Source organism: Elephas maximus, chromosome 25 (assembly GCF_024166365.1).
Source record: "Elephas maximus indicus isolate mEleMax1 chromosome 25, mEleMax1 primary haplotype, whole genome shotgun sequence".
Lineage (NCBI taxonomy): Eukaryota > Metazoa > Chordata > Mammalia > Proboscidea > Elephantidae > Elephas > Elephas maximus.
The window spans coordinates 11,509,870-11,652,318 of record NC_064843.1 but is presented as its reverse complement, the minus strand read 5'-3'; the positions used below and the strand labels follow the sequence as shown (position 1 = coordinate 11,652,318).

Genomic DNA, 142,449 nt, shown 5'->3' with positions numbered 1-142,449 from the left:
GGGGCCTGTCCAACCGCAGCGTCAGTGGACAGTCGGCAGTCTAGGCAGACTGCTGGTTCACTCCACACCTATGGAGTGCCCAGTGGGGTAGATACATGGGCCACACACAGGAATAAGGAAATAACAGCATGGCTAGAGGTGGATGAGATAAAACCAGGAGAGCCCCGACATCTACCCGACAGACGCCCACCTCCAGGTGATGAGAACTCTTCTCATTTCCACTTCCCCACGAGGGCCCTGAGGTCAGGTCCTTCCCTGGCTGTGTACTTGTCATCAACAAAGCAGGATTTGAACTGGGGCCTCTGGCCCCAGGGCCAGTGTATGAGGCTACGTGGGGATGGACGGCCTGGAATGGAGATAGACAGGCAGACATGTCCCACCCCCAGGTACCCCAGCCCAATGGCCAATTTCCCTTGACTGGGTGCATGGGGCAGTTGGGGGACTCTTGGGGACACACAGACCCCAGGGGATGCCCAAGGCCAGGAATGAGACCGGGACACCAGCGGGATGGAGGGGACTTCACTGGGAGGAAGCCTGGGAGGCAGGTAAAGCCCCCTCCAGGCCTTGGCAGGACCAAGCCAGGTGGGGAGCTGGGCCCACTGATGCGGGCTCAAGGCCCCGGCCCCTGCTCCCCTTCTCTGCAGCTCTGCTCTTTGCTTCTCTCTCACGGGATACCCCCGAACTCTGTCTCTCCAGGTCCATGTCCTAGATGCAGTCAGGCTCCACTGACCATCCAAGACCAGGCTCAGAGGCCAACCAACAGACCCGTCTTGATCCCAAATTTCTAGGGATTAGGCCAGACGTGTCCCTTCCGGACCCAAGTAGCTGTGGCACGGGGGGCACGTGGCACAAAGGTGGTGCCTCCATGGGGGGCAGACAGCTCTCAGAGGGGACATGTACGGTGCAGATGCCTGGCTCCTCCCAGGAAGAGGCCGGGAGGTGTGCAGACCTGGGCCACAGATGAGGTGGAAGGGTGCCCCTTGGAGAGGGAACATCATTGCACAGAGGCAAGGGCAAGGCCCAGCTGTCCCCAGGACTGGAAGGAAGCAGCTGTGTGCCCTTGTAGAGCTGGGGTGGGGAGCAGAGGAGGAGGGGCAGGGTGGCAGGGTTGGCCCTGATCCTGCAGGTACTGGGGTGCCACCGAAGGCGTGACAGGACCTGAGCTGCATTTCCAGGTCCCCGATGCTGTGGGTGGGAGTGGGAGCCCTGGTGGTGCAGTGGTTAAGAGCTCAGCTGCTCATCAAAAGGTCAGCAGTTGGAATCCACCAGCCGCTCCTTGGAAACCCTATAGGGCAGCTCTACTCTGTCCTGTAGGGTCGCTAGGTGTCTGAATCAACTCCACAGCAATAGTTTGGTTTTGGTTTGAGTGCTGGGGTGGGGGGGGCGGGGGCGGGGAATGGCTGGAGGGGTGGAAAGACCCCGGAGGGGAGCTTCCAGGAAGAGATGGTGGTGGCTGGACTTGGCAGGGGGTGGGGGGGGACACATCTGGAAGGGGGAGGAACCAGTGGACTTGAGGATTTTAACAAGTGAGTTTTGACAGGACCCTTCCTGGGGAGGGCAAAGGATCAGCAGATGGCCTGGGGAAGAAGCCAATGAGCAGGCCGTGGGGACGCCCAGGGGCCGATGTCCAGGCAGTGGGTTGGAGAGACCCAGGGACCCGGGAGCCGGGGTTCCTGCTCTCTGAGACACCCCTGTCACCAGAGACCTCGCTCAGAGCTCCAGGGAGGACCTTCCCACCCCTCACCAGGTCGGGGGGCAGAGTGGGCAAGGGTGTGGGGGCTGCTCAGTATGTGTGGGCCTGGGGGCTATGACTGAGGTTTAGGGTCAAGGGCAGAAAGGTGTTTGGTCTGGCACAGCAGAGTGGAGGGGCGGGCCAGGGAGCCATGGTCATTAACCCCACCCCCCCCACCTTAGGTGGAAAGTCCCAGATGGTCTGTGCCTACAGCTCCCTTGGATGTCCCCTGTCCTGAGCCAGAATCAGGTGGAAAACTCAATGCTTAACCTGGCCACTCCAGCGGAACGTGGACCACTAGCGTCAGCACTTGGACCCAGGCCTGCTCCCCGTAAACACCCAGCCCCGATGAGGTCCCGGCTCAAAGTCCCCATCTGGTCAGCGGGATTCCAGTTCCAGTCATGGTCCAGGGTCCGCGTTGGATGCCTTCTGTGGGGTGTCTGGTCTCCAGGTCACCTGAAGGTGGGCATGGAGACCGCGGGGTTCCCGAGGAGGAGTGGAAGCAAGGGCACAGGAATGAGGGGCTGAGTCACCGTCTTAGGGACTCCCAGTTTAGTGGAAGAACAGAGACCCAAGCCAAGTCTAAGCCTGTCCTTCTGCTGAGGTGCGAGGTCACACTGATGGGGTTCCCCCCCTTACAGATAAGGAAACTGAGGCATAGAGGGCACCCACAAGCAGATGCAGGGTGGGAGTGGAAAACCAGGTGTGCCTGGGAAGCCAGGTGTGCCTGCCTGGAAGCTGGGTGTGCCTGCATCTGCCCACCTGCCACCTAGTCCTGTTACCAGAAGGGAGGAGGCTTCGAGGCAGCCCGCAGCTCACAGGGCTCTGCTCTGGGCTGGCTCTGTCTTGTCCAGAGTCAGTACTTCCTCTACTCATGCCTGTCCACCCGCTTTAGGTGTTTGGGCTCGGAGGACCCCACACAGCCTGTGAGGTCTGTGCAGATGATACAGGCACAGAGAGGGTCTGAACCTGTTCAAGACCACACAGCTCAGGGGTGGGGTTTGAGCTCAGCCATTTGGCCCCTCCAAGGCAGTTCTGGCGCCAGGCCCCTGCCGTCGGGAAAAGGTAGATTGGAGGCCTCGGTTTATCCCGAAGCCCTGTTCCTGCTGGGCTGAGGCCCAGAATTGCTGTCCGCTCCACGCTCAGTAAGATAACAGTCACCAAGACCAGCCAGAGGGCTGGCTGTTGAATGCTGATTCCTGGGCCATTCTCCGGCCCTGCTGGAGCAGCACCTCTGGGGCAGGGGCCCTGGAGTCGGCATTTTTATCCAACCCATTAGCAGATGTGTATACACACAGGGTCTGAGGACCACCAGGCATGACCCTGGCCAGGACAGTGAGGTCCAACAGGGTAGAAAAACCCCGGTGAGGAAAGCAAGAGCCTGGGCTGGACACACAGAGCTGCAGAGTGTGGGTAGAGTTTTTAGGACAGAGATAAGGTTTGACTAGAAGGGCCCAGGAAGGCTCCATGGTGGGAGTGGAGGTGGGGTGGGGTCTTAACAAAGAGCTCAGTGGGCCAGGTGAGAGGGAGGGGCTTCCAGGTGGAGGATAACCCCCGAGCAAAGGTGGGGGCTGGGGCATCCCCAGACTGGAACGATCGGGCTCGGAGTGTAAGGGATGGACCAGTTTTAGAAGGCCTCAGATGACAGCCTAATCTTCTGGGTTTCCAAACCCCACTAGGCATCAGAGCTTTCTGGAGGAGCTAATTCATTTCTTCATTCAGGAAATTTAGATCGACTCCCTACTGTGAGCCAGGAGTCCTTGAATGGTGCAAACAGTTGACAAGCTTGCCTGCTAACTAAAAGGTTGGAGATTCAACTCTGCCCAGAGGTGCCTTGGAATAAAGGCCTGGTGATCTACTTCCTAAAAGTCAGCCATTGAAAACTCTATGGAGCACAGTTCTATTCTGACACATATGGGGTTGCTGACTCAATGGTAACTGTTTTGTTTGTTTGTTTGTCTTTTACTGTGGGCCACACAGTGTCCACAGCACTGGAGCAACCATGGAGAAGCTGACCAATGAGGTCCTTGCCCTGGTGGAGCTGAGAGTGTAGTTGAAGGAGACACAGTAATTAAAGGAACAAGGAAATGAAGTAATCACAGATCACTCTGGGTGCTTAGAAGGTAATGGATCATGAGGTGTGATGGAGAGAGCCTGGGGTGACAGGGAGCACCCCTCTAGGGAGGGGATATTTGAACTGAGGTTCCACAGATAAGCCAGAAAAGACAGGGAGGAGAAGGCAGAGGAAGCACGTGTTCAAAGGCCCTGGGGCAGGAAGATGAGTAAATTCATGGGAGGAAGCTGGAAAGAGGTCAGTGGGTGAAGCCAGAGGTTGCAGAGGGGTTGGGATTGATTCCGAGCACAGAGAGTTTTCAGCAGGAGAGCCCCTAATGAGGATTACATGAAATGCAGATTCCTGGGCCCCACCCAGACCTGCTGGACCAAAATCCACAGGGACCAGGCCTGGGAATCTGCCTGTGCAGACACATGGGTCTTTGGGAATTTGTTGGACAATTAAGACGTCCTTGTGTAGGAGGGATTGGCAAGAGGGAGAGAGAGGGAGTCAGAGAGACACACAGGGAGGAAATCAGAGACAAAAAGAGACCCAGAGACAGACAGACAGACAGAGACAGGCAGGGAGAGGCAAAAGCTGCCAAGGCTGCTGTGCAGAACCCAGGGTGAGAAGGGGCAGGACACCCGCTGGAAGGAGAGGCTCAGAGACCCCTGGGAAGGAGCTCAGGACAGATGGACTCCAGTGGCCCATGTGGGGGATGGACTCAAGGGTACCTGAAGGTCACTTTGGGGACACACCACTGGGACAGATTTGCAGCATGGCCACCATGCTCTGCAGAGGAACTGCTGAACTTGGGGGCCTGGCGTCCACAGAATTGGGGTGAGGGGTATGGGAGGGTCCCAGAGTCAGAAGCTCCAGCCCTGAAGGGACCTTGGGGACCAGCCTCCGCCCCGGGACTCCTGGATGAGTTGAGCCTGACCCCTGGCACAGGACCTCTGATCCTGCCACCCCTCTGCCCCACGAATTCTGAGAGCTCCGCTTGCAAAGACAGATCAGGGTCGCCACCTGGTGGTCAGAGCCGTCACTGCGGCCTCTTCAGCCCAGGTCTGGGTCCCCAGGGTCCAGGGGGTCTAGGGCTCTGGAGGCTTCGCAGGCCTGTCCTTGCAGGTCACTTTTGTATTTGTAGATGTTTGTAGCTCCCCAATTAATATGTGCACCTTGAAGATGAAACAGAAAGCCCAGTTGAAGCCGAAAGAAAACTAGTCACCTGGAATTCCACACCCACAGAGTCTTTTGATTTCCTTCCAGACTTTTTTTCCAAACCCGTACATTTTTTAATTCAAGAAGCAACAGACTCCAGGTAGACTTCTATACCTGCTGGGTTCCTTTCCCACCTATCTGTAGATCATGGAACTCTTACAGTCTGTGTGAGCAGCTGTGAGCCCTCAGGTGTAGCGGGAGGGTGACGGGCTGACCGAGCCATTTAGGCTGCGTTCATAGAAGCAGAGCGGATCCTCCACCCAGTTTTGGGAGTTTTCCTGCCCTTGGAGAAGACTGGAGCTTCCAAGCCCTGGGTGCCGTGATGGAATGAGATTTTCACAAAGCCGCATTTGGAGACAAGCAAAATGGTCCTGGGGACTGACCCCACTCCTCCTGGTGTCTGGGAGGCTCTGGTGAGGCCTAGGTTCCCTCGACTGTGAAATGGGCTCAGTTACCATACAAGGTCCGAGAGGAGTGGAGGGACGAGAACTCCGAGGATCCCGTCTGGCAGCAAATCTGGCTCCACCAGCTATGGGGCTGTGGGTAAACTCCAGAGAAGGCGTCAGGGGATGGTGGAGGGGGCTAAGCTACATGGTGTCGTTAAATTACACTAGATTAGATCAAACGGGTGCTGTCCTTGTGACATCGGCTGTGATGGAAGCCAGAACCACAGTGAGGACGACAGCCATCCCTCCTGTACAGAAGTTTTCTTCCACACCCACGGGCGGGAGTGCACCCACTTGGCACCCACATCGTGCCCTGGGTTTAATCCTAGCAGGGTATTTACTGGCTGTGTGATCTTGGGGAAGTAGCTTACCCTCTCCGTGTCTCAGTTTTCTCACCATGGGAAGTGGGGGAATAAGCCCTTCATTTACGGTGTTGGTGGAAGGATTAAGTGAGCTGCTGTGCGTAGGGGTCCAATAAACGTCAGCTACTGCTGGGGGCTCAGCTCAGGATGGTGCAGGTAAGGTCCTTGGGGCCGCAGGAGCTGAATGGGGACTGGGGGGAGGGGGCGGGTTGCAGGAGGTTTTCCCCACTGAGAAAGGGAAATTTACCCTTGCAGAGCTTGGATTTGCCACCACCCACCCGTCACCCCCATTCCCCACCCCGACTTTGGGGAGCTGGCATCAGCAAGCGGCACAGCACCTGTAACCTGGGCTTAGGAGGTCGTGCACCCGCCCCCAGAACTGTGGGGGAAAATGTGTGTCTGGCTACTTTTTGGTGAGGGGATGGGAACTCTCACCGGGCCCCTGCCCCAACCCAGGCTCCTGACCCTCAGGTTTGCAAGCCAGCCAGGGAAAGCAGCGGCCAGGCCGTCAGTGACCGGCAGAGGGCGCTCGGCCCAAGGCTGTGAATGTGTGGGAGCTGCAACTCGGCCGGCGCTGAGCTCACGGGGCTGGGCTGGGCTCCTCCTGGCCCTCTGGCCACTGAGACCTGCCAGAGGATGCGTGTTGGGGCGGTGGAGGGGTGGGGGCCTCCAGCCCCCCCGACCCCAGAGTGAGGCTCTGGGTCACCGTTATGGACCCATCTGTGCCTTCTGTGTGCCCAGCTGGGGGTAAACCTGGGCATCTCAGCCTGGCTGCTCCTTGGGGTCCCTGGGGGGGGGGGGTGCATTTAAAAACAGCCCCGATCGGCCCCACCCTGGAAACTCTCAGGCCCAGGCATCTGCATTTGTTGAATGCTCCAGGGCTGAGAACCCCTATGCGTGGTCACATTTCATCCCCAGGATACACTTGACCAGGAGGTCTGCTATTGTCCCTAGAGTCCCCATTTACAGGGGAGGAGGCCTCAGTACACAGTGGGCACAACTGCCGCTGCCATGAGAAGCCGCATTTTTCTTTAATCTCCATAACATTAATGACAACGTCACCTAGGACATTTGGAGCTGGTTGGTTCTCCACTGTGGGGACTGTCCTGTGCATTGTAGGATGTTTAGCAGTGTGGTGGGCTTAGTAATAGCTCTCCAAAGACAGACTGGTCCTAACCCCGGAACCTATGTTACCTCACGAAACAAAACAGATTTTGCAGGTGTGATTACGGCTCTTGATATCGGGAAATGATCCTGGGTTATCCAGGTAGGCCAGTGTAATCACAAGGGTCCTCAGAAGAGGCAGACAGGTGGGTCAGAGAGAGAAAGAGACAGAGATTGGAAGAAGTGGTGCAACTGACTTTGAACATGAGAAAGGGGCCTTGCGCCAAACAACCAGGCGGCTTCTAGAAGCTGGGAAACCCTAGTGGTGGAGTGGTTGAGAGCTACGGTTGCTAACCAAGAGGTCGCAGTTTGAATCCACCAGGCGCTCCTTGGAAATTCTGTGGGGTGGCTCTACTCTGTCCTTAGCATTGCTATCAGTCAGAATCAACTTGATGGCAATGGGTTTGGTTTGGTTGGTTTTCTAGAAGCTGGAAAAGGCAAAGACTCAATTCTGCCCTACAGCTTCCAGAAGGAGCCAGCCCTGCCAACACCCTGATTTAGCCCTGTGAAACCCCTTCTGGACTTCTGACCTCCAGAGCTGTAAGAGAATACATGTGTGCCGTTTTCTAGCTACCATGTATGTGATGATTTCTTGTAGCCACCATGAAAAGCAAATACAAGCAGTGTTCCTGGCCTTTGCAGCCCTGGTGGCACAGTGGTTAAGAGCTCAGCTGCTAACCAAAAGGTCGGCAGTTGGAATCCCCCAGCTGCTCCTTGGAAACCCTGTGGGGCAGTTCACTCAGTCCTGTAGGGCCACTATGAGTCAGAATTGACTTGATGGCAATGGGTTTTGGTTTGCTCATTCTTGGCCCCTACCCACTAGATGCCAGTAGCACACCCTCCAAAAACATCTCCACATGTACCTTGGGGCAGCATCTGGCAAGTGGGGACACTGAACAGGTGGGGACACCGAACTGCAGTCACTCTTTCTTGAGTCCTTTCGTTGGCTGACACACACGTATCACAGCATCTCACTCTCACTAACTTCAAGGGGGGCACTTCAGTTGCCTCCCGGCCCATTCTGCAGATGAGAAGGCTAAGGCACAGAGTGGTTAAGTGGCCTGCTGTGTGTGTTGGCGGGGGCACAAACTGGGAGGGCAGAGCCAAGACTCCTGTCTTTAACCTTGAAGCCTTGGCTCCAGGCTCCTCAGCCAGCACCCTCCCCGTGCCCTCCACCAGCAGGGGGCACTGGCTCTGCTGTCCCTGGCTCAGGCCCTCCCTCAGTGGAGCTCCTGGGGGCTCTGCAACCCAGGTAAGGGACAGCTACCCCTCTGGCACCCCAGTTCTTGGGCTTCCTGGAGAAGCTGATGGGGTGCAACTGATGTAGGCAAGGGTCAGAGGGACCTGGGGGTGCAGGGGTGGTGGATGAGCAGGTGAAACAGGGACGCTGACCACTGGGAGCAGGGCGAGGCATTGAGAGCCAGGCCATGAACTCTGTCCTTTTGTGTCTTTTCTATAGAACACCACTTGGGTGGGTTAGGATCCACCTCCAGTATGAACCCATCACTGCTGAGTCGATTTCGACTCATAGAGACCCTATAGGACTGGGTAGAACTGCCTCATAGGGTTTCCAAGGCTGTAATCTTTACAGAAGCAGACTGCCACATCTTCCCATGGAGTGGCTGGTGGATTTGAACCGCTGAACTTTTGGTTAGCAGCCGAGGGCTTAACCACTGTACCACCAAGGCTTCTTGACTCCAGTATGACCGCACGTTAACTGATAACACTGTCAAAGACCCTATTTCCAAACAAGGTCACGTTCACAGCTACTGGGGGTTAGCACTTGAGTATACCTTTTTGGAAGGCACAGTTCAATCCACGACAGGGTCCACCAGTTTCTTTCTGAGAAAGGGATGTGGAAGGAGAGCCTGTGGGCTGGTGCACTGGAAAAGGTCCTTATCTGTCCTCTCACTTGAGCAGGGGGATGGCAAAGCTGGGGAAAAAGGCATTTTCCTGAAGAATTCTGAAGACATTGTCTTCCAACTGCCATGTTGACATTGAGCCACCCTGAGATTTTGATTCCAACAATTTTTTTTTTTTGGTAGGGAACCATTTTCATTTCATCTCCAAAGGCTTTTAGAGTCTCCTCATTAGCCTAGTTTTCCGAATCATAACAGATGCCTTGGTGGGGCTTTTGCATTCATTGCACCGAGTGCTAGGAGGACCTTCCCATCTAGAAACTCATGGGCTTCCATGCTGGGAATTCTTTGTGTGTGTGTGTCATTTGTTTGATAATTCATACCTTCCACTTTTTCCATGGGGTCCCTGAGTGGTGCAAATGGCTAAATGCTCGACTACTAGCTGAGAGTTGGCAGTTCAAAACCCACCCAGAAGTGTCTCAGAAGAAAGGCCTGGCAATCTGCTTCCAAAAGGTCATAGCCCTGAAAACCTTGTGGAAAAGTTGCACTCTGCACACATGGGGTCGCCATGAGCCAGGAACGACTTCATGGCCACTAACAACAACTACAGCTTTTTACATACTTTCTATTTATGAAACATAGGCCTTGCTCAATTGATCTTCTAATTTTCACCTCTCCTCCCCTCCTCCTTACTGCCCATTAAAAAATAAATCTTCACTATCTGGGAAATTTTTCTTAACTTTTTCTTCCAACTCTGCTATTGCTTTTTTAAAATTTCCAACTTTCATACTTATAATGCCAAGGAACTTGTCCTTGTTCTCCTGAACTTCCTTTTTCTGAGCAAACCATTCATGTTACCTGGGCACGATACCCACTCCTCCCTTGGAGACTGTTAATGACAGAGCTTGTGAAGTTTTCTTCTGTTCACTGCATTTTCTCTATTTCCTCCTTTTCTATGTTTGTTTACCTTTTGTCTGAACTTCTTATTGGAAGCTTTTCTCAGATGTCTGGTGAAAATACTTTTTTTTATGTGCTGTTGTTGTTCGGTGCCATCGATTCAGTTCCGACTCATAGCGCCCCTATGTACGACAGAGCAAAATATGGCCTGGTCCTACACCATCCTCATGATCGTTGTTATGCTTGAGCACATTGTTGCAGCCACTGTGTCAATCCATCTTACTGAGGATTTTCCTCTTTTTTGCTGACCCTCTACTTTACCAAGCATGATGTCCTTCTCCAGGGGGCTCATCCCTGCTGACATGTCCAAAGTATGTGAGATGTAGTCTCACCATCCTTGCTTTTAAGGAGCATGCTGGCTGTACTTCCTTCAAGACAGATTTGTTCATTCTTTTGGCAGTCCATAGTACATTCAATATTCTTCTCCAAACCATAATTCAGAGACATCAATTCTTCTTCCGTCTTCTTTATTCATTGTCCAGCTTTCCCATGCATATGAAGCTATTGAAAACACCATGGCTTGGGTCAGGCACACCTTAGTCTTCAAGGTGACATCTTTGTTTTTTAACACTTTAAAGACATCTTTTGCAGTAGATTTACCCCATGCAATGGGTCCTCTGATTTCTTGACTGCTGCTTCCATGGGTGTAGATTGTGGATCCAAGTAAAAGGAAATCCTTGACAACTTCAATCTTTTCTCCATTTATCATGATGTTGCTTATTGGTCCAGTTGTGAGGATTTTTGTTTTCTTTATGTTGAGCTGTAATCCATACTGAAGGCTGTGGTCTTTGATCTTCATCAGTAAGTGCTTCAAGTCTTCTTCAGTTTCAGCAAACAAAGTCATGTCATTTGCATAATGTCGGTTGTTAACGAGTCTTCCTCCAACTCTGAAGCCCCGTTCTTCTTCATATAGCCCGGCTTCTTGGATTATTTGCTCAGCATACAGATTGAATAAGTATGGTCAAAGGATACAACCCTGACATGCACTTTACCTGACTTTAAACCATGCAGTATCCCCTTTGTTCTGTTCGAATGACTGCCTCTTGATCTAAGTACAGGCTCCTCATGAGCACAATTAAGTGTTCTGGAATTCTCATTCTTTGAAATGTTATCCACGATTTGTTATGATCCACACAGTCGAATGCCTTTGCATAGTCACAGGTAAACATCTTTCTGATATTCTCTGCTTTCAGCCAGGATCCATCTGACATCAGCAATGATAGCCCTGGTTCTACATCCTCTTGTGAATCCAGCTTGAATTTCTGGTAGTTACCTGTCAATGGATGGTTGCAACCACTTTTGAATGATCTTTGGCAAAATTTTACTTGTGTGTGATATTAGTGATAAAAATACTGTTCAATAATTTCCACATTCTGTTGGATCACCTTTCTTTGGAATTGGCGCAAATATGGATCTCTTCCGGTTGGTTGGCCGGTAGCTACCTTCCAAATTTCTTGGCATAGACGAGTGAGCACTTCAGCACTGCATCCATTTGTTGAAGCACCTCAATTGGTATTCTGTCAATTCCTGGAGTCTTGATTTTCACCAACACCTTCAGTGCAACTTGGACCTCTTCCTTCAGTACCGTAGGTTCTTGATTACATGCTTCGTCCTGTAATCATTGAATGTCAACCAATTCTTCTTGGTACAGTACTCTGTGTATTCCTTCCATCTTCTTTTGATGTTTCCTGCATCATTTCATATTTACCCTTAGAATCCTTCAGTGTTGCAACTCAAGGCTTGAATTTTTTCTTCAGCTCTTTCAACTTGAGACATGTTCTTCCCTTTTGGTTTTCTATCTCCAGGTCTTTGCACATTTCATTATAATACTTTGCCTTCTCAAGCAGCTCTTTGAAATCTTCTGTTCGGCTCTTTGACTTCATCATTTCTTCCGTCCATTTTAGCTACTCTATGGTTCAAGAGCAAGTTACAAAGTCTCTTCTGACATTCATTTTGGTTTTTTCTCTTTTTTTTTCCCGTCTTTTTAAAGACCTGTTTCTTTCTTCATATATGACGTCCTTGATGTCACTCCATAACTCGTCTGGTCTTCAGTCATTAGTGTTCAATGTGTCAAATCTATTCTTGAGATGGTCTCTAAATCCAGGTGGGATATACTTGAGGTCGTACTTTGACTCTCACGGACTTGTAATTTTCTTCAACTTCGGCTTGAATTTGCAGATGAGCAATTGATGGTCTGCTCCACAGTCAGGCCCCAGTCTTGTTCTGACTGATGATATTGAACTCTTCCATAGATGTAGTCTATTTGATTCCTGTGTATTCCATCTGGTGAGGTCCATGTGTATAGTCACCGTTTATGTTGGTGAAAAAAGGTATTTGCAATGAAGAAGTTGTTGGTCTTGCAAAACTCTACCATGCGATTTCATCGTTTTTATTACCAAGGCCATATTTTCCAACAACCGATCCTTCTTTGTTTCCAACTTTTGCATTCCAAACACCAGTGATTATCAATGCATCCTGATTGCATGTTTGAGCAATTTCAGACTGCAAAAGTTGGTAAAAATCCTCAATTACTTCATCTTTGGCCTTAGTGGTTGGTGCGTAAATTTGAATAACAGTCGTATTAAATGGTCATTCTTGTAGCCATATGGATATTATTCTATCACTGACAGCATTGTACTTCAGAATAGATCTTGAAATGTTCTTTTTGATGATGAATGTGTCGCCATTCCTCTTCAATTTGACATTCTTGGCATAGTAGACCATATGATTGTCTTATTCAAAATGGCCAAGACCGGTTCATTTCAGCTCACTAATGCCTAGAATATCAATGTTTATGCATTGCATTTCATTTTTGAAATGCACACGGACAGAGTCTCTCAGAGAGATGGAGAGAAAGAGTCTTGGATCCAGCCATTCCTGAAATTAGTTATCCCTGGATTTTCCATTTACATGAGTAAATATATTCCCTCTGTTTAAGCCACAGTGAGCTAGGTTTCTGTCACTGCAGCCAAGTTGCTCCTGACTTCCTCCTAGATTCTTTTTGCTGCTCTAAGCCTCTGATCTTGGCTGGCTGCTAAGACCCCACAGTTGAGGAGTCCTGCCTGGGCTCATCTGAGAGGAAGAAAACACCTGAGATGAGAAAACAGAACTGTATTTGCAAGCAGGTTGTGGTGGTTTTGGAAAGCCATTTCCAAGTCATCGGGTGAATTTCTCCTCCCCCCACTCAACTCTGGAGGTTGCAAGTTCTGTTTGCACCTGTCCTGGGAGGGGCAGGTGGGTGGGTGAGCTGGTGAGAGTAAGGGCTGGGTGGGGGCAGTGTGTGGTGGTAGATGGGACTTAATTATTTTCTGCTCTTCACGGTAGCTAGTTCATTTCCTTCCTGAAGAGAGCAGCGTTGACCTTCACCTCCAGCCCCACCAACTGGCAGCAATGCCTTGTCAGTGTGTTTATGACAAATTAATTGTGCAGAGGGGGGAATCTCACTGCCAGGTGGATAGTGCTGCTGGGAACGGAGAGGACGCAGGTGGTGGATCAGCCGGCGTTCTGAGAGTCCATTTTTATCTCCTGGCTGATATGGGGCCTGTTAACCACAGACCTTGGGCAAACTCTGAGGTAAGCGAATGGTTTTCAGCTCACCACAGAGGAAAGGCAATCCCAGAAGCAGCAAACCAACCTTAAGTTCAACCCATCCTCATATCTGGTGGCTTGAGTTTGCAGACCAGACATCCCAGGAAGGAATGATCACCACGGTGTTTGAAATAAGTTTGCCCCCATTAAACAAAAGAAACAAAACTGTTGCCATCCAGTTGATTCCAACTCATGGCCATTCCTTGTGTTATAGTGTAGAACTGCTCCATGGGGTTTTCTTGGCTGTAATTTGGGAAAAAGGAGGCCGGGTGGTGCAGTGGTTAAGTGCTTGGCTGCTGACAGAAAGACTGGCTGTTCAAACCCACCAGTCACTTGGGGGGGGGGCGGGGGGAGATGTGACATCTACTTCCATAAAGATTACAGCCTTAGAAACCCTATTAGGCAGTTCTGCTGTGTCCTATAGGATTGCTATGAGTACAAATTGAATCGATGGCAATGGGCTTGGTATTTAATTTGGAAGAAAGTCTAGCACCTCCTGGAGAGCTTATCAGGGAGCTTGTAGGTGGTTTGAGTCCACCCAAAGTGCCTCAAAAGAAAGGCCTGGCAATCTACTTTTGAAAAACAAGCCATTGAAACCCCTGTGGAACCCAGTTCTACTCTGACACACACGGGGTCACCATGAGTCAGAGTCAACTCACTGGCAACTGGAACCCAGTTTGCGCTAGACTATTAATTTAAAAATTAGTGGTTCGAACCCACTCAGGTTAGACTGGGCACCTGAAGAGACTGCCTGTATGAGGTCAGTCTCAGCTGGGACCTGAAGGCCAAGCAGCAAGAGCTAAGGAAAGGGGGCAGGAGAGGCCAGAGGAACAAGCTGTAGTAGGGGAGCGGAAATCTGACTCGGCTGGTTTCAGCACCAAAGGTCTCCTAACGGACAAGTGCAGGGACAAAAGCACTTCAGGAATGTCTGCATTCAGGAGCTCAGTGTCCCTGCACTCTGCCTTTAAGAGGCACACCATATGTGCTGGCACCTGCTCTGAGACCCTCTCAGTCAAGCTGGGAGCGGATACGTGGGCTTGTTCAACGGCCTTCCCCACTGACCCCTTGCACTGAGTCAGCCTCACGGGCTGGGCCTTCACTGGCCCGCGTCAGAGGGGTCTGCCTGAGGTGTGCGCGTGCATGCGAGCGTGCCTGCGTTGAGGGTGTCAGGCCTGCCCCACCGTGTACCACCTGGCTGATCTCTGCTTTCCTGTATCCTCCTCCATCCTCTTTTCCATGTCTAAAAGCTATCTCCCATCACGCTCTGTCCCCAAGAGTCCCCCGTCCCCGGCCCGGCCATCGGTTTTCACTGGCAGTATCTCGGTGCCCACGCCTCTTTTGGGGAACTCGGCCTTTGCGAACCCGCGGCCCTGGCGGCCATGTTGAACATGTTGAACAATCCTGCTGATTGGCCAGGAGAGGTCACCTGACCTACAGGCGCCCAATGGCTTCCACGGGGCCTGGCGGAGGGATCTGTCGTCTTGAAGCTCAGCCGAGAGACTGAGGCTGAGTCGAGAAGGTTCTAGAAAGCCCAGATGGTCGCCAAGAGGTTGGATGGCCAGGATGGGTCTTGGGAAGCCAGGTCTTGAGTGAGGAGAGCGGGTGGCCAGGGTAGAAGGAGCCGTGAAGTGGGCCCACGGGGTGTGGGGACGCCAGGTGGACCACCCTCTCTCAGCACACGAGGGGCGCCAAGGTAGTCCTGTCTGCCCGTCCCTTGCCCGAGAAGACACCTGCCAGAGCCACTGCAACCCCAAATCCAGCCCCAAATGCTGATTCAGTGGACGCATCAGGAAGCAGAGGGGACAAAAAGGCGTTTATGGGACTGGGACCACACTGCCCAGAGTTCCAGCACTCGCCTCCTCCGGCTCTCCCACGAGTCCACACCGCTGGCGGCAGCTTGTCCTCATCCCACCTCCCACTAACTTCCCTCCTTGGGGGCTCTGTCGTCTGCAGGTGTGGCGTCCCCGCTTCCAAGAGTCAGGGCTTCCATCTTGGAGTTGAGCGTGGTGATGACGCCAGGGGTGGCCTGGCCGACGTCGCCCTGGAAATCGCTATCAGATCGCGCGGGACCAGCATCTGGGGGAAGGGAAGATGGCGAAGGGACGTTGGAGCCATCAGACCTATGTTAACTGGGGTTGAAGCCGCGTGTCCCCACCCACGGGCTCGCCAGATGGCCCGACCAAGTATCCCCTGCCCTGGACCATCGCAGGCGCTCCTGTTCCCGTCCCCCCCCCCGCCCCGCCCCCTTTGGCCTGTCACCACAGTGTCTTAATCGCCCCGCCTCACGGGCTCTGTGAGGTGGGGCGGATGGTCTGTCCCCCGCTGCGGCCCCGCTCATCATATCCCTGTTGGCCCCAGGCCGTGATTCTGAGCATGTCAACTTTACTCCCTCCTCATGGCCTTTGACTTACCTCTCTCAGGTGAGTTCCGGTCAGGCCGGCGCCCCTGCTGGTTCCCACGCCCACGCCCGTCAGTCCCTTCAGGCTGACCCCGCTGGTCCCCACACCCACGCTGTCGGTCTCTCACTTCCAGGTGCACCCCGCTGGTCCCCACGCCCACACATCAGCCTCTCACCTGCTGTCTCTTGTCTGTGTGTGCTACCTGCCAGATACCCACCCCACGCCCGCTGGGCCATGAGCCTCCTCTGTGCCCCTGCAGCCCCTTCTCCCCCTCCTCAGGCAGGTGGCACTGCCTGGCTGGGCAGCCAGCTGGAGCAGCCCATGGGCCAGGTGCTGAGGCCAGTAAGGAATTCTGCTAGGATTTTCTCCTTTTTGTCCTGCCCTCCCCGGGCTCTAGCTTCCCTTGGCTACCCAGCCACGACTGTGTCTCCCACAGCCCCCACAGCTCAGAGCAGAAGTGCTGGTGGGCTTCATAAGGGGGGGTATTGCTGGCCATCTGGACCCTCTTGTTCCTCTCCTTGCTGTGAGGAGCTTGAGCCCACGGTCAGGGGTGGAGCCCTAGGGATGGCTGAGCACGAGGTAGAAGGAACAGGGATCTGTGAATGACGTCAGTGGCAGCCCCCTCACGTGGACCTGAGAGAGGACTGAGTGTCAAGCAGGCAGGACCACACGTTTGGGGTCTCTGCTGCAGCAGGCTGGCCTGATCCCGGAGAGACAGTCTCATGGGCTGTGGATCCCCTCTCTGGAGGCCTAAAAGGATGATGAGGACTATGACGACAGTCACAATAGCTCCCACTGCTTGAACGTACCAGGCATGGGGCTGAGCACTGGGGTGCTTATCCACCCCCCGCAACTGTAGGAGGTACAGGCTGTTGTCATCCTCACTTTACAGATGAGGGCTTGGAGGCTCAGAGAGCTAAGTGACTCGGGGTGGGTCCCTTGGCTAGAAAGATTTGGCCACGGACAGTCTGACTCCAGAGCTCCTGCTGTCTACCGTCACCCCATGCTGTTACCCAGACTCCAGGAAAGAGGAGTCTAGTGAATGAGTGTTGAATGAATGAATGAGAGCGAGAGAGAACATGCAGGGGTCCACTGTGGCCCTGGGCTTACCTTCATTCTCCCTCAGCTCCCCAAGGTCCTTCTTGTTTCCTTCCAGACCAGCTGACCCGTCCGTCATTTTTGTTACTTTTGCTGACAGTGGTGTCCTCGCACGCTTCATGTGGACTTTCTGGGGCTCGTCCCCCTCTGACTGAGGTCCTGGTTTGGGCATCTGCTGTTTAAATGAGGCCTCTGCGCTAGGGGTGGCAGAAACTGTGGATCGGCCAAAGAGACAGATGCCAGGGCAGGGGTGAGCTGGGCAGTGACCCTGGAGTCCGACCCTCACCTGGCTCACGAGCCCTCGTGGTGGACCCTCCCCTTGAACATCCTCCCTGCAGCCCATGCTGTACTTGGCCCACAACCCAGGGAGTCACTGCCACATTGCCCAGCCCCTGCCCATACCATTGCTCTCCTGGGATGCCCCCTCTCTGCCCCTGGTAGGCCAGCCTTGGCCTCACCTTGCCCTACCCCTCAGACTGGTGTCCCTCCCCCTCCCAGCAACTGCCCTCCTGAGGGTCACCACCACCCTGCCAGCTCCACCTCTGATGGTGTCTCCCCACCTCTGGAGGCTTCTCCTGGCATGCCTGGCTTTCCTTCTCCTCCTGGGTGTTCCCCTGCAGGCCTCTTTGCTGTTTCTCTCCCTCAGCCCATGTCTGGATTCCCAGGGCAGCAGAGGACTGAGACCCCGTGGTCACTGAGTGGCCACAGTGCTTAGAGGGCACCAGGTCCCTTTATTGGCTCCTGTCCTCTCTGCTCCTTGGAAGCATTCTTCCCAACTGCAGCTGCCTCCCCACCCCTGCTTCTCCAGGGAGACCAGGCCCATTTTACAGATGAGGAAACTGAGGTCCTGAGGTGGGTCACGGAGGATGGGAACCCAGAGTGCAGGCTCCAGAAGCCCTGCCTGTTGTACTCTGTGGTATGGTCTCCTGGTGGAAGGACAGGAATTTCCCATCATGTCTCTCCCCCTACCAGAGACTCTGGTTCAAGACCCTTCAGGGGAGGGGGATTGGGGTGTGGGTGAGGCCGGTTACCTGGGGGGCTTCTTGTGGGGGTATAGACAGGGCTTTCGTCCAGGGTGCCGTGGAGGCTCATCTTGTTGTGGTGTCCTAGCTGCACCTGTTTGCAGTGCAGCATATAGATGTCCCGCGATCCCCAGGCACTGGCCGGGGCCTCCTGCATTGAGGGATCACCTGGCGCCGTTGGAGGTGGTTGGGGAGGTGCCGTGGAGCCTGGCAGGGAGGCAGCAGCATGGTCTTCCTGGAGGGAACTCCAGATGTCCCTGCTCCCCACACACAAAGTCCTGCCAGATGGGAGAGGCTGGGCTCTGAATTCTCCCTAGACCCCATCAGACTGGGAGCCACCAAACAGAGCTTGGAACTGGCTCGTTTAGGTTTGAACCTTTGCTGAGAATTTGCATTTCTGACAGGTTCCGAGGAAGTTGTACGAAAGAATCACCTGGAGATCTTGTTTAAAATGTAGATTCCGATTCAGTATGTCTGGGGTAGACATGCAAGCTCTCAGCTGGGAACTTGTTAGAAATGCAATTTCTCAGCAGCGGTTCCAACCTGAATGAACCCGTTCAAGGGCTGCAAAGTCAGACTCCAGTCTGGAGGGGACGGGGCAGAGCTGAACAGTTAGGGAATGAGTGTCACTGGAGCACTGGCAAGCCCTAAAGGTGGGGGCCTAGTTCTGCTGCAGTGTTTAGTCTCCTGACCTCATCGAGGGGAAAGTCTCCTTCTGCGGTGAGCTAGGTGTCGTTAACGCCTCCAGACGAGTGCTCAGAGCCGCTGAGAGGCAGAGCTATGACCTTGTTTTGTTTTCCTGGCATGGGCTTCATGGTTTTCAATTTAAGGTAATGATATGAAATTTTAATTTAAGATATATTTGAGTAAAATAAGATGAAGCATTTAAAAACATTACTCAATAATCAGACATGGGCGTGGTCAAAATCAGGAACGTGGTACACAAAGGACCAACATTTGGAAAACATTGACCGAGATTCTAGAACAAAGTCTTTCAGAGTTGGGGAAACTGAGGCCCAGTGTGGGGAAGGGCTCCTCTGACCCTCATCGCAAGGCTGGACAGATGGATGGCCCTGTGCCCTCCAGCCACAGTGCCTGGTACAGAGGAGGCACTCAATCTCCAGGACTGTGTTTCATCAAAACGAGGATGCTACTTCAGGTGAGATGCATCCCTATTTACAAGATGTTAAAACGTGAAAAACAAAATGTGTGTCTCAGAACAAATAAAATACGGTAGTCTGTGACATTCGGCTGGGAGAACGAATTGAGTTCCATTTGTCATGGGAAAAATATAAGGTCCCATTGAAAATGAGGCAAAAGGTATTGGAGTGGAGAGAAAGCTGGAGAGGTTTGATCTAAGTACAAAGAAGGACTTGCCCTTCCTCTGGATGACAAGTCCAGGACCAAGCCATGAAAGTGGTCCTTGGAAATCTGAAAGCCACCCTTTCTCTTTGGAGAGTTAAACCTACACCACAGCCCATTACCCCTCAGGGGGTGCAGGTGCCCTTCCAGGTCCCCTCTCCTGAGTGTAGAGGGCTTACCTCTCTCCTCAGAGGCTGTGGGTTCCTGCATGATGTTAGTGTGTCCGATCTGGATGCCCTTAGAGTTATTAATGGAAATGTGGCAGCTGGATCCGGTCTGGACGATCATGTTGACTGTACTTTGCTGGTAAATATTTTCAAAGGACTGATTTTTCCTTCCAGAATCTTCTGCAAAACAGTATTTCACTCAGCCCCTGAGGTCACCTTTTAGCTAAATAACAGACTGTTTCACAAAATAAAGGTTATCACCTGTGAGTCCTGTGTTCCTTTAAGAAAAATCATCTATACGAGACCAAACGGTCAACAATTAAACAAAGATGAGAATGTAAGGGGGCAGGGTGACTAGATGAATGGAAACGGAACAACCAGAATGGAAACATGGGGACTGGTCACGCATCGTGAAGAACATAACCAATGTCACTGAACAATTTGTCTAGAAACTGTTGAATGAGAACTTAACTGCTGTGTAAACTGTCACCAAAAACACAAAATCAGAATTAATGATATTTCATGCTATCCATTTGCCTTTTTTTTAGGGAACAGAGGTTACAAATACTAGTTGGCAGCACCCCCATCTCCTGGGGAGCTTGTTAAAACACAGATTCCCAGGCCCCCACTCTGGGGTTCTGAGTCAGTCGGTCTAAGGTAGACCAGAAACCAGCATGGTTCACAAATGCAGCCGCTTATCAGCACTGTTTGGGAATTGCCAAGACAAGCCACCCTTTCTATGTGCCCTGCCACCCCCATGGCCAGGCCACCCATCATACTGCTGGCCGGGAGAACTGCAGGAGCCTCAAGCCACTGCCCCCATCCACCGTCCCCGCCACCCAGGCATGCACAGCCCTGACCACTGAGCTCCAAGGCCCCTTCTCCCTTCAGCAGTGGCTGCAAGATAGCTGTCTGGGGGCCATGTCTGGCCACTGATATATTTAGTTTGCACGGCATTTTTAAGGGTTCGAGTTCATCACCAATGTTTAAAATCTGACTGCCGTTCCTTCCTTGAAACAGTCTTAGGATGCTGAGACCCCTTGGGGATCCATGAATGGGAGGGGTCAGCCCCACATGGGCAGGGGGCACCTGCTGGGCTTTGCCAACTCCGTAGGGCTGTAATGGGATCTTCCTGGGACCCTTCCTCTACAAATCAGTATTTAAAAGTACGTTATAACGGTATTACTGCAAAGATGAATATAATCCAGGCTGGATACATTATTAAAAAAATTAGATAGGCATTATTACTATAACATTAATTTTTATCTTCTGATTTTAAAGGAAATTAAAATGTTTTTGTGGACCTCTAAAAGTACTGTGTCTGAGAGAAGTGGGCTGTGGGACTCTGCCCTCTGAGTCCCTGAGCCCAGCCTTGCCTTCTGTTCCGGCAACTTAAAAACCCCACGTTGGGCAAAGCACTCTATGAGACCTGCCACCAAACTCACACTGACCTCCTGCACCCCAGGTGATGAAGTTGGGAATGGGCCCTCCCCTCCCCACCTCTCTGCTTCTACAACTGTAGGCTTCAGGCCACGCCTCCAGGAAGCCCTCCCTGGTTGCTGCCCCCAGCACGCCTGCCCTCCTGGAACCTGCTGGAACTGCTGGGGCATGTCTAACAAGACAGAGTAGACAGCAAAGACCCTGGAGGGTAGTGGTTTCCTCCACAGCTCAGATCCCCTGCCCTGGTCCAAGTGCAGGCAGCAGGTGAGGGCTCACCTGGTCGATAAATCGCCCATGTCTTTGAGTTCTGGTCAAGACTTAGGAGGTGCTTACTCCTCATTGCATACAAGTCTGGGTTGACATCTTTCGCAGTCTTCATTCCCAGGGCCTGGGCGATGTTCAGGGCGCCCCGGGGCCCATCCGCTGCCAGCAGTCTGTAAATTGCTTCCTCTGGAAGGCAGCAGGCCGGTGGTTAGGAGGGCCCCCGGGGTCTGGGTCAGCTCCAGCACCCACTGGCTCTGTAACCTTGAGCGAGTGATCTGCCCCTCTGTGACCAGTCTCCCCAACTGTAAAATGGGCATCATAACTGCACCATAGAGGTGGTTCTGAAAATCCATGTGTGATGGACACAAAGTGCTTTGCACAGTGCCTAGCACATGGCAGGTGCACAGGTGATGTTAACTGTTGATCCAGGAGTCGTCCCTGGGTGGCGCAAATGGATAACGCACTCAGCCGCTAACTGAAAGGTTGGAGGTTCGAGTCCACCCAGAGGTGCCTCGGAAGGAAGGCCTGGCGATCTACTTTCAAAAAATTAGCACTGAAAACTCTGTGGAGCACAGTTCTACCCTGACATACATGGAGTTGCCAGGAATTGGGGTCGATCAAAGAAATAACTATTGATCAAAGACATAATTCCTTGGCCATTTAAATTCTTCATTGTGAAGTCTGAGCCTGGCCTCTGAACGCTGTGAGGACCTAGTGGCCGTGGGACATGGCCCTGATCCATCCTAACATCTCAAGTGACCCGGAGGGCTTGGGGGAAACAGGCCAGGTGCTGAGAGGAAAAGAAGATGCTTACCCCGCTCACTGAGTGGGGACCCCAGGCTCCGGGGAATGTTGGCTGCGGTTTGCAGGGGTTTCTGGGCTGGAGAAAGAAAGATGGGTCAGGCGGCTCAGCTTCCTTTTCTGTAGATGAGGGAGTTTTTTCCTAGGGGAGAGTTATTTTCTGTGAAGTAGAACAGAACAGAAGAATAGTTCCCTCCCAGGGTTGCAGAGAGAATCAAGTCAAATGACCACGAACCCCTGGGCAGAGCCTCCTGCATTGTAAGCACTCGATAACATCAGCTCTTTTTGCTTTTGGCCCTCAAACTAGAAAAAAAGGTGTGGGGGTGGGGGTCTAGAGTGATATCGGAGGCCTGGGGGTGCAGTGGTTAAGAGCTCAGCTCCTAATCAAAAGGTTAGCAGTTTGAATCCACCAGGCACTCCTTCGAAACCCTGTGGGGCACTTCTCCTCCGTCCTATGGGTCACTGTGAGTTGGAATGGACTCAGTGGCAACGGGTTTTTTTTTTTTTTTTTTTAGAGTGATAGTAAGAAGCCCTGGAGGTGTAGTGGTTAAGTGCTCGGCTGCTAACTGAAAGGTGGGCTGTTCGAACGACCAGCCACTCCACACGAGAAAGATGTGGCAGTCTGTTTCCGTAAAAGATTGCAGCCTTGGACACCCTGTGGTCTCTATGAGTAGGTCACTATGAATAGGAATAGACTCGACGGCAGTGGGTTTTTAGGGTATTACTTTGTTCTATTACTGTTAGCTTTATTACTATCATTATTATATTCCATAGAAGTCCCTGGGTGGTGTGAATTGAATGGTTAAGTGCTCAACTACTAGCCAAAAGTTTGGCTCTTTGGACCCACCCAGACGCACCCCGGAAGAAAGGCCTGACAATCTGCTTCCAAAAGGTCACAGCCTTGAAAACCCCATGGAGCAGTTCTACTCTGCACACGTGAGGTCGCCATGAGTCAGAATCACCTCAACGGCAACACAATTTTCTGTCACTATTATCAACGTTTTGCCAGCACTGGGCTGCGCACTGTGTGTAACCCTCTCGGCAACCCTGTGAAGCAGCCTTGGCCAGGAAATGAAATCAAGGCTCAGCGAGGGAACAATGGGAGTGTGGCAGAGCCCAGCGTGAAGCCAGGTCTGTGGGCCGGAATCTGGGCTTTTCTGTTGCCTGATGGCTTGTGCTGAGTCCTACCCGCCTCCTCCGATGGCCGGTTACCACGGCTGGGCCCTGCCTCGGCCAGCTCTGAGGGAATCACAGCTCCAGTTCCATCCCCAGGCAAGCACCAGGTGGCGGGGCCTGTGAGGGTGACTGTCGACACAGCCTTCATTCGGTAGAGGACTTGGTTGAGCTCCTTCTTGGACACTTGGCATTTCCTCACCAGCTGGACAGTCTTCACGGGGGAGGCAGCCTCCCGCAGCACCTGCAGAATTTTTTGCTCCAGGTCGCCTAGGCGAGAAGGAAGAGGGGCAGAGATGATGTGAGTGCCCCCACCACCGAGCCCCTTCAAACAGGGCCCAGGGAGAGGCCGGGGGCAGAGGCCTGGCAGGCACCCAGCATAGCAGCAGGGACAGCCCCTTCTGCTCAGTGAGAGACACCTACCATAAAAACCAAACCCATTGCTGTTGAGTCGATTCCGACTCATAGCCACCCTCTAGGACAGAGTAGAACTGCCCCATAGAGTTTCCAAGGAGCCCCTGGTGGATTCAAACTGCTGACATTTTGGTTAGCAGCCATAGCTCTTAACCACTACACCACCAGGGTTTCTGAGAGATGCACAGGGCAGACCAGAAACAGCTGTGACTGACAGCTGAGTGGCTGGAGGAGGCATCCAGAGGAGAGGCAGGGCCTTGATGGGGGAGGAATGGGCTGTAAAGCAGGAGGGGGAGAGTGAAGGAAAGTCAGTTCCTGAGGACGTGGCATCTGTGTTCTCTGGTCCCCATCACTGTCCTCCCTGCAGAAGGAAGCCGCCCCTCCTTGGAGCCTTATGAAGTAGGAAGTAGCCCTACGGTTAACCTCCATCTCAGCCAGAATCCTGATAGACATTCAGAAATAAATCTTTCCCCTGAGGCCCAGGAGACCCTACTCCTGGGTCTCTCTCAGATCTCAGCAGCCTGAGCATGAATCTGGATCCTTCTGCACCTACAAGGTCCTGGTCTCCACCTCCCTGACTTCCCTCCAGGTGTCAGCCCCACTTGCCCCTGGGTCTTTCTACATGTTCCTCGGCCAGGGACACTCAGCCCTCTCTTCCCTGTCCAATGACTGGACCTCCAGCTCTCGCTGACACTGTCTTCTTGGGAAGCTCAGCACAGGTGGGTGCTCTTTGTGTGTGGATCCCCTGAGAATGTCCCCAAGGATCCCCTACTGTAATCCCCTGAGGCATCTGGCCTGTTTCCTGTGGCACCTCCATCTTAGCACAGTGCTGGACACATAGTAGGTGCTCACGAAATGGCAGTGAGCAGGTGAGTGAGTGAGTGAACGAGTGGGTGAGTGGGTGGGTGAGTGAGTGAGTGGGTGGGTGGGTGGGTCAGTCAGTGTGTGAGTGAGTGGTTGGTGAGTAAGTGGGTGACTGAGTGGGTGTGTCTCTACCAGGACAGTTGTCCTGGTTGGTGAGTGAGTGGATGAGTCAGTGGGTGAGTGGGTGGGTGAGTGGGTGGGTGAGTGAGTGGGTGAGTGAGTGGGTGGGTGAGTGAGTGGGTGAGTAAGTGGGTAAGTGGGTGACTAAGTGAGTAGGTGTGTCTCTACCAGGACAGTTGTTCTGGTCGGTGAGTGAGTGGATGAGTCAGTGGGTGAGTGGGTGAGTGAGTGAGTGGGTGGGTGGGTGAGTGAGTGGGTGGGTGGGTGGGTCAGTCAGTGTGTGAGTGAGTGGTTGGTGAGTAAGTGGGTGACTGAGTGGGTGTGTCTCTACCAGGACAGTTGTCCTGGTTGGTGAGTGAGTGGATGAGTCACTGGGTGAGTGGGTGGGTGAGTGGGTGGGTGAGTGAGTGGGTGAGTGAGTGAGTGGGTGGGCGAGTGAGTGGGTGAGTAAGTGGGTAAGTGGGTGACTAAGTGAGTAGGTGTGTCTCTACCAGGACAGTTGTTCTGGTTGGTGAGTGAGTGGATGAGTCAGTGGGTGAGTGGGTGAGTGAGTGAGTGAGTGGGTGGGTGGGTGAGTGAGTGAGTGGGTGGGTGAGTAAGTGGGTAAGTGGGTGATTGAGTGGGTGTGTCTCTACCAGGACAGTTGTCTGCCCAGCTGACCCAGGGCAGGGTGTGGGTGACTCACCATGGACCAGCTGACAAGGCCTCAGTTCTCCTGCCCTGACTTTAAGGAGCCCTAGGCAGCCCACCCCATCACCCCTGCTCCTCCCCAGGGGAGGATCTCAAACGTCAAAACTGGCTGCTCTGCAGAAAGCCAGACCCAGAGGATTAAGTTGGGTAGAGGTGGTACAGGCACGCCCTGGAGCCACCAGCTGGGGAGAGCCCACAGTGGGTGGAGGCCTTCCTGTCATCAGGAAGTACCTCACCCCCAAAATCCCCAAGGGAGGCTCACAGTAGGCCCTTTCTGGGGCAGTGGCCCACCCCTTTCGATCTAGGTTTTTCTTTCCTAATGGGACGCTCCTTTAGGTGTCTTGGCTCCCTCGGGCAGGGCTCAGTGGGGGAGGGGATAAATGGAGCTCCCCTTGTGATCAGGGAAAGAGCAAGTACAGACCTGGGAGTGCTGCCCCTTCATGCAAAGTGACACCCCCAGTGGGAAGTGACACCTCTCCAGCTGGCTGCACACCTGCTCTTTGGCTGGTTTGGAGGAGTTTTGGTTCTCGCAACGCCTGCTCAGGAGGTTGGCTCCACTTCACCTCTCCCTTTGTCTCCTCCTAACTTCCCCGACACCAAAGGAGAGGTGGACCCTGAGAGTCAGTGAAACCAGAGCCCTAGGGCTGGCTGGCTCAGGCTCCTGTGTGCCCAGCTGATATGCCTGAAAACGGATGTTGTAAAAGGGACCGAGTGTAAGCGACCAGTTGTAATGGAACGGAAATCAGCCAGAGGAGAAAAAAAGTGAGAAAAGCCTTTACCAAGTGCCCTTGCCTGTACCTGCAGGGGCCCCACACTCTGCCGGCCCCCTCCCCAGCACACCCTCTTCTCCTTCAGACCCTGTAATGGGTGCTTTCCCAGGGTTCAGCCACTTATTAGCTGTGTAACCACTCAGTGCCTCAGTTTTCCCCATCTGTGAAATGGGAATAATAACAGTGCCTACTTCAGTGAAGCGGTTCCACTCTGTCCTATCGGGTCGCTATGAGTCGGAATTGACTCCACGGCAGTGGGTACTTCAATGATTGTCGTAAGGATTCAACGAGACAAGAACTTGAAGCACCTCCAGGCACAGACCACGGGGCTTAGTGAGTGCCTGAGCCCAGGATTCAGGCACCATTAGCCTTTGCGGTTCTTCCAGGAGGAAAATGTTATCTGAGGCAAGAAGGAAACGGGGGAGGGGGGGACACACTCACATACACATCTTATCAAAGCAATGCCCTTGCCTCTCAAAATGAGTATAAAGAACAGTTTCCAAGCCCAGCTCCCACACTCGCCAGCTGTGCTAGCCCCAAGAGAGTCCCTTTGGCTGTGTCATCTGTAAAGCGCCGCTGCAGGCTGTGTTGCCAAGATGCAGGCAGGTGTGCTGTGAGGTGTCTAGCACATAGTCAGCTCTCTAAACAGACTCTCCTTCTTCCTATTACAGGTGTTGTTTAGGATACTGTTGTCATCACCGCTGTCATCTGGGCCAAGGAAAGGAGCCAGAAAGAGAAGCTCATATCCCACCCTGACCCCCAGGCTTCTTTGGAAGGAAGAAGTAACTACCTTTTTCGCCTGGGTCAGCAGGGGTCTCGGCCATACTGAACGGTGGCCCCGGGCTCTTGGTCTGGTGAGTCCTTTCGTGGGTGAGTCCGGTGCTTCCTGTGGTTCTTCACTCATAAGAGAAGTCAATTCTAGCTGGCGGATGTCAGCTGCTCACATCTCGGAAACAGGCCTAGCCTGTCTGGTTTCCTGCCAGCCAAACCTGATGAATTTTCTACAGAAACAGAAAGTGAAGCTTCTCCTTGTGGATTTTGAAAGAAACGAAATTGAAACCGAAGATTGATAGGCGGGACGGGGTGGGGAGGATGGGCTTGGCATGACCACAACAGCCCAGGGAGCTCCCGCACCATGCCCAACCCCAAAGCACAGAGGAGACGTTCGTGTGCCTATCAAAGTGACAGCTCTTTTCAGTGAGCACCTACTGGGCACTCCCAGCCTTGTGTGCCCCTCTACCTGGGCCGGTATTGTCTTCTTTCCTTGGAGGGGAAGCTGAGGCTGGGCCAGCAAGGTCTCAGCACAGGCAAAGGCAGCCTTACCTGCTACTGCCATGTGTTCCCTGGTCTGTAAAATCCAGACGTCTCGGGTGAACCACTCTCAGCTCACAGACCACATCAGCTTCCCAACCTCACGCTAGAACCTGCTGAATAATGTCAGCATAACAGATTAGAAAACACCTTCCTGTGGTCACTTCACAAATATCCCCTGAGGTTAACATCTGGGGGAGGGGGTACTCGGTGGAGCCTGGAGCCAGGATGCTTGGGTTCAAACCCAGCGCCACCATCTACTGGGTGTGTGACCTGGGGCACGTTACTTAACCTCTCTGTGCCTCAGTTTCCTTGCCTGTAAAGTGAAGTTAATACAAGTACCTGCCTCACATTGAATTGTAAATGTGGAAGTTGTTGTGTTTGTAGATGCTATACTCTGTGTATTTTCACCACCATAAAAAAGAGAGAGAGAAAAAAGAAAAAAAAGTATTCACTTTATGGGGCCCCGATCAGACTAGATGGGTTAACCCACTGACCAACCTCCCCCTCCCCGCGGTCTGCGATCATAACCTCATCTATTTCTCTAGTAAAAGGACTTTGATAAATTTTCAAATTTGGGGCCGGTGACCCCAAAGCAGTTCAGAACGACCATTCTCTTCCAGGCTACACAAGGGGAAACTGAGGGCAGCCCAGAGGTCAGGAGCTCAGCCCCAGAAATCTCTGGACTCAAGGAGACCCAGGGCTCTCCTCTGAGTCTCAGCACAGAGGGCTGGGAGGGTTTGCAGGTCCATGCGCACTTGGGGGACCCCTTCCCCCAGCAGTTCTATGCAAGGAGGGGCTTAGGGACAGCAACTGGGATGGAGGAGTCCTGAGGTTCGCTTGAATGTGTCTTTGCGGAGCAGACAGGAGGTGCCCACCTAATCTGAGCGATTCCCAGTCCTGGCTGCAGGTTAGAACTGCTCAGGGAGCTTTAAAAACCACTGGTGTCTGGCTGCATCCAGACCGTTAAATCCGCACCTGAACGGCGACCTCATAGCAGCCGAGGTAGAGAGTCAGCAAGTGTGGGCCAGGTCTATAAAAACAGCAAACCACCACGACATTTAGTTCCCCTCCATGTATAACTGAAAAGGAGCAGGTGGTTTAGGGTACTCAGGAGGTCACAGAGGCGCCCTCGGGAGGGTCTTGGGTGCAGCCCCCAAAGGCAAAGCGGGCAGCGGAGAGGGCGCAGTGCCAGGACTGGCCACCAGGTGGCGCCGGCTCACCAACCTGGGCTCTGGCACGGTCGCTCCCGGACCCTCTGATTTAGGAAAGAGGACCACCACCTCAGGTGAGGACACCCTATCCTGCCCCCCGCCTGGCCCCCGTCCGTCCTCCGTTCTTCAGACTTCCTGTCCTCGCATGTGTTGATCCATCATTCTTTCTATATCTGATAGAGTCAAGATCCCAGTTCTCTAGCTAAACCTCTCGAGGGATCCTCAGCCCTCATCGGACCGGCTTCTCTGCGACCACTGGCCCTCGGGAATCTTCTCTCCTCTGGCCTCCAGGCCTCACCCCTGGGTTCTCCCTCCTCCCTGGCAGCTCTGCTCTGGCTCCTTGGTCGGGTCCCTGCCTGCTCCTGATCTTTCAGGGTGGAGACCCAGGGCTTGTCCCTGACCCTCTAGGTCCCCAGGGGACGTAAAGCTTAATCCTGAGGCTCTGATGTGCTTCTAGAAAGACCGCTGTGCTGCACTGGGGGAGGCTGGTGCCCTTCTTGACCGGTTATCTGGCCTGTGTTTGGAAGGTCCCATCCTGTCCCCACTGCCCCTGGAGCTGCTTCTAGGAGCTGGGAAGGCCCAGCACCCCAGATGAGCCGCTCTGTCTTGCTTCCTTCCCAGCACAGAGTTGGAATGCAGCTCCGCGCCTCCCTAGCTGTGTGAGGCCACCTCTCTGAGCCTCAGCTTCCCTAACTATAAAATGGAGAGAATAACTAGCACAGAGCATTGCTTTCTGGCATGTGGTATGTGCTCGCAATATTTGCATAAGTTAGAAAATGTGACGTGATGTGTCTGTACAAAATAACTCCAGGCACTGAGAAAAAAAAGAAATAATTAGATTTTAAAATAAGAAGTAAATAAGTAGGTTTTTTAAAAGGAGAGAGGAGAGAAAACCATTAACGTGGTGGTTTCCACCTTCTGCTAGATTCCTCACTCCACACATGTGGAAGGGAAGCCCAGGATCTGCTGTGAGCATCTCACAGGCACTCACTGCGATCCTTACACTTAAAGACTTCCATCATCTTGTATCTCTCCTCTTGATTTAAAAGATGTTCAAGGTAACAATGACTATAAGTGATTGTCTCAAAGTTCACAATACAGATGCTTCTTCCTTTCTCCCATACCGTCTGGGAGGTGGTCTAGGTTCAGTGTGGCACACTCTGGTGTCAAGTCCCAGGATCCTTCTTTCTCATTGCTCTGCAGCTTGTGGCCTCCACTCCCAGGCTTGCCTTATGTTCTAGAGTGGCTGCTCAAGCCCCAACCATCACATCTGCATTCCTGCCAGTGGGAAGGAAGAAAGGGAAGGAGAGGAAGTATGTCTCCTTTAAGATCACTTCTTGGAAGTTGCATCTACCTTTTGCTGACATCTCCTTGTCCAGAGCTTAGTCTCATGGCCCCATGCATCTGAAGGGATGGTTTTTACTCTGGGTCACATGAGCCCAGGTAAAATTAAAAACTAGTTGCCATCAAGTCATTTATGGCTTGTGACAATCCCATGTTTATCAGAGTAGAATTGTGCTCCACAGGGTTTTCAATGGCTGATTTTTCAGAAGTAGATCACCAGGTCTTTCTTCCGAGGTGCCTCTGGGTGAACTCGAACCTCCAACCTCTTGGTTAGCAGCTGAGTATATTAACTGTTTGCACCACCCAGGGACTCCCAGATAAAACTGGGAGTTCTATTACTATAAAAAGGAGCCCTGCTGGTGCAATGGTAAGTGTTCAGCTGCTAACCAAAAGGTTAGCGGTTGGAACCCACCGTTGGCTCCACAGGAGAGAAGACCTGGCGATCTGCTCCATAAAGCCTAGGAAACCCTGTGGGGGCAGTTTTACGCTCTCATACAGGGTTGCTATGTGTGGGAATCAACTCGATGGCACCCAGCAACAACAACAACATGACTGTAAACTAAAGGACAGCGGATGTTGTGGACACCTAGCTGTTCCTGCCACTGTGATGGTCCCCTAGGTACAGAGCCAGGCTGCCATCTCCATGCTTTTACACGTCTGCTCGCTGGAAGCTCCCTATTGAGCAGGTGCTGTGCTGAGCTCCAGGAGGCTGAGTTCAAGCGCAGCTTCTCAACTCTCAAGAGTCTCCAGTCCAGTGTGGAAGGCGAAGGGGAAGAGGAAGGCAGGCAGGTGTGGGGACCTACTCCCGCTCCTTGGGAAAGGACTTCAAAGGTCGCCGCAGCTCCAAGATGGCGCCCTGCCTGCTGGAGCCCAAATCTTTTTGCCTTGGAAAGCACGCTTTCTTTCCACGGCTTGTGTTTTTCTGGAAACTACTAGAACTCTCCTCCCAAACCAGATGATAATTACATGTTACTGATCTCGAGTCTTTAAATTTCTCTCTCCGCCTTTTAAAAGAGATATTTTTACTGCACATTGTGTTGGCAAAACCCAAGTCTCCTTTCTACCAGGCAGCCTGGATTTTATTTTCAGATTATCTCTGTGAATTCACGGCGGGGAGACAAAAAGGTCTGAAGGCACTGAACGTGGATAATTACTTGTCCTGGGTCGGGGGCAAAGGTCAGAGACGCAGAGGTAGCGGGGGAGGAGGGCTGCCCAGGGTCACATGGTGGCGGCCATCAGTGAAGCCAAGCTCGGCACAAAGACCCAGCAAAGCAGGTATGTTCAAGGTGTGGGCTTTCTGCTGTGGTCCCCAGGGAAGTGGGTCCTGGCTGCTGTCCAGTGTCCTTCATGGTGTCCCCATTGTTCCTCTGTGTCCGCTGGAGCTGGACAGACCTGGGATTCTGGTCCTGGTGCCTCCACTTCTTACCTCTGTGCCTTGAGCAAGTCACTAACTTTTCTGAGCCTCAGTTTCTCCTTCTGAAAAAGGGGATCATAGTAGTGCCTACCACATGAGGAGGCCCCTGGGTGGCGCAGATGGTTTGCACTCGACTCCTAGCCTAAAGGTTGGTGGTTCAAACCCACTGACCAGCTCAGCGGAGGAAAGGCCTAGTGAACTGCTTCTGTTAAGATTACAGCCAAGGAAATCCTATGGAGCAGTTCTACCCTGTAACATGTGGGATCGCAGGGATCAACTCAGCAGCAACAGGTTTAGTTTACGTGTCACCTCATGAGGTTGTTGCTAAGGTTAAAGGAGATCCTACAACTGAAGGGCCTGGCAGAGCACAGAGCACATAGTAGGTGCTCAGTAAAAACAAGGTAGCTGTATTCTCATTCCTCAACTGTCCTTCTCTGGTAAGAAGGCAATCCTATTTATTCTTCTGGTCAGACACCAAGTAATTCCTTGTTCCTTCTTCTACCAGGCCCCATGCTGGGGCCTGCAGGGTGGGTGAAGGCCCCCCAGGTTGGGTCCTTGCTCCAATTCCCACTCTGCAAAGGTGGCCACACTGCCCGTTCCAGGGGTGGACAGAGTCCCCAGCCCACCGTTCCCAGTGGCACTGGCCCAGTAAAGATCTGGGTGGGGCACCAGCAGTACCTGCTCACAGATGGCTCATAGGGTCAAGGAGGTGGCAAGGGCTAGGTCATGCTGGGCCGTGAGATTTTACCTGGGGGCAAAGAAAGGGTTGCAGGAAAGTTTCATCCCAGGTGTGTTGGGGATTTGGGAAGGTCGCCCTGTCTGCTGGGAGAATGCTTGGGAGGAGGTGGGCAAAGGGAGATCCATGTGACATTGCAGTGGCTGTACCACGTCCAGTGGAGAGGGCTCGGCCAGCACGGAACTGTCTTCAGACACTTCAGGGCCCCTCCAGTGCTCTTTAGAAAGCCCTTCCAAGTTCCAACAAATATGGTGAAACAAATTCACACCTAACTTTTTTTTCTATAATTGAAAGACTTTGTATAATTTTGCTTCAAAAATTATTTGCCAGGATAGGGGAGTCGGAGCCAAGATGGCAGAATAGACAGACACTTCCGGCGAGCCCTCTTTACAACAAAGACCCGAAAAAACAAGTGAAACGAGGATATTGGTGACAAGCTGGGAGCTCTGAGCTTCAAAGGCAAGCTTAGAAAACGAACAGAGGGGCAGGGGGCAGAGGAGGCCATTCAGAAGCGGAGAGGAGTCACGGGACCTGAACCGTGGGAAGCCCTCAGGTACCGGCGTGGTGGCAGTGGCGGCGGCGGGCTGGTACTAGCGTTCAGCTGCAGTTTCCTCAGGGAGAAGCAGCCAGCCGCGCAGCCTACTCACACCTCTGGAACCCGAGGAGAATGGTGCTCTCGGCAAAAGCTAAGTACTTGCGTATATTTTACAGTGTCCCCCCACTCCCAAGCTGGCTTCAGCGGCTGAACTCCCGGGCCCAAGATAGGCCCTGTTGAGCACCGAGAGCCACCCTCCTGGCCTTGCGGAAGAGAAAAAATTTCGAATTGGGGGAAAAGATAATTTGCCTGCCACTAACCGGGGGAGCTCAGGACAGAAGCAACTCCTGTCCAGGCAAAAACGGTCTGCGGATTTTGAGTACCTTTTCCCTCTGCATGGACCTGTATGGGCCTATTTCAGGTGAATAGGCCCTCGTTGGCAGACTCCAGCCATTTCAGCTGCGTGGTGGAGAGGTGGGTGTTTGATGTTTGACATTGCTTTCCCTATTAAAAAAGGTCCTTACCTACCCACATCAGGGGCCTAAGGACTGGTAGCTCCACTCAGGTCACACAGCCACCAGTGACAGGGGTCCAAAAATAACTGGTACCTCCCAGTCCTTACAACCAAAAACATTGGGTGTCCATGGTCCATCTGTAGAACCCAACCACCTGCATGCTCTAGGGAACAGGGACATGCTTTCCTCAGAGACTCTTGGGGGTCAGTTCTCAACCCCCTGCCTTGTTCAGAGCATGACCCCCTGCTGCAATCAGATACCGGTATATACGCCAATCACCCCTGCCCCTCTGAGACTGTAGGACAGAGCCTGTACCACATGCTTGATGATCAGCTACCTGGAAACCTAAGCTGAATTCATACAGGAAAACGGAATGGACTCCTAGATTGATATACCTGAAAACAGCTCTAGCCAGCTGGGGACAGGACACCAGAGCTCCAAAGGCAAAAATAATCAAGCTAGCTCACTCAAGCAACCCATAGGGGTATACCAAAACAAAACAAAGCAAGCAGCTACGACAAAGTAAGTAAATATAAACTGACACAACAACTTATAGATGGCTTGCAGACAGCAGTCAATATCAAGTCACGTAAAGAAACAGACCAGGATCACCTCAACAAACTCTCTAAACAAAGAATCCAGGGATCTTCTAGATGGAAGTGCATTCCTGGAATTACCAGAGGCAAAATACAAAAGTTTAATACACAGAACCCTTCAAGACATCAGGAAGGAAAGGACGCAATATGCAAAACAAGCTAAGGAACACACAGATAAAGCAATTGAAGAAATTAGAAAGATTATTCAGAAACATAATGAAAAATTTAATAAGCTGGAAAAATCCATAGACAGACAGCAATCAGAAATTCAGATGATTAACAATAAAATTACAGACGTAGACAACTAAATAGAAAGTCAGAGGAGCAGAATTGAGCAAGTAGAAGCCAGAATTTCTGAAGTTGAAGATAAATCACTTGGCATTAATATATTTGAAGAAAAATCAGATAAAAGAATTTTAAAAAATGAAGAAATCTTAAGGATCATGTGGGACTCTATCAAGAAAAATAACCTATGAGTGATTGGAGTACCAGAACAGCGAGGGATAACAGAAAATACAGAGAGAATTGTTGAAGATTTGTTGGCAGAAAACTTCCCTGATATTGTGAAAGATGAGAAGATATCTACCCAAGATGCTCATTGAACTCCACATATGTTAGATGTTAAAAGAAAGACACCAAGGCATATTAAAATCAAACTTGCCAAAACCAAAGATAAAGAGAGAATTTTAAGAGCAGCTAGGGATAAATGAAAAGTCACCTACAGAGGACAGCCAATAAGAATAAACTCGGACTACTCGGCAGAAACCATGCAGGCAAGAAGGTAATGGGATGACATATTTAAAAATTGAAGGAAAAAGATTGCCAACCATGAATCATATATCCAGCAAAGCTGTCTCTTAAATATGAAGGTGAAATTAGGACATTTCCAGATAAACAGAAGTTTAAGGAATTCGTAAAAACTCAACCAAAACTACAAAAAATACTAAAGGGAGCTCTTTGGTTAGAAAATCAATAATATCGGGTATCAGCCCAAGACTAGAACACTGGGCAGAGCAACCAGAAGTCAACTCAGACAGGGAAATCCAAAAAACAAAGAAAGGTTAAAAAAAAAAAAAAAGCTCAAAACAGGGTAACAGCGAGGTTATTATATAAAAGAAGACAACATTAAAACAATAAAAAGGGACTAAGAAATGTAATCATAGACCTTCCATATGGAGAGGAAGATAAGGCGATACACAGAAATAAAAGTTAGGATTAATTTTAGAAAAATGGGGTAAATAATAAGGTAACCACAAAGGAGAAAAACTATCCCACTCATCAAAATAAATTACAAGAAAAAAATAGAGACTCAGCAGAAACAAAATCAACAACAACAAATATGAGGAAAGGACAATATATAAAGATAATCTACACAGCACATAAAATTAAGTGGGAAAAAGAAACTGTCAACAACACACAAAAAGACATCAAAATAATAGCACCAAATTCATACCTGTCCATAATTACCCTGAATGTAAATGGACTAAATGCACCAATAAAGGGAGAGAGAGTGGCAGAATGGATTAAAAAACACGATCTGTCTATATGCTGCCTACAAGAGACACACCTTAGACTTAGAGACACAAACAAACTAAAACTCAAAGGATGGAAACAAATATATCAAGCAAACAACAATCAAAAAAGAGCAGGAGTGGCAATATTAATTTCTGACAAAATAGACTTTAAAGTTAAATCCATCAGAAAGGATAAGGAAGGACACTATATAATTATTAAAGGGACAATACACCAAGAAGATATAACCATATTAAATATTTATGCACCCAATGACAGGGCTGCAAGATACCTGAAACAAACTCTATCAGCATTGAAAAGTGAGATAGACAGCTCCACAATAATAGTAGGAGACTTCAACACACCACTTTCGGTGAAGGACAGGACATCCAGAAAGTAGCTCAATAAAGACACGGAAGATCTAAAGGCAACAATCAACCAACCTGACCTCGTAGACATATATAGAACACTCCACCCCACAGCAACCAACTATACTTTCTTTTCTAGTGCACATGGAACATTCTCTAGAATAGACCACATATTAGGTCATAAAGCAAGCCTTAGCAGAATCCAAAACATTGAAATATTACAAGGCATCTTCTCTGACCATAGGGCCATAAAAGTGGAAATCAATAACAGGAAAAGCAGGGAAAAGAAATCAAACACTTGCAAACTGAACAATACCCTGCTCAAAAAAGACTGGATTATAGAAGACATTAAGGATGGAATAAAGAAATTCATAGAATCCAATGAGAATGAAAACACTTCCTATCAGAACCTTTGGGACACAGCAAAAGCAGTGCTCAGAGGTCAATTTCTATCAATAAATGCACACGTCCAAAAAGAAGAAAGGGCCAAAATCAAAGAATTATCCCTACAACTTGAACAAATAGAAAGAGAGCAACAAAAGAAACCCTCAGGCGGCAGAAGAAAATAAATAATAAAAATTAGAGCTGAACTAAATGAAATAGAAAACGGAAAAACAATTGAAAGAATTAACAAGACCAAAAGCTGGTTCTTTGAAAAACTCAACAAAATTGATAAACCATTGGCCAAACTGACAAAAGAAAAACAGGGGAGGAAGCAAATAACCCAAATAAGAAATGAGAGGGCGATATTACAACAGACCCAACTGAAATTAAAAGAATCATATCAGATTACTATGAAAAATTTTACGCTAACAAATTTGCAAACCTAGAAGAAATGGATGATTTCCTAGAAACACACTACCTACCTAAACTAACACAGAGGTAGAACAACAAAATAGACCCATAACAAGAGATTGAAAAAGCTCCCAACAAAAAAAGGCCCTGGTCCGGATGGCTTCACTGCAGAGTTCCTCCAAACTTCCAGAGAAGAGTTAACACCACTACCAGTAAAGGTATTTCAGAGCATAGAAAAGGACAGAATACTACCAAACTCATTCTATGAAGCCACCATATCTCTGATACCAACACCAGGTAAAGACACCACAAAAAAAGAAAATTACAGACGTATATCTCTCATGAACTTTATTATTTATTTTATCTCTCATGAACTTAGATGCAAAAATCCTCAACAAACTTCTAGTCAACAGAATTCAACGACATATCAAAAAAAATGATTCACCATGGCCAAGTGGGATTCATACCAGGTATGCAGGGATGGTTCAACATTAGAAAAACAATTAATGTAATCCATCACATAAATAAAGCAAAAGACAAGAATCACATGATTTTGTCAGTTGATGCAGAAAAGGCATTTGACAAAGTTCAACACCCATTCAGGATAAATCTCTCAGTGAAATAGGAATAGAAGGAAAATTCCTCAACATAATAAAGGGCATTTATACAAAGCCAACAGCCAACATCATCCTAAATGGAGAGAACCTGAAAGCATTCCCCTTGAAAACGGGAACCAGAAAAGGATGCCCTTTACCACTGCTCTTATTCAACATTGTGCTGGAGGTCCTAGCCAGAGCAATTAGGCTAGACAAAGAAATAAAGGGCAACCAGATTGGCAAGGCAGAAGTAAAATTATCTCTCTTTGCAGATGACATGATCTTATACACAGAAAACCCTAAGGAATCCTCCAGAAAACTACTGAAACTAATAGAAGAGTCCAGCAGAGTAGTAGGATACAAGATAAACATACAAAAATCAGTTGGATTTCTCTACACCAACAAAAAGAACATGGAAGAGGAAATCACCAAATCAATGCCATTTACAGTAGCCCCCAAGAAGATAAAATACTTAGGAATAAATCTTACCAGAGATGTAAAAGACTTATACAAAGAAAACTACAGTACACTTCTGCAAGAAACCAAAAGGGACCTACATAAGTGGAAGAACATACCTTGCTCACGGATAGGAAGACTGAACATCATAAAAATGTCTATTCTACCAAAAGCGATCTATACATGCAATGCAATTCCCATCCAAATTCCAACGACGTTCTTTAATGAGATGGAGAAACAAATCACCAACTTCATATGGAAGGGAAAGAGGCCCCGGCTAAGTAAAGCATTACTGAAAAGGAAGAACAAAGTAGGAGGCCTTTACTCTACCTGATTTTGGAACCTAGTTATACTGCCACAGTAGTCAAAACAGCCTGGTACTGGTACAACAACAGATACATGGACCAATGGAACAGAATTGAGAATCCAGATACAAATCCATCCACATATGAGCAGTTGATACTTGACAAAGGCCCCAAAACAGTTAAATGGGGAAAAGACAGTCTTTTTAACAAATGGTGCTGGCATAAATGGATGTGCATCTGCAAAGAAATGAAACAAGACCCATACCTCACACCATGCACAAAAACAAACTCAAAATGGATCAAAGACCTAAATGTAAAATCTAAAACGATAAAGATCATGGAAGAAAAAAAGGGACAATGTTAGGAGCCCTAATACATGGCATAAACCGTATACAAAACATTACTAACAATGCAGAAGAGAAACTAGATAACTGGGAGCTCCTAAAAATCAAACACCTATGCTCACCCAAAGATTCCATCAAAAGAGTAAAAAGATTATCCACAGACCGGGAAAAAGTTTTTAGCTATGACATTTCTGATCAGCGCCTGATCTCTAAAATCTACACGATACTGCAAAAACTCAACTACAAAAAGACATATAACCAATTAAAAAATGGGCAAAAGATATGAACAGATACTTCACTAAAGAAGACATTCAGGTAGCTAACAGATACATGAGGAAATGTTCAAGATTATTAGCCATTAGAGAAATGCAAATCAAAACTACAATGAGATTCCATCTCACGCCAACAAGGCTGGCATTAATCCAAAACACACAAAACAATAAACGTTGGAGAGGCTGTGGAGAGATTGGAACACTTATACACTGCTGGTGGGGATGTCAAATAGTACAACCACTTTGGAAATCGATTTGGCACTTCCTTAAAAAGCTAGAAATAGAACTACCATACGATCTAGCAATCCCACTCTTTGGAGTATACCCTAGAGAAATAAGAGCCTTCACACGAACAGATATATGCACACCCATGTTCATTGCAGCACTGTTTACAATAGCAAAAAGATGGAAATAACCAAGGTGCCCATCAACGGATGAATGGATAAATAAATTACGGTATATTTACACAATGGAATAAAGAACAGTGATAAATCTCTGAAACAGTTCATAACATGGAAGAATCTGGAAGGCATTATGCTGAGTGAAATTAGTTGCAAAAGGACAAATATTGTATAAGACCACTATTATAAGAACTCGAGAAATAGTTGAAACAGAGAAGAAAATATTCTTTGATGGTTACGAGAGAGGGGAGGGAAGGAGGGTGGGAGAGGGGTATTCACTAATTAGATAGTAGATAAGAACTACTTCAGGTGACGGGAAAGACAACACACAAAAAAAGGTGAGGTCAGCACAACAGCACAACTGGACTAAACGAAAATTAAATAAGTTTCCTGAATAAACTGAATGCTTCGAAGGCCAGCATAGCACGGGCGGGGGTTTAGGGACCATGGTCTCAGGGGACATCTAAGTCAATTGGCATAATATCTATTAAGAAAACATTCTGCATCTCACCTTTGAGAGAGGTGTCTGGGGTCTTAAATGTTAGCAAGCGGCCGTCTAAGATGCATCAATTGGTCTCAACCCACCTGGACCAAAGGAGAATGAAGAACACCAAGGACACAAGGTAATTACGAGCCCAAGAGACAGAAAGGGCCACATAAACCAGAGACTACATCAGCCTAAGACCAGGAGAGCTAGATGGTGCCTGGCTACAACCGATGACTGCCCTGACAGGGAATGCAACAGAGAACACCTGAGGGAGCAGGAGAGCAGTGGGATGCAGACCCCAAATTCTCATAAAAAGACCAGACTTATTGGTCTGACTGAGACTAGAAGGACCCTGGTGGTCATGGCCCCCAGACCTTCTGTTGGCCCAGGACAGGAACCATTTCCAAAGCCAACTCTTCAGACAGGGATTGGACTGGACAATGGCTTGGAGAGGGATGCTGGTGAGGAGTGAGCTTCTTGGATCAGGTGGACGCTTGAGACTATGTTGGCATGTCCTCCCTAGAGGGGAGATGAGAGGGTAGACGGGCTTAGAAGCTGGTAAAATGGACATGAAAAGATAGAGAGCGGAGGGAGGGAGTGGGCCATCTCCTTAGGAGGAGAGCAATTGGGAGTATGTAGCAAGGTGCGTATAAGTTTTTGTGTGAGAGACTGATTTGATTTTAAACTTTCACTTAAAGCACAATAAAAATTAAAAAAAAAAATTATTTGCCTACGAGAAATTCATTAATTAAAATTGGCCACAATTTCTCCACCAAGTGTCAGATGTTCTCTGGAATTCTTGCAAAGTGAGAAGATTTTGCTCTTAAATTCTTTTCAAATATGATGAAGGGTGATGAAATTTTTATGACTACTAAATGGAACAATTAATAAAGTTGACATAATGTTAGGGTTTCTAGACATTTAATTAAACATTTATTGATTCTGATTTTGCAGGATTTTTTTTTTTTCTTTCCTGATTTGGAACTCAAGTGTTTTCCAAGGCTGTTGAAGAGATCGTAAGCCTGAGGTTCTAAGATGTCCATGCCTAGATGATAAGATGGGGAATTGGAGACGTGAATCCCAGAGATGGGATTCCCGCTCTTATCAGGCCTCCAGACCGGGCTGAGCTGGAAGGGTTGCTGAGTGTGGGGTGGAGATGGGGCAAGAGTTGACCCTTTTACTTTTCAATTGGTAACTTCTCATTTGTAAAGGGTCTCCTGCTCTGTCGATACCCTAGGCATTAGTGAGCTGAAATGGACAGGTATTGGCCACTTTGAATCAGACAATCATATCGCCTACTACGCTGGGAATGACAAATTGAAGGGGAATGGCCTGCCGTTCATCATCAAAAAGAACATTTCAAGATCTCTCCTGAAGCACAACGCTGTCAGTGATAGGATAATATCCATATACCTACAAGGAAGACCAGTTAATACGACTATTATTCAAATTTATGTGCCAACCACTAAGGTGAATGATGAAGAAATTGAACATTTTTACCAACTTCTGCAGTGTGAAATTGAACAACCATGCAATCAAGATGCATTGGTAATTACTGGTGATTGGAATGCAAAAGTTGGAAACAAAGAAGATTGGTAATTGGAAAATATAGCCTTGGTGATAGAAACGATGCCAGAGATGGCATGGTAGAATTTTGCAAGACAGACGACTTCATTGGAAATACCTTTTTCACCAATATGAACGGCGACTATACACATGGACCTCACCAGATGGAACACACAGGAATAAAATCGACTACATTTTTGGAAAGAGGTGCTGGAAAAGCTCAATACCATCAGTCAGAACAAGGCCAGGGGCCGAGTGCAGATCAGACTATCAGTTGCTCATATGCAAGTTCAAGTTGCAACTGGAGAAAATTAGACCAAGTCCACGAGAGCTAAAGTACCACCTTGAGTATATCACACTTGAATTTAGAGACGATCTCAAGAATAGATTTAACACTTTGAAAACCAATGACCGAAGACTGGATGAGCTGTGTAATGACATCAAGGACATCACACATGAAGAAAGAAAGAGGCCATTAAAAACACAGTAAAGAAAGAAAAGACCAATATGAATGTCAGAAGAGACTCTGAAACTTGCTCTTGAATGTAGAGAAGCTAAAGTGAAAGGAATAAATAATGAGGTAAAAGAGCTGAACGGAAGATTGCACAGGGCTGCTCGAGAAGACAAAGTATTATAATGAAATGTGCAAAGACCTGGAGTTAGAAAACCAATAGGGAAGAACATGGTCAGTATTTCTCAAACTGAAAGAACTGAAGAAAAAATTCAAGCCTTGAGTTGCAATGTTGAAGGATTCTATGGGGAAAATGTGAAACGACGCAGTAAGCATCAAAAGAAGATGGAAAGAATACATGGAATTGTTATACCAAAAAGAATTAATCAATGTTCAACCATTTCAGGAGGCAGCATATGATCAAGAACTGATAGTACTGAAGGAAGAAGTCCAAGCTGCACTGAGGGCATTGGCAAAAAACGAGTCTCCGGAAACTGACGGAATACCAATTGGGATATTTCAACAGGTGGATGGAGTGCTGGAAGTGCTCACTCGTCTATACCAAGAAATCTAGGAGACAGCTACCTGGCCAACCGACTGAAAGAGAACCCTATTTGTGCCCATTCCAAAGAAAGGCGATCCAAGAGAATGTGGAAATTACCAAACAATATCATTAATATCACACACAAGTAAATTTTTGCTGAAGATCATTCAAAAGCAGTTGCAGCTGCACATTGACAGAGAACTACCAGAAATTCAAGCCAGATTCAGAAGACGCTGTGGAACCAGGGATATCATTGCTGATGTCAGATGGATCATAGCTGAAAGCAGAGAATACCAGAAGGATGTTTACATGTGTTTTATAGACTGTGCAAAGGCATTCGACTGTGCAGATCATAACAATTTATAGAAAATGTTACAAAAAATGGGAATTCAGAACTTTTAATTGTGCTCATGAGGAACCCATACTTAGACCAAGAGGCAGTCATGCAAACAGAACAAGGGGATAGTGCGTGGTTTAAAATCAGGGAAGATGTGTATCAGAGTTGTATCCTTTCACCATACTTATTCAATCTGTATGCTTAGCAAATAATTTGGAAAGTTGGACTGTATGAAGAAGAACATGGCATCAGGACTGGAGGAAGACTCATTAACAACCTGCAATATGCAGATGACACAACCTTGCTTCCTGGAAGTGAAGAGGACTTGAAGTACTTACCGATGAAGATAAAAAACTACAGACTTCAGTATGGATTACACCTCAACATAAAGAAAAAGAAAAAAAAATCCTCACAACTGGACCAATAAGCAACATCATGATAAATGGAGAAAATATTGAAGTTGTCAAGGATTTCATTTTACTTGGATCCACAAACAACGCCCATGGAAGCAGCAGTCAAGAAATAAAATGACACATTGTACTGGGCAAATCCGATGCAAAAGATTTCTTTAAAGTGTTAAAAAGCAAAGATGACACTTTAAGGGCTAAGGAGCCCAAGCCATGGGTGTTTTCAGCCACCTCATATGCATGCGAAAGCTGGACAACGAATAAGGAAGACTGAAGAAGAACTGATGCCTTTGAATTATGGTGTTCGTGAAGAATACTAAATATACCAGGGACTGCCAGAAGAACAAACCTGAATCTGTCTTGGAAGAAGTACAGCTAGAATGCTCATTAGAAGCAAGGATGGCAAGACTTCATCTCACATACTTTGGACATGTTATCAGGAGGGACCAGTCCCTGGAGAAGGACATCATGCTTGATGAAGTAGAGGGTCAGCGAAAAAGAGGAACACCCTCAATGAGATGGATTGACACAGAGGCTGCAACAGCGGGCTAGAACATAACAATGATTGTGAGGATGGCACAGGACCGGGCAGTGTTTGGTTCTGTTGTACGTAGGATTGCTATGAGTCAGAACCCACTCGATGGTACCTAACAACAACAACATCCTGCTCTGCAATTTGACCCAAAGATCTTCCCTAAAAGACCTGGTGACTGCCCACCCACACCGCTAACCACACAGGCTGGGCTCTCCGTGCCTCCCCCCAGTGAGGCTGTTTCTCACTTTGCTGGCCACCACTTAACAGCTTGTTGTTGCCTGAGTCTGGGTGCCCCCGGAAGCACACCTTGGACCAGAGATTTGAGCTCAAGTTTATTTGGAGGAGCCCTTGTGCCACAATGGTTAAGCACTCAGCTTGAACCCACCAGCCACTCCACAAGTGAAAAGACCTGGTGATCTGCTCCCATAAAAATTACAGCCTAGGAAACCCTATGGGGCAGTTCTACTCTGTCATGTGTGGTCTTTATGAGTCAGAATCAACTCCGCATCCCCCAACAACAACAGTTTATTTGGGAGGGGATCTCAGGAAGCAGTGGTGGGGGAGTGGAGAGATGGGACAAGGAAAGGATGGAGACCAATCAAGGGTGTGCTATCAGGCAAGTTACCACTGTGGGCACCTGGTGCTCCATCCCACTGGGGAAGGCTGGGAGACAGTGTGGAACGCACCTCAGAGTTATCCACCCGAGGGCGAGGGAGCTGGGCTGTTTATCCCACACTCCCAGCCGTCAATGGTTGAGGTCACTCCTGGGACAAACTTCTGGCATGCTGCATGCATGGGCAGAAAAAGTTCCAGAGGCCAGAGGAAAGGTTTGGGCATCGTGGAGGAGCCGGAAGATGGGCCAGTGTGGACAGAAATGGAAAAGCCAAGAGAAGATGGGCGGGGTAGTTGTCTGCACAAGCTGTTTACCTGGGAACTGAGGCCCAGGGGTTGACTATGGCTGCTTAGCCGGGAGGAGGCAAAGTGGGAGGATTTGAATTCAGAGCAAATGACCTCAGAGCCAGAGCCCCCAACCCCGATGCTTTGCTACTTCCACTGCATTTGCTGACTATTGTAAAGAGTCCATAAAGGAAAAAAAAAAAAAAACAACCGTTGCCTTTGAGTCATTTCCGACTCATAGCGACCCTACAGGACAGAGTAGAATTGCCCCATAGGGTTTTTTGTAAAGCCGTAAATCTTTACGAAAGCAGACTGCCACATCTTTCTCCCCTGGAACAGCTGGTGGGTTCGAACTGCCGACCTTTTTGTTAGCAGCCAAGTGCTTAACCACTGTACCACCAGGGCTCTGTTGTAAAGAGTACGAGGTCTAACTCCAAGAATTCTAAAAATTCATGTTCAGATTTGCTCTCTCAATCAAGTTAGATGCTTTTAAAGACAAATTTAATTATTTTGAGCTCTAGAAAATCTTCCACTAAGTTGAACACCGTGGTTTCAGCCGTCTAAAGTTATCAGTCATAAGGGGACAGGTGGGTGGGGGTGGGGAGGGGGGGCAAAGCATGTGAACACACACACACACACACACACACACAGAGAGACACACACACACAGACACACACACGGGTGCATATTTATTTTAAAGATGTACTTGAACATTTAAAGGGACTGTTTGTTACCGACTGGGAAGCTTTTACAATATTTTGTTTTATTTTTAGCAGCAGTTCTTTTACTTCGGAACAACTGTACCAAGTGTTACAGAAAATGCCTTGCTGATTTGGCAGAGGTTCGCTGTGTGTTCTGTCTGACGCGCTGGCTCACACATTCTTCCTCACACCGAACGTTCCGTCTATGCCTGCGACTGAGACAGGGAGCCAGACACACACGCTGAGATCATCTCAACAAACAGCGACTCAAAACCAACGTGAAGGAGTCAAACCTGGAGGGAGGATCTGGTCCAGGCGCCGCTGAGTGCAAAGGAAACCGCGTTGTACCCACAGCGCAGGCATCTTGCTGTATTGACAAAAATCTGTTTTTGTGATAGTTGTGGGTTAAATTGTGTCCCCCCAAATGTGTTGGAATCCTAACCCCTATACCTGTGCAGGGTCCCTGGTGCAAATGATTTGTTCTTGGCTACTAATTGAAAGTTGGTGGTTCAAACCCACCCAGGGGTGCCGGGGAAGAAAGCCTTTGGAAAGATCCGCTTCTGTAAAGGTTACAGACAAGAAAACCCTGTGGAACTTGGTTCTATTCTCTAACACATGGGGTCACCATGAGTCAGAACTGACTCGACCGCAACAGGTTTGGTTTTTGGTTTTTATACCTGTGGATGTAATCCTGTTTGGAAATAGGGTTTTCTTTGTTAATGAGGTTCTAAACCCAATCACTTCTGAGTTGTAAAAACAGCAGATTAGACACAAAGACAAGAATACACACACAGGGAGAAGGTAGACGCCATGTGGGAATCGCCAAGGAACCAAGGAACACCCGGGCTACCGACAAGGAAGGAATCCACAGAGCCGAGAGCCTCCCTGATCTGGACTTTCAGCCTCCAGAACTCGGAGAAACAATAACCTGTTCTGTGAAGTCACCCACTTGTGGCATTTCTGTCACAGCAGCACCAGGTCATTCAGACAATGAGAAATGCCTTTACTTGTCCGGTGTAGTGGAATCCGCTGTTTCAGCCACCAAGCACCCAACCCCCTCCTTCTGGTAAAATCACCCCACTTTTCCTTTGGAGAACCACCTCTCCCCCATCAATTCACGTGGCCCGATGGAATGGATCCCACGTCCAAGGTTCAGGGTAGGGTGCGTGGCTCAAGCCTGGCCAATCACAGCATGCTATTCTCCTGGCTGCAGTGATTGGCTCAGGGATAAGCACATGACCTAAGCCAGGCCAATGAGATTCAATTCTGGGACTTTAGCCGGAATGACTGGAAACAATTTCTCCCCACTGGATTTGGAGGTGTGAGGAAATGAACCTGGAGAGACAGTGGTGCCAGGTGAGCGGAATCTGCCTGAGAGGGAAATCGGCAGTGAGAACAGCAATGTGAGAGTGGAGGCAGGTGCCTTGCGAACATCACAGTGGGCAGCTGGACCCTTGGCATGCAATCTGCCCAGCTCCAGTCTGTGGCCGCTCAGTTTCAGTAGCTGTTAAGCCAGTTACTGTTTCTGCTCAAGGCCACCTGAGTTGTGCTTGGATCACTTGCATATAAAGAATTAAGTGATACATAAATGTTATTCAACAAACAGAAGATTAAAATAGTGGATGAACTGGCTTCAGGTCACTGGGTGGACATCCAGAGCCGAAAAGCAATTTTGAGATTATAGTCAGTCCAGCCACCACCTGTCTGTCAGTTTGTTGTACTGCGGTGGCTTGCATGTCACTATGATGCTGGAAGCTTTGCCACCAGGATTCCCATCACCAGCAGGGTCACTCATGGTGAACGGGTTTCAATGGAGCTTCCAGACTATCACAGACTAGGAAGAAAGGCCTGGTGATCTGCTTCCAAAAATTAGCCAATGAAAACCTTGTGTACAACAATGATGACAAAAAAAAGAAGATAGCTGCTGAGTCTCCTTATGTACAACCAAACACCTCACGGGATTTGGTTCCTTGGTCTGGAGGTTTAGACTCATGATTCGTGGGGCAGCCCAGTGAATCGGCCTAATAACATGTTTAGTGCTTCTTTCTACCTCCTAGTTTGTTGCACAGTGGATTGGCACAGGAGCTGCACTGGTGACTCAGACATGGTGGTGATTGTAAGGATGATGCAGAAGTGGGCAACATTTCCTTCTGTCGTGTGTGAGGTAGCCGTGAGTGAGAGTTGACTCAACAGCAGTTAACAACGATGGTTAGTCCAGAGAACCTGCGGACCCATCCTGACCCATGGGCTCTGCTTGTTCACTTCCAGTGATGAGATGTTCATTACTGGATTGTTTATAAAGCTGAAGACAGAGCAAACAACCTAGATGTCCAACTAAAGGGGACTGGTTTAGATAAATGAGGCAATCTATACAATAGAGTATTCTGAAGCTATGAAAAAAAATGGCATATGGAACTGTACTTATTGGTATGGAGAGACGTTCACAGTATGTTAAGGAAAAATGTTTATAAAGCTATAGTCTGATTCCATTTTTAAATATACGGTGTGTGTTTATTATGTATAACACAGAAAAGTGCCTAGAGACATAGCAATGGATTATCTCTCAGTGACTCTATGATAGGTGATTCGCATCGTTCTGTATTTTCTCATTTTTTCTATAAGGAACATGGATTACCAGTATAATAAAGATAATAACAGAAGTCAGTGATTTATACTGAACAGAGCTTTGCGATGCAACGGGCAGTATCTGCACAATCACAGCGGCATAAATACCCCTTACTTGAGTTTCAGTTTTAGAATCAACTCACAGATAAAGCACAGAATTCATTACACTGCAGGGCAGAGCATGGGTGCCATTAACCTTGATACATGGGAAGTAAAAATAGAGACGACTGAGGAACACAGCAAGTGAAGGGAGCGTGGGGCGGGGGGGCAAGCCGAAGACAAAGTGTGGGGCACGGGGTCCTCAGCTTACCAAAAGGGGAGTTTAGAGACGCTGTGCCCCACGTGTGGAATAACATTAGACCCCACAGACAACCACAAAGAAAACCCCTAATGGCAATATTCCTACATTGGGAAGAACCGAGGTGTGAAGGGGCAGGGGAGTCTAGGTGCTAAATCTTAACCTTTCGAAAAGCAGAAGGTCAACAGGAAACGTCTGTAATTTGAAGAAACCACGGAGCGGGGCAGAAGACCATTATTTTAGGGACTAGGTGGTAGCTCTCAGAAGAAGCGTGAGAACCAGGTGCTACCCCTTGAGGACCATTGCTTTTGACCAGCTGCTTTCCTTTGATAAAAATTTAAAGTTACACTCAGTTGATAAAACCACTTTTTGACATTGTCCACAGATGCAGCAGACGGTAAGGGACTGAGTGCCGCTGACCTGTTTGCTGCTCTTGGCAGGAGCCACGGGGCAGGCCTTACTACTCCCTGTTCGCCAGGAGGAAAAGGGACCCTGACAGCTACCGTTTCCTGTTTCACTGAAGGAAAGGGACCCAGACAGTCACTGTTCCCTATCTCACTAGAAAGGAAAGGGACCCAGAGAGCCACTGTTTCCATTTTTCATCGGGAGGGAAGAGGACCTAGAGAACCACAGTCTCCTGTTTCACTGGGAAGGAAGGGGACCCAGAGAGCCACTGTTTCCTGTTTCAGTGGAGGGAAGGGGACCCAGAGAGTTGCTACATGGCAGCCAGCTGACCTCAGGCAAAGCCTGTCACAACCTGGTGGCTGTGGTCCCGGGACTCAGTGTGGTGGATGAGAAGGCAAATGTCAGGGTCCTGCAGCCCCGGGTTCCATGCTGAAATTTATCTTCCACGAGCTCATGCCCGAGCCACGCTGCCTCCCCAAGCCTTGGTTCCTTCACCTGTAAAATAATGGTTCTGGCCACCCCTCCCTCAGACAGGGTGAGGACTCAGGCACAGTTATGTGTAAAGAGCTTTGTACCAGGCCTGGCACTGAGCTAGCGTCCAGCCAGCTGGAGCTGTGTCAGGCAAGGCCATGGTGTGGGTAAAACCTACCAGCCTGGCTTGCTATTTTCTGACCGGTGAGTCGGGTGAGGGGTTCCCCATCGGTAATTTGGGCATCATATGAGGACCTGCCTCAGTCCCTGGGAATGTTAGTGAGTGTCCACTGTCCTAGGACGACCCTGTTTCCTCCTGGCCTCGCTGGGCTGCGGGGTATGAGCAGGGGAGGGGCCTTCTGAACAAATGGAGGGATGTCCCTCCCTCAGCTCACATCACTTTCCTATCTGCCCCACAGATTTTGAAGGTGTTGAGGGGGCACCATAGGCAGTGGAATGGAGTATGCCAGGTCTTACAAGCAGATGGCCCTGGGAAGCCAGCTGACCCCTCTCTGTCTCAGTTTCGATCTCTGAAAAATGGGATGTTTTGAGAATGATAGGAGTTGGGGAGCTCTGTAAAATAAAGGGCGGGCCACGTCCTCCTTCATTCTGGGAGCAGGTGTCTGCCTCCCACAGCGTGAGACAACGTGGCTGACCCTGGCCCTGACCTCAGCAGCTCAGTGTCCTGAAGGGGCAAGCCACAAACCCCACATGCAATGCAGTGGCTGTGTCAACAGAAGTGACACACAGAAACACAGATGGGAGGCAACCAACCCAGCCCAGGGCATCCTGGAAGACTCCCTGGAGGAGGTACTGTCTGGATTGGGCCATGACGCTTGCACAAGGACTTGAACAGTGAAGGGGCCTGGAGCGCAGGTGCTGCCTGTGCGCTCAGCCCAGGACATGGATCAGAGGATGGGACATGATCATGGCACCCTGGCAGCTCCTTTGGCTCCACAAACAAGGTTCAGTGGAGGCAAGAGACCCTCAAATGTCCAGTGACCAAGGGATGCATCTGGCCACCTGGGAATTGATCCAGAAGGTTCAAGGGGCATTTGACTATAACATAAAAACCCTGCTTGGAAGCTCATTTTATTAGTAAAAGCAGCTAACATTTGTGTGGGCCCGTCGAGGACCTGCGGGCATGATCTCAGGCTGACATCCACATATCCTGCAGATGAAGTGACTGAGGCTCAACTGGGACAGTAAAAGGCTGGGGTCCCAGAGCCTGGCTGGTGTTCAGCACAGGGGACCCTGCCCTCTCCATGGATGAAGGCAGTGATGGGCTTGTCCTGTGTTTTCTCCCCAATTCTTTGTAACCTCTGAGGTTCTTCCCCCGAGAAAGACTGAAGGTAGATGGGTACCGAGTTTTTCTGCCTCGGGGCAGCAGGCTACTCTGTTTTTACCAGTTGGATGTTTATAGGGCTCTGCAGTCCAGGGAAAGCAGCTGTGGTGGCGCAAGAGGTTTGCACTGGATTTCTAACCTAAAGGTTGGCAGTTCAAACACACCTGGAAGCGCTGTGGAAGAAAGTCCTGGCAATCTGCTTCTGTAAAGCTGACAGCCAAGAAAACCCTATGGAGCTCAGTTCAACTCTGCAAGAAATGGGATTGCCATGAGTCGGAACAGACACGACGGTGAGTTTGGTTTTGGTGGTCTGGGACCCCGTAGGAAGCCCTGGGGCTGGGGACAAACAGTGTCATCTCTGGGGGTTACCGTATTGGCGGGTGTTTTACTTTGATCACCCATTAAAGATGGTTCCCTCTAGAAACAAACGAGACCGTTTCTGTGGAGTGCACTGTGGATGTCCCCCAGACCCCGTGGATCCCCCTTAGGGGCTGTGTCCCACCCCCAGTTTCCACATGCTTGTCTGCTAATGCCTGGCACCTTGGACTAGCTTCAAAGGACCACCCTGGCCCCTTTACTGCTTCACTCTTATGTGCAAGAGCCAGAAGGGCTGGAGAATCCACCTCTCCCGAGGGTGCAGCTTAGGCTCCAGGTTGAGGTGGGGACTTTGCCTAAAACTGCCCCCTTGATTGGGATACCCCCCTTCTGTCCTGCTTTCCTGGCTCCCTTCCCTGTCTCCCCTGGGAATGTGTCCATCATACATTCATGTGTCTGGGAGAACCCCACCAAGAGCTGTTTCTTTCTTGCAGACCTTATCAGAGCTTTCATCATGCGACAATGAATAATGATCCTCCAGGAGAGAGAAACAGCATGCGATGCTTTGCAAACCCTCTTAACCCCAGTAACTTCCCTTTTTATTAAAACCACTGTCTGGTCCAGTGTTTTCACCAGACTTAAAATCAGAGGTGGAACAGATTTTCCAAGGCCACATAGCAGCTCCAAGGGATAGCTTCTCCTCACTAAATGCACCTGGGTGGGTTGTTGTTGGGGGCGGTGGTGGGGCTGGGGGGAAAGCAACACAGCCAAAGAAGTGAAAAAAAGCCTCGTTCCAAAGGATTGTAAAATTTATTGTATAAGTATTGCAGCTTTTCAGAACGTCATCTTTGCCACTATTGATTACTGATACAAGCGATTTCATTGGATCTGTGGATTAGCATCCAAATACAGTCGCGTGGAGCAGCAACAGGGGTGCTGTACCCAGCGTGCTGTGGGGGGCTTACAGAAGTTTAACTCCAACACAACTTGGGAAACAGGGCTGCAAAGGAAGCGGGATTCCAACACCAAGAAAGCGACGCCATGGCGTTGTACTCAGTACAACAGAACGTGGCCAACACATCAGGCAGGCAGACGGAACGCGGCGCGGCCTTCTGAGCTCTATGGTACAGCGAATGTGAAGCACATTTTTCCGAAAAAACATCTCCTTCTGTATCATTAGGGTGTTCTATGGTTCTGGAAGCTTTGTGTTGCAGGTAGGAGAAAAAAAAAATGCTCTGAGATGTACCACTCATGGGGACGGCTGACAGGGACAGGGAGTGGACTCGACCTGGGGACAGGAGTCACTTTCAACTCTGCAAAAACACTGGGTGTTTCCGGGCCAGGAGGGTTCTAGTGCAATTGGCTAAGTCCATCTGGTAGACCCAGGCTTGGCGGGGAAATGGTTTTCCTTCTGAGGAAACACGAGTGAGAGAAAGCCAGCTTGGCCACTTCCTCTTGACCCAGGATGGGATGGCAGGCAGTCCTGACCCCTGAAACCCACCTGGTCCCCCTACCAGCCACCCCGAGGACTACCACCTAACTTCCAAGGGGAAAAGGGGGCTGTCGAAGTGTGCTCAAATGCTTTCCAAAGATAATGGCGCTGCAGCCAGTATCTCGAGAAGAGGGTATGGTCTGGCAGTAGTTTCTGGACAAACAGTTCCTCTGGTTTTCCTGGGACCTGCCCTGCCTCTGACAAGCTCCCACCCCCATGAACTTCTGCCACTGTCACGCCTTGGGCACCAGGCCCAGGGACAGTGCAAATTTACCTCCTGGACTTTAGCACTGGGTTGCAATTTGGGGTGCACACTCTGCCCTCAAGCCAGCCAGGTCAGTGACCTGCCCCTCCTTCCTTCCTCTAGCTTGTCGCAAACAGCAAATACAGAGCCCACAGCGAGGCAACAGGATTCAAGTTTGGCTCTAGAGGGCACGGAGCACACTTCGACCTGGCTTTTGGCTGATGCCACTCTAACAAAGACTCACGTCCAGGTTTTGGACCCAGATATGAGTGATACATAGAGCTTAACGCGGCTGGAGTGGTGGGAGGGGGTCCTCACAAAGCTGGGCACATCCAAGGGAGGGCAGGAGCGGGTGTTGACAGGGATGCTTCAGTAGACTCAGTAGCCCTTTATTACCGCTGTCCAGGGGCACCCCCCATTCCACCCTGGGAACAAGGGGGCCAATGCTTCCTCAGTAAGGCACTAGAGAGACACTTCACATAAAGATACGCTTGTAAAAACTTCATCTATAAATGTGCCCCTGTACCTTTCAGAACAATCTCTCTGAATTTTGCTGCATGGCCTTCTAGGAGAATCCTCTTCGAAAGAGAAACGACATTGAGGCTGAAGGCCCCGCGGAGAGGCAGGTTCTGATGTTATCAAGGTACAAGGACTTCCTGCCAGGCAGGTCAGTGGAAAGCTCAAACATCACCTATTGGTCTCCATCTTCCTAAAATATATATATTGTGTGTGTCTATATATATATGTGTGTGTGGATATATATATAAATAGAGTTCAAATGGTCGGAACTTCAAAACTGTTCTCAGGTTTCTGTTTTTCAAGTAATAAAAAAGTTGTTTAAAAACAATAGTTATTGCCTCATATCTTCCTTTTATGCTAGTCTACTAGTCAGCGTTCTCCCAAAAATAAAGACACATGCACAGGGTGGGAGGCAGGGGACTTCTCTTCCTACCTGGGCGAGAGGGTCATGCCATCAAATACTAGCACATCCTTGCACTTAATGCCAAAGGAGGCCAAGCTCCACCCACGGTCCCTGGTGGGCCTCCAGAAGCCCCCACTTCTCTCTCCTTCCATAGTGTCTATCTACACCCGCCTGTGCCCACCTGCATGCCATCACCAAGGGGTCCCGCCAACCCCAAACCGACTCAACAAAAACCTTGTAAACAAGAGTTGAGCCCGACAAAGATGCTCATGAAAACACAGATAAATAAACACACCAAAAGTGATTGTTTCCGTGGGGGAGGGATGGGAGGGTGTGGAGGAGAAGGTAAGGAATTCTGCTTCTAAAGCATAAAGCGCGGGTTAGTGTTGGTTTGTTTTTCTCATTTTAATCCTTTCACATGTCCTGGGAGAAACCTGGGCGTGTCACCTTTTCATCTTGGGTCTTCTGCTGATTGGCCTCAGTAGGAAACAGACAGGGAGGAGCTCAAATTCCTAATACTTTGGACTTTTCCTATACACCAGGGTGCTGTGCCAACCTTTGCCGATACATGCCGGGCCAGTGAGTTGCCCCAAAGGTGTGCCGCCCAAACAAGCACCTGAACCTCTCGGGTGGGTTCCTGGCTGCAGCTTCAGGGGGGCCACCGCAGCCCCTTCCCACGGGGACCTTCATGTTCAAAAAGTAAAAGAGGAAGAAAAACTAAGATTCCTTCAGTAACAGTTTATTTTCATTTCGGAAAAGTCACCACCTGGCACGTGGCGTTTCTGGAGCAAGCTTCCTATTTCATCCGCAATCCAAAGGCTGTTCTGGGTTTTGTTTGGATTGAAACGGCCAGAAGCAAAGAACCGCGCCTCCTTCGGTAGGGAATGTACAATATGGCAATAGTCTACCACTAAACAGAAGCATCACCATCCTGGACAGAAGGACATCCCGGGGAACTCACACCCTTCTGCCTAACGTCTCCTCTGCAATGCCCACATTTCTCCCTTTAAAGTCTCAACAGACACGACAGAAGTTTCCATCCAACAAGCACTGACATACTTATATTAAAAAATAGTGCAAAATCTCAACATTTATATAAATAACTCTAAACCCCTGCTTTGTAATTTTTTTTTTTTGTACAAGGTAATACACACTTTCTGAGTTGGCACTCAAAAATTGCCATTTTTTTTCTCTGCTAGTTCAGAAAACGACTTTTTTTTTTAATAGGCCTCTTCTAATACAAAAATACTCCTGCCCTTGCACATACAGTTTCTCTTATTTTATATATATTTATATATATAATATTGCAGATCTTTAAACCAAGGTTTGTGCAAATATGTCTTTAAAGTTAAGTGAAATAATCATAAACAAAAAGAAAATAAGCATTCACGCACACAGCTCAACTAGAAACAAAAAAACACTAGTGTAGGATTTTTTTTCCTCTTTTGCCTTCAAGACACAGCTCAACAAAGAAACGTTTTTTTTTTGTTTGTTTTGTTTTGTTTTTTGCAAGCTTTCTAGCTTGTGCATTCAGACCAAACAGAACATGTAAATATTTATACACAGAGAGATGAGGGAAGGATGGGTACGTGTCGTGTTTTCTGTGTCATCCTGTCCTCTCTCTCTCTTCTCCTAAGAAGTGCGGAGTGTTGTGCCTTTTCACCTACGGCTGCCCCAGCCCCTGGGATTCCTAGAGAGGGTGTCCTTTCTGTTTATCCTTCTCCTTGCTCCAGACCACTGTGCTCTCCAGGTGCGAGATGTGTGCGGGGTGGAGTCGGCTGCCCTCCAGCAGGGAGGGTGGCCCGCTGCCCTGCTGGTGCTGGAAGGATGCAGACCCAGGGTAGTGCCCAATGACCTCACTGTAGGTGGGGGGAGGCCCCTCCATGCGCCCACCACTGCCGTAGCATGTGGCACTGATGCCCGAGTTACTGCTGGGGGGGCAGGGGCCGCCCAGCAGGCTGCTGTCCATCAGGTCGCTGTCGAAGATGGTTCTGTTCGGGGGCGCACGCACCGACTCGCGGTTCAGCTCCAGCTGCTGCTCAGGGTCCCGCAGCTGGAGTGTGCAGGGGCCCTGGTAGGGTGGGGGCTCCTCGCCATCCGACAGCGAGATGGTGGGCGGCAGGTCAATCTCATGCTGCAGGTATGGGTAGGTGGGCTGGAAGCGGTGGAAGCGGTCCCGCTGGGTGAAGGGGGGCACAGTCAGGCGGTCAGCAGGCCTCGGTGGGGCATAGATCTGTGGCTGGGGGGCAGAGCAGAAGGAGTGAGGTGCTGTCTCCAAATGGGGTCCCCAGATGCAGAGCCTGAGGCAAGAGCTCAGCTCTGCTCCCAAGAGAAGGAGAGAGGGGGAAGGAAGCGGGGTGGAGCAGTGGAGGAAGTGAGGTGCTGCCTCTGACTGAGGTCTAGACTGGGGTCCCTACACGCAGAGCCTGAGGCAAGAGTTCAGTTCCGCTCTCTAGGGAAAGGGAAAAGGGGAAAGAAGCTAGCACTGCTGCAGAGGGAGCTGAGCAAGGACTGAGGTCAGCAGTGGTTGAGTCCTAGCCGGACCCCTCGGGGAGCCCCGGAGCATAAAGAGCGGCCCCTGCACTGGCACATTGCGCTGATATTGTGGACTACGCCCCGAGGGTGGGGAGCATACATCTCCCAGAAAGGAGACTCCCACCAGCCAAAGGTAATTGTTCCCAGAAGGGTGGAGGTGGGTGCCTGGCCTGGGGAGGGGGCCCTGGGTAGGGGGTGGGCGGAAGGTCTCACCTCTGGGATCCCGCTGCCAGACATGGTGCTCTCTGAGGGCCACAGGCAGCCTTCCTGCGTGGGGAGGAGAGAGTGCCAGCAGTGTCAGTGGGCTGGCAGAGGCCAGAAAGCAGGGGCTGAGATTTGGTCTTGACTCTCAGGCATCTCATCCTGAACTAGATCCTGGTGCCGTCTGCTGCTCCTTCTCCCCACTTGGTCACCCAGTCCAGGCCCTGGACATCTCTCACTGGGATGCTCACGCCTGCCTCCTTCCTGATCTCGGCTCCCACTGCTATCCCTGAAAACCCACCACTCACCCTCATGCTCTCCAAAGACACATATGATTCACGGGTCTCAGCAGCTTCCCACTGGCCTTGGAATACACCCAAATCAACTCTTCAACTGGCTTCCAACAAGGGCCCTGCCAGTCTCCACTGTGCCAGCTGGACGACCCTGGACTAGTTATTCCACCACCATGTGGCAGTGCCTGCACCCAAAAATGCAGACAGTACCTGTCTCATGGAGGCGTTGACGAATTCAATGCTCAAACATTAAAGCCCCTTGGGCCACATTCAACACCCACAAGTGTATAAAAGTGTCCACTGTTAGTACTGCTCTCGCCTCAGCTGAACGGCCTTCTGTCTGGTGCGCTAACAGGCTACGCTGTACCTCAGGGCCTTTGCACTGGCTGTCCCACTGGATGGCCAGGTCCTTTCTGTTTTTCAATTTCAGTGTCCCCTCCAGTCTGTCTGACACTATTTTACCTAAAGGGCCCTTTCCCAAAAACTATCTTGCCATCCACTATTTCCTTCACAGCGCTTAGGGCTGTAATTGTCTCGTCTACGTGTTTATTTACCACCGTTTCAGAGTCTATCTCTCCCTCTACATTGTCAGCCTCTAATTACACAGTGGTTAAGAGCTCGGCTGCTAACTAAAAGGTCAGCAGTTTTAATTCACCAGCCACTCCTTGGAAACCCTATGGTGCAGTTCTACTCTGTTCTGTAGGGTCGCTACGAGTCAGGATCTACTCAACAGTAACGGGTTTAATTATAGACAAAGGAGCCCTGGTGGTGCAATGGTTAAACGGTTGGCTGCTAATTGAAAGATTGGCGATTTGAACCCACCCAGTGGCTCCACAGGACAAAGATATAGCAATCCGCTCCTATTAAAATTATAGCCTAGAAAACCCTATGGAGCAGTTCTACTCTGTCACATGGGTGCCTGCGAATTAGACTCGACGGCACCTAACAACAATCACCAATGGAGCAGAGCCTGAGAACGGCCAGGCACTCACTCCTCCTCACAGAACAATCGTTGACCAGTTCACCCATGTGCAATGTGGTTCCGCTTCTGTGCCAAGCTCTGGGCCAGGAGCTGGGGACAGAGCTGCCACTCCACAAGGCTATCGTCCTTTGCCCTGGAGCTCCAGGGCGGCCCAGTGGTTCCTCCTAAGAACCCAGGGGGCTGGTGCTGGACACTCAACTGCCCAGGTGCAGTGGGCTGTGTGGGCTCTCTGGGGGTCATCTCAGCTCCTCACAACACCCTTGTGAGCTCAAGTCACACTGCACAGGCCCCTCACTCCCGGCCCGGAATAGCCTGGTCAGGGCCGCCCGACAGAGCCTGGGGCACAAGGGCAGGAAAGCACCGGTATGCTCCACACGCCCACAGCACTCGCCCTGACTGACGGAAAGACTCTTCCCGGGCTCCAGGGAACATCTCCCAGCTGAGCCAAAGTGCTCGTGAGTCCCACCTCATGGGAAGAAAGCTGAGGGCCAGGAGAGCAGAACCCAATGCCAGGATGAGGGATAAGCCCAGACGCCACCGCTGTGCAGCAGTAGGGGAGGGGTCCCTTCTTTTTCTTTTAGCTTTACAACTTTATTGAAATATAATTGACATACAATAAACTGCACTGCTGTCAAGTCGGTTCCAACTCATGGTGATCCCACGTGTGCAGAGAACTGCTCCACAGGGTTTTTAAGTCTGTGGCGTTTCAGAGGCAAATCTCCAGGCCTGTCTCTGGGGGCGTTTGAACTGCCAACCTTTTGGTTAGTAGTCCAATGCTTAGTCATTTGTACAATTTGGTCAGTTTTGTCATGCACATATATACCAGGGACACATCCTCACGATCAAGATGATGAACATATCCGTCATCTCCAAGTTTCCTAGGGACATGCTTTCTTGAGGGCTCCCAAGACAGGTAAGACTTATATCTCACCTGTGCCCAGGGGACTGCGATCCCCTGTGTGGCCACAAGGGGGCTTCGTGGCACTCAAAACTGTCTCATCAGGAAGGCACTAATTCCAGAGACTCATGGTGGGTTGGTATGTCCTAGGGGTGGAGAAGCCAGGAGCCACACCATTACTGTTCACATGGCATTGATGGCTACTTTGTTACCGATATATAAAGTAACGCCATATCCATCACAGCCTCCGTGCCAGGCACTGTGCTGAGCCCTTAAAGGACCCTCTCAATTCTCCCAACAAACCTACACAGCAGGTCCCACCGATTCCAGAGCCTGTGAGTGAGATCAGTCAGCTGGTGAGAGGCAGTGCCAGACCCACACCCTGGCTGGCTGCCTCCAGGCCCCTTGGAGCGGGCAGGGCCCTGGATGAGTCAGACCCAGCCGGGCCCAAGAAGGCCTGGCCAGGTCCCTTGCCCTGCCACGTGAGCACCAGGAGCCAGAAGGGGAAGCTGGTGATGTCCTGGGGTGGGGTGCAAACAGCCCCAAGGCCAGTGTGGATGAAATGTAATCCAGACAAGACCCTGCCCGGTACCCTCTCTGCCATCCTGAGGTCCTGCCAGCCCCTTTCCACCACTGCCTCCCAGTCCCCTGCCCTGCCTAGAGGTTCTCTGAACAGAGGCTTTAGAAAACAACAGTCAACACCCAGGGACCCAAGAGGAACAGCAGCCAGCCTCACGCTGCCTACCTCCTCCTCCAGGGATCCTTCCAGGCAGCAGCCACTGGCCCCGGCCCCCTGCAGGCTCCCGCCATCCCAGCTTCACCTGCGGGACGCTCACTGTGCCCAGCAGCTGTAAGGTGCCAAGCTGAAGACTCCTGCCCAAGGCCGCATCTTCCTCATTTCGGCTCCCTAACTCAGGAGGGTCACCCACGTCCTTCCTGATGCAAAAGCCAGACCCATGGGATTGTTCCTGACACCTCCCTCCTCTCCCCCAATTCATCCCATCATTCTGACTCCCTGGATTCTCCCTCTCACCCACACACCTCTCCCTCACCTGAGCCCAGGTCCCAGCACCTCTGCCTGGTAGACTAGAGAGGCCCTGGAATCCCCGGCTTCTGACTTAATGTGCATGAACCAAGTGAGCCCAAGCTAGTGAAAATGCAGATTCTGAGCTAGGGCCGGGGACTCTGCATGCCTCAAAAGCTGCCAGATGCTGCTGCTGCTGCTGCTACTGGTCTCAAGGCCCTAAAGGGTCTCCAAAGACCTCTCAGCCCCCACTCTTGCCCCCCATGATCCTTCCCCACATAAGCCAGAGTTACCTCCTTCACCCACACCTGACCCTGCTACTCCGGGCTCCCTACAGAGGTCCCTGCGTGGTGCAAGCAGTACGTGCTGGACTACTAACCTAAAGGTTGGTGGTTCCAACTCAACCACTGGCGATCTGCCTCCATAAAGATTACAGCCAAAAAAACCCTATTGGGCAGTTCTACTGTCACATGAGGATGCCAGAGTTGGAATCGATTCAAGGGCAACGGTTTTTATTTATTTACTTATGGCGGGGGGAGGCTCCCTACAGTCTCCAGAAATAGTTCCATTTCCCTGTCAAGGCTCACACACCTGCAGACCTCTGCAGGCCTGTTTTCTTAAAACTGCCTACTGCCCTTAACAAGGGTGTTTCTACCTGTAGAATGGGCCCATGACTACCCAAGATGCACTGCGTGAGGGCTGGGAGCCTCTTTGTGGGCACGCAGTAGGGCCCATAAACAAGCTCTTGCCATCTGGCCTCTGGGCCTGGCACCACCCTGCCCTCTCTCTCCTGAACCTCCCCAGACCCTCAGGTGCACGTAGACACGCTACTGGAGGCCTCGCTGGTCCCCAAGGCCAGGTGAGGCGCCTCTTCAGGGTCCCCATAGTCCCCTCCTCGAGTCTCTCAGCGAGGTCACGGGGCAAGATGATCAGGTGCACCCTGTCTGGAGGAGGTGCCCTGGGGGAGCCAGCACATTCTACCTCAGGCCTAACGAGGCTCCGTGTTTACCCAGCCAGCATCCCCAGGGGCTCCAGCAGGCGGCTGGGTAGATGAGGCCTTCCAGGTGGCCAGCACCCCACTCCCTCCTCTTTCCTTTGAACCTCAGGTGTCCTGGGGAGCCAGACCTGACCCCTGACCTGTCTTGGCAACAACATCTGGTGCTGCCCACATGGTGGGCCGGCCCTGCATCATCCCACCACGTTGGGTGGCCGGAAGAGGCTAGCACCACCTCGCTTTACAGATGCAAATACAGAGGCTCAGGCAGGCAGGTCTGCCCTGCCCTGGAGCACGGCCTTCCATGAGCTTCCGGGTCTTTCTTTGCCCAGCACTGCTGGGAGGAGAGATGAGGCTGTGGCTCTCCAAACACCACCCACAAACAGCATGGCCTCAGGGAGTGCCCCCAGCTCTCTGAACCCTCGCTTCTTCCCTGTAAAATGGGGCGAGCCCTCTAGGTCCCCAGGTGCTGCAAGACCCACTGATGGCAGATGCTGCCCACCACTGGGCTGGCAACAGCAGGTGAAGCCCAGGTGAGCGTGGGCTCCAGAGCCAGGGCTCCTCCAAGTAGCAAATGTCAGCCCTCAGATATGCTGGGCCTGGGGGCCTGCTGTTACTGATGGCGGGACTAGTGAGGAGATGCTCCTGCCCTGCTGTGACCGCCCTGGTGACGCACCTCGGCTGGCTCTGATCAAGAGCAGAGACGCCCAGACCTGCCACGGATAGGGCTACAGTTCGGGCCACCGCCAACAGGCTCCTCGGCCAACCTGGCGCAGCCCCATGGCCTCAGGGAACTGCCAGCTCCATACTTTGTCGAAGTCCAGCACCTGGCTACCCTGGGGCTTGGGATGTACACTGGGCCCACACAGTGTGCCGCGTGCCAGCCTTCTCCCCGAAATTCCCAGCTGTCTGTCACCAAGCCTGTTCCTGTCTCAAGTTGTTAACTGACACATCCCAGCAACGAGATGGAAACCAGTCAGGATTTACTCCTTCCTCTTTCATTCATGTGCCAAATAGCACCCCGCACAGGGGCAGAGGTCAGTCCCAAAAAGCAAGACAATGGAGAGGGGCTGGGGTCTGAAGAGGAGGCAAGTTCCTCACCCACCTGGTGGCCCCATCCAGCTCCTGAGTTGAATCCTTGGAGCCCTGGGGGTGTTTCTGGACTTCTAACGACATGTTGAAATGCAATCTCTCAACTAATAGCAAGGATCCCTCCACTACATCGTGTTCTGCCCTTTTTTCTACCCTTCCTGCCCCCCTCTTCATGTGGCTAGCTTCTCTTCATCTTTCAGAGCCTGGCCTGGCTGTCCAGGCTAAACCTCTCCATCACAGCCCTCTTAATTGCCTTTAGAACTCTCAGCATAATTTGGAAGTATGTGTGTCTGTCTGTCTAGACCCAGGGCAGTGGCCTTATGGGGCTTGTTCACGGGGTCAGCTGTGTTCTAGGCACACAGTGGGTGCTTGACGGGTATTTGTCAAATGGATAGATGGATGATTGAGTGGATGGGCAGATGAAGAGATGTGTGGGTAAATGAATGGATGGATGGGTAGATGGATAGATGGGTGGGTGAAAGAATGGATGAGTGGGTGAATGGGTGGATAGATGAACGAATGGGTAAACGGATGGATGGGTGGATGGGTGGGTGGGTGGATGGATGGATAGATGAATGAGTGGGTAAACTGAAGGATGGATGAACAGATGAGTGGCTGGCTGGATAAATGATGGACGGATGAGTGGGTGAAATCCTGTCACGGTCAGTCAGCATTTCATTGAATCGCAGGGAGGCGATCTTGATCATGAACCCCCGTTGCTTGGATGAGGATCAGCGACTTGCTCAAGAACGCACAGCCAGGAACCGGCGGCGCTGGGATTAAACTCCAGGCCCAGGAAGGGTCTTTTCCTGTGTGTTGTGTTGTGACCCCAAGGCACTGTGACTTCATGCTGCAGCACACCTACAGGGCATCTGCCAAGGGTAGTGCTGCACCTCCTCATCTGGCCCTCTGGGTCCTGCTGCTGCAGGACTGGAGGCACCTGGCTCTTCCCCTTCCCCCACCTCTGCCCTACCTGGCACAGAGTCAAATGCTGGCTCCTCAGCCCTTCCACCTTGGCCCCTCAGGCCTTTTCCTCAACACCCTTTCCTCCATCACCTGCCCCAGGTACCAGGTACGTAGCATACCTGATTCAGGTGAAAACAAACCACTCAGCTGGGAACCACCCCTCGTACTTCTTCCCTTATCGCCACCTAAAGGGCTCATCTCTGCTTACATTCCAACTCCTCCTTAGAGCACCGGCTCTGTGCCAGCAAGGACCTCGTTTGCCCTGTGACCATGTGTCCCCAGAGCCTAGGACAGGGCCTGGGGCACAGCAGATGTGTGGTAAGAGGTTGCCAAGTCAACCAGGTAAATGCGTGACCATGAGCCTCTCTTCCCACCCTGCCCCTCCCAGCATCTCCGGGGACCACCCAGCGGGCCTGTTGCTCCCATTTACAGAAACCCACTGATCTGGGTGGGTTTCTGTTGAATTTGGTTTCTGTGGGGATCCGTCCAGAGAAGGGGGACACTCACAGAGGAGAGGGCGTCTTCTCTGCGGCGGCCCTGGCTGTGCCGGCTGATGAGCGACCGTGCGGACATCTTGTAGTGGCTAAGCAGGCACGTGATGACCACCACCATCACCATCATCACCACCACGATGATGATGATCTGTACGAATTCCAGCTCCGCTGCGGACACAGGAAAGCATGGTGAGACCCGGGACCCCATGAGCTCCAGCCCAGCTGCGACACAGGAAACACGGTGAGACCCAGGAAACACGGACCCAGGACCCCGCTGCCACCAAGCTCAGGGCTCACCCCACCCCCTGCGGAACTCCATGTCAGTAAAGACCCACTAATGTGGGGGCGTGGTTTTCACAGCCAGAGAAACTCAGGGCACACTTTCCCAGCAGTCACCCAATGATGACGCCAGGGTGGGCGTGGGTGGGGGAAGCAAGCGCTGCCTGTGGGGGCAGGGCGGTGGCACCTCCATCTAGAAACCGACCCCAAAGAGGGAATTACGGGGGTTTAGAACGAAGCCCCTGCTCCAGCTCTCAAAGCCAAGCCAACTTTTCCTCCCCTCACCCCGGGGTCTGGCCTGCATATGTTTGTCCTCGGTTTGACGAGCCGCCCCCTGCAGGGCAGGATTGGTCCGATTTTGTTCATTGTATGCCCAGTGTCACAGCATAAGGCCGGCCCTCCAAAAATACCTCTCCCACGAACGGGACCCTTGGCCGGAAGGTCTGAGCCCAGGGCCGTTTCCTCTATCGCCTGCCCCTGGGATCCTCACAAACACACCAGTCCAGCACACAGCTCTCCTAAATACACACACACCCCACACACACCCACATACAAACATTACCAAATGAACACAGACAGACAGACCCATGCACACACGCACCCCACCCTCGATCGGCAGGGGTGTATAAAAGGAACCCCTTTTTGGCGAAAATGTCTCAGAAAAAAAAAAAAAAAAAAAAAAAACATTTTCCAGGTGGCTACAAAGGCCGCAATTTTCGTTTTTTAAAAAAGTTTTCCATGTGGCTTTGTTTCTCCCCAGGAGAGGAAAGCCCCCAAGCACCGGCAAAGCAGGAATGCTGTTTTGACTCCGCTGCAGCCTGCGGCTTTTGCTGATGCAGGTGGGCCTGGGAGGGCGCAGGCCAGCAGTCGGTAAGGTCAGTGCCAACGGAGCCCTCAGCCACCGAGCAGGTGACCGGGCATGAGGAGGTGACTGGCATCAGGGTTTCTGCCTCCCAACGGGGGTGCATTGGGATGCTTCTCCCCCAGACCCAGGAGTTTCTGGGGTGGCCTGGATGCTAACAAGCAGTTAAGCGAGGCCCCCCAGGGCCCAGGTTCAAGCCCAGTGCCACCGACTCAGCGCTTTCTCCTCCCAAGAGAGACAAACCCAAGGTGGAGGGGGGAGCAGACCAAGGCAGGCACCTGGGAAGGCCTGGCCCAGACAGACCCCAGGCCCTCGAGGGCCCACCCTCTTGCCACTCGCCTCAGTTTCCCCATCTGTGAACCCAGGCTTCCAGCAGGAAAGCGAGGCGCTGCCTAGATGGGAACACCCCCATTTGCTGTAGCAGAATTGGTTGCTCCTCTCTGAAGCCCTGTGGCTCCCCCCTTTCCACACTGACAGTGGCTTCCCGTCCGTCACCCCACGTCAGCACCCCACGTCAGAGGCTCCGTCAGGGGCTCTGAACTGTCCCTTCTCCTGCCACTTTCTGCATCTGTCAGCTGCTCAGCCCAGTCCCTGCGCACTTGATGTTATTCTGTGGGTCAGTGCTCCTCCCTGGGGGCGACTTTACCCCCCAGGGAACACAGAGCAGTGTCTGGGGACATTTTAGGTTGTCATGGCTGGGGGAAGAAAGTACTATAGGCATCTTACAGGTGGAGACCAGGGATGCTGCTCAACACCCTAGAGTTCCCAGGACGGCTCCCAAAGAGAACCATCCAGGCCACATGTCCCTGGCCCAGGCCTAGTGTGCCTCTGAACAGGATGCTTTTTATTTTTTATTGTGGCAAAAAAACATATAACATTTGCCATTTCTACATTTATGTGTATGATTCAGCAACATTAATTATGTTCGGTACATGGTTCGACCATTGCCCTCATCTGTTTCCAACAATTTCCGCCGCCCTGAACAGAAACCCCGTGCCACCCGAGAAGCCTGGCCAATCTGCCCCACCTCTGCACCAGGGCAGAGACTGGGGTCTGGGATCAGGCCGGGTATCTGGGCAGGAGGAGTCAGAGCTAACCAGGGACCTTGGTGTGTTCTCCCCAAGCCACCCGCAGTACCTTTGCTCTAATGCCAGGATGCAGAGCTGTGGGTTGGCGAAGGCCTCAGGGCCTGGGTTGTGTGACCACAGCTCCCTCTCCTCAGACAGGGCCAGCAGCCCGGCCTGACTGTGGGGCCAGGTCCCGTCTGTCAGGGCCGGGATAAAGCCACTCATTCAGGGAAGGACAAACAGGGCCTGCTTTGTCCAACGCCCACCGCTCCTTCTTCCTTGGGGGGCTCTGTAGCTCCGCTGACCCCCAATCCCCATGCACTCTTCACCCCAGTGGGGGCCGGGGAGTGGACACCCCTCTCGGCCCCTCCCCCTGGCTGGGGACATGCAGGGAGGCCAGGCTGTCTCCAGGGCCCTGCCCATACCAGGCCTCCTCCTGGCATTGTCCTCCTCCTGGCATTGTCTGGGGCTCAGGTGACAGCGGCGAGATGGCGGCTGGGGCTGACGGGCTGGGGGCTGCCTGGCGAGGTCAGGATGTGAGGGCTATGGATGTGGCCCCTGAGAGCCACCCTGGTGCGGATGAAACCCACCCCTGTCCTCCTGACCCAGGCAGGCTTGGCCGAGCAGGCTGGAGTATTTGATTTCTGGGTGCCTGTGTCCGAGAGTGAGAAAACCTCTCCCAGAATTGGGTGCAGGTCAGAAATGAGCACAGGGCTTCTCAAAGGGTACATGTGACCACCAGGTCCCTGGGCCACTAACCCCATGAAGACCAAAAAACCCAGTGCTGTCGAGTCGATTCCGACTCATAGAGAACCTGTAGGACAGAGTAGAACTGCCCCATAGAGTTTCCAAGGGGCACCTGGCAGATTCGAACTGCCGACCCTTTGGTTAGCAGCTGCAGCACTTAACCACTATGCCACCAGGGTTTCCATCCCCCGTGAAGACACAGGCCTGGAAAACTCACCTGGGCAGAGGAGGGAAGAGAAAAATAAGATTGACTGCAGGCTGTACTTCGTGAGTAAAAGCCTAAGGTCCCAAAGGTTACCAGGACTCAGGGCTATGGCTCAGGGGAGCCCCTGCTCCAGGGGAGGCAGACCAGCACAGCCCACAGTCCATTGTTTTGGGCTCTGGGCCTCCTGGGCAATCTACTCCACCTCTGAGTTCATCTCGTTCCTCAGGCAAAAGAAGACCACTGGCACCTGTCTGCGGGGCTGGGCGTGTGCTCAGCCCAGAGAGGGGCGCCCCCTAAAGGCTCACATTATTAATGGGGGGGTTGTTCACCAGCATCCCAGTTACAGCAGGATGTGACGTGAGTGTTGTGCGTCCACCTGGCTGGGCTGTGGTGCCCAGGTGTTCAGTCACACAGGATCCTAGATGTGGCTGTGAAGGTATTTTGTGGGTATAATTAATATTAACACCAGTTGACTTTAGGTAGTAACCCTGGGTGGCCCAAATAGTTTGCACTGGACTAGGAACCTAAAGGCCGTCGATTTGAGCCTACCCAGCGGCTCCTCTACCCAGCGGCTCCTCGTTAGAAAGTCCGGTGGTCTGCCTCCGTAAGGATTACAGCCAAGAAACCACACGGGGCCCTTCTACTGTCACACATGGGGCCACCACGAGTCAGAATCAACCTGACGGTAATGGGTTTGGTAGGAACGGAGATCACCTTCCACGGTGGGTCGCATCCAATCAGTTAGATGCCTGAAGAGCAAAAACAGGTTTCCCACAGAAGAAGAAATTCAGCCTCAAGACGGTAACCTAGACACCCTGCTGGCGTTCCAGCCTGACAGTCTGCCCTACAGATTTCAGACTCACGACCGCAGTATCAGCTAGACTTGTCAGCCCCCACGATCCTGTGAGCCAATTCCCCAAAATAAACCATAAACATATATCTGTATCTCTCTCTCTCTCTCTAGGAAACCCTGTTGGCGTAGTGGTTAAGAGCTATGGCTGCTAACCAAAATCTACCAGGTGCTCCTTGGAAACTCTATCTGGCAGTTCTACTCTGTCCTATAGGGTCACTATGAGTCGGAATCAACTGGATGGCAACGGATTTGGTTTAGATAGATAGATAAAATGGGTTTTATCTATCCTGTTGGTTCTGCCTCTGCCTCTCTGGAGAAACTCGGCTGACACAGCCCAAACCCAGAGCTCTCAGAGACGTCGCTGAGCAGCTCTGGAATTGCAGACGAAACAGCCCCTCACAGAGGGTCACAGAAGGCTTCCTGTAACTCGGGCCTGGGGACTGAAAAAGCAGCTTTGTCTGATGGAGAAGGGTGAGCGAGAGGTGAAGGAAGGGAAGAGGAAGAAACAGCCTGAGCAAAGACTTGTGAGCAGGACTGTGCAGATTATTCCAGAACCTGCCCAGGCATGCAGGCGGCACAGAGGCCCCTTGGCCAGCAGTCGATTCACCCCATCTGTGTGACAGAGAAGACCCGGGCTGGTGTTTCGGCCAAAGAGGTTCTGAGGTCCCTACGTCTAACAGTCACCCTCACCAGGCCCCGATGGGAAGGAGAGCTGGTGAACAGCTGGGGCTGTACTACTTCTGGCAGCATCTGGGACCCCCAGATGAGCCCACTGAGGGCCACCCCTGGCCATGGGGTGCTGGCACTCTGGTCTGGCCGACAGCATCCCCCCCGACGCAAATCCATGCTTCCACACCCACAGGCCGTTATAGAGTATTATCTCTTTAGTGAAGGAGCCCTGGTGGTGCAGCGAAGAGCTCAGCTGCTAACTGAAAGGTCGGTGGTTCAAACCCGTCAGCCGCACCGCAGGAGAAAGATGTAGCAGTCAGCTTCCATAAAGATGACAGCCTTGGAAACCTTTGGGGGCAATTCCTTATAGACTCAACATGGGTCCGAACGACCTGACGGCAACGAGTAGTAGCAGTACTTCTTCAACAAAGCACCTCGGGTGGCGCAAACAGTTAAGCACTCGACTACTAGCCAAAAGGTTGGCGGTTCAAACCCAGAGGCACCTCAGAATCGACTCAGCAGCAACGATGTTATTCCTTCCACACAACCCGAGCTCCTCAGCCGGGCTCCCAGGGTCTAGGGATTGAAGGCAGGCCCCTGAATCAACCTCCCTGCAGCATCACCTCATCGCAGCCACCCCGCACCCCAGGTGCTGCTTGTCCACAGCCGCCCTTCTGCACCCCCGCCGCCACCCTGGGCCTGGAGAGTCTGGGGTCCGGTCAATCCTCAGTCCACAAAGGCAGCTCTTGGGGACCCTCGGGGTGCTGACCCACTCCGAGCACCGGGCCATGGGAACAGGTGCCTTCTATGGAACAAACACTGCGTTTCTGTCATTTTGTGCTTGGTCTGTGCTCCTGTGGGGGAGGGGCAGGGAAGTGGCTCAGGTCATTTCTCTTTGTAATTTCCCCCTGCGGTGGGTGATGAACGTGGCAGGCTCTCAGGGATGACCAAGCCCAACCTCACATGCAAAGTAAGGTCACTCTAATTTAATTTACGGTCCCCTTTCCTCGTGAATAATTTCAAATTAACAGGCCCATCCGCCTCATTGGAGCACCCTGGCCCTCCCTTCTGTCTTCTCCGGAGACACATGCGGTCACTTTGAGGTGTGTGCCACACACCCCGGTCCTTTCCAGGTTCCATGTGGGACTCTCCCTGTCACCCTGCGAGAAGCCTGGTGGTGCAGTGGCTAAACACTCGGCTGCTAACGGAAAGGTTGGCAGTTGGAACCCATAAGCCACTCCTCAGGAGAAAGATGTGGAAGTGATTCCAGAAAGGTGACAGCCTTGGAAACCCTACGGGGCAGTTCTACCCTGTCCTATACGGTCACTATGAGTCAGAATTGTCTCAGCAGCATGGCTTTAGTTTTTGGTACTGGTCACCCTGTGAGATAGGTGGTGACACCATCCCATATGACAGATGAGGAAACCGAGGCTGAAAGGAGAGGTGATGGGTCCCAGGCCACACAGGCCGAAGGCTCACATTTCTCTGATGCCAGAGCCTGTGATTTTACTGCGAGGTCAGACCTCTGTTCCACACGCAGCCCTGAGCACCACGGCAGAACCTCAGAGGTGTCCTGGGTTCAAGCAAAGACTCAGGATGAACACAGTGACTGCAGGGGGAAGCATATCCACCCCCTCCTCCCCGTGGGGTGTACGAAGCCAGCCTGTGTGGCCTGTGGTCCCCACTTCCCACCAATCACAGGGTGATTAGGAAGGACCTGGATGCCACACTCTCCGGCACCTCCCACAGCATGAGAGGACAGTCACAGTGCCACTTCCTGCCACTTCCTGGGTGCCAAGCAAGTGACACCGTTCTGTGACAACATTCCCCTCCCCTAATTCTCAAGGCCCTCCTCTGAGGGACAGCATCAGCCCCAATCACAGGCTAGAGTCTCAGAGTGGGCACATCCGCACTCACAGGCACGCAGCCTCCAGACCCAGGCGCTTCACCTACCCTGCCTTCTCTCAGAATAAGGTTTTAAAAATAAAATACATCAAAGTGGGAAGGAATCAAGATGTCCTCCAATAGATGAATGGATAAACAAAGTGGCACATCCATACAGTGGAATATTTTTCAGCGTTGAGAAGAAATGAATTCTCAAAAAAAATTCTCAAGCCACCTTAAATGCAAGCTGCTAAGTGCAAGAAGCCAGTTTGAGAAAGCTACACAAGGAATCATTTCAGTTGGATGACATTCTGAAATTGGCAAAACTACAGACCGTGAAAAGACCAGTGGCTGCCAGGGGTCGGGGGCCGGGTGGGGGATGAAGAGGTGGAGCTCAGGACATACTTAGGGCAGTGAAACTATTCTGCATGACATCGCAGTGGTGGATACATGACACTACACATTTGTTAAAACCCACAGGAACTTACCAGAGAGTGAACCTTTGTGTGAACTGTGGACTTCAGTTAAGAACGATGTATCCATATTGGTGTATCAATTAGAACAAATGTTCCACAGGAGTGCAGGATGTTAATAACAGAGAAGTCGCCTGCAGAGAAGCGGGTGTATGTGGGCACTTGAAGTGCTTGGTTGCTAACCAAAAGGTAGGCAGTTCGAACCATCAGCTCCTGTGCGGAAGAAAGATGTGGCTATCTGCTTCTCTGCTCCCCTAAGATGACACCCTCGGAAACCCTATGGGGCAGTTCTACTCTGTCCTATAGGGTCACTGTGAGTCACAACTGACTTGATGGGCAATGGGTTTTTTTTTTTTGTTTGTTCCTTTATGCATAATTTTTCTGTAAACCTACAACTGCTCTAAAAAATAAGTCTTTTTAAAAACTGGAAAAAAAGACACTACATTAAGAAGGAAAGCAACTGTACAGAAATACAGTTATGAAACTACCAGCCAGATTTGTGAGACAGGAACAATACGTGGGGGTGCATTTGCGACAGAGGAATATTATACCGTGAAATACTGCTTTGTGGTGGTGTATCAACCATCCCGGTTCTCAAGTTCTGATAAGTGTAAAGGACAGTGGTGGTCTGATCGACAATCTGTGGTTTCCACAGGTGACCAAGTCACAGGCAAGGCCAGTGCCACTGTAGTTTGGCACCTACCTTCCTGGTGGAGGAGCCCTGGTGGCAAAGTGGCTAAGAACTTGGATGCTAACCAAAAGGTCTGCAGTTCAAATCCACAAGCTGCTCCTTGGAAACTCTATGGGGCAGTTCTACTTTGTCCTATAGGGTCGCTATGAGTCGGAATCGACTTGACAGCAAGGAGGTTGTTGTTTTCGTCCTATGTGACTCGTCTGCAAACTGGGGAGGTGGCTGTGTAGAATATGCCCACTAGCACACCCAGCACGCAGGGCTGTAAGTGGCGCTGAGCATCACTGAGATGGCGGTTAGCAATCAGCGAGATCTGCTGTCCTCAGCCGCAGCGCTGGGCAGACTCCACCTGGCTCCTGCAGCCCATGGATGCTTCCAGACCAGACGACCCCCCCCCCCGCCTGCCCCCCTCCTTCCTGTTAACAAGCAGCCTGTGCACGCGGCCCTGTCTGGCCTCCTGGCTGCGCACCGAGGAATTAGGAATTGGCACTGTCTGAAATTTATGAAAATCTAATCTTGTTAGGCCTGCTCGATGAGACAGGCCAGGCGGCCTCATTGGCCTCATTGTCATTCGAGGGGCCCAGCGGCCTGGGGCTTCCAGCCACCTCATTTCTGCCCCGTCCCCCACCACCCGCGCCACATTTGAATAAGAACCCAGCTCCCACCACCCCCACCCCCCAACTTCAAATAGAACCAGACGGAGAGGGAGGACTTTCTGATGCTCCAGGTGCCATTTCCTGCACTCCTGCCCCTCTTCCGCCCCTCAATGGCATGTTTATTTCTAAGGGGAGGACTTTCTGTGGGTAAAAAATGATCAGGTCTTTCTCCTGAGGCTTGGGGGTGGGCAGCCATTCTAGGCTGACTTTTAAAACCAGCCTGACTTACTATGTGCCAGGCTCGATCCAAGGTACCCGGCACCCACTACCTCAACACTAACACAAGCTCGGAGAGGGGCAAGCCCCATGGTGGTCAGCCCTAGGAAGTGGGGGATTATAGGGGTCTGGCCCTTGAACCAGGGCCCAGGCTCCCTGCTCTGCTGTTCGTGGGAGAACTGTAGGGTCCGTGTTAAGAGCATGAGGTTTGCCCCCAGGAGTCCTGGGTTCAAACCCCAGGTTTGCCACTTACTGTGTGGCACTATAGGGTCGCTATGAGTTGGAATTGACTTGATGGCCACTCAGTGTCCTCATCTGGGGGAATAAAAGGAGGGGCAACCCAGTCCCCACTTCACGTGGGTGTCATGGGAGCTGTTGCTGTGTGCCACACGGGACCTCATGTGTATCAGAGGAGAACTGTGCTCCAGAGGGTTTTCAATGGCTGTTTTTTTTTTTTAAAGTAGATCACTAGGCCTTTCTTCCAAGGCACCTCTGGGTGGACTTGAACCTCCAACCTTGCAGTAACAGCTGAACTCAGTTAACAGCTTATACAACCCAGGGACTCTGTTGTTTTTCTGTTGTTGTCGTGCTGTGGAGTCAATTCCGACTCACAGCAACCCCATGTGAAAGGGAAGAACTGCCCCATAGGGTTTCCTAGGCTATAATTTTTACAGGAGCAAATTGCAAGGTCTTTTTTCCTCGTGGGTTTGAAACGCTGACTTTTCAGTTAGCAGCCAAGCGCTTAACCACTGTACTGCCAGGGCTCCTCGCTGCAAGAGCTACGTGAGTTAATTCGAAGCCCACATTTCTGGGACAACACGCCTTTAAGTAAGAACTCCAGACCCTGGGCTGTCGGAATCCACAGCCAGGGAAAAGACCCACCCAAGGGGGCCCTCCGCCAGTGTTTTATTGACAGTGTAAACAGGGAGCAAAATAACACCCAAAATTCCCAAGTGTGAGCCTTTTTCCTGGCACGACTCTGGGCGTTTCTCTGCACACATATTTCCCCTGGGCCTCTCCCTTTCGTTCACTCTGCTAACAGCTTGTTTTCTGTTCCATCAAAACACCAAGCTCGGTTCCACCTCAGGTCCTTTGCATGGCCATCTTTCCAACAGCCACAAGGTTTACTACCTTAAGGACCTTCTGTTCTCTGCTCCAATGTCACTTCCTCAGGGAAGTGTCCCCTGAGCACTCTGTCTGAAGCAGTCCTAAGCCACAGGGCCCCCAATCCTGTACAGCCCAGTTTTTCTCTGAAGCACTCATCGAGAAGGTTCAACTGTACATTTCCTACTTCTCTCTGAGCTCAGCAGCTAACCAAAAGGTCGACAGTTCAAATCCACCAACCACTCCTTGGGAACCCCATGGGGCAGTTCTACTCTGTCCTATAGGGTCGCTATGAGTTGGAATCGACTTGATGGCAATGGGTTTGGTTTTCTCCTCATTATAATTCTGGTGTCACTGGGGTGGAACCCCCGCTTGCCCCAGATGGGAGAGAGGCAAAGCTGCCATCAAGACAAGCCCACACTGTTTTCATTTTTTAAAAAAGCATGTTTTCTGTCAGCCGTGGTTACCCTCGGGGAAGGACAGCAGAGGGAAAAAGGTAACTGTCCACGCAGCACAATTCTGCCTCCTCAGCTTTTTCCAAGTGCATATAACTATGTATCAACAGCCACTACCAACAGTGGTACATATAACTACGTATCAGCAGGCACTACCAACAACAGTACATGCAACTACGTATCAATGGCCGCTACCAACAACAGCAGTAAAAAAGGGGAAAAGATGTAAGGCTCCCCAGGTTGGCAAGGACTGCTGGGGGCGGATTCCAACAGATGGTGGGGGAGCCACAGAGCAGGTGGTCTCTTAGTGGCCCTGGGAGCGTCCGATACTGTGCCGTGAATGCCTTTGGGGGGGCAGGAGGGACACCTGGCTGCCCCACCAGGAGCGCTTGGTGATGTCCAGGTGCCAGACAGCCATTTCCCCCCTGGCACTGACCTTCCCATCACCTGCGGGGTGAAGGACATACCGCCAGAGGCTGGGGTTGCCCTGTGATAACCAATGAACCTTTGCCTCTGCGACAGCACTGGGCTGGACAGTCAGCCACTACAGGGAGAAAGGCGTCCTCTCTGGACCTCCACACTAACTGTCCAGCCAACAGGACAGCAGAAATGGATCTGAGGGTACTGGCTCACCGTCCTGCCTCCCAGCCCTCTGACTGGGGTGCCCCTTCCAGCCTTTCTTCACCTGGCTGACTTAGGATAATCCCTCTTCTCTTCTTCCTTGCCTTCTTTCCCTCCATCCTGCCTTCCTTTCATCCAAGCATCCATCCTTCCATCTAACCATCAATCCATCCATCCTGCCTTCCGTCCTTCCATCCATCCGTCACTTGTTCATCCCTCCGCCGCCCTCCTGCCCTCCTACCCCCCCCCCTTCCTTCCTTCCATCCATCCATCCCACTAAGTGCCAGGACCAAGACCAAACTCAAGAATGATGTCCCTGACCTGACCCCGCCTCTGGTCGCACACACACATGCACACGTAGGCACACACACACACACCCCCTCACAACAGGCTCCCACAGCACACCATGCTTGCCCATCATAAACCTGTCATGCTCACGCCTGGCAACTCTTCCCTACCTGCCTCCCTCTGGGGGTGGGCATCTCAGGGATGGCACATGCCCACTAAGCTGTCATCCCCCACCTCTGTATTCCCCTGGCCAGGTCTAGACTCATTTGTGTCTGCCTCGGGGGAGGCAGAAGCATCTAGAAGCACTAGGGACCACACTCAGTTAACATGTTCTAATTAGACAATAAATACAGGGTCAGGTTTAAAGGACCTTTGAAAGATAAAGTATTAACTCCGCATCTCCCACCTGTGGCTCCTTTGAGACGGTGTGACACTCTGTGTTAGTTCACAAAGATCACTCGGGTGAGGGGTTGAACTGCCTTCTCAGACCCCATCGACAGCGTTTCATTCTTGGGGCCTCAGGAGTCCCCTGAACAGCACAAGCCCACGCCTTCACCCTGTGCTCCCTGGGTCATCTTTCAGGAGGTGGCCTCCCAGGGGCAGCAGCTGCAGGGAGGGCGAGCTGGTGGGGAAAAGGCGGTGAGACCTGGACTCCAGGGAGAGCTCAGCCTGATAATCAGTTTAGAGCCTCGTGATTAAATGCTCCTTTAATGAAAAAAGACAAAGCAGCACCTTTTATCTTTCTTGCTATTATCCAAATGGAAAGAACTAATGGGTTTTTTTTTTTTTCCTTTTGTCACCATCATTGAACATCTTTAAACACCCAGTGTCAGCAAAATACCAATCCTGTTGGAGAGATATTGGCAGGATGGAGCAAATCCCCGACGACAGACCACTTCTGTCGGTGGACACGATGGAGGCAAAGGGAAAGTCGTTTAGGATAAATCAAAAGCGTTTTGTTAATTGTGAGAGCAGGGGGTGAGGGGGTGTTTACAGGGGAAGCAAGTGTGTCTGCCAGCGGTAGAGGTAACTGCCCCAACTCTTCACGGAGCAGATTTTGGTAGTACCTCTCAAAATTAGGAGTCCTGGTGGCGCAGTGGTGAAGCATTTGTCTGCCAACCAAAAGGTCTGCAGTTCGAAACCACAGCCCCTCCTTGGAAGCCCCATGGAGCAGTTCTACTCTGTCCTATAGGGTCACTATGAGTTGGAATCAATTCAACAGCAACAGGTTTGGTTTTTTTAATCAAAATCAAGGAGTTTTGAGTGCAAATGGTTAATGTGCTCCGCTGCCAACCCAAAGGTTGGAGGTTCAAGTCTACCCAGAAGTGCCTTGGAAGAAAGGCCTGGCGATCTACTTCTGAAAAATCAGCCATTGAAAACCGTCTGGAGCCCAGTTCTACTGACCCGCACGGGGTTGCCATGAGTCAAAACTGACTCATGTTTTTGGTTATCAAAATTAAAAATGCACATCGCCTTTCAAACCAGCCATTCTTACTTCCAGGACTCTATGCAACAGAAATAGTCAGAGAAAGGCCCAAAGACATGTGACAGGGTATCACCCCAGTGGTGTTTTCAATGTGAACAGCCAGAGCCCACCTCAACGGCACCTGACAAGTCCTGGTGTGTCACATGGTGGAATACGAGGTGGCCACTTAAAACCAAAAACACCAAACCAGTTGTCATCGAGTCGATTCTGATACATGGCAACCCCGTGTGTGTCAGAGTAAAACCGCTCTACGGGGTTTCCAATGGCTGATTTTTGGAAGTAGATTACCAGGCCTTTCTTCTGAGGTGCCTCTGAGTGGAAATGAACCACCAACCCTTGGGTTAGCCACCGAGCATGTTAACTCAGGGACTCTGACCACTTAAATGCAGAACGTAAATCTACATCAGGTTTCTCAGCTTGGGTCTACCACATTATTTGACATTTTGGGCTCAATAATTCTCTGTTGGGGGGGTAGGTAGGAGCTGACCTGGGCATCGGAGGATATTTAGCAGCATCCCTGGCCTCCACCCACTAGATGCCAAGTACCACTACCCCTCCCCAGCTGTGACAACCAAAAATATCTCCACATATCACAAAGAGTCCCCACACCAGAGGTGGGGGTGCATAGATATTAGCAATTATCGGGGAGAAGAAATAATAAAACCATACAAAAAAAAAACCATAGAGCAGTATATAAAATACCGACCATTTTATAACAAAAAGACGGCAAAAATCCAATTGACAATGATGGCTACTTCTGGAAGATGAGAATTATGCTGCTTAACTTTTTATATTTCTATATTGTTTGCAAAGGAGCCCTGGTGGTGCAGTGGTTAAGCGCTTGGCTGCTAATTGGAAGGTCAGCGGTTCAATCCCACCAGTCGCTCCACAGAAAAAAGATGTGGCAGTCTGCTTCTGTAAAGATTCAAAACAAACCAAACCCATTGCCATCAAGTCAATTCTAACTCATAATGACCCTACAGGACAGAGGAGAACTGCCCCATAGGGTTTCCAAGGAACAGCTAGTGGAACGAGCTGCTGACCTTTTTGGTTAGCAGCCGAGCTCTTAACCACTGACCCACCAGGGCTCCTCAACAAGCCTAGACAACTGTAATTTAAAATACCCTTTAATGATATACCAAGGACCCTCTTGTGTGCGTGCGTATGTGCAGGCGAGCTGACAATGCAACTCACAGGGCCTCGCCGCACAGGGGGCTCCGCATGCTCCCTGGAAACCGGCAGATGTTTCTCTCAATTACCGAGTTTCAAGAGCCTGGTGTTTCCCGACATGAGCGGGGCCGGGCGAGGGGACGTGCAGAGGCTCCATCTCCAAGCCTCTGGACAAAAAGCGCCGCTCTGAATTGGGGGCACAAAGCAGCAGTACTTAGCTGCCTCTCAATAGCTCCTCATTCAGCTGAGGGGCCTCCTGGATGTCCGCCGCGTGCTGGAGGGCCTCGAGGGTCAGCCTGCGCTGTTCTCGGCCTGACTGCCTTCCCGAGGGGCCAGGGTGGGCGGGCAAGCTGGAGACAGCCAAGGGCAGACATGGGGAGAAGCTGGAGGGCATGGAGGGTCTGCATGGGCTCCCGCTCCCAAATCTGACTCATCAGCACTCGTGGGCAGCGGAGTGCAGTGGTCAGTGGGAACGCCGGGGCGCCTGCAGCATCCAAAACCACTCCGACACGAGCCAAACACGTGATGAAGTCAGGAAGTAATTTCACTCTGTGTGCCTCAGTTTCCTCATCTGGAAAAGGGGGACACACTAGCCCACCTCACGTGGCTGCTGGCGGATGAAGTGGGAGGACCGAATACACACTCTGTGCAGAGGGCATGCCTGGTGCTGAGTCAAGGGCTCAACAAGCAGCCTTGGTTATTAATGAGGGCTCCTTGCTAGGATGAGTAGCCGGCCCTCCTGGGCCCCCAGCCACCCATTCTGACCCCTAATTTTCTGCTGCTGCCGCATGTTCCGCTCAGCCTGCCGGCCTCCTGGTCCACCTGCCTCCTGCCTCCTCCAGTCAGGACTTGGTGGGTCCAGGAACCCCTCCAGCCGCCCCTGCCCCTATGGTCACCTCCTTCTCTGGCTTGCTTGGGCACTTCTAAGCTCTCCACATAGCTGGTGGTTAATTATGTAATTACCACCCAGGACATCTGCTGTGCCTTCTAAGAAAATACCTTGTGTCACCTCTTAGCCTTTCCTAGGTCTGTGTCTTGTCAACAGGGCCAGCTTAGCCACTCCGTGCAGGCGACGGCTCCCTGTGCTGCAGGCCTCCTCAAAGCCAGCACGGTCTGGACAAGCAGGAGCCCTTCTCCCAGTTTTTGGACTGGTGGGCTCCTCTTCCCCCTTCAAAGCCCAGTCCTGGATGCCCCAGAGCACGTTCTACATCTTTCTACCACGGTGCCAAGCCTAGACCACAGCCAGGTGGGGCTCCCAGCCCCAAGGAGCACAGTGTCACCTACCTGAGTCACTGTTACTCCACCCAGTGCACAAAGAGGTGCTCAGGCCGACACACAGGGTCAGCCAGGCAGGGAGAAGCCTGCTACCTCCAAGGCCACGCCGGGGGGTCCAGGTGGGGCCTGACCTGCTGCCCTGGACCTAATGTCCTTGAGCAACTCCTTCACCAGCTCCTTCCCCAGCTCAGGGCCCATGCTCACGGAATGGGTGGGAAAAGGGCTCCGGGTGCCGGATGCACAGTAAACCCACAACAGAGCCGAGAGCCACCCTCGGCACTGCCGTTCAGGAACAATTTGCCGAGACGGCATACCAATCCCTGCACTTCGAGCCTAAGGAAAGGGCCTTGCATAGAGGGAAGGGGCTGGATGGAAGGAAATCTGCTCTCAGGCAGCCAAGTGTGGGGCAGAACAGGCCCGTAAAACCACGGCAGCGGCCCTCTGGAATGCGACATTCAGCACCTGCCCTCAGCCCCCATGCCCGGGAGCCGAAGGTGCCTGACTTTTTCTGGATCTCTCCTTGGGGGTTTTTCAGTCTCATTCATTCTGTCAAGCAGCAAGTACCTATTATGCACCTACTGTGTGCCAGGCCTTGATCTTGCAGCCAGCCAGAGCCTGGCCCTGGGGAGCTGAGGTCTTCCAGGGCAGCTGATGGCTTTAAATCCGACTGTATCTGACCTTCCCGGGCAAGGTAATTGGATAGATCTGTGCCCCCAGGAACCTGGCTGGATTCTATGTGGGCAGATCTACGGTCAGCAACCCGCAATCTTCCAGACGTGTGCACAGCCGGTGCACGTCAGCACATCACATACAGGTTTCTGTCGGCTCCCTCAGCTCTTCCCACAACCCTCCCAGAAAGGTTCCCAGCATTACCGTCACTGCATTTCAGGGAGGACGAAACTGAGGCTCGGGGAGGCAAATGACATGCCCAAGATTAGGTGGACTTTAGCCCACACCTGTGACCGGAAGCCTGATTTCATCTTGTCGCAAAAGTGGATGAGAAACTGCAACGGAAGTAGCAGCCACAAATTACAGCCTCTCTTGGCAGCCCCAGCTCCTAAACCCGGCGTTAATGTCCTCGTTCCTTTCTGCCTCCTTAAATCTGTCCCTTTCCTGTGTGTGTGTGTCTGTCTGCCCGTCTGTATCTCTTTTATATGTCTGTCTGTCTGTCTGTCTCTCTGTGGTCTTAATTTGCTGAGTCTCTCCCTAGGTCTCTGTCTATATGAGTCTCTTCCTCTCTCTCCCTTCGGACAAAAACCAAAACAAATTCCAAGGAGACGTCACAAGCCCCCCGGAGCCCAGCCCTCTCCCCACCCCATGCCCATAGGCAAGACTATCCCAGCTCCTGGCATCATTTCCTATTGAAACATCTTCCAGAGGGAGAAAATCTCAAATGATGGGAACACTGTCCTCCAAGGGAAGCAAAAGAAGCTCATGTAGGCGTCTTCTCTCCAAGTCAGGGATACAGCAAAGCTGTGGGAGGCAGGCAGCTGGCTCTGGATTCAAATCCAGTTGCTGCCACTTCCTCTAAGCATGGCTCTGGTCGGTGTCATAGCCCTCTTTGCCTTGGGTTCCTCACCGTAAAGCATGGGCTGGTCACAGTGTCTGCCTCACGGGATTGTTTCAGGATTAACTGAGCTAATACGTGTGCAGTAGCTCTCCGAACATTAGCTGGTACATAGTAGGCACATAATAAATGGTGGCCGTCATTTGATTACAAAGCAGGCGCCTCGCCCGACTGGGCCAGGAGTGAGGGGTACAGCAAGAACATCAGGCATGCGTTTATTAACGATCCAGATCGGCTGATGCTTAGCAGGTAAATTCAATTTATATGGTAACGACCAGAGTAGAGAGAGGGAGACGGGGAACGGCAAGAAAGATCCAGAAGCCAGAAAAATCCATCAGCAGATAGAAGACGCAGGAGCCAAGCATCCGCCTGTGGAGCCAAGCATCCGCCTGTGGAGGCTCAAGACAAGTTGGCTGTAGGTCTTCTCTCTCCAGCCACAGGAAAGCTGCTTAAAAGGGGAGGAGCCACAGGAGACTGTAGTTATATGGGTCCAAAAGAGAGATGATCTTAAGACCAGAAAAACTGGACGATGCCCAGCTACCATCACTGAACATTTAGAGCAAAGATTCTATAGAAGAAAACCCGTCGCTGACAAGTCTATTCTGATGCATAGTGACCATCCTGATCAAAAGGGGGAAAATGTACAACAGAACTTCAAATTCTCATCTAGATTTTTTAGAACCATGGAGGCTGGGTGAACCCACAAAACTACTGAGTTGAGATAATCTTTAAACTTTAAGCCAAAAATATCTCCTGAAGTCTTCTTAGCGCCAAATAATGGTTTAGCTGAACTAATAAAGAAGGCCTGCCTTGATTGAACATCGGGCTCTTTTAAGATCCATCTACATGGGATCAAACTGACAACAGCAATTTGCGAGATTAGACAGGAACCTTAGCGAGCAGTGAGTTTATGTTAATGAGGGAGGAATAATTTGGAAAAGGCAGGTAGAGATGGTTGCACAACTTGAAAAATGCAATCAGTATCACCGAAATGTACATGAGAAACTTGAATTGGTGGGTTTTTTGCTGCGTATATTGTCAAAACAACAACAAACATTTTTTTAAAGGTAGCTGATCATCTGCACAGGGACTCTGTAGAGGTCTCCCACGGTGAGAGGGTCACATCTCAAGAGCAAAAGGTTTTTCTACCTGTCTGTCCTCTCCTGTCTCCCTGCTTCCTCAGATACACACCACCTCCCCCAGTCCATTCTGCACCTGTCAACCAGGTGATCTTCTAAAAACATCAACTGAATGAATCACTCACTCCCTTTCACATTCACCTTCAACCCTACGAAGCCTAAGTACTTTCCTAGCTCACCACACTCCAGCCACACTTCTCTCCTGTTCCTGCCCCAGGGCCTTTGCACGTGCAGTTCCATCTATCTGGAGCACTTGCTCCAGAATTTTGCAGGGTTTTGCAAAGAGGTCACCCTATGCCAGGTGTCTGCCCACCTCAATCTCCCCCTGATGCCCATCCTGACCACAAGGGGGCAGTGCAGGGGACAGTGAGAAGCTGGTGATGTGGCTCTGCCACAGTTTGGCTGTGGCACGGCAGCTTTTTGAGGCCCCGCTTCCCTCTCTGTGCACAGGACAGGTGAGAGCCCTGCCTCCTCAGGCTGTTTGAGGACTGAACCAGTAACTATCTGTAAAGTGCCCAGAATGAGACCAACATGTAGCAAGCCCACATAAGTGTTGGCTGCTACGACAAGTTAGCCTCTGTGCTAATCTGCTTGCGCATTTGAGAGGGCCTGGCTTAGCTTGGAAACCCTGGTGGTGTAGTGGTTAAGTGCTATGGCTGCTAACCCAGAGGTCAGCAGTTTGAATCCACCAGGCGCTGCTTGGAAACTCTGTGGGGCAGTTCTACTCTGTCCTATAGGGTCGCTATGAGTTGGAATCAACTTGACGGCAGTGGGTTTGGCCTAGCTTGTTCTCCGCTGTACCCCTGCCTGATCTCATTTCTCCTTCCCTCCCCTTGCTCACAGCACTCAAGCCACACTGGCCTCTCTCCTGTTCCCACCTCAGGGCCTGTGCACACACAGCTCTGCCTGGCACAATATATCCTCAATGACTATTCCAACAGAGAAGGGATCCATGTCTAGTGTCCGTTCACCAGGATTCACCTCTTCCCAGAGGCAGACATGGGTGTTGGCTGAAAGTGAAGGGTCTTTGACAAAAGTAGACATACACTCACCATTCGACCCAGCAACTGCACTCCTGGGCATTTATCTCAGAGAAATGAAGACTTATAATTCACACAGAAACCCTTTCATAAATGTTTATAGCAGCTTTGTTTGTAATAGCCCCCAACAGGAAACAACTCAGATGCTCTTCAATGGGTGAGTGGTTAAATGTGATTCACCCAGACCAGGGAGTACTACTCAGCCACAAAAAGGATCAAGCTGTTGACACATACAACAACGTTGGTGGGCCTCAAGGGCATGACCCTGTGGAAAAAGCCTAGCCCCAAAGGTTACACACTGTATGATTCCATTTATGTAACATTCTCAGAATGACAAAATGACAGTGGTGGAGAACAATGAGTGGTTGCCAGGGGACCGGAGGCGGGGACGGTGGGTGGGAGGCAGCAGGCGGGATCTTCATCACGGGACTGTTCTGTCTCCATCGTGATCGTGGTCACACAAGTCCACACATGTGATCGAACTGCATAAAACTAAATACACACACACACACACACACACACACACACACACACACTCAAATGAATGCACGAACATGGGACGTTTGAGTCCAGTTGGTGGATTGTAGCAATGTCGATGTTCTGGTTGGGGTGTTCATCTATAGTTAATCTATAACAGTAAGATGTTACCACTGGGGGAAGCGGAATGAAGGGTACAAGGGATCCCTCTGTATTATTTCATACAACCGCACGTGAATCCACAATTACCTCAAAATGTAAAGTTTTTAAAAAAGGTTGGGGGGGCCTCCCTTAGGGTTGCTGGCATTCCCCTGGCAGAGAACAACGCCGGCACCCCCAAGCGATCCTGGGGGCCCACACACTCCCCTGGGCCGTTGTGGCCCAGGGAGGCTTGCTCACTGGGAGGAGGGTATGCCTGAAACAGAAGCCACCCCCCTCTCCTGGCCTCCCTCATCTCCTTCTCCAGCATCTGCCATCTGGCTGGCGCCACCAGCCAAACGAAACCATCTCGGCTGTCAGCTTTCCACTTGCAGGTCTGCCTCCCAGGCTTGAATGATTAACTTCCAAACACCCCATTTAAAATTTAGAAACAAGGAAGATTTTAAGCAGCCTCAAAGCACAGGATCTTACTGTCTTACCCAAAGCTGGGAGCAAAGACTCTCCAACCCCTTCCTCAAGGAGAGGCCTGAGCCTGGGGAGGGAGAGCAGCATGGGTGTTCCCTGAGAAGCAGATATGGCGACTGCAGGCCCCCGGAAGTGGCCGTTCCAGGGACAGAAAGGTGCAAGGACTTGGGGATGTCTGAGCAACCGAGACACCCAAGCATCCCCTTTGTCAGACACTGCTCACTTCTTCTCAGAAAATGGGAACTGAGCTAGAATCAACACGGGCCAACGAGCGTGGTCCTCTGCATCAGCAAGTCACAGCCAGGCCCCGTGCTGGGCACAGGAGTCAGCATGAAGGAGAAACAAATACCTGCCCCCAAGTTGTTCAAGTCAACCTGGGGAGACCAGGGATAAGCCAGTGGATGAACACGACAAACACAGCAACTAACAGTGCCATGACGCTAATAACTGAAGGGGTGACGGAGACTTCCTAGGTGGGTGGGCAGGGACAGCCTCTCCAAGGAGGCGGCCCTAGCTGAGACCTGAGAGATGAGGAGAGCTGAGCAAGACCACACCTGGCTGAGCAAACAGCAAGTGCAAATGTCCTGGGGTAAGAACATTGGCCACCAGGGGAAGAAAGAGACTGACGCTTCTAGGTGCAGAGTGAGGATCTGATGAGGAGCTGGTGGCAAACTCACATTAAGACTTCTGGGGGTGGTTGTGTATGTGTGTGCAAGGAAAAGGCAGCACAGACAACATGAGTGTGAAAATGACTCAGGCATCGTCTCGGCCTGTGGGTTTCCAAACAAGGTCACCCAGCAGAATACCAGTGGCAATGCCTTAAAAACACAGGGCACTGAGCCCCACACCCAACAGACCAGGAGGGAATCTTTGCAAAGTGGGTCTAGGGACCTGCAGGAAAGGGTACTTTTCACCATCACCCCACTTTGAATTCACTGATCTGCATCAGGCTTCCACTCCTTTGGCTGGGGAACCATTTCTTCCAACAGACCCTAATGCTGAAGACTAGTATTCAAATAAGTATGGTAGAAGGGAAAGGAGAGGGACAGACGCCTGGTGCCTTGAGTGGTTTAAAGATCCCGAGGAACTGGGGTCTTGAATGAGTCAGGGAAAACCCAATGCCATGCCTGCTACATGCTGGGTGTCTGGGGAGAGAGGGGGGCAGCTTGAAAGCTCCTGAGATGTGCCCAGTGACAAACGAACTGACCAGGGAAGGGCAGGCATTGCTCAGTCACGGTCAAAGACGGGTAGGGCAGGTGCCCTGTGCCCGCCGGGCCTGTGGGTACAGGCTGACCACCCCAGTACCCTCCTTCAGACCAGCACCATGAATCATCCCTGGAGGATAAGTGCCATGAGAATCACCACCATGTCCGTCTTTTCGATCAGGTCTAGACATCACATGGCGTCTGGCTCACCAAGCTCCCAGTCAGATCAGTGAATGGAAAGAAGGATTTCTGCCCACTGGGCACACCAGCTGGGTGAATCTCAGCCTCTACAGGCTCAGCCAGGCCCGTGCTGACAGCTTTAAGTGTCTTATATGACTCCAGGCTCCCAACAACCCTCACTGAGAGTCCTAACCAAAAAAACAAAAACAAAAAGACCATTGCCGCTGAGTTGCCTCCGACTCACACTGCCGCTATAGGACAGAGTATGGCTGCTCCGTAGGTTTCCAAGGCTGTAATCTTCACAGAAGCAGGCCGCCACAGCTTTCTGCCCGGCAGCAGCGGGTGGGCTCAAACCAGAGACCTTTCAGTTAGCAGCTGAACGCTTCACCACTGCGCCCCCAGCCTCAGAAACCCTACAGGGCAGTTCTACTTCCTCCTATAGGGTTGCTATGAGTTGGAATCCACTTGATGGTAACGGTTTGTTGGTATGAAGATAGCAGCAAACAGTTAAATCGCAGGCAACTGGTTTAAAGAATAACAACAACAAAAACCAGTCTAAAAGCTTAATTTGAAAGCAGACTAAGAGTGGCGATTTGTTTAGGGAACACACGAATGTCTGTGAGGGGTGCGGCCACAGCGGATCACGGGGTTATCACGAGTGCCTGGAATGGGGAAAAAAACCCAAACCCACTGCTGTTGAGTGGATTCCGACTCAGAGCGACTCTGTGGGGAGAGTAGAACTTAAAATTGCCCTACAGGGTTTCTAAGGAGCGGCTGATTAGCCATCAACAAAAAAACCCAAACCCACTGCCATCGAGTCTATTCCGACTCATAGCAACCCTGTAGGACAGAGTAGAACTGCCCCATAGGGTTTCTGAGGGGCGGCTGGTGGATTTGACCTGCCGTCCTTTTGGTTGGCAGCCCAGCTCTTAACCACTGTGCCACAGTAGGTGCTTAATAAGTGCTTGTGAGATGAATGAGTATACGAGAGAGTAGGGCGGCACCACTGCTTTGCAGGCTCTTTTCTGCAGGAAGGTGAACGAAGCCAGCCACACGTGGGGAACGAGTTACTTCCAGTCCTGGGTCAGGCAGAAAGGAGATAAAGGGTTTCTGAAATGGGAACGTTGGTCTGTCTGCAGGAAAATCAGTCTTCACGGTGACATCGCCAGCCTCCAGCTTTTGCACGAAAAGAGGTGCCGCCTGACAGCAACTTTCCCAAACACAGGAGGCTGTTGGCTCGGAGGCCATAAGAAACCAAGTTGCCTCCTGGGTCTTCATAAAGACCCAGAGTGGGCCTGACTGGGCGGGAAGCTCTGCTTGGCTATCTTTATGCCGGTTCTCCAAGAGAAACACTTTCCAGATGCCCTGGTCCTGGGACCCCCACCCACCCACCCACCCACCCTAGTTTGACCAGGGACAGGGCACACCAACAGAGCTCCATCTCCCACACCTGTCCTCCACTGAACGATGTGTTGGGAAAGAGTCTGAGGCTGTGTCCAGGCCCGCGGGAAAGCATGCTGTGATAGATTAGTGATGTCTGCCTCGAGTGCTGTCGTCACACAGAAGGCAGGTATCTGTGTTTGTGCCTGACTTCACCAGTGCACTCCCTCCATTTAGGTTGAGTAATCGCAGGCGGGGCTGCAGGCTGGTAATGAGAAACCCTTGCCAATGTTGTCTCTGCCACTGGATCTACCATGCCCACCAAATCAGCTGCCTTGGCCCCTAGCCTCTGCTCCTATAATTTGCAGGTGAAAAAAAAAAAAGCTGCCCAGGGCTTTCTCTCTGTGAGCTGCACCCATGATAAGGCTAACAAAGCTCCACCAGCGTGATCCTAGTGAGGGGAAGGGGTCCTTCCAGACTTCTCTTTCTTTTTTAACTTTTTATTTTGAGGTAATTGTAGAATTACACGCAGTTGTAGAAATAATGAAGAGTGGCCCAGACACACTTCCACAAACAGTCACATCTTACAAAACTCTAAGCAACTCGGAGACCCTTCACCCAGCTCCCCCCAAGGATGACATCTTGCAAAACTGTATCAGCAGTGCCACCCGGAGACACTTCACCCAGCTTCCCGCAATGGTGGCATTTTGCAGAACTGTATCAGCAGTGCCACCCAGAGGCCCTTCACCCAGCTTCCCGCAATGGGGGCATTTTCCAGAACTGTATCTCTAGTGGCGGTGCTTCCAGGTACATCAGAAACCTCTGGTACTTTTTATCAACCCTCATTGTACAGAGGAGGAGACAGAAACTTGGCCAGACCCTCAGTCAGGGTGACAGTCAGCAGATGGCCAAATGTGATGGCCCCATGTATCATAACAGACCCCACACCCGGCTCAGCATCTTCCCTTTCTTGAGATCCCCCCGAGACCTTCCCACTGCCGGGCCTTCTCAATCCTGGGATTTCAGCAGAAGTGTCAGCTCTTCAGACCGCTCCCCAGGCCCCCCCTCCCCAGGGCAGGGTCACATGACCCTGCTGTATTTCCTCCCTTTTGTCACCAGAATCAAAGTAGCCCTGGTGGTGCAGTGGTTAAGCACTTGGCTGCTAACCAAAAGGTCGGCAGTTCAAACCCACCAGCCACTCTGTGAAAGAAAGATGAAGCAGTCTGCTTCCGTAAAGTTTACAGCCTTGGAAACCCTAAGGGGCAGTTCTATACCGTAAGGTCACTATGAGTCAGAATTGACTCCCTGGCGATGGGTTTGGTTTTAGCATTGTTTACTCTATAATCACGTGTCTGTTTCCCTGTTTTCTGTCCACCCCAGGATTCCAGGAGCCCCCCTGTTTACCACCCTGTCCCCAAGCATACAGTGGGCATTTACAGCATGAATGAATATATGAGTGGACTGAGAGTCAGAGGCAGCAGGGCCATCATCTAAGGAAAACACTCATGAACTGGTTTTGTTGTTGTTAGCTGCTAGGAGTTGGAATCAACTCGATGGCAACAGATTTGGTCACCAGTATCAGGGGCCCTGGTGGTGTAGTAGTTAAGAGTTCGGCCGCTAACAAAAGGTCAGCAGTTAGAATCTACCTGGTGCTCCTTGGAAACCCTATGGGGCAGTTCTACTCTGTCCTATGGCGTCTTCTATGAGTTGGAGTTATATTGACAAACGGGTTTGGTTTTGTATCTGAAACTATGGTGACCATCTGCTCCCCCACCTTCTATAGCCTGTGTTCCCTGCCGGCCGACAGTAGGTCTGTTTCATCACCATCCCATCCCCAGCTCTCTCAGTGGCACATAGTAGGAGCTCAACTATTTGATGAGTGACCAGCAATGGCCAATTCCTCAAACACTCCCACCCTCTTTCCTCACACAAATATATACACGGCTACATTCAGCTGGGAGCCCCTGGGCAGTGCAAATGGTTCACACCATTGGTGGCTAACCCCCTGGGTTGGACATTCGAGTCCACCCAGAGGCACCAAGGAAGAAAGGCCTGGAGATCTACTCTGAAAAATAAGCCACTGACAACTCTATGGAGCACAGTTGTACTCTTACACATATAGGGTGACCATGAGTTGGAATGTACCCAACAACTGGTTACATTTAGTTGGGAGGCTACAGTGTAGCAAGGGTTCAGGTTGGGCACCAAGACTTGATCATAGTCTGAATGGTCCAGATTATTTCTCTTCATCCCCAGTCCTGAACCTCAGCGTTCTCATCCATGAAATGGGGAGATGACACTAAGTTCCCTCACAAATCTAAACACAAACTCCCCGAAGAATAGGGGGCCCAGACCCTGGGTCTTTGTGGAGTGTCAGAGGGGATGCCCAGGGCGCTCCTCCTAAATCCAGTTTCCAGTTCCCACTCTCATAAAAAGGTGCTACAGTAGTGAGGGGATCCTTGGTGGCACAGTGGTTAAGCACTCACTGCTAACCAAAGGGTTGGCGGTTGGAATCCACCCGCCTCTCCTCAGGAGAAAGATGCAGCTGTCTGCTTCTGTAGATCACAGCCTTGGAAATCCTATGGAGTAGTTCAACCCTGTCCTGTAGGGTCTCTGTGAGTCAGAATCGACGATGGCAATGGGTTTTTAGAGTGGTGGGGAAACAGGACCCCTTACCCAGCCCTCTGCACTCTCTGAGTATGAGAAGACCCCAGAGACGGGGCGCCAAGAGGCACTGCTGCTCTGCCCAGTTGGGACCCCCACGTCTTCATTTTTTGGATTTTCACAAGTGCTCGCGACAGCGTCCACACCCTGTTAACAGAGTCTGTGTCCCCAGCCACCAGCAGAAGCCAACCCATCCCGGATGAAGGAAAGTTCATCTGACGAGCTATAAATATTTCTGCTCGGGCTGCTGGGAGCTGGGCTTTCTGCATGAACAGGCCCTGCAGAAAAGGAAGGCGGCCCGCCAGATTGGTTTCGAATTATGAAAATAGATGCTGTCGCCCAGCCACATCTGTTTTGCCTGACAAATGATCAGCAATTCGCCTCCTGAATAAGGCAGCACGCAAGAACATCTTCAAACCCCAGCTTCTCCAACCCTCCAGAAAAGAAAGGGGGGAAAAAAATCCCGGCCTTTCGGATTTGAGCTTAAAAAACAGACTTTTCTTCAATCTCCTCTCTCAAGCTGCAGGCTCTTGGGGGTTTGTTCCACGGACATCCCTAAACCCAGCTTTCAAAGCTCAGCTCTCCCTGGGTGCGCTGGAGCTGCTCACGTTAGAAGGAACGGGGAGCCCCCCAGGAACCTTAAAAAAGAAAAAAAGACCAGCAGACATAAGATCAATTATAACAAAGACCAAAAAAAAAAAAAACCCAAGCCTTAGGTCAAGGGTGCATTTTGGATATACCGAGAAAGATCAATTTTTGGAGGGAGAAATCAATATCAGTGCCACTTGCTTCTCTATGCTGTCTGGGTGACCGGATTAATACAATTACTTTCCTTTAATTACTCCAGGACAGACCCAATTAGGGCACTGACAAGTCTGCCAGTCTGTGGAGTCCAAGTCTTTCTTAAGGAACTTTCCGCCTCGGGGACTTGGTGGACAAAGATCCCAGGCAAGCAAGGATGCTTTCACGCATTGCAAAGTCAGTGATGGAATTTTGGACCTCTGTTTAAAAAAAAAAAGGCCCCCTCCCTTCGAAAAGTGGAGCCCTGGTGGCACAATGGTTCAGAGCTGGCTGCTAACTCAAAGGTGGGAGGTTCGGACCCATCCAGCGGCTCTGCAGGGAAAAAGACCTGATGATCTGCGAACTTGGTCACCCGGCTTCTCCCTTCCAAGTCCGGACTTTACAGCTTTCCAGGCTAACAGCAATTAAGAGGAAAAGTCCCAGCAGCTTCCCCAGCTCTCAGCCCCAGGAGCGCATTGTTAACGCCTGCATAAAGCTGGTCATAAACCCATGCCCAACACAATGGACAAGCACTGTCAGGGCCGCTCCTGCACATGGGTTTTTTCTTTTGGGGGAGAAAGGGAGAAACAGAGGACCAGGCCAAGAAACCTGGAGTGGTACAAGGCATCCACCCTCTATCTCCAGCACAAGAACTGTCCAACCCCCCACCCCAGAAGTAGATTTACATGCTGGACTTGCTTCGTCTGGCAGAAATGAAAGGCAGTTTAGGGATCCCAGGAGACATCTGGTTGACTGCCTGCCCCAAATCCCCCTCCTCACCTCTCGTGCCCCCTACCATGTAAAACCCAGAGGGCAGATTGATGATGCCGTGGCGGTGGGTGGAAATTTATGGCTTTTTGGCTGGGTCAACAGCAAGGACAATCGTTTCCAAGGGAGGGGGTGCTGGGGGCTGGGGGGGAGGAGGGGTCAGGGACATTCTGTACCCCTCACTCCAGAAGGGAGTCCAGGCACCTGCCTCACTCCTGACTCTGGATTAGAGGAACCCTAAAACATGGCTGGACTGGGACTTCCATGTCTCAAGTCTACTGACTGGGCTTCCCAGTTGCCTAAGAAGGGGGGCAGCTGAGAAGAGCCCCACACCCCACAGAGCCTGAGAGGAAGCCTAAGTGGGCCCACTTCTTTGGTTTCAGGTAGGACAATGACTCCTGGGTGCCTGTGTTCAGCTCCTCTGAAGATGGGTGGTGGAGAGGTTGGGGGGGCCAGGAGACCCTTCACCCACGCAGCTTGCCCCCTCTTTTCACTCTGGCAACAATCACCTAGTTGCTATGGCAATGAGGTTAATGAATGCATCTATTCCCCATAACTAAACCCTCGGACCCACTCAAGTCGCCCTGATAGGTTTATCCTTAAAAGGCAGCCTCTGCTGCTTAATTGTCTATAGGTGCCACAAAAAAAATGAATGAAAAAGGAGACACAAAAAAAGAAGTAGGGGGGAGTTGCGGGGAGGGACAGGGGTCTCTGCCCTCCGCCCCAGGAGAAAACCTGGAATGTCACTTCGTTTTCTTTGGAGATGGTATAAAATTAGCACACTCAAGGAAATGTGTTATAAACACAAAGGCACTTCTAGGATGTAAAACACCTTCACTGAAGGAGGAACTAACCGCTGAAGAACATTCTTGAGAGGGGGTGGGGAGGGTGGTCAGATGACTGGAGGGGGCGGCGGCTGCAACCTTCCCACTGAGTGTCCTGTAACTGCAGGGAAAAGCCATTTCCCCCGTGATTGTACATCTGCAGGGCGTCTAGACAGTCATAAAGAGGACAATTAAAAAAAAAGAAAAAAGGCTGCAAGCCAGCCGCAGCCGCCCCGTGTCTCCTGCGCGCCACCGAGCCCTGCTGCAACCCTGCGCTTGCGGACCGAACAGGCAAAAATTATAAAAACAAGAAAAGCCAGTGTGGGTTGGGGGTGGGGGGGGGCCGGGGAGTCTGGGCTGAAGAAAACCATTTATGAGCGAGTGTTTGGAAATTCCGCCCTAAATAAGCTGGTAACTGAATTCAACCTTGTCAGATTGCTCTCCCCTCGGCAGACCAAATATTCCGCTGGCGTGCCGTCTAGACACGGATAACAAAGGACTTTTTACAGCGCCCAGAGACGCGCTGACAAAGTAGCCATTTAAGGATGCCGTATTGCTTTCTCCGTCGAAAACAATTTGTCAGATGGACTTAAATGAAAATGCTAAGTTATCGGTGTGCCTGGCTCGGAGTCCGCCAGGGCACAAGGCGAAAGCTGGCTACTCTGGAGAAAGAGAAAACAGAGAATCTCGGATTGAGATGCATGGGGATCGCTCTTAAAACGGGACTGTGCAGGGATGACCAAGAGGCAAATAATTTGCCAATAATTCTCACTGTTTTTGTTCTAAGAAGCCAACTGCTAAAATGTTCCTAACACCTGGGAGCAGCTATTTCTGTGTAGCACTGTGCGCTTAAAGGGGGGGACACAAAGGGTTAAATGAAAATGCACGGGGGTGGGGGGTGTCGAGAACTGTCTCCACCTGCCTCCAAATGACACTATGAAGTGTAAATGGGAGGGATATGGTGTTGTCCCCAACTTGCACTTGGCAGGCGAGTGCCCTTGCCCTCTGTTGTACAAACCCCACTGCCATACAGTCTATTCCAACTCACGGCAACCCTATAGGACAGGGTAGAACTGCCCTATAGGGTTTTCTATCTTTAATCTTTATGGAAGCAGATCTCCAGATCTTTTCTCCTGCAGAGCAGCTGGTGGATGAAAACTGCTGACCTTTCAGTTAGCAGCCCAGCACTTAACCACTGCAGCACAACCAGGGCTCCTTGGTTGTACAAAGGGTCCCTGCAAAATGGACCACCCACAAGCATGCAGGGACACACTCAGGGTGACCCCAAACACCCTGACACTCAGCAGTGTGCCTCTATTCAGCCAGACGCTGCACCCACAACCTCATGGGGCCTTAACGCAAGGCAGCACAGGCCTTGTTAGAACGCCCACCGTCTGCTGGGCCACAATCTGAGGCTGCCAGTCAAAGATGGAGCCCCTTCATCTCAGGATCGCCAACTTCTAGAGCAAGGCTGGTGCCCACCAGGGGTCCAACAAGGAGTCATTTGTTCCACAAACTTCCAGCACCTTCTCTGCCAGGGTGCCGGTGAAACTGTCCCTTCCCTTAAGTTCCTCTTGTCCTTGGTGGCAGCTGCTATTTTGGAGACTTGCTCTTCTTCCTTCCGTCCTCTCTCCCTCACGCTCTCTCTCAAACCTGGCAGAGTCCAGACACTAGAGCCAGGCAAACTTTGATCAAACTCCAGCTTCACCACTTCCAAGCTGGTTGGCCTAAGCCAAGTCACTTCCCTTTTGAGCCTCAGTTTCCCCAACTGTAAAATGGGTTCCCAGCCACTTGCCCTGAGGGGCTGTTGTGAGGATTGAATGCCCTTGCATGGCCAGCCACCTGCTCAGCATCGCCTATCTCTTCCCAGAGTGAGACCCTGCACAGGGCCATTCCCTGCTGTAAGCCTTCTGGTCTCATCCGTGAAATGGGGCTGCAGTAAATACCTGTCTCACATGCAGCCCGTGAGGATTTAATGAGACTATGCATGTGGTGAGTTCAGCTAAACACTGGACACACAGGGAATACTCCATAAACAGAACAATTACGCTGATCGGCATTCCCACCAATAACTGCTGTCTATGCTAATCCAGCTGGAGGAAAGTGTTCAACGAGAACCCGTCCCGGTGGTCATTACAGTGACCCCAAACTGCTAAAAAAAAAAAAAGTTGTCAGACAAGTAACTAAAGATTTGTTTCCTCCTTTTTATGTTTTTGGTTCCCATACTCTTACTATCAATAATTGCTCTGAAAAGGCTGTTCCCGACCTTCACGCCTCCTGCAGCAAACAGTCCGGATCTGCTATCTGAGGTGGAGACTCTGGTTCCAACGCAGAGAGGTGGATGGGGTGTGCATGTTCTAGAAGACATTGCCGACATGGGGGGCGGGGAGGGTAAGCGCTGAGGGAACAGACAGGGTTCTCGCTTTCAAGGAGACCATTTCCTTCTCCTCTGGCTGGGAAACCAGAGCCCCTTGTGATCTCTGTGCCTGGTCCAGGCCCAAGGTTCTCAAATAATAGCTAGAGAAAAGGAGCGCTGGTGGTGCAGTGGTTAAACGCTCCACTGCTAACCAAAAGGTAGGCGGTTCGAACCCACCAGCAGCTCCACGGGAGAAATATCTGGCAGTCAGCTGCCATAAAGATTACAGCCTAGGGAACCCTACAGGGCAGTTCTACTCTGTCACATGGGGGCGCTATGAGTAAAAAATCGACTCAACAGCACCTAACAATAGCTAGAGAGACCATTTGACTCAGCACTGTCAGTTAACAGACGGACCCCGGGGCCAGAAGGGGAGTGACCTAGTCAGGACTAGACAGAGCCCAGCTACCTCTTGTACTTGTGATTCTCGCACTGTGCACTCCTGACGCCACCCGCACCTCTGGTAACCACGGCAGACATCACTAATCAATCACTGCACTCTTCCCAAGGGCTCTGCCAGCCAGACAAATGAAACTTTTTTTTGCCAACTGTTCCCCCAAACCCAGTTGTCAGGAGTCTTTCACCTGACAGGAAATGATAAAAGCCCAGCAGGACAAAGCCAGGGGCACATGGGAAGCAACAGAGCAGCTGGGCCCGGGAACCACCATGCTTCCACAAAACACTGAGCTTCTGCAGCTTGACACACAGGGGCTTGCGCTCGGCCTGCTGTCCTTAGCCCTCCTCTGCTTTTCCAAACTCACCCCAAACCCACCAGGGCCTCCCAGGTGCCCCACGAGGCGCAAGGACCTCATTGTCCACTTTGGGGGCTCCCTGTCCAGGACACAGCCCTAACTCTGGCTGTGTGAATCCCCCCCATCACATCACTGTGGCCTGGGATCCCAGCAAGACGGCCCTCACCGGCCCCCCCGGCCTCCAGGCCATTCTCCACACGGCCGACTTGATCCCGCCTCCCCACCCAAGCTCTCCAGAACCCGAGAGGCAACTCCAAACCACTCCAAGCCCCTGGAGAGCCACTGGTCCTCACAGCCCTGTCCCTTCCCGTGCCCCGTTTTTCCCTCCAGTTGCAGCCACTGCAGCTCTGAGGTGTCAGGAAGCACCCGCACCCTCATTTCTGACTCCAGTATAGATTCTTCGTCCCTCGGGATAAGCTGTTTCTTCCCACCTGGGCTGAACCAACCAACTTCCCATTTAACCTCCACTAGGTAATGATGCCAGAGCACGCTGGGGAGGGAGCTTCGGGGCCTGGACTAAGTTAAAGATAGGCTTCTCAGCGTCAGCAACACTGACACTTTGGGCCAGATGGTTCTCTAGAGTAGGGGGCTGTCCTGGGCATTGTGGGATGGTTAGCGGCATCATTACCCACCAGATGCCTACAGCATCCCCCAAGTTGTGACCACCAAAGATGCCCCCAGCATTGCCAAATGTCCCGGGGGTGGGAGGGGGGGAGACAAAACCACACCCCAGTGAGAACCCCTGGAAGTGACTTACTGAGAATGGCAGACACCAACAGTGCCCACAGCTCCCTCTGAGCCACGCACTGCAACATGAACTAGCTTATGTCACCCTCCTGCTGGTTCTTCTTCTGAGGAGCTACTGTGACCATTCTTGGCCCCATTCTACAGATAAGGTGACTGAGGCTCAAGGGGCACAGCCCTCATGAGTCAATATCTAGGGTCTAGAGCTGGAGGCCCATGCTGGGGATTCTGCAGCTGTCCTTGGCTGGCCCGGGCTCCCAGACAGCGACACTCAGAGCTTCCTGTCACCAACAGCCACGATGACAAGGTGGCTTCAGGGTTCACATTTCCTGGGGGGTGGAGGCCGGGGAGCGTGAGTGGCTGTGTCTCATCTGGCGAAGCTCTGTCTCTGGGGCTCCGTGCTGCTGCTGGCAGCCAGCCCCAGGCGTCTTGGCGTGGACGTGGGGTTTTCAGATGGTGTTGGCTGGGCGCTCCCAGCATGCAGGCAGAGTGAGCAAGGGCTTGGTTGGGTTTCTAAGGGCGTTCCTAGTGGGGAGCCACCTCAGACACTATAAACCAGGCAAATTTTGACAGTAGGGCTGGTCACTTGCCGGGCAAGGGGCTGTCTCCTTTGACGCCGGCTCCCTGCACCCTACTCTTTTCTTCTGTCGGCAGAGAATTCTTCCTGCCTCAGCCCAAATCCCACTTTCCGGGCCGCTCGCCCAACCCCTGACCCTTGGGAACAAAAGGGAGAGCAAGTGTCTAGACTGCCGTCTGAACGTGAGAAGGGGGTATCGTGCAGCCAGCAAGGAGGCCTGGCCTTCCCAGGGGTGCCGTGAGGGTGGCTCTGGCCCAGCAGGAAGGGCCATGACCTGGTCCACCTCTCGATGACCACAAGCTGCCTGTCCCTCTACAGATAAAAGTGCAGCCAGAGCCCAGCCTGGGGACCGGACTTGGGTCACTGCCAAGACTGGAGACACGAATGTGGGGAAGATGCTCGAGGGGGTCTCCTCACCATCCTGAGCCCAGGTGGCACCCCCAAACACCAGCTCTGAAATGTGACTGTTGGTTTACAAGCTCCATGTGTATTCCTGGCTAGGATGACAAGAGGACAAGGGTCCCCACAGGAACCTGGGGGTCCTTCTGCATCTGGTTCACAGGCCCACTACAATGCAAGCCTTGCTCCATGGGGGGAGAGGACGCGTTCCAGAGACCTGCATGGCCCACTGTGTGACCCTGGGCCCCTACTGGCCCTCTCTGGTCTCAGGGATCGCTCGATAAAGAGTGGGGCTTGAATCCAATCTGTGGTTTTCAGACTCGTTTTCCCCAGAAGCAGCCTCAGGTTGGAATGGAGTCTCACTCCGGGCCCGGTCTGTCAAGGAGACATACAAGCCAGGCTGCAGGGGGGCCCAGAGGCCAGTGGACGTCTCCCCCATACAGCTAAGGTCCATGGGGCTGACTGCTCCAAACACCGGAGTCTGCCTCTGCTTCTCTGCTCTAAAAGGCAGAAGCTATTTGCATCACCCCATTTTACAGGGGAGAAGAGCAAGACTCCAAGAGGCGGAGCCACGGGTTAGTTATCAAGGCAACTAGGACCCAAACCCCTGTCCACCAGTCTCCAGCCCTGGGGCCTCCCTGCTGCAAGCCTGTGTCCTCCCATACCACTCCAACACTTAAGCCAAGAGAACTCCCATCCCAACATTCTAGCCAAGAGAACGTCCCCATGGGGCCTTCTGAGGCCCAATCCCACCCGTCCAAGGAAGGAGACCTGGGCAGAAGGGATCCAATCAGAACCTGCTTGTTCTTCTTCCTGCAGCCAGGTCCCTGCCCACCCCCAACCTAGCCACCAGCCCATCAACAGCCTTCCAAGCAAAGTTCAGAGACAGGCTTGCAGACCCTGGATGGCAGAGCATTAGCAGTGTTTTCAGTCAGCATGGGTGGGGTCAGAGGCATTTTGACTTGTTACCAAATTCTTTGAATTTTTTTGTTTGTTAAATAGGGAGCATATCTCATTCTTGCAATCAGAAGAACCGGGTTATTTCCACTGTGAAACAAAACGCAGACTTTTGTACCCAGGCTGCAGGGTCCTGAGGGAGAGCTGGAGACAGCTGGCAGGAGCTTGGGAGGGGTTCTCTGCTTGGAATCTGTCCTAGTCCTAAGCGACCCATCAGAGGGGACAGTTGTACATCAAACGCCCCCAAGGCCCAGCCGAGCCAGAGCCTCTGCGGACATGAGTGTTGCCAGTTCCCCAGCCGGTTTGCATCCATGCAGCGGGGCCTCTTCAACTCTCCCGGGGGAAACTTGTAAAAATGCAGCCCCTGCACACACCCCACCCCATAAGTCTCTCACTGTCTTTAGAAAGAGTTTCATATTTGAGAGAAGAACTGGGCCAGATAAATGACGGTGTGTCTGTCTCACAGGACCCAGGACTCCGGCTTCCAATGTTGATGGAGGCAAGAAGCCACTGAGAAAGGTGGCCAGGCGCCCGCCTTTCTCCACCCCATCTTCTCCCACAGTTGGTGTGCACTCCTGGTAGCATCATTATTTTCTGTCCCCCACACTAGACGTGGTCGGTCTTCTTTGTGGTTATGTTTCTGGAATAACAGATCTAGCACATAGCAGGTACTCAGTAAACTTGCTGGATGAATCTGAATTCAGGAATGGAGGAGTGAACCACTGAGACTGCCTCCCTCTGACCAGCTTAGGGTCCCCAGTGCCCACCGACTCCCTGCATTCTGGGTCTGGCCTCACCCAAGGACGTCAATGGGGTACAGGTATCGGGGTGTGGCCAGCTGGGTTCAGAGCAGCGGCTCCATGGGTTCGTGTAGGACGGGGGATGGACAATGGGTGACAGTGATGGAGAAGGGTGGAGCCCGCCACAGGACACCGACAGCTTGGCCTTCTACAGACACCCTCTCCTCTGCTCAGAGAGGCACCCAGACATCTGCCTGGCCTGGGGCTGCCAGGGAAGTGGCCTGGCTACTCAAGGGGAGAGGCTGCCAGATGTGAGTGGTGTCTACCCTCCATCTGTGAGGGGTGTCTACACTGGATCTGTGAGCAACATCTACAATGGACCAGTGAGCAGCACCTACACTGGATCTGTGAGTGGTATCTACCCTCCATCTGTGAGCAGCCCAGCGGCCATGAGCTCAGTGTCTGATGTCTGCCTACCTGCCCCCATGGCCACCTCGCACGGCCCAGGCCAGGACCTTTCCCATTCCAGCCAGCCTGCAGTGCCTCTGTGAGCTGCAATAAAAATTCCTAGACAGGTAGTCAGGAAGGGGCAGGCATGCAGGATGAGCCAAGAGGGGCAGGGCAAAGGTGCTGAGAGCTTGCCTGCCCACCAAGGCAGGCCAGCGGGCTGGGGGAACCACCTCCTGGGCCTCCCCACCTCCCCAGTTCTATCAGGACTTGAGACCTGGGGTCTGGAAGGTCTCTATCCTCCGGAAGGAGGCCGCCTCATCCTGGCCAGGGCCCCCACCTCCCCTGAGGGAGCATCCACACCTCTAAATGGTTCGGTTCCAGCCCTCAATATGGGGTCTTCAGACCAGTCCCTCCACCGCCCATCACCAGCAAACTGGTTTAGAAATAGAAACACAGCTCTGGCGAACCCCAAGCCAGACAAGAACTTCCTCAACTCCCCCCAGGGCTTTTCTCTGCAGGGGATGAGGGTGGCTGCCCTGCGGTATAATCAGGGGTCGCACGCCCCTGCTGGGCCCAGCACCCCTGCTGGGCCCAGCGCCCAGACATAGCTGGGCCCTTTGCTTTCTGCCTCCCTCTCCCTAGAGCTGGAAAGGTGTGGGTGAGGCTGTCGTCATAAATCACAGACCGACCCTGGGAAACGGCATACCATTTCAGGCGCCTTACACGAAGAGGTTAACGCACACACACAGGCCCCAGCAGCACGCAGCATCACGACCTAGGCAGGTAACTCAGACCTGAGCCTCAGGTACTCCTCTGTAAACTGGGATTGACAGCAACAGTCCCTTTACTGCGTGAGAATTCAGTGGGGCCTGCACGTGGCACCCAGCAAACATTCACTTAAGCGTTGGTGTCTCCATCTTCAGTATCGTCCATTGCCGGGGGCTTCTCTGACCTGTCTGTCTCCCTGGCCCACGGCTTCCCAGCCCAAAACAGAACTTTCCTTCCAGTGACATGACCCCGTGACCTTGATCTCATAAGAATCAGGTTGGTCCTGACCTTCAAACCATGGGTGGATGTAGAAGGCCAAAGAGCTTCCATTCTGAAGGCAGGGCCATGAGTCAAACAGCCTGCCTGAGTTTTCCAGCTCCAAAGACCCCCATTACAACAAAGAGGACTCCCTAATATTTTTCTTAAAAAAAATATTCAACCAACTCGCTATTATTACTTAGCCTCGTCTTAACAATAACATCCACGGGCTCAATGATGTGCTTGCTACATTTTTCCTAATAGACAGTCATGTAAGTACACAGCTCTGTGTCATCTAAAACGTTCTCATTGGCTACCGGTTTGCTTTGCGTCTGTAGAATTCTTGGAACCTACACAGTAGAGTGGCTATCACAGAAGTGGGTTCAAGGGGTTGCAGAATCAACTCATTTAATTATTATCCAAGTGTCTTTGGGCAAGTGACTTCTGTTCTCTGAGCCTCAGTTTCAACATCTATAAAATGGGTCTAGTAATGGGAGCTTCCTCAGGGGTTGCAGGCAGCACAGTACCTGGCACATGGTAGGCACTCAGTCAAAAGAGAAGCAAATTATATGTCCTACGATTGCTCAAAGGTAAGGGCTATTTGCTAGCACCCCCATTTTACATATGAAGAACCAAGGAACAGAGGCCAGAAAGATGGTAAGTGACCGAGCTACGGTTCTGAACTGGCATCCTGACTCTGCTGCTATCCTGTTCTGCTTCTGAGAATGCTACAGTTGAAGGTCAGCCTGCCAGCCCTACTCTCCAACAAGAATGGGCCAGCACCCATTCCCACGCTGTGCCCCAGTCCCTGGGACACCCAGCTCCATTCTGAGGTCCCAGCCAGTCGTCAGCCAAGAGGAAGGCAGGCTTGGTGCTCAGCGTCTCTGAGTAACCAGCTCCCGAGACATGATTCATACCTGTCTGGGGTCACCCACATCCTCATTCCCTGCAAAGGAATGTAGGCCAGGTGAGGCAAGCAGGCGGCTCTGGGACGAAACTGGAGTGGGCCGCTCCGAGGGCTGGGATCCAGCAGGCCTGGCACCAGCGGCTGGCAAGGCTGTGGCACAGGTGCCGGCTTTCCGTGGGCTCTGCTGCCACCCTGAGCCAAGCTCACTAAGCCTCCCTGGCCAGGGCTGGACAGATTCCCGGGTCTCTGGTACCTGTTGATGGGGCCCAGATTCAGATTCCAGAATGTTTTCCCCATTAAGGATCCTGTAATCCTACCAGTAGAGTCATTCCTTGGGGCCCAGCTTTGCCCTTTACAGCCCTTTTACGCCGTTTAAAATTGTCAGCGCCACGGTTCACCCATACGCTGGGAACTGACTTCCGATACTCACACCACAGGGGTAAAGTTCAGTCATCAGGCCCAGCAGAATAAGCCGGACAAAAAAGTGAGCACGTGGAAATTTTAATCTATGGCGGCTGAATCCTGGGGCAGGTACAGATTGGGAGGGGGCAGGGGGACTTTGGGGAGGTGGATGTTTCTACATGCTGAGGGGGGCAGTTACATGCGTGCACACATTACCCAGAGCTCATCACACTGTACACATTAAGGCCCGTGCATTTCACTGTCTGCAGATTCTACCTCCACAAACATGTCACCGCGGGAGACACGCAAGGTCTAAGAGCTCACGGGACAAGGGTTGCACGTCAGGGTGACGGGCGTGTGCGAGGTCTTCCTTCTTCTCACAGCAGCCCTGGGGTCAGGTTACACCCATGTTACAGAGGAGGAAGGTGCGTAAAGAGGAATGAACGTGGAACCATCCGGGCATCAGGGACAGGAAATCCTTGTGTCCAGAGCAATCCACCTCCTGCCTCCCACCTGTGCCTGTGTTTCCTGCCTCTCTGAGCTTCTACCCCCAGCCTCTGTCCTCAGTCGCCCAGGTTACTGCATTCAAGGCACCCCTTCAAAGAAGCAACTCTGCCCTCTGCCCCCTGCCCCCCAGGTGCAGCAGAAAGTCACAGTCAGTAACCATGAACAAGAGGACAGCACAGCTCTGGCCCTAAGCCCAGGTCCAGCTCATGTCTGGCCAGGCACAGGAAGCAACAGGCGTGTTCCGGTGCCCAGGGCTGTCCTGACTCTGCTGAAGCCTGGTGCCCACCCGGCCTGCCCCCCTACACTAATCGCAGGCCCCTGGGGGCCACTTCTTGCCCACCAACACCAGGATGGCTTCCCATCTGGCCACTGGCAGCGAGGCCTCAGGTTGCTTGGGTTTAGAAGCATCTGTCAGGTCATTTTTAGGGCCAGGAAACAATCCTGCACAACACTATAATGGTGGTCACGTGACCGTGCTTCTATCAAATCCTAGAGGTTGTACAACAGACAGTGAACCCTAATGGAGCAATACAGGTTCAACTGTACCATATACCACCCAACCCAAGATGTTAACAGGAGCAACTGTGTGCGTGTGGTGGGGATACGGAAATTCTATCCTTTGTGTAATTTTTCTGTAAACCTAAAACTACTCTGAAAATTAAGTCTCTTAAAAAAAAAAAAAAAAAGTGGGGTGGGGGGAAGACCTGCTCCGGCACTCAGCAGGCACTCAGCAGAACGGGCAGAGTTGGGGCTGTTGGTCTCTGAGCCAGAAACCAAGGATGGTGGCAAGTGCTCACCTGCCCAAAGGTGCTGCAATTCAATGAAGACACGCCCACAAGGTGTGCAGCCCTGCCCAGGTACACAAGCCCCCGTAACTGGCACTGGGAGTTGTTACAATGATCACGTTATTGTTGGTACTCACAGGTCAGAGCCAGAGGGCTTCGTGGCTGAAGCTGGCCTGGGTTTCACCTTTCCCTCCACTTTTGTTGTTAGATGCCACTGATTGATTCGGACTCATGGCGACTCCACATGTGCAGAGTAGAAATGGGCTGCACAGGGTTTTCAATGGCTGTGAACTTAAAGAAGCAGACTGCCAGGCCTGTCTTCAGAGGTAACTCTGAGTAGGTTTGAACCACTAACCTTTCAGCTACTAGTTGAGCTCTTAACCATTTGTGCCACTCCAGGGCTCCTCCCTCCCCACACTAGACCTCAGCTCACCCACCTGCAAGCAAGAAACTGGGGCCAGCCCAGCGGGGCTCCACCTGGCCGCTCACAGCAATGACCCGGGGTGACTTGGGGAGTTTCAGGGACACTGATGCCTCCCCAAGGTCAGCTGTCACAGGTCTGGGCGTCAGATTATAAAGTCCCAGGTGGACTGAGAAGCAGCCAGGATGGAGAATTGAGGCGTTTAGACGGGGACTGAAGAAGGTCGCTTGGTCCTAATGTTCTCCAGCTTCCTCTTCATCCCACTCCCTGGACCCCCTCTTGGGGAGCCCTGCCCAGTGCCCCACATTCTCCAGCTCCCTCCTCAGCCCACTACCTGGACCCCCTCTTGGGGAGCCCTGCCAAACACCCCACAATCACAGTGACCCCTCTTTCCTTCAGGTGCACCTGGCACTGGGTGATTCCTGCTCTTGCGTCCCTGAGCCATTGATCCCCGCGCGGTGACCTTTCCAAGAAGGGAAAATGGGGGGGGGGGGGGAGCCAGCTGGACAGGGCAGCAGGCCTGGCAGGAAAAGTCCAAGAGCCCAAAGAAAGGACAAGCTGAAACCAGCTGTGCTCCTAAGCCAGGCGACAGGTGGCTCTGAGGCTGGAGGACGGTGGGCTCATCTCGCCCGGAAAAGGCAAAGCACAGGTGCCAGAGTCTAGCAGCCCAAGTTTGAATCCTGCTCTGCGCCTCGATGGGGGATCTCTGGCATGTGCCTTAGCTTTGCGGGTCTCCATCTTCTCATGTGCAAAGCGGGTTGCCACAGCACCTACCACTGTCAGCAGGGGCTGGAAAAGCCACAGTCACTGCAGTGAGCCCTGAGACAAACAATCAAGTGGACAAAGATGCTGGTCTTTTGGTACTCAATCCCTAAACACTTGGCAACCTCCCAGACTCTGCCTGCTGCTCTTGTTCCTGAACCCCACATACATTCGATTTTGACTCTGGTTCTCACTAGGGTATAGAGCAATGCTGCAAAGTGCTCAGGGGAGGGCTCAGGACTTCCACGGGAAGAGGCTGTCAAAATAAAATGGAGGCTCCTGGCACATTGGAGTCTGTGACCCTAATCTTGAAGACAGACAGATGTGGTAGTGTGGGAGGACTGAGCACTATCATGGGTACAGCCCTTACTCTGGACGGCGGTCTTGGTGAGACCCTTGCTCTTGGAATCGAACTCACATATTGCCTCACTGAGGACCACAGGGGTCTCAGATGTCTGCTTGGGAGGGGCTCAGGTCTGCCATCTGAGGGATGGGGGTGGGGGGGGATCACACAAACGGGGGTGGGGCGTCCTTAGAACTCAAAGAAGGGGCGAAGCAGGTGAGAATCACACAGAGACGGGAGTCCTGGTGGCTCCAGGCTGGTGCAATTTCTTCAGCTGCAGTTTTCTGTGCCCTCGTTGCTCTCCCAGCCAGCCAGTTCTCTCCACTGTCCACTCCAACTTCCACCATCAGGATTACCTGTATCCTGATGGCCCCCAGATCTGATCACTTGGGCTCACTCTGAACCCTGGCTGGGAGGCACCACCTTGACAAGATCTGAGCCCAGCAAGCATGGATGCTGTGATTGATTAGCAATGTCTGTCAGGGACAGGCTAGGGAGTGCTGGTACGAATGCTGCACACTCAACATCCCGGTATTATACCTTGAAAGTCACAGAGCAATTCAATAATGCTGGCTGGATTCTTCTCTAAAGGGTTACCGACACATTTCTTTCCCAGTGAACTCAACAGACATCGACCTGCACACACTCTGCCTGGCCATGGAGCTTGGAGCTGGAAACCCAAAAACACCGGAACCAGGCCTCCACTGGGTTATGCGGGGACGGCAGTGGAGTCTGCAGGAAGAGAATCAACTGCAGAGAAGGCGACTGACTGCAGGAAAGAAAACACCTCCCAGGAAGAAAAGTCTGTCAACCAAACCACAAGTGGCTCTCGGCTTAGGCACTAGCAGGCAAGGCCTAGATTTACAGGACAATTGAAAGTTAGACTCATAATGAGACTTCTGGGCAACGTGGCAAGCAACGCTAATTGCTCTCTAGATGGGAAGATGGTGACAATTTTATTTAGGGCCAAAAGCAACTAATAAAATTAAGCGAAATCAGCAGCAGCACCTCAGTACACACGTTGCAGAATAAAGCAAAGAGCTAACGACCCTAACGAAGTAATAACTGTCACTGTCGGGGCAACAGAGAATGGCAAGTGGCCCCCTTGCATTTGTTATTAGATGCCATCGAGCTGACTCATGGTGACCTTATGTATTATTCGTTAGCTGCCATCAAGTCGATTCCAACTCATGGCGACCCCATGTGTGCACAGTAGAACTGTGCTCCCCAGGGTTTTCAATGGCTGTGACCTCTTGGAAGTGGACTGCCAGGTCTTTCTTCCCAGGTGCCTCTGAGTGGGTTCAAACTGCCGACTCTTCAACTAGTAGTGGAGCGCCTAACCATCTGTGCCACCCAGGGACTAACTGACCTTGGTATGAGAATATTTACACTGTTCCGTGACGGCCCCTGTTCAGATACTATATTAAAATACATTCTCCGCATCCCTGGTTTAGCGACTTAAAGTTCCCCTCCAGGTGTGGTGGGGCATCTGCACATCTGGGCCAGCTCAGAGATCAGGGCCCACAAACACAGGGTGAGGTACCCCCGAGACAGGCAGGCACTTAGCTGGGATCTAGCATCAAGATGAACAGCAGCGAAAGGAGCAGTGTTTAAGGGGCTGGCTGATGTTATTTAATCAGCTGTGTTCACGGTTGACACCATCTTCATCATCTCAATACCCCCACCCCTTTCTCCCATACCATAAATAGATTAGAAAAAATAGTGGCCTCCGCTGGCTGTGACCCCAACGGCGGCGCAGCTCGGCTGGATGAATCACAGCTGGCTCACGGCCGTGCGTTCTGAAGTTGACTGAATGATATCGAGGCGGCTCAGACACCCATAAATGAATCACGCCTTCGGCAAGACCAAACCTTTGGCTTTTACAGACACCAATTACAAAGTAGAGAGAAAAGAACAAAGAAATTACTCAGGGTGTTTGCACAAAGTTGATTCATACGTTTACAGAATTATTACCGACTAAATTGTTTTTAGGAAGGCGATTAGCACTGTGAATCTGATATCAGCCCGGCGAGTGGGGAATTTGCAAAGCGGGGCAGGGGCAGACTCCAAAATCCTGCAGGGCTCCCTGGGAATGGGGTGGACCCCCACTTCATGCTTTACCTTCTGGAAGGTTATTGGAGGGAGGCCTAGATTACACGCTTAACGTGTATAGCCACGTAAGTGATTTAAAGGGAGTATGTCTATACATGGAGTCCCTGAGTGGTGCAAACAATTAAAGCTGCTAACCAAAGGTTGGAGGTTTGGGCCTACCCAGTAGCACCTTGGAAGAAAGGTCTGGCGATCTGCTTCTGAAAAATCAGCCACTGAAAACCCCATGAAGTGTACAGAGATCAAAATGTATTTGTGGTTGCCTGGGATGGGCCGGATGGAGGTGGAAAGGAAGAAAAGATACTTAGGGGACACTGTGCTTCTGTGAAGGGTGACGGGAAAATTGGGAACTAGTTTGTGGTAATGGTTGAACATGGTGAGCTTATTTAATGTCACTGAACATACTCACGAAGATTGTTGAAACAGCAAATGTTTTGTTATGTATGTATTTACCACCAAACACACACACACACACACACAAAACAAAAAAACCTCGTGTGGCACAGTTCTACTCTGACCCACATGGGGGCACCATGAGTTGGAATCAACCCGACACCAACTGGTTTTTACGTAAAGACAGAGTTTTGGCAAAGTCTTGGTATGAACTTTTTATTCCTGAAGTGGGGCAGCCGCGACAGAATACGAGGATTCTTCCCTTCTCTGATGGACTCTGAAGCATACCCCCAACCACCACCAAACCCTCACGCCACCTCAACTGCCGTCCACCGGAGGCTTCAGACCACACTGACTGCAGTGTGGCTCAGGCTGACGGAGAAGGAGCATCTCCTGTGGCCACTCACAAGCTCTGAGCCTCCCTAATGGCAGGGTGGCCTCTGGCGTGAGTCAGCCCGCGGGCTGTACTGGACCCTGGACTGACCAAGCACCTGAGCCTTCCTTAGAGTTTGCAGCAGGCCTCAAACTCAGGGATGTCCAACACTAGAGAACCAGAGACCCACACCACCCCAACACTTTCCAACCACAATAGCACTTAGCATCAGGGTTGTCATCCCCTCTGCCATTTACTGAGCACCTACTGTGTGCCGAGCCCTGTGGCAGGTACCATACGGACTGCTTAACCCCTGCTGTGCAGCAGTTATTGTTGTTTGGGGGACTGTTGTCGCTGTTAGCTGCCGTTGACTCAGCCCCCGGCTCATGAGGAGCCCAGGCACCACAAAACAAACACCATACAGTCCTGCACCATCCCCATGACTGGTTGTAGATAGGGCCATTGTGACTCAGGGTTTTCCCTGACCGATTTTTGCCGAAATAGATCTCCAGGCCTTTCTTGCCAGTCCATCTTAGTCTGGAAGCTCTGCTGAACCCTATTCATCATCAGAGCAAGAAGCAAGTCTCCACCGACAGATGGGGGGTGGCTGTGCATGAGGTGCACTGGCCAGGAGTCGAACCCAGGTCTCCTGTGTGGAAGGTGAGAATTCTACCACTGAGCCACCACTACCCCCACGCAGGAATTACGAGCCTGGTTTATAGTCAGGCAGCAAAGATCAGGAGAGTAAGCAGCTTACAGAAGACCACACAGCTAGCAAGAGGCTGAGCTGAATAAAACTCCAACTCTCCCCCCGCCACCTCCCCCTACAGCCGGCCTCCCTCCCCACCCCAGGCAATCTGGCCTGGCTGCAGGCAAAGCATGGTGACTCTAAGATGACCCGTGCGTCCCACCTGAAGGAACAAGCAGTCTCCTTTTGCCCAAATTTGCTGGGAAATGACTCAGCTCCCCACTGCCCTCGGGTCTGACCAGACCCCGGGACACCTGACTTCACCTCTTGGGAGATCCCAGGACTTAGGCCTGGGCGGCACACTTGCAGAGGCGGGGTCTCTTAGTGGACCTCGGGGATGCCTCCCCAGCTGGGTAGGTGGAATTCACATGTTTTATGTTCTTAACCCCCACCTTCCCAAAAAGGGATGGCCAGTATGCCCTCCTGGGGTCAGTAAGGACCAACAGAGAGCATCCCATCCCCATGCCCACGTGACCCGCATGATCTCCACTGACCGGCCCACTCTGTGTGCCCAGCTGCCACGGGAGCATCAGAGGAAACACAGGAGCACCACCCACACCTGTTTACTGAACGCCTGTTGCTGTTGTTGTCGGGTGCTGTCCAGTACATTCCGACTCATGGTGACCCCATGTGACAGAGAACTGCCCCATAGGGTTTCCTAGGCTGGGATCTTTATGGGAGCAGGTTGCCAAGGAGCAGCTGGGTAGATTCGAACCATTGACCTTTCAGTTGGCAGCCGAGCACTTAACCACCACCTACTCTGTGCCAATAGGTTTTCATCCACCCAAACCAAAACTCAGCGCGGCCGCCACCTCCCCCCAAAAGCTTCTATTAGGAACAAAGGCTATGGGACAACTCCTCAAACCTTCAAAGGCAATGTGGTGTTCTCGAAGCCAAGTGAGGGCTCCGCGGTCTGGGCTGTATCTGCCTGACTCAGCGCTGAGGGCTCTGGAGGAAAAGGGGAGGCATTCCAGAGGGGCAGGGGTTCTGAGTCAGCTTGCAGAGGCCGAAAGCAAACTTCATCCAGCATTCAGATCCCAGAGCCACCGGGGCTTTCAAACTTGTTACCAAATAATTAAAACTCTCTTTTCTGCCAGCAGAGCCATTCCCAAACCCACAGATACGATAATAAATGGATTGAGTTGAAATATGGCAGGGCAGAAAATAAAATCAGCCACACGTTTCCCAATGCTTCTGAAATCCTAGTAAGTTTACTGCAGACACCAAGTCTAAGCCAAGTGACCCACCCTTTCTTCCTCCCACCCACCCCCTGCCCCCGCCATGAAAACATTAGAATTCTCTGGAACACGAGGGAGATCTGATCACCAGCAGTTCTGAAGTGAAGGTTGCGTCCCTGCAGGCTAGGCTCTTGGCTGTGCTCAGCTGTGTGGTTCTCCATGTCACATCTGAGCAAACGCGCACACCACGGTGGGTACCACACGGGTAGGGGAGTAACTGAAAAACACCCCAAGTCTGCAGCCAGCGTGTGCAGGAAGGAATCTCTCTGAAAACTCTCCTTTCCCTGGCAGGTGGGTTTTCATCCTTTAGACGCCCTGATAGTTGTTGTAGTTGGCTGCCGTCAAGTCAGCCCCCGACTCACGGTGACCCGAATAACAACGGAACAAAATGATGCCCAGTCCTGCGCCATCCCCGTGATGGGTTGGGAAAGGACTACTGGGATTCATGGGATTTTCATCAGCTGAATTCTGGAAGTACATCGCCAGGCCTTTCTTCCTAGTCCATCTGAGTCTGAAGGCTCTGCTGAAACCTGGCCAGCATCACGGCATCACACAATTCTCCACGGACAGATGGGTGGTGGTTGCACATGAAGTGCACTGGCTGGGAATCGAACCCAGGTCTCCCGCAGGGAAGGTGAGAATTCCTCCACCTTCCAATGCTGCCTCATTTAGAAGCCCTGGTGGTGCAATGGTTAAGGGCTCAGCTGCTAACCAAAAGGTCAATGGTTTGAATCCAACAGCCGCTCCAGGGGTGAAAAGACCTGATCCATAAAGATTACAAGAAAACCCTAGAAAACACTATGGGGCAGTTCTACCCTGTCATGGGGTTGCTGTGAGTCGGAATCAACTCAGTGGCACACAACACACACACACAGATGCCCTCAAGCAAGGCCCACACTAAGGAGCCTCTAGCTCCCATGGCAGTGCCGGATGACACAGGGGAGGCCACACGATTTCCGCATCTGCCCTTTGTTTCAGCTTTGACACCTGAGGAGGTAGATGGTGGTAGGAGACTAAGGCACAGCGTCCTGCCTGAATTAGTGAACACTTCCTCAGAGCACTAAAAATACTTAGTGCCAAATGTGCTTTATGGGTCTTGGAAAACTGTCTTGACAACCCTATGAAGTAGATGTTACGCTTCTCCCCATTTTACGGAGGGGCAAGTAGAGGCTTAGGAACGATTCTGCCCCTTGCCCAAGGTCACACAGAAAGGAAGGATTTTTAAAAGCCACACCCTTGACTGCATCTGGTTCCACCTACAGTCTTCTAGGTACCTGCCCACCTACCTTCCCTTGCCTTGTCAAAGGAATAGGAAGTACCTACCAAGTGCAGGGCTTAAGGAACACAATGAACAAAGCAGACAGGTCCCCTGTCCCTTAGTGCCTGATGACCAGAACAGCACAGTGATGGCACAGCTACTTATACAAATATCGAATGACCTGTGAAAGGTGGGACGGGAAAGCCATGGGGTGTCGTTGAGGTTAACCAGTCTGGGGCCTGCCTGAAGGAGGCTTGGGGAGCCCATTTCCCAGAAATGAACTCATGTTCTCTTGTCTGTCTCCTCACTAGAAGGGCGGCTCTCGGAGGGCAGGCTGTGTCTGTGCTGTTCCCTGACGTTCCCCAATAGCTGGAACAGTGCCGGGAACAGCGCCTGGAACAGCAGCTCGAACAAGATCGTTAAAAAGAAGCAACCAAACCCACTGCCGTCAAGTCAATTCCAACTCACGGCGACCCCATGTGTTACAGAGTAGAACCACTCCATGGTGTTGTCTGGCGGGAATCTTTACAGAAGAAGATTGCCAGACCTTTCTTCTGCAGTGCTGCTGGGTGGGTTCAAGCCACCAACCTTTAGGTTAATAGCGGAGTGCAAACCGTTTTCACCACCCAGGGACCTGGAGCAGGGCAGTAGGTATGCAATAACAGCACTGAATGAATGAGCACCTTAAGGGTGCCACACGCCCCACACACGTCACCTACAAAGTCTAGATTTTCATAACCACACCCTGGCCAGAAAGATGGTGTGTGCAGACTCCAGGTGGCCCGGAAGTCACACAGGGGGTTAAGAGATGAGGTCCCTCTGGAACACTTCAGAGCCACTCACCAACCTTCCATCACCTCACCACCTACAGGTACTGGGGGTACATGAATGGGCTGGAGATAAGAAACACAGGTCCTCATGCAGCCTGACAGGACACAGGCTTTGGGGAGAAGTTTTCTGTGAAAGGCAGCCAGTGTCTCACCAGAGCGGAACAAACCCTGCTTCCTCTGAGAGGTGACCAGTGTGTTAATGTCCTTCCCCAACAAAGGGGCCAGCTCGGGCCTGCAGCCTCGGGACAAAATCTACAATGCCACTGCAGCGTGAGTGTGCAAAGAAAACATGGGGGCTCGGGGTCTGTGGGCGTCACGAGGAGGAAAGCACGGAGGAGTGGGCTGTGGGGCAGGAGCTTGGGTTTGAATCTCAACTGAGCACGGTTTCCTGGCTGTGTGGCCTGGAGCAAGTGACTCACCCTCTCTGATCCCATGTTTGCATCTGCCAAATGATGAGAGCAAGAGTTGTTTTGAAGACTGAAGAACATGCGTCACTAGTACCTGGCACATAACAAGTGCTCCATATCCAACTAGGAAAGGGAGCAGAAGCAAAAACCCATCAGTCACCCTGGAAACGGAAGAGAGAAGCCGTTCCAGGGAGGCCCAAACCTTCCCAGGCCCATCCGGGGATACTGGGTTTTTTCCCCAGCTTGGTGACTGACACCAGACCCTGCAGAGACCTCAGGTACGATGTCACCCTAGGCAAAGGGGAGGCTGGGGGTCACTGTAAGTGCTCTGGGTTGTTGTGGCCTCAGGAAGAGGCCCAGCCCCCCTTGGCGAGAAGGCAGGGCGGGGAGGGGGGAGGGGATGGGGATGCAGGTGCTTGGAGGAGAAATCAGACGGAAGGTTAACTCCCCACCCAACCCACGTGGAAAAAAAAAGATCCGGGCCTTTCTTTTGACCCCACGAACACTCACTTGTTAAGAACTTAAATTGATTTAAAAAATGGGTGCCTCACAGTGAGTCTGTGTTAATGACGGTGAAAGGGTTTGGAGCAGGCTGTCGAGGTGGTACAATTGCCGAGTGTAACCAGTGCCACTAACTGCCCACGGAGAAATAGAAGTGAAGTAGGTCTTGTTGTATATATTTTCACCCCAAATAAATAAACAGTAACTCTAAAAACGTTTGCAGACACCAAAACTACCTGTTTAAATAGAATGACAAATAAAGCACATACGAATAATTACAGATAGTGATAATCACAGGGCACCTGGAACCTTCCCATGCGTCCCCACTTTCTGCTCCTGCTGGCCGTGAATTGGACCCCGGGGGGCATCTGGACATAACCTCCCTCCGGGGTCTGCGTCCATCAAAGCCACCGAGGGATCAGGGGCACCCAGGTGGCAGAATCTAAGGACCACCTGGGGCTTCTTAGCCAAGGTCAGCTGTGCTGGGGTTCTGTCAGCCAGGTCTGCGGGGGACCTGGCAGCGACAGGGACAAAGTCATGGTTCCTGATGGGCCTAGCCATTCCCAACATACCCTGCCAATGCCAGCACCCCGGCCCAGGACGAGGAAACCTTTGCCCGGTGAAGGTATTCTCATTGGGCAGCATGCCACAGAGTGTGAGCGCTCCTGGGCAGGAATGACGGTTGGGTCTAATTCACCCATGCTACTACTGCACCCCACGAACATTCACTGTGTCGGACACCAGGCTCCACACTCTCCACGAACGACCCCTTTGGACACACACAACAGCCCAGCACACAGGCGTGATCGTTAACCCCATCTCAGACAGGACAAGGTACTGCTGGTGCAAAGTGACACATAGCGTGTGTGGGACCCAACTAAGGCGCCACCTCCGGACCTCCATCCTCTCAGCCCCCCAGACCACAGCACACGAGATGGCCCCACAAGCTGAGTGCCTGTAGCCATGTTCTGTGTGGCCCTTGAAGTGAGAAGGCAAAGGGGCTGCCGATATTTTTAAAAACCAGGGGTTTGACATGAAGCCTAGACTCCCAGCTTCTCTGGAATGGGCAGCCCTGACCCCACTGAACCCCGAGGCAGTGGTGGGCCCAGGGTAGCCATCCCACGAGGAGGTTAACCACAGGCGACACCAGAACTTCGGTGTACTGTCCTGAACCATCTCTCCCGGCCTCGGGAAAAACCCGGCCCAGGGCAGTGCCACTTCCATCTCTCCAAAGGGCAAACAATGGCAAACTGGGTACTCCAGCACGCATGCCTCCCCACACGTGCCCTGAACCACGCATGCACACACATGTGCACTCATGCACACATGGGCCCTGGGCCTGCACCCCCTGGCATGAGGCCACACAAAAGTCCGAGGCTGGCAGGAGTGCAGAGGTCAAATTCAGTTGGTAAGGGTGGCTTCTCTTTGGGCAGGATCCCTGCGCTGAGCTGCCTGAAAACTTTCTCTCAGGGGACAGGTAACACCTGGAGAAAAAGCCTTGCAGGCCTTCTGGTTTGGGCCCAAAGGCCAGCACCTGCCTCTCCAACAGCTTCTTTTCAACAACTGGCCAAACCCTCAACTTTTAAAAGCCCTGGCTCTATCTGAGATGGGAGGAGAGTGGGCCAGGCCTCCAAGTGTGCCTGAGGTTGGGAGGGGAGTCAGGTAAAAAAAGGTGTCTCTTCTGCAGGCCTTTCTAGCACCATTTGGATGCACCCCACACACACCAACAGCCTCCCTCTCCTGGGCAGCTTCACAAACCATTCAACTTCCCTTTTCCTTTCTGGAAGGGAGAGGGAATACATTCACACAACTCGCAGGAGTGTCTGTGCACGCAGAGTTTCCCCTTTTCTTCTTAAATGTGCAAAAGCTTTAACCCTTCCCAACCCAAAGAGAAGCTGGCAGGAAAGGCAGAAAGGTGGAGCAGCTGTGTGTGCACACGTGTGTGCCTGTGCAGGACCAATGAGTTCTTCTGCGTCCGACACACACTAAGCGCGCCCTGACCCTGGCTCACCTGGCAGTGTAGCTGCCTTAGCCCACAACTCCTGGGAGGCTGGGGCCAACTGGACGTGTTGGCTTTGGAATTCCTGACCTGAAACTGGAGCCACGAAACTCAACCTCCTTATTTCACAACCTGAGACCCAGGCAGACAGAGAACCTGCGAGTTCAGAGTCTCAGCTGTGAGGGCCCAGACGCGAAATTAGCTGGAGCTCAGCAAACCTATTTAACCCAAATCCTGAAATATCAGCTTTCACTGACACCTCTCCTTACATGCAAATCCAAGATGGAAACCCAGCTCTTCCTCTCAGCAGGGAGCCCTGATCTTTCCTGCTGCAAAGTACACAGTAGGTGCTCACTAAAGGCTGAGTGAGGTGGTGCCTGGCACCAACGTGGAGAGTGACCACAGGTCTCTCTAGGGCCCAATTCTGAAGGGAACTGAGGGGCTTCTCCTGGCAACTCAGATGCTGCTCTCTGGCCCCCAAACCTGGGGAAACCAAACACTGATTAAAACAGCAGTTCTCCACAGGAGGTGATTCTGCCCCTCGAAGGCACCTGGCAATGTCTGGAGACACTTGTGGAGGTTAGAACTGGAGGTGCTCCTGGAATCTCGTCGATCGAAGCCAGGGATGCTGCCTAACACCCTACAGGGTCAGAAGCCCCCCCCCACCCCCCAAACAATGAGCCAGCCCACCACATCAACAGAGACCTTGGATTCAAGTCAGTATTAAGTGATTCAAGTCAGTGTATGTGTGCCAGCCAAACCATGAGAAACCAGGGTGTCGCTTGAGTTTCCAAAAGCCAAGGAAGGATTGAGAATATTTGTTTGGAACAGGTTGGAGAAGAGAAATCAGGGGCCCGGTGACTCTGGCTAAAAAAAACTGTCCCTGCAGATGCTGTGCAGAGGCGAGAGGTGGGCCAGGGCAGGGGCCCTCCCAAAGCCACCAGGAAACGCTGGCCACAGGCGCCAAAAGCTGTCCAAAGGCACACCTAGCATCTGTCTGCCCCTCAAGTCTCAAAAGGGCACCAGAGAAGATGGTGTAACTTCTCTGAGACATGGCGGAAATGGACGAAGAGAGAGGCAACAAGAATGCCAAGTAAACACGTGCCAAGAGGAGTCTTTTCCTCAAAAGTAGCCACAGCAAGCTCGTCAGCTGTCACCTAGCGGGTCATCATTTGTGCCTCCGTTTGTAATCCCAAACCCCAGGCTTTTTAAAAGAACGGTGTATTTTCCTTGGGGTGTTTTTGGGTGCTGTGGATTCCCATCAAACAGTCTTCCTCATCCCGACTCTCAAGCTCCGGCTCCTGCAGTAGGATAAAGTAAAACCAAGCCCATCTTGCCAGCTTCCTCACAAAAGACCCAGTCCCCACGCTCCCAGGTACAGTGGGGAGGCTGGGGAGCTCCTCCAGCCCCAAGCTCAAGGTGGACCTGGCTCTGAGGCCCAGAAGAAATAACCCCAGCCCTGGCTCCAGATGCGGTGGGGACCTGGGCAGGGCTTTCCATCGCTGATGTCCCCATCTGCAACCTGAAGGTGTGCACCCGAGCTCTCCAGGGTCTGAAATCTGGGGCAACTGAAGACCACAGTGGAACCTGTACCATTAACTCCCTAAGCCAGACTTCCAGAGGGGCAGAGGCCATGTCTTGAAAGAACGCAGAAGTTTAGATTCCAGTCATCATGGTCTCCTTTTTCAGATGAGGAAACTGAGGCCCAGGCTGGCTTAAGGGACCTAACAAGGTCACTCTCCCTTTGCAGAAAATCTCATAAATCAGCAGTCACCTCAACACAACCCTGCAAGCCAACTCCCAAGCCTGTCTTTAAAGTTCTGGCCGTAAACAACCCTCCACAAAAGCCCTTGAGTGAAACATACAGCAGCCTTCCTTCCTTTTTAGCTTGACAGAAACTCCTGGAAACACAGGGTTAAGGGTTCAGGTTAAGGGTTCCTAACTTGAACCTTTCTAGGAAATATGATTAGCACTTGCAATAAAGTTACTTCATACCTGCATTTTTAACACTGGGTGCCTCCCTGCCTTCCCGCTTTCTTCCAATTAAGGGCCCTGTTTTAAGAAATGGACTGAGTACAGTGGCTGGGGCCAGCGGCCAGCCCGGCAGGCCGGGGCTCCGGGTGCTAATAACCTCGAGGGTACCTGAGGCGGCACACGCAGTGCAGGCAATGGATTTAACAAGGTACTTTGGGGTCAGCCCAAACATCATTAGGGCCGATTAGCTGAAGAAGGGACAGAAATAAGAACGAATAATTTTAAAGAGTCCTGAACAGCAAGCTGGGACGAGGAGAATACTGGGAACTGCAGCCAGCCCTTGGAAGGACCCAGGTGACACAACATGGACCCCTTGGGCGGGAGGACAGCACCGAGGGTCCTTAACCAGCAACCCACCTAGCACAGGGAAGGATTGCAATCACTTCCTCTCGAATTTCATTCAACTCCCGAGGCCTTTGGGAATCAATCCGGTTTGATGTGAGTCAATTCCGCAAGCGCTAGCTCTGGGCAGCTCACCTGGCACCTGGCTGGCCTGGCGCAGGGATGCTGGGGGAGGACAAGGGGGTGGGACGAGATGGAGGGAATGACCCACCACCAGGGCCCAGACCCGCTGGCAGGCGGTCCTGGGCTATTTTTACCTCTCATGCTGCACTGTACAGGCTCCCGAGGCACACTGTAGCAGCCGCCTGCGGAAACTGGCTCATGAGTCACCCCGAGGCCAGCCTGGCGCTCACGGCCCCAGCTGGAGGAAGGCTGGCCCAAGCCAAAAGAGCTGTGTGCCCCCTCACCTGGGGTGCTTGGGGGAGAGGATGGGGAAACAGGCTCAGAGCAAACGGTCCCCAAAACGGTGGGCTGGGGAGAGGGTATAGACTAGAAGCCAGACCCCAGGGCGGTGGGGTTCAGTTCCCCACAGAACCCAAGGTCCACCTGGGTGGGTTAAAAGTGAATGAAGTACAACGGCTTAGCCATCTCAGCTTCTCCACGTACATACAATACAAAATCTCCCACTGCCCCGTGGCTGCCAGGACCCCCAGGCACCGGTGGTCTCAGTGTGCCCAGCTTGTCAGCTCCAAGCTCCCCACCTTCGACCCACAGCCTCTTACACGCAAGGCAGCACCAAACACAAACAGCCCAAACTTTGACTCCTTTGTAACCGCTGTCCCAGCGAGACCCAGCCAAGCTGTCCAGACAGGCTATTTATAGGCGCGCCGGGGACACAGACACACAATGACACACACTCGGTATCCACGCTCGGCCAGACGCACCGGCCCAGAGCCCAGGACCCAGACACCGGAGGCAGAGTCCCCAGGCCCGGCCCAACGCAGGCCACAACCCCAGAGACGGCGCACATTCAAAGACGCACCCAGACCCCAGCACAGAGACACACAGAGACCAGAAGACTCAACGGAAATACACTCCAGAGGCAGACCGCGACTCAGACACACAGCGGGACGCAAGGCGACCCAGACTACACAGACACAGAGCTGCACGAGATCCAGACCCAGACAGACACACACTCCAGAGACTTAGGAAGACCCAGACTACACAGACACAGCCGCACGAGACCCAGACCCAGACACACACTCCAGAGACGTACCGAGACCCAGACCACAGACACGCACACTCCGCAGACGCAGGGAAACCAGATCCACACTGACCGAAACAAGCAGCGCCGCACTCCCCAGACACACATCGGAGCCCCAGACACACACTCAGGGGCCCAGACACCTCGCAGGCTAGACAGTGCCTCACACGCCCCCCCTCCCCCCGTCCGAAGTTGATAAAGAGCCGGCCTAATTGCTCCATCGCAACCGCCCCGGAGGGAAATAAGATGGAAACTTCACCGACCCGTCCGCCCCGGGCCTCATCGCCGCGCGGCCCCGGGTCCGAGTGCCGGCGGGCGGGGCAGGGCAGCAGGGCCGTACCAGGCGCCCAGCGCCGCGGGACAAAGCCGGGCCGGCCGCCAGCTGCCGCGACCCGGGAGGGCGCGCTCGGGGCGCGGCGGGCCAGCCTGCGCGCAGGGCGCACGGCCGAGGGGCGCGCACGGCCCAAGCCCCCGCCCGCGACCGCCCTCGTCTCGGGGCCCGAGCCCGACGGGGCCCCAGGGAGGGCGCGGGGTCACTCACTGATCTCCATGCTCTGGAACAAAGAGCGTTTGCAGTTGCACGTGCAGGAGACATTGGGCTGCCCGGCGGCGGCGGCGGCGGTGCTGTTGACCCCCATCAAGCGGTGCATGGACGGCGCGGCGGCGCGGCGCGGGGCGCGGGGGCGGCCGGGGGGGGCTCCGGCCGGCGCCCGGCGCTCGGGCCCCGCATGCAGGAGGCGCGCGGCGGGGAGGCGGCCCCGGCTCGCCGGGATCGGGCGCCGCCAAGTTCCCGGGCGCCGCGGGGCTCAGTGCGCGGGGCTGCGCTCCTCTGCGCCCCCCGTTCGACCCTCGGCCGCCCTGGGGGCGTCGGCAGGGCCCGCGAGTGGGGTCTGGGAAATGGGCTGGCAGCCGGGGCGCGCGCTGTCGCCGGGGCTGAGCCTCTGCCGCTGGTTCCCCCCAGCCGAGCGCCTCCGCCGCCGCCGCCGCCTCCTCCTCATTCAAGTCCAAGGAGATCGGGTTTCGCTCCGAGCCCGCGGTCGGAGGCAGGCAGACGGTCTGACGTCAGCGCTAGACGGGGCTGCTGGTTCCCACCGCGCGGGGGCCGGGGAGGGGGCGCGCGCTGCGCCAATCCTGGCCGAGGTTCCCCCGTACCCCCTCCCCGGGCCGAGGGGCGGGGAGACGGGCAAAGGGGCGGGCCCTTAAAGGGCCAGAACGAGGCAGCCCGCGTAGACCCGGGACCCGGCCTCAGAGACTCGGGGCCGGGGGATCTGCTTGGTGCCCTTCGGTAGTTGCGGGTGCGCCCCTCAGTCCGTGACCCAGGCTTCTGGGGAGAGCCTGTCTCCTAAGAAGCAGGAGGCCCCCGGGGGCTCAAAAAAAAAAAAAAAAAGAAAACTATGGCCGTCCAGTCTATTCCAGCTCTTGGCGACCTTATAGGACAGTACAACTGCCCCATAGGGCTTCCAAGGCCGTAAGTCTTTGCGGAAGCTGAGTGCCACATCTTTCTCCCGCGGAGCTGCTGATGGGTTCGAATCTCCGATCTTACAGTTCACAGCCGAGCGCTTTAACCACTGCGCAACCAGGGCTCCTTCGGGGGCTTGGGGAAGGGGAAATTGGAGAAAGGGAGTAAAAGCCTCTGATTACTCATTACCGGATTTCGCAGGACACTGCAGGTCTGCAGCCCCGCTGTGGCCCTCACCACTGCGCCCCACCTCCCACCCCAGCTCACTTTAACCCGAGCGCAAGAAGGTCGCCTTGTAAAGTCCTGAACTCGCATAGACACGCCCGGGGCAGCTCCGGGAAACGCCCGGGCTCTTATCATGTAAATGCCTGTCGGGGACTTGAGTACTGTCGGCCGCCCCAGCCGGCGGGGCCCCGGGCGAATCCACACCCATTGTCTGCAGCCCCAGGCGCGGCTCCGGAGTTCAACCGGGGCGGCGGGCGGGGGGGGGGGGGTGGTGGCGGGGGCGTTGCCGGCGGTGCTTTTATTTCATTAAAAATTAAGTTATAATCACACAAGTGCCACAAGAACACATTCTCCTTCCTTAAAAAAAGTATTAAAATATTACCATTAAGCCCCCCATCCCTGGCTCACCTATAATCTCTCTTAAGAATTCCGTGTTCCTCCTGGATCCTCTCCTACATTTCTATTTACCAAGCACCGACAGTATGCCAGGCATTTTCCCGGTGTCACAGCCTGACACCAACTCTGTGAGGCAGGAAGGTTATTATTCCCATTTTACAAAGCGGGAGACTGAGGCCAGGCAGCTAGGTGGCTTGCCCAAGATCACACAGTCGGGGAGGGTCCTGAGCGCCAGCCGTGGCCAGGCTTCCCGTCCCTGCCCTTGGCCCCTGCCTCTTATCCACGCTCCCCCGCCCCCCACACAAATTTCTAGTATTTAATATCGACAGATTCGTTTGAATGCTGGAGTTTTAGTAATGAACGAGGATTCCTTTTGTATTCAGGAGGAAAAAGGTTGTTTAGATTACTGTTATTTCCTTTGACAGCCTGGGTAGAGGAGGAAAAGTGAGGATTTGGGACGTGAAGGTCGGATTGGGGTGAAGAACTAGTCTAGGCCGGAGCGAATTCGTCTTGGAGAACGCGGAGGAAACCAAGGCAGGAAGTGAGCTGGTTCCTTCCCTGCTCTGGGGCTGAAGCCTCCTGCTCTCTCTCAGGAAAGCGGACTGTTTTGCTGGAGGGCTTGAGCTCAATGGTTGCGGGCTGCTGGAGGGTGTAAGGGGGACCCCAAGTGTCCAGCCAAGAGGAAAGCTCTGGCCATAGTGTGTGTGTGTGTGCGCGTGTGCGTGCGTGTGCATGCGTGTGTGTGTGTGTGTGTGAGAGGGAGAGAGACAGAGGCCACTCCTAAAGCCGCAGCGCCCCCCCCAGCTCAGAGCCCAGGCCCAGAAGGAGAAGGAGACACCCAGATTTATGGGGACCACGCCTTGCTGTGGATTGGGCAATCCCAGTCCCTACCTGGAAGAAGGGGCTATTTCCTCTTGGGCCATGGGGGGCTGGGGGGGAGGGTTTGCTCAGTTTGGCCTCTGCAGCTTGGAGAGAAAGCTGGAGGTTCCTGAGCATCCTGAAAATATTGGCACCCTAAAAATGACCATGCTGTTTTTAGGTGTCATGGAGTCAATTTTCAACTCATAGTGACCCCATGTGACAGAGTAGAAATTCCCCATAGGGTTTTCTTGGCCGTAATCTTCCCGGTTGTTATCTTTAGGGGAGCTGCTGGATGAGTCTGAACCACCAACCCTTCAGTTAGCAGCTGAGTGCTTAACTCTTGTGCCACCAGGGCTCCTTGAAAATGACCTTGGGACCTGTCAGTCCCAGGTGGAAGAAGACCACCACCAATGCCCCTCCTCTCAGGGGGCAAAGCAGCCATCCATCCTTCATATATTTAATCAACAAACTTTCACTTGGCTCCAGCCCCACACAGGGGGACAGCAAGGCGGGAGGCAGCCCCTGCTCCCCTGAAAGTCACTCCCTGGAGCTCTGGTCCCTGCCAGTGGCCGTAGGCTCAAAATCACATGCCGATTGTCTTGGGAATGAGGCAACACTCACACAGTGGTGGAACTGCCAGCAGGCAAAAATAACCAGTTAATTCAGTGGATTAAAATGACTGAACCTGCCCACCACACTTTATCTCCTGTTGATCTGTCTGGGACACAAGGAAATCCGTGTTGTGACAGTAGCAATGGCCTATATTCATTGAGCGCTTACTGTGTGCCAGCACTGGGGTCAGCCTAGTGTCTCAGGCTTGGTCTGGTGTCATCCTGCTGGAAGGCCTGATGGTGGGGTGACAGATGCAGTTGTTGGGACTGGGTCACTGAAGACAGACGGGTGGGACCAGCTGTGTGACCTTGGCCAAGAACCTTCCCCTCTCTGACCTTGGTTTCCTTGTCTGCTAAATGTGCATATTAATGGCGACTTCGTTTCGTTGCCATGTGGTTGTGAGGAATGAACGTGTTCAGTGCCTTGAAAGGGAGGAAGAAGAGGGCCAGGCTCAGAGATGGACTAAATATATGTTGTTAGCTGCCACCGAGTAGGCCCCGACTCATGGCAACCCCGTGCACAATGAAACGAAACGCTGCCGGGTCCTGCTTCATCCCCATGATCAGTTGTGGATTGGATCTTTGCGATCCGCAGGGTTTTCACTCACTGATTTTTGGAAGTAGATCTCCAGGCCTTTCTTCCTAGTCTGTCTTAGTCTGCAAGCTCCACTGAAACCTGTTCAGCATCACCAAACCAAAAAAAAAAAAAAAAAAAACCCCGTTGCCAATGAGTCAATTCTGACTCATAGTGAGCCTATAGGACAGAGTAGAACTGCCCCATAGAGTTTCCAAGGAGCACCTGGTAGATTCGAACTGCCAACCTTTTGGTTAGTACCCATAGCACTTAACCACTACGCCACCAGAACTTCCATTCAGCATCACAGCAACGCACAAGCCTCCGCTGACAGTTGGGTGGTGCCTGTGCATGAGGTACATTGTCAGGGAACGGAACCCGGGTTTCCATAAGACAGAGGTCCCCAGGCTGCGGAAAACCCCACAGCCTCAAGCAGCTTGCTCAACATGCCCCTTAGCTTTACATTAACATCCTGGTTCCCCCTCTTTAGCTGCTGCCCCAAACGGGTGGAAATCGGTTTAGGTACCATGTTGACATTAAGGATAACCTTTTAGCTCGTTAAGTACCTTACACATAGTAACTTCCTCACCTCTTGGTGGAGTTTAACCTCCATTTTCTGAACATGCGATCCATGAAGTTATTTGTAAACCCCATTGCACCTGGGTAGTATGATTTAAAATGTTGCTGATGTAACTTGTGTGAACTTCCTGCTTGTAAATCCCATAAAAGTAACCTTTCCCTTCACCCTCGATGAGTAGTCTTGGCAGCAGCAGCCCCGACTGTTCCTTTCCTTGCGCAAGGAAATAAAGGTAACTTTCTACTCTGCCACCTCAGTCTCTCGTTTATTGGCTGAGATGAGTCACCGCAAGCAGAACCTGGAGTTTCCACCAGGGAACACCCACAAGGAAGGCGAGAGTTCTACCCCTGAACACATGTTAAAAGAAAAAAAAAATTTTTTTTTTTTCTTTTAGCTGTTATCTTATTTAATCCTCATGGCAACTCTGGGAGGGTAGGGACAGGTGTTATTTTATTTTCCATTTTACAGATGAGGGGATAAAGACTGGAAAGGACAGGATGAAAGGACACAATTGCTTTGGAAGGAACAGGGACTGGAAACCCCACACTCCTGCGGGGGCTTAGAACACACCTAGGATTGCCAGATGGAACACTGGGCACCAGACAAATATGAATTTTAAGATCCACTATGAATAACTTTTATAGGGGTGCTATGAGTTTTATGAGTTGGAATGGACTCAAAGGCAATGTGTTTTTTTTTGTTTGTTTGTTTGTTTTATGAATAATTTTTAGTATAAGTATGTCCCATTTGCTGCCAGATAAAATACTGCACACCTAGCTAAATTTGAATTCAGATCCACAATGAATGGTCTTATGCACTATTTGGAACAGACTTATGCCAGAAAAATTATTCGTTGTGGATCTGAAATTCAAATTTAACTGGGCGTCCTGTATTTTTGTTTGCTAAATCTGGCAGCCTTATGTGGGCCAGATATTGAGCTACTGGGGACAAAGTGATAAGGGGGACAGAGCCCTGAGTGAGCCCCAAACTCACTGATCCTGCTGGATGAGCAGGTTCAGAGGGGTGGCGGTGAGGTGCTAAGGGGCCAAGGTGGGAGAGCTCTACTGGGGGGTGGTGCTGGGAGGTTCCATGGGAACTGGGAGGGAGGCACAAGTCAGGGAAACACGTTTATTTCATTCATTCAATATAAAATTACTGTGCTTCTATTCTGAACTGAGGAGCCCTGGTTGCACAATGGTTAAGCGCTTGGCTGCTCACCTAAAGGTTGGCAGTTCGAACCTATCCTGTGGCTCTTTGGGAGAAAAGACCTGGCAATCTGCTCCTGTAAATATTAGAGCCAGAAAACCCTGTAGGGCAGTTCTACTCTGTCACATGGGGTCGCCATGAGTTGAAAATCAACTGGATGGTACCTAAGAACAATAACAACAACTTTCCACACTGGGCAGAGTGGAGGTGAGGGAGACTATAGAGACCCAAGTCGACCGGTAACTAAACCAGACCATTTCAGGTGCCTTTACATTCCATTGGTATTGATGAACGTCCACCACCTGTCAGGCACGAACCCTGCTCTCCTGGGGCTCATGTTCACTCAGGTGTGACAGACAATAAACTTGTAAACATGTTCATCCAGGCTGTCATCTCAGAGAGGGCCGAGGGCTGGGAAGAGAAGGGCCACAAGGAACTCAGGCCCAAGGGGTCAGGGCGGCCTCTCCCGGGAGGTGGGAGCAGGCACAGGAGGACCTCAGGAAGAGTGCCCAGGCCAAAGTCACATGTGGGAGGGGAGGTAAGAGATCCCTGGAGTCCCAGGAAGTCTGGGGCTCGGGATGCACTTCCCAACTCGGTTACAGGTCACAGGGTTGTGAGACGGGTGTGTGTCCCCAGGCGACCCTGAGGCCATTCAGGGCCTCCAGACAGTGTGGGCAGCTGTGTATCTGACAGTGGGTTGAAGCACTGCAGATAGATATTCAGGGAGAAAACGTCTCCTCTGATCCAATGAGGGCCTCTGTCCCCAGCACCCTCCTGCACCTGCCTTGGGGGTGAGGTCGGTCGGCTTCTCAGGGGCACACAGAGCAGCAGGTGGTTTCCTGGTCTGCTATTGCCATCTTGAAACTCTTCATAGTTTGTGGACACCCATTCCCGACTCGGAGCCCGGGTGGCGTAGTTGTTAAGATCTCAGCTGCTAACCAAAAGGTCAGCAGTTTGAATCCACCAGCTGCTCCTTGGAAATCCTATGGGGCAGTTCTGCTCTGTCCTATAGGGTCACTATGAGTCAGAGTCGACTTGATGGCAACGGGTTTATTGCCAATTCATGGCAACCCCACGTGTTAGAGTGGACTTGCTCCATAGGGTTTTCTTGGCTGTAATCTTTACGGAAGTTGTTATGAATTGAATTATGTCCCCCAAATACATGTGTTGTAAAAGTGTAAATGTGTTGTAAATCCTAACCTCTATGCATGTGGTTATAATCCCATTTGGGAATGGGTTGTCTTTGTTAAGCTAATGAGGCATGTCTTAGTTATCTAATGCTGTTATAATAGAAATACCACAAGTGGGCGGTTTTCATGGACAGAAATTTATTTTCTCATGGTTTAGGAAGCCAGAAGGTCAAATTCTGGGTGCCAGCTCCAGGGGAAGGCTTTCTCTCTCTGTCAGCTCTGGGGGAAGGTCCTTGTCATCAACCTTACCCTGGTCTAGAAGCTTCTCAGCACAGCGATCCTGGGTCCAAAGGGCAAGCTCCGCTCCCAGCTCTGCCTTCCTGGTGGCATGAGGTCCCTCTCCTCTCTGCTCACTTCTGTCTTTCGCATCTCATAACAGATTGATTCAAATACAACCTAATCCTGTAGATTGTATCCTGCCTCATTAACGTAACTGCCTCATTCTACCTCATTAACATCATACCAAAAACCAAACCAAAACCATTGCTGTTGAGTCGATTCTGACTCATAGCGACCTTACAGCACAGACTACAACTGCCCCACAGGGTTTCCAAGGAGCACCTGCTGGATTCGAACTGCCAACCTTCTGGTTAGCAGCCGTAGCTCCTAACCACTACACCACCAGGGTTGCATTAAGGTCATAGAGGTGAGGATATATAACATAGGAGAATTCCATTAGATCACAAAATAGAGGACAACCATACAATCCTTGGAATCTTGGCCTAGCCAAGTGGACACACGTTTTGGGACGACACAATTCAATCCATAACAAGGCAGGATTAATGTGTTTTTTGTTTTTTGTTTTTTTTTATATCTTGAGTCAATCTCCTTTGAGCTATAAAGAGATTGAACAAGCCAGCAGAGGAGAGATGGGGTAAGGCAGATGCCAGGACACACAGAGATCTCCAAGGTACCATGAAGCAGAAGCTGAAAACAGACAAGGACCTTCCTCCAGAGCCAAGAGACAGGAAGCCTTCCCCTAGAGCCAGCGCCCTGAATTCGGACTTCTAGCCTCCTAAACTGTGAGAAAATAAATTTCTGTTTGTTGTGGTATTTCTGTCATAGCAGGCACTAGATAACTAAGATGGAAATAGATAGCCAGGCCTTTTTTCCATGGCACCTCTGGGTGGGCTGGAACCGCCAACCTTTAGACTAACGGTCAATCACAACCATTTGCACCACCCAGGGACCCTTAACTTGTGAACAATGGATCCCTTAAATTTCATAGCCAGTCCTGCTGGCAGCCCGTTGGAACCCTATGGACGCCTTCTTGGGTTTTGGTCCCAGCTGAGGGTGGTGGCAGCAGCATCCTGCGTGTGCCTACTGGCCACAGTGGAAAGCACCCACTGGCCAACCATGGGCCAGCTTGGAGTGGGGGCTCCCCAGGCCCAGTCCTGCCCCCTTTGCCTCCTGCCATTCCCAGGGCCGCCCAGACAGAGCCACCTTTTCAGAAACAAGCCTTGGGCCACCTGAAGCGGTTTAACAATCTCAGGTGCAGATTTGCTAGCCGCATGATTTTTGTTCAAGTCCTGGCTGTGGTTTGCTGGGCCTTTCAATGTACCCTGGTGAGCTCTTGGGCCTCTGAGTTTTTGTCTGGTTTTGTTTTGTTCTTAAACGCTGAGCAGAGCAAATGTTATTGGGTGCCGCCTGTGTGCCAGGCCCCGTTCTAACTGCTTCATATTCCCCCGTTGACTCATCCAGCAAATATGCACCGGGCTTCTGTGAGTGCCAGGGATTAGCAGTCCAAGGAGGCCTGGGTTAATATTATGCCCTTTTGGCAGATGGGCACACTGAGGCTCAGAGGCACACAGGGAGTGAGGCTACAGCTGGGGTGTGACTGCAGGCACTTGGAGCCCAAAGCCCGTGACCCGACCTCAGCAAAAGGTGCCTCGTGCACCCCCTCCCCACCCACACTTTGTCTGCCAGCGTCCACCCCACTGGACTCGGGACCACCACCCAAGTGGCTCCGGAGGCTGCCCAGCTCCACAGTTCTCCCCATGGCTTGTCCACAAAACCTATAAAGAGGACGAGTCCTTGACTGCCCAGAGGTGGGGTGAGGTTGAAGGGGGCTGAGAGGGAACCGAGACGTGAGGAACAACTCAGAGAAGCACCTCGGGGATGCCGGTGGCCACAGTCCCGCGTGGGAGAGGCTGGCAGGCAGTTCCGCTCTCTGAGCCTGTGTCTCTGCCATCACTGAGTGTGGAGGGAACGGTATTTCCCAGGGAGGCGAGGTGGCGTGTGAAGGCCCAGCACAGTGACCAGCCACAACGATGTGTGCGTTTGTGCCTTCCCTGTCTACCCGCCACTAGACTGTCAGTCCCAGTAGGGCAGCACAGAGTCTGGTGGGCCCCTCCGTGTCCTGGTGCCTTGATCAGGGCCTGGCGTGCAGGGCACTAGGCAAACGTATCTGGACTACGTGATCGAGTGGCACCCACACACCCAAACACTCTGGCTACCTTCCTGTTGTTGCTAGGTGTCGTCATGCCAATTCCAAATCACAGTGACCCCATGTGAAGAGCAGAACTACCCCACGGGCTTTCCTAGGCTGTAATCCTTAAGGGAACAGATCATCAGGTCTTTCTCCTGCAGAGCGGCTGGGTGGGTTTGAACAGCCTACCTTTCGGTTAGCAGCTGAGCACTTAACTGTTGTGCCACGGGGGCTACCTTCACCACTTGCTGCTAATTCTCCCTTCCCTGCTCTCCTCCATCCTGTATGGGTCCCTGGGATGCCCTCCTAGCAGTGAGCTCCTAACCAAGTACCTGGAAGCTAGAAACCTGCGCAGGAGAACTGCAAGGACTGGCCTGATACCAAGCCCAGAAATCTTATTAGCCAGAAAGAAGACTCTTGTGGAGTGTGTGTGTTGTGGGTTTGTGGGCGCGTGTTGTGTGTGCTGCATACACATGTGGTGTGTGTGTTGGGGTATCTGTGTTGTATGAGGGGGTATGTGTGTGGTAGTGTGTGTCATGTGTGCATGTATGTGTTGTGGGCTTTGTTAGTTGTGTAGTGTTGTGATGCACGTTTGTATATGTGTTATGTGTGTGTTGTGGGTGTGTGGGTGCGTGCTGTTTGATGTATACAAGTGTGACATGTATATACATGCATTTGTGTCATGTGGGGGTACGTGTATGATGTATGTGTCCTTCGTGTGTGTGTGTGTGTGTGGTGTTGGTTGTATACTGTGGGGTGTGTTCGTATACATGTGATGTACGTGTTGTGGATTTGTGAGCGAGTGCTGTATGCTGCATACACATGTGGGGTACAGATGTGGGTATTCGTGTCGTGTGGGAAGTACGTGTGTGTTGTGCATTTTTTTGGCAGTGTAGTGTGTGCTATGTGTGTGTTTAGGTGGTGATACAGGTGGTGATCGTGGTCCAATGTCACATGGTTGAGCTCTCCAGCACCAAGTGTAAGAAGCTTGCCAAAACTGGTCACACATGACATCCCTCACCCCCCAGGGGAACCCTCCAAGTCCCATTCTGCTCCATCCAGTTTCTCATTTCCAGCTGGGAACTGGTTTCTACAGACAGGACAGAGCACAAAACTTTGGGGCCCAGACAGGGAGCTGGGAGTGGGCAGAAGGGGAGCCTCCATTGCCAAATCCTGCCTCCTGACAGATGGGAAAACTGAGGCCAGAGAAGGACATGACTTAGCCAAGGTCAAAACCAAAAAAAAAAAAACAAAAACCCAATCTGTTGTGGTCTAGTCAATTCCCAACTCATAGCGACCCTATAGGACAGACTAGAAATACCCCATAGGGCTTCCAAGGAGCAGCTGGTGAATCCAAATGGCTGACCTTTTGGTTAGCAGCTGAGCTCTTAACCACTGCGCCACTAAGGCTCCAAGCTAGAGTGAAGGGCAGAGGTGAGCCAGAACTCAGCCCCAGTGGCCTGGCCCAGGCCCCAAGGTCTTTGGTTACCTTAAATAGCTTAATAGACAGACCTGTCTGCCAGAGCCTCCGAGGGGTTTGGAAGATCGCAGATGTTCAACTTATGTCTTAAACACTTCCAGAAAGAACTGTTCATCATTCAAGCTGATTTCACGGACCAGAAACACCCGAGCAAAAAACGTTCCGTGTCTCTGTTCTCATGAACGGTGCATCTTCCGGTTGTTAGGCGCAATACAGCAAAAATGTGATGTTCCATGACTGAAAGGGTCTCTGGAAGAGAGGTTGGGCCTCACAGTCTGCTGACAGGTTTTAGGGGAAGGCAATGAAGGGGACGGTTGGGTGTGAGGGCCAGGGTCAAGTTAATCACAGAGGATGAGGGGTCTGCCTGGCTCTCTGTGGCTTGCCAGCACCGGTCACCACACCGGGCACACAGGTGCTGCCCCAGGCCCTGGGGGTGCACGGTGACTTGGGGGGCAGGGGGCTGATTCGCTCCTTGAACCATCCCCCAGACTCTGAATTCTGCATGCCTAAACCTGTGAATCACAAGGGTATACACCACCACTTCTCACCTGTGCCCTTGGCTGGGGGAGTCAGTAAACATCTCTGAGCCTCAGTTTACTCACCTTTAAAATGGAGATCATAAAGGTGCAGATTCCGGGGACTGTTGCGAGGATTAAATGGGAAAACATAAGTATGGTGCTTAGCACCCAACCAACCCATTGCTGTTGAGTGGAGACTCATAACAACCCTATAGGACAGAGTAGAACCGCCCCGCCGGGTTCCCAAGGCTGCAATCTTCACAGAAGCAGACTGCTACATCTTTCTCCCGTGGGGTGGCTGGTGGGTTTGAACTGCCAACCTTTTGGTTAGCAGCGGAATGCTCTAACCACTGAGCCACCAGGGCTCCTTGTAGATTAGCACAGAGCTGGGGTGAAAGTTAATTATTGTTCTTACCATGGGCTCTGCCCTTAGCAATCTCCCGTTGTTTTTGCTAGCTGCCGTCAAGTCGATTCTGGCTCATGGTGACCCCATGTACCACGGCAGAGGTGCCCCAGAGGGTTTCCTTGGCTGTAATCTTTACAGAAACAGACCACCGGGTCTTTCTCCTCCGGAGCTGCTGGGTGGGTTCAAACCACAACCTTTCAATTAGCAGCCGAGCACTTAACCTTTGCACCAGCAGGGTTCCTTGGCAACCTCCTAGTCTTACACAGAGCTCGAGAGGCTTCCTTAGAATCTCCTTCTTCCCTTCAGAGAACTTACCCTGAATTGGAATTTTTAATGAATTTGTGAGTTGCTTTGTTCAGTGTCCCACAGGGTGCAGCCACCAGAAAACACCCCGTGTCTTTTATCCACAGCCCTGGTGCCTGGGGCTAGAGCTACGGTTCCGACCGTTGGGGAAGCCGCCCTCAGATATGGGGCTTGCCAACCAGAGTCCAAGCGGCTGCTTCAAAGGCAATGGAACTGGCCTTGCATTTTTGAAAGAGGCAGGGGCTACATCTGCCGGGCTCTCTCCAGTATCTACGGCTCCTAGCAGCCACTGGCGCACACTCCTGCTCAAGAAATATTTGCTGAAGGAATGAATGCAAAAACAATTTGGCAATGCAGATTACCAACCACCACTGCCGTCGAGTCGATTCCGACTCATAGCGACCCCACCCACAGGAGAGAATAGAACTGCCCCATAGAGTTTCCAAGGAGCCCTTTAAAAGTCTCGCCCAGTAGTTCCATTTCTAGGACACAGTTTAAAGAAGTAGAGAAACGGACAAAAATGTAAAAGCAAAAATGCAATGCAATAATACATATGTTAACAAGGTCAAAGATAACGCAACTACTAAAAACCACGTTTCAAAGAATATTTGATGATACAGAGAAAAGTCTTATAGAACAAATCTTAAAAGAGGCTGCAAAAGTGATTCCAATTCTGTAAAAGTAAAATTTTATTTACAATTAGAAAAAAGACTGAAATGATACAAGCCCAAGTGTTAACCGTGGTTAGCTTTGTGTGATGGAATTAACGGAATTTACATTTTTCTGATGCCGCCTTGCTTTATCTTCTACAGTGAACGCGAAGTTGGAACACTCACTTGGGAAGCAGCCCGCGCGTCTTCTCCCCTGCGGCTCCTTTAAAACGTGTCAAGACACCCAAGAGCTGGAGGGAGGGGAGGGTGCCAGACATGCCTGACGTCAAGGGCAGCCCGAAATGACACAGCGGGCGGACCAATCCCAAGTTCGGATTCCTAGGAAAGCCAGTTCTATTGGACACAAGTGCGGCTGCCTTGGCCAATGGCGGCAGAGGGGCAGGAGCCCGGCGGCCGCGTGGGTTTTAAATCCACGTGGTGGCGGGAGGGCGGGCCCGGTCCGGGCGCTTAAAGGCCCAGAGGAGCTGGGCCTCGGCTTGTCCCGTTTCCTTGGAGAAACCGTGCGTGAGCGCGATTCAGCCACCGCCTCCTAGAGCCCTGAACAAGGGATTCCGCCTGTGAGAGCCTGTTTGTATCAGCAGGTTCCATAGAAGGCTTCGTGAGGCTCCAGTGGTATTCCTCCGTATACTGAGCACGCAGTCCAGGCTCATGGGCCCGGCGTGGTGATACAAGGGCCGCCACACCAGAGACACCTTTTGAACCCCACGCTTGCTATATGTGTGTTGTTGTTAGGTGCCAATTCGTAATGACCTTGTGTACAACAGAATGAAACGGACCCTGGTCCTGTGTCATCCTCACTATCAGTGCTGTGGTTCAACCCATTGTTGCCTCCACTGCGTCACTGCGTCTTGTAGAGGATCTCCCTCTTTTTCGCTGGCCCTCTACCAAACATGATGTACTTCTTCAGGGACTGGTCCCTCCTGATAACATGTGCGAAGTAAGTCAGATGAAATCTCACCATCCTCGCGTCTAAGGAGCATTCTGGCTGTACTTCCTCCAGGACTGATCTGTTCCAGATGAGATATGCCCGTGGAAGCAGCAGTCAAGAAATCAAACGACATATTGTTATTTGTGCAACCTTGGACACATGGCTTAAAACCTTTCTGGGCATATCGTTTAATCCGTAAAATACCTGTTAATCTACCTGCTCCGACTTCCCACTCTGCTCTGTTTAACTGCACAGTAGCGTTTATTCTACTTCGTCTACGGGACTTTACTCTTCTTGAAAAGCAGGCTGTCTTGGTCCTCTAGTGCTGCTGTAACGGAAACGCCACGAGTGGGTGGCTTTTACAAACGGAAATTTATTTTCTCACAGTTTAGGAGACTGAAAGTTCGAATTCAGAGTGTCCGCTCCAGGGGAAGGCTTTCTGTCTTTGTCAGCTCTGGAGGAAGGTCCAGATGTCTTCTGAGCTTCTGCTCCTGGGGCAGTCTTCAAGTGGCTTGGCATCTCTCTTCCCCTATCTCAGTATGCTTAACCCGGTCTTTTTATATTTTGTAAAAGATTGACTCCAGACACACCCTATACTGATCCTGTCTCATTAAGGTAAAAAAAGAGGATCTATTCCCAAAAGGGATCATAACCACAGGCACAGAGGTTAGGATTGACAACACATCTTTTGGGGGGACACAATTCAATCCATACCAGTGGGGTGCCCATGTGTCTTGTGGCGTGTCTGCCCCATAGTTTATGTTCAACATGCACTTGTTGAATACATTACTCAAAGACCAATTCTCATCACAGTGTTTGGCACACAGTAGGTGTTTGATAAATAGTAACTGTTTTTGCAAGAAAGAACAGCTAGCACGGACTGAATGCCTATTACGTGCAAAGCATTTTTCTGGCCATTTTACAGGCCTTAGCTAATTTAATGTTCACCAAAAAAAGCTGACAAATTTTGCATCATTGTTATTACCCCAATTTTGCAGATATGGAAACTGAGGCAGAGGGGGCCAGGTAACTTTTCTGAGGTTGCATGGCTAGGAGCTGGTAGGGCTGGGATTTAAACCCATGTCTGTCTGCTTCTAGAGCCCTTGGTCTTAGCCACTACACTATCCCAATATTTATCTAGTACTCTTTTCTTTTCTAAGGAAATTCTTAAAACTTGGGCTTGTGCTACTGGCAAGGGAGAGAAAAGAGACGGGATAGGAAGCAGGTGGGTCAGACACAGCCGAGTGAGCTGGAATCCTGTCACCGAGCATTGCCAGGCCTTGGGCAGTGGTGGTCAGGAAGAGGGGCCAACTCCTGCAGGTGTGCTTGCTGTCCCCACAGGTCACCATAGAAATCCCGGTTCTAAGAACTCCCCCTCCCCCCCACTGTCCATACAGCTGCTAGTTCTCCTCTCCCTCAAATTTTCATTTTTAATAGCACTATAACACATATACAGTAAAGTACAGAAGCCCTGGTGGTACAGTGGGTAAGTGCTCAACTGCTAACCGAAAGCTCAGCAGTTCAAACTCACCAGTCAGCCGCTCCGTGGGAGGAAGATATGGCAGTCTACTTCTGTAAAGATTACAGCCTTGGAAACCTTCCTGGGCAGTTCTCCTCTGTCCTGTAGGGTCACTATGAATTGGAATCCACAGCAATGGATTTGGTTTTTGGTTTGACAGTATAGTACACAATCCAAAGTATATACATAGATGACTTTTACATTTGCATCTGTCTATGTCATCACCATCCAGGTCAAGATATAGGACATTTTCCCCACTCCAGAAAGTTCCCTTCTGCCCCTGTTATGGTGGCAACCACTATTCTTATTTCTTTCACCAAAGATTTCATTTTACTTGTACTTGAACTTCAGATAAAAGCAATGTCTACACTATGTCGTACAGTACATCGGATTTTTTTTTCTCTGACAAAGCCTGAGATCATCGTGTTGTAACAGGAGTTTGTTCTTTTTCATGGCTGTGTAGTGTTCCTTTGGATGAATACACCACAATATATCTATTCTGTCCATGGACATTTTGTTAATCCCAGCTGTGGGCTGTTTCAGAGAGAGCTGCCACAAGCATTCTTACACTTGTCCCTTTGTACACTCATTGCACAGATTTGCACTCATTTCTCCTGGGTACAGTGGGTCAAAGGCTGGGGTCACGCTCAGCTTTTGCAATATTACCAGTTTTCCAAGGAGGTTGTGTAGATTTCTGCCTCTGCCAGTGGGTGAATGAGCCTTCCTGCTTTTCTGTACTCTCACCAGCACTGGCATGGCCGGTCTCTTTCATTGCAGCCGTTCTGAAAGGTGTCACCGTTGCCTTGGGCAACTGAAGGAAGCCCAGCACCGGAACTCAGCTCGCTGTGCCTCACTGACCACCGTTAAGGTCTTCTCCGACCCTGGACCTTCACCTTCCAACCCCTGAGCCCTCCTTCCCCCTCAAGGTCACTTGCAAATTTGACAAAAAGTGGGTTCTAGGGCTTCATCTAAATCATCAGTGAAAACCCTGAACAGGGCAGACCCGAATGCCGGCAGAACCCTGGGGCTTCCTCTCGGACGATTCCCTCATCAAGGGTCTGGAGCTGTCGTTTGGTCTCCTCTCTCAACACGAGTGTTCTGCACTTTGCATATCCCGCCTTGAACAGGGAGGGATCCTGATCTAAAGCCTTGTGCAGAAGGCCTACCATGCAACGCAGAAGGTTTGCAAATCTGGTTTTCTACCGTCTAGAGCGCGCAGCGCGCCATTTCAGCGTCCCTGGCTCCGGCAATTCATTCTGCAGACATCGCTTTAGCGCCTAACTGCACCCTTAAGGTTGCAAAATCAAGCCAAGCCAACCTGGTCCCCTCCCTCAGGAGTCACAGGCTTCAGTTTCTGAAACACAGACACATATTTCAGTGGATATGTGTGTTTAATACAGGTTCCTTTTCCCAGACAATTTGCTATTGAATCAATGGTACATTGATTAAAAAAAAAAAAAAAAAAAAAAAACTTTTTTTTTTTTTTTAAATAGCATCTTAAAAAACAGAAAAACCTGTTGTTGTGTTGAGTCTGACTTATGGTGGCTCTATGAAATCCTATGTTCCATAGGGTTTTTAATAGCTAATTTTTCAGAAGTAGATAGCCAGGCCTGTCTTCCCAGATGCCTCTGGGTACAGTCGAACCTCCAACCTTTAGGTTAGCAGCTGTGCATGTTAACTGTTTGCACCACCAAAAGACTCTGGTAGCTTCTTTCAAAACTAAACCAAACCTGTTGCTGTCAAGTTGATTCCGACTCATAGAGACCCTATAGGACAGAGTAGAACTGCCTCATAGGAGGTTCCAAAGAGCGGCTGGTGGATTCCAACTGCTGATCTTTTGCTTAGCAGCCGAGCTCTTAACCACTGCACCACCAGGGTTCCTGGTAGCTTCTTAGAATGAAGGAAATACTCTGCAATTTTTATTTGAAGAATGCCATGACAGCTACAACGTCCACCAGTATTTTACTATGCATCCATTCACCCTGTGTTGCCCCTGACACAGAACAGATAGAGCCCACAGTCCAGCAGTCAGAACAGATGTCCGAGGCCCCTCTGAGAGCAGAAGTTGTCAGGGAAACAAGCACAAAATCATACAGTCTTGACTGAACTGCGTGCCTTAGCCCTTTCTCCTCACCCAGGGACTGACCAAGCAATTGAAATTCCAGACCTGGAGACTGCTGGGCAAGAAGCTTATCTTTCTCCCACTGAAAAACAAATCAGGGTGACACAGGCTGAGGTGGCCAGACAGGCAAGGCCTCCTTTCAGCCAGGTGCCTCCAGGCAAACCAGGTGAGCGGTCAGCCCCAGGAATGTGGTTGAAATCTTCAGATGGACTCACCTTGCGTGATGACTAGGTTCCTACCCCTGGCCAGGTGCCCAGGCTGGGAAGGACCTGGCCCAGCTGCTTCACCAGCCTGCTTTCCTCCCACTCCTTCCTTGCTTGTTGTCTGAGGCTGGGTTCTGCAGAGAAGCAAAAAAAAAACAAAAACAAAAAATGTAGTCGTCGATTTCAACTCATAACCAGTGAAGTGGTGTATGTATACATATGCAGAGAGAGAGAGAGAGAGAGATTTATCTAAAGGAAATGGCTCAGGCAGTTGTGGAGGCTGGCAAGTCCCAAATCTGAGGTCAGGCATCAGGCTGGAGGCTTCTCCTAACTCATGTGGTTGCAGGAGCTGATGAACCAAAACTTGGCAGGTCAGGTGGCGGGCCGCTGGCTCATGGGGCTGTGGGAGCTGGTGAATCCCAAGCTCTGCGGGTCAGGCAGCAGGCTGCTGACTCACATCCCAAGAGCCAGAGGTCAGAGGATGACAAGTCTAATGCAGGATCCAGAGAGAGTGAGCTTTGCCAGAACATTCATATATATTGGATGCAGCCCACGCCCCCAAGGAAATTCTCCCCTTTCAGTTGGTTGGCTGCTCACAACAGATCACTTCATGGACAATGATTATGTGACAACAGATAGCACCATGCATGGTGATCACATCACAACAGATCACAGCATATCTGCCGAACCACTGAGATATGTGGCCTTGCCAAGTTGACACATAACCTTAACCATCACAGTCCACCCCTTGTCAACTCGGCATCTGTACTTATCTCCTTAAACCATACATAATCTCTAAATAAAGACAATTACAAATTCATAGTTATGCCTAACATGGTACAACAAACATATGTATGACTGAAAACGCACTAGCCCCATTTACATCTTATACTTTATAATAAGAAATGGAATAAGGGAGGGAAGAAAAGAAAAATATTTGCTGTATATATATGCACACATACATGTATAACAAAACAAGGGAGAAATACTGACAACAATTACATTCCTTGTTTCTACAACGGGTCATGTGGTCATAGCTGGTAGAACTACCTTCTTCCACCACCATTCCGTATCCCTTTCATCTCAGCAAACACCTCAGCTGATTGTGGTTGTTTGCCTAGTGGAGTGACCCAAACCTTCATTCCTGAAGGGTCTGGGCTGTTAATAGTCATGTCAAAGTTGGGTTGCTGTAATTTTCCATTGACTTTAATCACAGGGCATGGTAGTACTAAGAGAAGCCCTGAGGGATCTCCTGCATTCCAGACATACTCTTCTTTCCCTCCAGTATGTCACACCGATCTGATTTCCTCTTGGTAATCATGGTCAATCACACCAGCCAGTATGGTAACTCCCTTCTTTGCCTGTTGATGCAGAGGCATGAGGAGCCCAAAGTGGCTAGGTAGCATTCTTAGCTTCCAGTTCAATGGAATCAGTGATGTGTCCCCAGATGGAAGCATTCCTCCCTTTGGAACTAAGACTTCTAGACCCACAGCTCATAGGGTCCCAGGGACAGGAAGCAAAAATTTTGTGAGGGGGTCACCAGGGGTAATAGTGAGTGAAGCCATTCCACTATGCAATGAACTAGGAGGCAGAACAGAAGCACTAAACATGTTAGTAGGCTAATTAACTGGGGTATCTCATGAAACCATGACCCTGAACCTCCAAACCAAGGAACCAAATCCCATGAGGTGCTTGGTTGTGCATAAGCAGCCTCGGCAGCTACTCTTTTTTTTTTTCTTCTATCGTTGTTATAAATATATTTATCACACAACTTTTGCCAATTCACCTTTCTGCAGGTATACAACTTACTGACAGCAACTACAATAATCGGTTGTGCAACCTTACCCTTAATCAATGTGATTTTTCCATCACTGTTAACCCACCTTTCCCTCTGCCTCCCACCCCTACTAACTACTGATAAAACCTGGTCTCTATACATTTGCCTTTTCTTGTCTTTTTATATAAGGGAGGTCACACAATATTTGTCCTTTTGTGTTGACCTATTTTACTCAGCATGCTGTCTTCCAGCTCCATACTGTAGCATGTATCAAGACTGCGGAGAAATCGCCCTTTAACAAGGTGTGTTGACCTCCCCTGGGGTCTCCTGATGAGTGGGTCATTACTGGCCCCAGTCTCGGGGGCCCGTGCTCCTGGTTTATAAAGCCATTTGCTTTGGCCTCTTTTGGTGATGTCTCAGGGTTCAAAGTGACAGGGGAGCTTTTGTGGTGGATGGGAAACAGCTGTCTGAGGCCAGTGGGGCTCCATGTACCCTGGACTGGGAACAGACTCACTCTGAAGAAGTATGGCTTCAAGGTCTAGGATGCGGCTCAGCTCAGTTGCTTCCTTGGTTTGAAACTTGGGGCTCTTCCTTTGGTACTGCAAAGTTAGGCAGACAGAGCTTCCATTGCTTCCTGGAGGGGCCTGGTCCCTTTTGGTGAAGGTCTCCAGTAGCCACGCTGTCATCCATATGGCTGGTCAACACTCCCAAGTTCGTGACCAAGCACAGCCTTAGCGTCCTGAAGTCATTTGGTCAAATGGACTCAGGAGGGAGGGAGAGAGAAGGGCAGAGGGCCTCTTGGGGATTTGGCCAAGTGTGGTTGGGGTGAGTGGGATCCCGTGACTTCTACCACCAACAAAAACAACAGCAATAATCATAATGACAGTATCAGGCTCTGGGTCTGAGTTCCTTCTACCAGGCTACTGTCTACCCTACTTTGTCGTTGTCGTGTGCCGTGGAGTTGATCCCAATTCGTGGCGAGCCCGTGTGACAGAGGAGAACTGCCCCACAGGTTTTCCTAGGCTGTCATCTTTTTTTTTTTTTTAATTTTTAGTGTGCTTTAACTGAAAGTTTATAAATCAAGTCAGCCTCTCACACAAAAATTTATATACACCTTAGTTGCTCTCCCCTAGTGAGACAGCACACTCCTTTCTGCTCTCTATTTTCATGCCCATTCCGCCATCTTCTGACTCCCTCTGTCCTCTCAACTCACCTCCAGACAGGAGCTGCCCCATAGTCTCATGTGTCTACTTGATCCTAGAAGCTCCCTCCTCATCAGTATCATTTTCTATCCCATGGTCCAGTCCAATCCCTGTCTGAAGAGTTGGCTTTGGGAATGGTTCCTGTCCTGGTGTAACAGAAGGTCTGAGGATCATGACCTCCGGGGTCCTTCTCATCTCAGTCAGGCCAGTAAGTCTGGTTTTTTTACGAAAATTTGAGGTCTGCATCCCACTGCTTTTCTGCTCCCTTAGGGGTTCTCTCTTGTGTTCCCTATCAGGGCAGTCATCAGTTGTAGCCGGGTACCGTCTAGTTCTTCTGGTGTCAGGCTGATGGAGTCTCTGCTTTATGTGGCCCTTTCTGTCTCTTGGGCTCATAATTACCTTGTTAGGCTGTAATCTTTACAGGAGCAGATGGCTAGGTCTTTCTTTCGAGGTGTTGCTGGGCAGGTACACATCTCCAACCTTTCAGTTAGCAGCTGAGCGCTTAAGTGTTGTGCCACCAGGGCGCCTGCTACTAGGCTACTGTCTAGACTGTTAGAATTCTGAGTTCTCCAGCACTCTTCTCAGGCCTTTACCTAAATTATTTCACATGGCCCTCCAAAGGACCCCATGTGGTGGATGCCGTTACTGTCCCTGCTGTACCAAGAAGGGAAGTCAGTTGCTCGGTTGGAGAGTCAGGACTTGAATCCAGACTGCTGCATTATGAAACTGATACTCTTACCCATGAACAGAAGGACTTGGATTTGGAATCAGAAGACCTGACATGAGTGGGGTGGGGGAGGGGGATGGGTGGGTGGGTGGGTGGGGAATGATTATGGCAACAATAACAACGTCAGTGGAAATAATAATACTAAGGATGCTAATAGCCTCGCCCAGATCTTGCATTAAGTTCTTCAGATTTTTTGCTTTGTTCAATCTCCTCCCTCCCCCTGACAATTTCTCCTGAGGCCAATGCAATGAAAACAAAACAAAATGAAACCCATTGCCTTTGAGTGGATTCTGATTCATGGCTACTTCATGTGTTATAGAGTAGCACTGTGCTCCACAGGGTTTTTTTGGCTGTCATCTTTACAGATGCAGCTCGCCAGGCCTTTCTTCTGCTGTGTGGCTGGGTGGATTTGAATCACCAGCCTTTAGGTGAGTAGTCAGTAGTGAGTAGTCACACACAAACTGCGCCACCTAGGGACAGGAGGTGCTTGGTACATATTGGCTGACTCAGTGAACAACCCCAGTGGCGGTTCTTCTTATGTCCATTTTGCAGGTGAGCAAACTGAAGCTCAGAGAACTGAATTTGCCAGTGACTGCTCCACCCAGGCTAGGGACTGCTTCTGGACTGAGACGGGGTTTCCATCAGGCCATTGTGAAATAAGGACAACAGGAACACGTCATGAACTTTTTGCAACCATAACTATCTTCATTTTTTTTTTTAAGTAAACATTTTTTTTTTCTTGTATGAAATGATGGTGAGCTCAGGAAGTAATTTAAAAAATGTTCTTGGTTGACAATTTAAAAATGATGAACGTGTGGTGGTCTCCCTCACTCCCATATGAATTTTATACCAGTCTGTGAATTCTGGTCCTGAGCAGCTACTTCTCCAAGTCACACTGCCCAGGCAGCTGCAAGGTAAGCCTAGGTCTGGCTGAACCACAGAAACCCTGGTGGTGCAATGGTTATGAGTTCGGCTGCTAACCAAAAGGTCAGCAGTCTGAATCCACCAGGTGCCCCTTGGAAACCGTATGGAGCAGTTCTGCTCTGTCCTATTGGGTGTCTATGAGTTGGAATCAACTCGACAGCAACGAGTTTGGTTTGCCACCTACCTACCAGCCCAGTGAACAAAAGACGAGTCACTGAGTCACTGAGATGAGATGAGGGTAAAAGTCCCATTCCCGGGGTGCACAACAGACGCAGGCTTCCTGGTAGTTCAATCCCAGAGGCCCCAGGCTCCAAGGGTCAGAAACTGGCCCGGGGAAGAGGAATTAAGGGTAAGGGGAAGGCCAGCATGTTTTGTCCTGAAGGCAGCCCTGTGGGGTGGAAGACTCTGGAGGTGAATGTAGAAGCTGATAGCTTATATTTCTGGTAATAACAGCAACAACAAAAACTTAAAAACTCCTGATGTGCACGCACAATCAAGGCGTCCTGGTGGTGCAGTGTTTAAGCACTTAGCAGCCAACCGAAATGTCTGCAGTTCGAAACCAGCCATCTGCTTCTGTAAAGATTACTCGTCGCCATCGATTTAGTTTCAACACATGGTAACCGTAGAGGACAGAGTAGAACTGCCCCATAGGGTTTTCTAGGTTGTAATCTTTACGGAAGCAGGCTGCCAGGTCTTTCTCCTGCACAGCCACTGGTGAGTTCACGCCAACAATTTTTTAGTTAGTAGCCAAGTGCTTAACCATTGCACCACCCAGGTTCCTTCTTGGAGGCTTGGAGAGGTTAAATAACACTCTCAAAGCTGCCCAGCTGCTATTAGGGCCAAGACTGGGACCCAGACTAGGCCGAACCCAAAGCCTGCTCTCTCAGCCCCTCATTCTCCTGCCAACAGGAGCAACAGAGAACCAAGCCACTTCTCTCTCCCAGGAGCCTGGGATTGTCTGGTTTTTAAAAACCTGTTTTCTACAGTGGCGGCGGTGGCGGCAAAGTCCTGTGGCTTCTTTCTTGCAAATCTTTTATTTTTGGCCCGAGACAGCTAATGCGTGGCCAACGTATCCAAGGAAACCAGAATGCTTGGAGCAAGCTGTACCAAATCTCCACACTGGAACCACCAGACGTCTAATTTGGGCCTCTCCGGTTATTTATTTAATTATTTTTAGGCCCCTGCGTGTCATCTTACACACTTTTCTGACAAATGCCACCGTCAGACACGTGTGCGGGGCATGCAGCCGGGTGTCTGTTCTCTCTTCTCTGCATTTGTGAGCTTCTTTCCCATGGCTTACTGTGAGGAGCAGTCTGGCCTGGGACCCCCTCTCCTGCCTCTTCTCACCCCACAGTGGCAGATCCGATCCCTCTTTCAACCCTCAAGGCCTAGGGATCATGGTTTCTACACTCGGCACAGTTGACGTTTGGGGCAGGATCATTCTCTGGGATGGGGCTGGCCTGGGCATTGTAGAATGTGTGGCAATATCCCTGGCCTCCACCCACTGGATACCAGTAACACTCCTCCCCCAAGGTGTGACACCAGACATGACCCCAGTGATCACCCAATGTCCACTGGGGGTAGGGTTGACTGATACAAATACAGGGCACACAGTTCAATTGGAATTTCAGAGAAGCCACAGATTATTTTTAGTATAAGTACGTCCCAAATACAGGCATAAATATAGCATGAGTATATCCCATGCAAATGCCACCATGATGGCATTTGCATGGGATATACTTCTGCCTTAAGGTAGAGGGTCATCAAAAAAAGAGGAAGACCCTTATCGAGATGGATTGATACAGTGGCTGCAACAGTGGGCTCAAACAACAATGATGGTGAGGATGGTGCAGGGCCGGGCATTGTTTTGTTCTGTTGTACAGAGGGCCGCTATGAGTCGGAATCAATTCGATGGCAGTGAGTTTGGTTTTTTGGGTTTTACACTAGAAACAGTATGTTGATCTGAAATTCAAATTTGATTGAGTGTCCTGTGTTTTTCTTTGCTACATCTGGCACCCTACCTAGGAGGTAAAATCGCTCCTTGTTGGGTAGCAGTGCTCTAGAGCCTGGGTTGGGAACCACCATGCCCTAGTTTCCTCACCTGTAAAATGGGTATGATATGAGTGCTGACCTTGTCAGGGCGCCTCAGTTACCACACAGCCCAGGCAGGTCTAGTGGAAGGAAGTGCTCAGCAAATGGCGGCTGGTCCTCTCTAGCGCACACTTTGGGGGCCTCAGCCATGGCTTCTTGTCAGCGTCCCTGTCCCCCTACTTCCTTCTCCCCCCTATCCTGCGTCTCCTGTGGGTAGCTGCTGGATCGCAGAAGCACACACAGACACACGCAGCCCTAAGCATGGGCAGTGTGTTTAGGGCTTTGCAATCCTAATGCATGTTTAGAAAAAAAACGCCTTCCCTTGAAGAGCCAGCATTTATTCCACAAACATTTACTGAGTGCTTCCTGGTGCCTGGCTCTGTGCTAGGCCCTGGGGTAGAGGGGGAACAATGGTGCCCAGAGACCCAGGCCCTGCCTTTGAGGAGCTGGCAGTGGAGTGGGGGAGGGGAGCAGAGGTTCTTCAATTAATGACACCAATGTAGCCAACCACCACTGTGATCGAGGACCCCACTTCTTCCCCTTTTCCTGTACAGAGTCTGGGATCTTTCCAGCACCTTCCACATCCCGTTGACAAATCCTGAGGTTTCTATCTCCTTTATTTATTTATTTTTTGACAGCTTTATTGCAGTGTAGCTGATATACAATCTGTTGTTGTTGTCAGACGACATTGAGTCAGTCCAGACTGATAATGACCCCATGTGACAGAGTAGAACTGCTCCAAACAGGGTTTCCTAGGCAGTAATCTTTACTGGAGCAGATTGCCAGGCCTTTCTTCCATGGAGCCACTGGGTGGGTTCGAACCACCAACCTTTTGGTGAGCAGCCAAGCATTTAACCGTTGTGCCACCAGGGCTCCTTTGATATACAATAAACTTCACGTATTTAAAGTGTACAATTTGATAAGTTCTGACCTGTGTACATACCCAGGAAATCACCTTTACAATCAAGATACTCAGCACCTCCTTCATCTCCGGAAGTTTTCTCGGGACCCTTGGCAATCCCTCTCTCCCACCCCTTCTTTTCCCAGGCAACCATGGCTCTGCTTTCTATCACCATAGGCTGCTTTGCATTTTCTAGAGTTTTATATAAATGGACTCATACAGTCTGGACTTCTTTTGGTCTGGCTTCTTTCACTCGGCATGATTATTTTGAGATTCACGCGTGTTGCTGCGTGTATCCGTAGTTCCTTCCTCTCTATTACTCAGTGGTGTTCCATCAGGACCCTGGTGGAGCAAATGGGTTGCACTTGACTACTAACTTAAAGGTTGGGATTTGAACCAACCCAACGGCACTGAGAACGCACAGTCAAGGGCTTAGCTACTAACCAAAAGGTTGTTGGTTTAAACTCAGTGGCTCCATGGTTTAGTGGCACAGTGGAAGAAAAGCCTGGCTATCTGTTTCTGTAAAGATGACAACCAAGAAAACTCTATGGAGCGGTTCTACTCTGATACACATGGGGTTGTCACAAGTCGGAATTGATTCAACGGCAGTGGCTTTAGTATTCTATTCCCTGGATATTGATCATGAACATGACACAGGACCAGGCAACATTTCGTTCTGTTATATATAAGGTCTTCACAGGTCAGAGTTGACTCCATGTCAACTACCAACAACAAGAATACTCCTTTACACAGATACACCCCATCTTTTTTATCCATTCACCTGTTGATAAATCTATCTCTATTTTACAATACACTTATTTATGGGAGAATAACACACACACAGAAATGTGGACAAACCATACGTGACCAGGTAAATTTTTACCAAGCTAACATACCTGTATAACCAGCACTGGATCATGAAGCAGAACATGACCACCTATCCGAAGCCCCTGGTCATTATCTCCCTGTCTTCTAATACCCTGTCTTCTGGTTCTTGAAGTTCATATGAAAGGATTGTACAATAAGCTCTTGTTTGATCCGACTTCTTTCCTTCAACGTTATGACTGTGAGATTCATCCCTGTCATCCTGTGTACTGGTAGCACCTTCTTTCTTAATGCTGAGTTGTGTTCCATAGTTTGAACATACCACAGTGCAGTTACCCATATGTTATGGATTGAATTGTGAGTCTCCCCAAAATGTGTGTCAACTTGGCTAGGCCGTAATTCCCAGTGTTGTGTGATTGTCCACCATTTTGTCATCTGATATGATCTTCCTATGTGTTGTAAATCCCACCTCTATGATGTTAACGAGGCAGGATTAGAGGCAGTTTGTTAATGAGGCAGGACTCAATCTACAAGATTAGGCTGTGCCTTAAGTCAATCTCTTTTGAGATATAAAAGAGAGAAGCCAGCAGAGACATGGGGCCTCATACCACCGAGAAACAAGAGCCAGGAGAATAGCATGCTCTTTGGACCTGGGGTCCCTGTTCTGAGAAGCTCCTCAACTGGGGAATATTGATGACAAGGACCTTCCCCCAGAGCTGACAGAGAGGGAAAGCCTTCCTCTGGAGCTGGCACCCTGAATTTGGGCTTAGAGCCTCCTAGACTGTGAAAGAATAAATGTCTGCTTGTTAAAGCCACCCACTAGTAGTATTTCTGTTATAGCAGCACTAGGT

At 51.4% G+C, this 142,449-nt stretch overlaps 2 protein-coding genes across 7 annotated transcripts; both read right to left on the bottom strand.

Moving 5' to 3' along the window:
- Positions 1-15,177: 15,177 nt before the first annotated feature.
- Positions 15,178-26,963, bottom strand: ZBP1 (Z-DNA binding protein 1). Of its 5 annotated transcripts, XM_049869708.1 has the most exons (10): positions 26,757-26,963; positions 26,158-26,366; positions 25,690-25,878; positions 23,124-23,378; positions 21,949-22,014; positions 21,147-21,320; positions 19,443-19,610; positions 17,911-18,108; positions 16,892-17,092; positions 15,178-15,458 (listed from the first exon to the last, which is right to left on the bottom strand). In XM_049869708.1, the coding sequence occupies exons 4-10, from the start codon at positions 23,257-23,259 to the stop codon at positions 15,301-15,303; spliced, it is 1,101 nt and encodes a 366-aa protein (XP_049725665.1). In that variant the 5' UTR covers positions 23,260-23,378; positions 25,690-25,878; positions 26,158-26,366; positions 26,757-26,963; the 3' UTR covers positions 15,178-15,300. The 5 variants fall into 5 exon arrangements, with proteins under 5 accessions (XP_049725665.1, XP_049725667.1, XP_049725666.1 ...); XM_049869710.1 differs by lacking the exon at positions 25,690-25,878; XM_049869709.1 differs by lacking the exon at positions 26,158-26,366.
- Positions 26,964-50,864: 23,901 nt separating this feature from the next.
- PMEPA1 (prostate transmembrane protein, androgen induced 1) lies at positions 50,865-116,275 on the bottom strand. Of its 2 annotated transcripts, XM_049869242.1 has the most exons (4): positions 116,016-116,275; positions 62,215-62,369; positions 55,471-55,524; positions 50,865-54,961 (listed from the first exon to the last, which is right to left on the bottom strand). In XM_049869242.1, exons 1-4 carry the CDS (start codon positions 116,122-116,124, stop codon positions 54,413-54,415), a joined length of 867 nt encoding a protein of 288 aa, XP_049725199.1. In that variant the 5' UTR covers positions 116,125-116,275; the 3' UTR covers positions 50,865-54,412. The 2 variants fall into 2 exon arrangements, with proteins under 2 accessions (XP_049725199.1, XP_049725197.1); XM_049869240.1 differs by lacking the exon at positions 55,471-55,524 and having other exon boundaries at positions 116,016-116,167.
- Between the last annotated feature and the right edge of the window lie 26,174 nt (positions 116,276-142,449).

Bases quoted from the DNA above. Each gene is read 5' to 3' on its own strand.
- ZBP1 (XM_049869706.1), bottom strand. From the start codon at position 26,790: ATGGCCGAGACCCCTGCTGACCCAGGCGAAAAAG. The intron at 19,611-21,146 runs GTGAGCCCTCAC...ACTGTTTTGCAG, and splicing joins ATGGGCGATTTATCGACCAG to AAGATTCTGGAAGGAAAAAT. The intron at 18,109-19,442 runs GTAAGCCCTCTA...CCTCCCTGCCAG, and splicing joins CACAGCCTCTGAGGAGAGAG to GCTCCACGGCACCTCCCCAA.
- PMEPA1 (XM_049869242.1), bottom strand. From the start codon at position 116,124: ATGCACCGCTTGATGGGGGTCAACAGCACCGCCGCCGCCGCCGCCGGG. The intron at 55,525-62,214 runs GTGAGTGTCCCC...CTCCCCACGCAG, and splicing joins GAGAAGACGCCCTCTCCTCT to GAAGGCTGCCTGTGGCCCTC. The intron at 54,962-55,470 runs GTGAGACCTTCC...TCTGCCCCCCAG, and splicing joins CTGGCAGCGGGATCCCAGAG to CCACAGATCTATGCCCCACC.